Genomic DNA, 144,179 nt, shown 5'->3' on the forward strand with positions numbered 1-144,179 from the left:
TCTACATATCCTATACTATATATCCTGAGGCAAATTAATTCATTTATCCACTTAGTTGTTTGTAGACCTTGGATGATTTACATCACATGTCGTACACAGTTTTCCTCTCTGTGGAGCTGAAAAGTTATACACCCCAAAATGCTGGACTACACGCTCCTTTTTAGATGTCTGTAAGACACTGACATTGATCTGCAAGGGCAGGTGCATGTCACGACCTTGAACGTTACACGCAGGTTGACTTAACAGGTTGTTCTGCCACAGTAAGTGATAACTCAGTCAGACTGCCCAAAAAACAGGCATGGAGACGGGTCTCCATGGCCCTACAACCATCTATCACTCTGCATTAGCCACGTCACATTAGGTGCAACCAAATACCCCAGCTAAGCTCAGATGGTCTTTAAAGGGCCACATCAGGCAGAGAAAACATCAGTAAAACTCTGTCTTCTTGCACATGCACCCTGGAATGCCCATAAATGTGGGATTTCTCCTGTGGACCCCTCACAGTGTAAAACCAGACACCCAAGAAGGGCACGGTAGATCATAGTCACGTGTGTGTGTGTGTGTGTGTGTGCGCGTGCACTGAGAGAAAGAGGGCGCATGCTGTAATTCTCAAATTCTTTGAATGTTTGAGATCAACACAGGCGTCACGGTGCTGCCTCTGCTTCAGGGCTTTGCGTGAACACTTGCCGTCTGAATCGGCTGGTTTGTGTCCAACAAAAAGTCCCCTGAATAATGCGCACCATTTCCTGTATTCTAATTTGATTCCCATTGGTCAGCACCCCAAACAAGCCACATGTGACTATAAACACAAACAAAGTCAGCGCTGGCTCCCAGTCATTAACCTTGTTTGCATTTTGTCCACATAACAGGGCACTGGCAGAGGTTAGGGAGTTTAGTGTCTGCAGTGCCGTCTGGAGTGGTACATAATAATACTGTTACGGTAGACACAGATGCCACATACATTTAGAAAAGGATATAAACACCTCTCTCCTAATGATTTCTATGCCGTACTTTAGGATTATGAGTGATATTAGGCTTACTAGAATCTTTGTTGGTGTTTTGGTTTAATGAGAAGCTCTCGCTCCATGCACACTCTCACTTATAATGCAGTTACAGCACACACAATACTGAAATGCTGGACAATGTCTCAATCACCTCATAACATACAACCCTAAAAAGTGTTGGACCTGTTTTTTTTTCGAGACTGTAGCATTCATAGAAGTGTGTGTGTGTGAGTAAGTGAGTGTGTGTGTGTGCGTGAGTGCGTCAGAGTGTGTGTGTGTGTGTGTGTGTGTGTGAGTGAGTGAGTGTGTGTGTGTGTGTGTGAATGTACGAGTGTGAGTGAGAGAGAGTGTGTGTGTGTGTGTGTGTGTGTATGAGTGAGTGAGTGAGTGAGTGTGTGTGTGCGTGAGTGTGTGTGTACCTTTCTCAGTTCGTTGATGCGAGCCTCGTCTGGCATCTTGGGATGCTCGTTGGCCTCAATGCTGCTCTGGGAGCCAGGGTAGGTGAAGCCGTTGGGGGTGCGCCAGGCCCTGCGTGACCGGCCCTCCGCAGCCTTGCGCTCGGCCTCCACATCGCACGGCTGGAACGTGGCCGACTGGAACTCCTGACTGTACGTGAACCTCTGCCGTGGAGCCTGATTGAAAGGAAACGTGCTTCTCTGTGAATTGGTCACGTGGTCACATTCATGTGTTTGCAGTCGTCACTGCCATAAATGGAGTTCTCATAGGTTAAGTAATACTGATAATGTGTAAGTGCCTTATTGGATTTATCTTAATGAAGATAAACAAGTTTATTTACTTACCGGTTACTTAGTTAAATGCAATTGTCATTATCAATGCTGTACAGCACAGACTCACAAAAACGTGATTCAGGCTTCACTGATGAAGTGCTGTGTTTGCATGTTGGACTATCCTTTTTAAAGCTTGGAATTTGTAGTTTGAATGAAAGGTGTGGAGGTTCAATGAAAGGTTTCAACTCATTCCCACTCAGATCCATATTTGGTCAAACACTTGATATGTTTCATGGAAACCATCCCAGGCTTAACATTTCCTGTTTAGTGATTGTTGTTAATATCTCAGAGGGTTTGTTTACCTTCGCCATCTCCTTGCGGAGCAGCTCCTTGGCCTGTGCAGAGGAGTTCAGGGTCTGGATGCTGTAATTGTGAGCCATCTTTCCCTCCTCCACCTCTGCCACCACCACTGCAGGCTTTGGCTTCTGGGCCCTCTGGCTGGCTCTCTGCACCTCATCTATGTTGGCCTGATGACAAAGGACGGCAACGCAGAATAAAAGCTAGAGAACATCTCAGCAAAGAGGTTTTGACAACTGTGTTGCTCCAAAGGTAGCACTTTAAAGGTCAGCTGTGTAATTCTTTACACAAGTGTACAAATACAGTGAACAAAATGAACACTACTTATGATTAATTTAGCAGCAAACTATTTGCAAGGTTCATTATTCAATATAATGAATGACTGTGTGCAAATGCATGTATTCCCCCATGAGTACCTGAACAAAGTCCTTAGTTCCTCCACAGAGTTGCTGGGTAGCTACGAGTTCCTTCCATTCCACATACTCCTGGTTGTAGTTCTCAATGGGCGGGTTGGACCTCCCTCTCCCTCTCTGTCTCTCGGGCGCTCCTTGGGCACTCTGGCAGATGCGCTCCAGGATCTGCTGCCCTTTCTCGGGCAGAGAGCCAAACTCCTTGCTGAGGCTGAGCACCATTTCACCCGTAGGGAACAGGCTGTTGCGCACCGCATCTTTCATCGACGATACTTGGCACAGCTGGCTTAAGCTAGAACACAAAACAAAGGAACAGAACAGGTGCCAAAATTACACACCGCTATAACATTTCCAAGAGATTTTCTTTTAGGTTTGCACATAAACAGTAACAATTCTTTACCAGAGGACCATTAAAAAAAATACTGTACTGTGATTTTTGTTGTTGTTGTTGCTCTGAGTGAATCTGAAACTCTAAGGTAAACACAAAAGAAAAAATAGCTCCCAGAGTTTAATTAAAAGCAATGTTTCAACACAAAAGGGTCTTCTTTAGGCAAATGGGTGAACTGTTTGACAGAAAGGTATATAGGCGTTTTAAGACGTCAGCTGACAACATGTGATTAGCAGAGTCCATTGGGCAGGCCTCATTGTCCAATTAAAGTGCTCTACATATTTGGAGCTTCTCTCTGTTGTTTTTACCTGTTAGTATACTTTGTCCTTCACCTGGCCTAAACATAGGGATGTGCACACAACCTGCTGTGCGTCCACTCCAGTCCAGACCTTTTGAAACCTGACCATCTGCCATGATAGGCTGGCATGCTATTACCGTGAAAGGCCCTGGAAGCAGGCGTGCGGGACCATGTCTCTGACGTACACCAGCGGCCGCCTCATGATGGCCTCCAGGGGCTCGTGAAGGTGGATGGGACAGAAGCTCAAGTCCAGACAGTCGTAAAGGCGCTTGGAGAAGCTCAGTGCAGAGTTATAAAGGGTGGTGATCTGTCTCCAGTCAATCCCATCTGACCTTAAAAATAAATAAAAAAAAATCCATTAATTTCAGCACAGGAAAATCCATGTCAAACGCAACGCTACCAGGTGGCTGAAAACCAGGAGAAAGGGAATCTTACTTTGTTGAGGACATCTCCCAGAGTCTTCTGATGGCCCCATCCTTCAGTCCTTCAATAACAAAGAGATGCATGTTCTTGTCCAGTAAATGAAACCCAGTGAGGAAGTCCAGCTCTCTGCTCTCCATCTCCTGTGTGGTCACTTTGTAACAGCCCAGGGCTCTTTGCATGGCCTCCTCTGCTTTAGACTTCAGCTGGAAGGCAGCTGCGTTCACCCTCAAGATTTCAGCGCATAGTCTGGACAATGCTCCGACGTTGTCATGCTTCATGAGGTGGACAATGCGGCCGAAGGGACACTCCTCTTCGGTGGCGGTGATGTTGTCTATGTTTATAGGGCACGCTATCTCCACCTGCACATTCAGCTGCGAGTTGGACTCTAAGTAGTGCCCCATGGGCATGCAGTCGGTCTGAGGGTCGTTTCTGGCACCAGCCACCTCCAGCATTTTACTCTCCCACTGGGCTTGGTCCTTGCCCAGGATCTGTGGTGGGGCCGAGCTGCAGATGGCCAGGCTGTACCTCAAAGACCGGTGGCCGTTCAGCAGCTCGGCGAAGCTGAGTCTGGCCACACCGTGGGGGTGTCGGGGCTTAACGGGCTTAAAGGGATTGTGAGCAATGCCTTTGCTGTTGATCAGAGCCACATTGCTCAGCAGGTTGTCTTGAGGCGAGCGTCCAAAAATGGTGGGGCTCTTGGGCGGACTGTCGCCTTTTCTGTCACGGTCGTGGACTTCGATCTCCAGTGGCGAGCCGTGGAGGTACTCGATGAGCTCTCCTTGGCTGATCAGGCCGGTGAAGATGACATTGACGTCCTTGAAGCAAATGTGGCTGCTGTGCTCGTATCCTTTTGTTTTGTGACGCTTGGTGTTGTGGAACTTATACTGGCAGTACACAGGTAGACAGTATTCCTGTGAAATCAGACCAGAGAAAGGCCATCATGATCCAGATTTCTATCTTGCTGACATCATAAAAATTCAGACCTATTTTCATTATTAGTGTGCAACAATAGCATGACTAAATTGTAATGACTGTTACACTACAATGTAACAGTCTTTACACTGATCAAGATAGATGATTTAAAGTTCATTTAAGTTGACTGTTTTTTTTGCTTGTTTGCTTGTGTTTCATCCAACAATTTGTATAATGTCCTATTAGCTCAAATGTGTCTAGTATACACTGTGCTGTTCAGATGCTTTGGTATACCTCGAGTTTATAAAAAGGGACAGGGGTAGAGGGCAGCCTGGTGGCTGAGAGGATGGTTATGACCAGTGGATTGAGCATGGCCTTCATCTCTCCGGAGATGAGGGGCTTGTCCAGCGTGAGGTTGCACATGCCCTCCAGCACCCCTTTAGAGCGGGTGAGTAGAGAACCCGTCAAAGACTTCTCCCCTAAGCATGAGCAAGACAAACATAACAAACATCAACTGTCCCCCTATAGGGCAGTTTGTCTTAGACATGAAAACAAGCAATCAATTACCTACCTAAAGATTGTCTAGGCTGCGGTATTTGCATCCTTGCAACATGTTATCATGTTTAAGTACTTAAACAGAGCTAGCACTTGTTTTCTTTAGCTCTAGAAGTGAAGTGAAGATCCACACCTATGATTAGTAGGCCAACACACTCAAACTGCTAACTGAATCCATGACCTAAATGTTCCTTCTGCTTCTAAAGGGTCAAGGACCTCCATGAAGACGTTTACCTCAATATTCCTAGACCAGCTGTGGCTTGAAAAGCCAGCATTCCATCTGTGATGTTCCCTCCACATACACAATCCATGAAAATGTGGAGTAATAACAACCTGAGCCCTTAACCCTGTAATATGTGGCTTCATAGTGGGACATTCTAGCTTATGTGTGATTTGTTGTAACCAAGAATTTCTGAACGTACGAGTCAAAGATTTTTCCTAAGTCAAAGCCCCTCATCAAGGCTTCCCACCATCGCATTAAGCGGAACACATCAAAAGCCGAGAGAGCCAGTTGGCTGGTTTTGTACTGGTGTTGTTCATCAGCCAATTAGAGGCCTCACTAACGTAGAAGGAACCCTACAGCTGCCACAGCCACACCCTCCCACTGAACACCGGGGAGCACTTATGCCAAACAGGGCCCCAGCAGAACATGGCTGCACCACATTACATAAACACTTCCCCTTCACAACTTGAAATATGTACAGTATGGCCTGGTTTCCTGAGCAGGGATTAAGTCATGTCCAGCTCTGGGTTGTATAAAAGAATAGGGAGAGACTCAACCAAAGACCACATGTAATCACTGTTTGGGTACATCAGCTGTGTCCCTGCATGCACGGCTATATATTGCATTGTGTCCATTCTGTATGGAATATCCACACAGAAATAGCCTACTATGCAATCTCTTTCAGTGGGCATTCTGCAGTGTCTATTACACTTAGGGGTTACCAACATAACCAGCATAGGACAAATTGTCGCATAGACACAAGATCATTACATTTTATCTTTAAAAATCCTTTTGGGACAGTGTGTATTGCCAGAATGAGTAATGATATCACAGCAGAGAACTCGTTAATCTTGTTGGGCTCTTTACCTGCAAGTAGATAAATGAAGCTGAGCTCTGCGGTGGCAGCACCATGCTTCCTGATGTAATCAGAATTGGCTAGGGAAGCCTTGAAAATGGTGTTTCTTCTTAGATTAAACCTCTTGTTGGCTTTTAGGTATGTGAAAGAGGGAAATAATAGGAAGATAACATCAGTAATGTTTTTTTGCTGTTGTTTTGTTTTTTTTACAATACACATATGCCTCTTTTATTTTTGGAAACATTTTTTTTCCTGAAATATGAACGGAAATATGAAGGAAAACTTCTCACATTTACATAATTACTGAAGGTCTAGAGTTCTTATATTTTGACAACAAATGACGTGTACTGCACCATTATATCCAGAAATGCTGGGGTGAAACGGGCGAAATCCTCAATAATAATCCTCAATGTAAAATTGAGTACTCACCCTGCACAGGAAAGGCTCTTTGACTAAACTGCTTGGAGTCTCTAAGTTGGTCTTGAGTGCCTCTAGAATCTAATGGGGACTCCTGGTCTCTGCCTTGATCTGCAGATCTGGAGGAGAAAAAAAGGAAACTGGCTTTGCATACATTCATTCACCAGTTGCTTTTCTCCAAAGTAACATACATGTCAAGCACATCATTCAAGCTGCAGTAAGTTAGGACAGTGTTTTTTAAAGTGGGGGCCGCGAGGGGGTGCCAGGGGGGCCTCAGCAAGTTGGAAGGAAAAATAAAAGCAACAAATAAATACATTTGAAATTTTTAAAATATACCTGTTACTATAAGGGGTTGTAATACAATGCCATTATAATAATTTGTCGCATATCTGAACATTATATTTTCAATGATAATGACTGGGAATAATAATAGTAGAGCGATAGCTCTCATATAGCAGAAAGCCCCAAATGCCATTTTTATGCTCCATCGCAAAGTGCTTGTGGCTAAAATAATTATTAGGATTAGCTTAATGTATTTTTACATTTGCCGTAGTATTGTCGATGGGTTTAAAAACACATCAAGGGGGTCCTTGGCCAGAACCTAGTGGTATTTGGGGGGCCTTGTCGTGGAAAAGTTTGGGAACCCCTGAGTTATGAGATGCAATGAATAAGTACCGCCAAACCAGTTCTAGTCAACCTGAGAATTCTTTGGCTTAGTACTGAAGATGTCATACAGAGATGGTCAGATTTGAGAGGGAAATGTATCTCTCCTCGTCATGGTACCCAACCTTGTAGTGTACTGTGGCTCCTGGGTAACAGCAGTGGAGGAGGCGGTTCTCTCATTTGCAACGTCTGCATTAGACGACTTGGGTTCCGCTGTGAACAGAAAGAAGAGAATTGCAAGAATTGGTGGCCAGTCATGCTAGTGACACTAAAGCTACTGTGCAATTCTGGTTGTGCTGCTGCAACAGCAGTAAAAATAACCCAACCTGTTGCACAGTGCATATCATATGATGTCTTCCTCAGTTCATATTGCATGAATTCTCCAACTTGTTTCATTTTTAAGCTTTCTTTTCCAAAATTATCTCGCAGCCTAAGGATCATGTTCTTTGTGCCTGTGGACAACACACAAAAAGGCAATGTGAAAAAAACTGTAAGCTATTATACACATGACACAATACATACAAAGGTTGGGTTCTCAGTCAATTCTGACATTTCTTTGTATATGCACCCAAGCTAAATGCCACATCATACATGAAGATCCTTAAGCTACATACACTGGACATGCTTGTGTAAATGGGGGGGAAATTACAAGATCTAAATGCCTCTGAGTCTTGAGCAGCACCTGCCACAGTGCGCTCTACACAGAAAATCATGAATCAGTTCTCTCAAAACTGCCTACTTCATAGAAGCAGGCTGAAGAATTATTCAGCATGTAAACATAAACATTGCTTCTACTTCTGATAAGAAGGAAGATTGTATACCGAACAATTATATATATATATATATATTTTTTTTTTTTTTTTTTTTTTTTTAAATATATATACTGTATGTATGTATGTATGTACTGTACATACACACACACACACACACACATATAATATATATATAAAATCAGTTAATTGCTCCATGATTCACAGACAAAAGGTAATCATATGCAGTGCCATCTTTATGGACAATTAATGAAAAGTCCTCCACAGCCATCGCCAATCAACACCTTGCTTCAGAAACTCTTTTACTGAGTGTAATTTCAATTTAAATATCAACAACAAGGCTGTAACAGTGGGCACATACCAAAGTGGTCTGGACCACCTTCATCATTTTTATCTGCCGGCAGTCTGAATGCTTTAGGCCTGTCGTGCTTGGCTGTGGATGACATATGGTCTTTGGTGTCCCAAACCCGGAAGGTGACCTTATGGTGAACCAGTTTGATGAGCATTTCTTTGGTGACATTGAGTCTGACAGACTGAGTCCAGGTCAACCATGTTTTGTCATCCTCTATCCATGGCTTTAACACCTAAAGGTGTTCCACAGAAGTAAAGAAGGGAATGTGACAAATTGTGGGTAGGACCTCAATTTTCTAACAGATGTTCTATCTGTTTGACTGTCTGTCAAAATCTGTACTTCTTTTGGAAGCATGATGCAGATAAGATTGGAACGACACCTTTGAGTCAGTTTGTCAGGCTGTAACAGTGTAGCGTGCCTCTGGACACACTGGTTAATAGAACAGGAGGTAAACCTCTACTGAAGGTTACAACAAGACAAACACTGCCTTTGAAAAAAAAAATATAATATTCATTTCAGTGTGCAAACACATTAACCATTCCACTGTAGGCTGCAATAGTATTTTCATTTTAATGTTGATTCCCTACACTGACTATTTTAATGATAATGAATGTATAGAATGATGATTCAGCTTTTGTCTCCATCCCAAACATAAATCCTATAATGACATGTGTCAGGTGATTACACCAAAGTGCATAATTGTGCCTTAATCCAGTAAGTGTTTTAAATTGAAGGATGTACAGTAAGTGACAAGTAAAGCATTCAAAAGAGACAGACAATGGTGTGTTATTCTACACCTACAGACCTGACACAATATGTGTCTATAAATATTTGATGCCTAGTAACCCTTAACTTCAGCTTGTAGTAACTTGCATTGTGATGTGAGGAAGATAACTGTGTGGGCCTCCTTCTTACACACTGGTTTAATTAATCCAAAAGAAATTATGCAATTTGCATAAGAATGGTACTTACTTTTGATTTATTGCCCTTGTAGAGCTTGGCAGCCAACCCAAACATGACAAGGTCTACTTTAGTCGGCTCTGGGTCGTGAGGAAGTAGATTGTACTGAATATGATAATAGCTTTGTGCTTTGGGGGCTTCAATCACAGTGTTTGGTACAGATTTCTTACATTTCTTCTTTGTTTTCTCCACAGCAGTCACTGAGTCATCATCTTCTGCTATTGTCAGGATAAGCACATAGTACTTAGCCTACATTTACTTAATCAAAATGGTGTGGAAAGGGAGTGAAACACATTTCCACTGTTCTCATGATTGACAGCTAGGCCTAGACTACTTACCATTTGGAATGGCCAGTGCAATGTTGACATTGAGAGTTACCTCACAACATAATCCATCTTCTGTCGATAGGCCTACTGAAATTGACTCTGGCGGTTCTATGTCCGATTCTGGATCCTCAATTTCAGGTTCTTCAATGACAGGTTCGTGTTCTCTGCCTTCAGTGTCTTCGGTTTTATATTCACGTGACAATGGGTGTTCGCTGAAGTTGTTTTCTAAGCTCTGTGATGATTCTGCATCAGTAACCTCCATTTTCAATAGCGTGCTCTGGAACGACAACAGCTAGTGTTTTATAATAGGCCTACTTCATCCCTGGACATCAAAATGAATAACTTCAAATTGTGGGTTAACACACGTATCTGTAATTTAGCCTCGAAAATGTTAAGATCTCGAAAATGTTAAACTCACCTCATCTGCTTAAAAGCGAAATAAAATGTATTCGTTTCTGCACGAAGGGCTTGTCTCTTGGCACATTTGAATCTTCGATTCGCACGCGTCAGAAATAAGTTTACATCGGACACACATTCACAGGTGTATGCATATTTTATATTTTAAGCCTCCCCCGCAATACCTAGTTCCTCGAAGAAGGTACAGTAACGAAGTCAACGAAAGGCTTCTGTAGGCTAAGCTTACATGTTTTGTTTATGTTAGGCTAATTCTCAAGGTCAGCAATGCGACAAAAAAGTGCCAACATTCCAAACGAGTTCGGTGGAGGACCTTTGTAGCATAAGGCATCATGTTGCCCTGACAACAGTTGGTGTTTCATTGTAGCAGAAATAAAAGAAGAGCTGGTGCGTTCCAACCTTTGGTTCCACCAAAGAGATAGGATACTTGCACTAATTAAAGACATTTTTTGTGTTATTTGCGCACAACAAACCATGTTGATATGTTCCCTTATTTATTTTGACAGAGTTTACCTTCAGAATGCTTTTCTAACTGTAATACAGACAACGTTTTGGTTAATCCATTACATGTATCGGATCATCACTTTATCAGATTCTCTGTGCGTCTCCTGGATAACCCAGCAGCTCCTCCTCCGATAATTTCGTTCCGGCGTAATCTCAGAAGCCTCTCAAGCGACCATTTTGCAACATTAGTAACATCTGCTTTACCTACTCCTAGCTCATTCTTGGCACTTGAGGTTAATGACGCTACAGAGACTCTCTGCTCTACACTGGCATCTTGTCTGAATGCAGCATGTCCTCTTTCCTCAAGACCTACTCGTTCTAAACCTCGCCATCCATGGCTGACGAACAGTATAGTCTCAGTACGAAAGGAACTTAGAGCTGCTGAGAGGAAATGGCGTAAATCCAGAGATGGAAATGATCTTAGTAACTACCTGTCTTTGCTGTCATCCTTTTCATCCACTGTTACACTGGCAAAAAAGACATTCTATCAAAGCAAGATTGAGAGCGCCACTGACAGTAGACAACTTTTTTCTACTTTCAAATCTCTCCTCAATCCTCCACCACCACCATCAACTACTTCACTGTCAGCAAATGACTTTGCAACATTTTTCACTGAAAAAGTTGCTAAAATAAGTGCTCAGTTTGATGCTCCTATAAGGAGGGCTTTGCCTTGTGTTAGTATGACCCCATCATTTGACTCTTTCTCTCCTCTTGATGAGGAAGCAGTCTCTCAATTGCTTCAGCGATGTCGTCCAACAACATGCCCATTAGATCCTGTCCCGTCCACTCTTCTACAGTCTATCTCACCCGCTGTTCTACCAGCAGTCACACATGTATTTAATGCTTCACTCAGTTCTGGAATAGTTCCTTATTCTTTTAAACAGGCTAGGGTTACACCTCTGCTAAAGAAAAGTACACTTAATCCAACTGAGGTGAAGAACTACAGACCTGTCTCCCTTCTTCCTTTCTTGTCAAAGGTTTTGGAGAAAGTGGTCTTCAAGCAAGTTTGTGACTTTCTTCATCAGAATAATCTACTAGACCCTATGCAGTCTGGTTTCAAGAGTGGTCATTCTACTGAAACTGCTCTTCTGTCTGTGACTGAAGCATTGAGAGTAGCTAAGTCCTCTGCTCAGTCATCAGTATTAATTCTACTAGATTTATCTGCAGCCTTTGATACTGTTAACCATGACATTCTCCTATCTATACTATCTGAACTGGGAATTTCTGGAAAAGCTCTTGACTGGTTTGAATCTTACCTTAAAGGGCGTTCTTTCAACGTGTCTTGGCAGGGACAGGTATCTAAGTCTCATGCCCTCACCACAGGTGTGCCTCAGGGATCAGTATTAGGACCCTTGCTTTTCTCTATTTACACCACTTCCTTAGGTGATACCATTCGCTCCCATGGATTTGACTATCACTGTTATGCAGACGACACTCAACTTTACCTGTCTTTCCCACCTGATGACTCTAGTGTTTCCCACCGGATTTCTGCATGCCTTAAGGATATTTCAGCCTGGATGAAAGATCGGCACCTTCAGCTTAATCTCTCAAAAACAGAGTTTTTGGTGTTTCCAGCTAAAACAGCTATTCCCCAACAGATTAACATCCAGCTTGACTCAACTTCACTGACCCCAACTAGATCGGCACGAAACTTGGGCGTTGTAATTGATGACCGACTTAACTTCTCTGAGCATATAGCTTCTATTGCAAAATCATGCCGGTTTATGCTTTACAACATTAGGAAGATCAGACCTTATCTGACACAAGATTCCACACAACTTCTTGTTCAGACCATGGTCATCTCTAAGCTGGACTATTGTAATTCACTATTAGCTGGCTTACCCGCTTGTGTAACAAGATCATTACAGCTGATTCAAAATGCTGGAGCACGCCTGGTCTTCAATCAGCCAAAGAGGACACATGTAACTCCTCTCCTAGTTACTCTCCATTGGCTCCCTATAGTAGCCAGAATTAAATTTAAATCTCTCACTTTGGCCTATAGGACACTAACTAGATCTGCTCCTAGTTATTTTAATTCAATAATCAAGCCTTACATCCCCAACCGCCCACTGCGGTCTTCTGGTGAGCGTATGTTGTGTCGACCAGTCATGAAAACTGGGTCTAATTCCAGACTCTTTTCTTCAGTGGTTCCATGTTGGTGGAATGAACTGCCCAGTGCTCTCCGTTCCTGTGGTAGTTTTGGGTCGTTTAAGAGGGGTCTAAAGACATTCCTATTCAACATATACACTGAAAGAAATGACTTGTAGAATTTACTTAATAAAATCCTTGTAAGTATTTGCACTCAAACTTTCTAAGTAAATTTTAATGCTGTAATATCAAGTATAACTTACTTACCAGTATCAAGTACAACGTACTTACTACTAACCTTAACATTTGTGATGATATTATGTAAATGTTATTTAATTATTTTCATACAGGAATATCAGTTATCAAAATATTAAGTAAATCTTACATGTCTGTAATATTTACTGTTATGAAGTGAATAAGTAGATTTTACTATATTTTTTCTGATTGAAATGTTTAATTACCTAGTTTTATTAAGTTGTTTTACTCACTATGATTCTGCAATGTTACTTATTTTCTTTTGATAAATCTTAACCTTATGCAGTTAATATACTTTTACTACATACCACACAATTAAAATGTAATGCAATTAACTGTTTATTTTGTCAAAACAGCCATGCTCACAATGTTGACACATTATATGAACTTAACGTTGGGGCGGGGGGCAACAAATAATGCCGGGGCAGTCATCACTGAAACTCAACACTGCATGTACCCACTGATATGTTTTTACTGTATTGAAAAAGTAAAACACTGTTGAATGCTCATTCAAATGACTGCTATTCTTCACCATTTAAAAAAAAAAAAAAAAAAAACTAAAATATCACTAGTGACCATACATACTGCCTGTCAAAATGTTTAACCCATGTTTAAGGCATAAAATATAAATGAGAATATCACAAGGAAAAAACAAAAAAAAACAACAGGAGGTGAAGTTTTACAGCGACAGACTAACACAACCAGAATCCTAAAAGGACAGTATGTTTTACCATTAGTAAAATTAACAATCAATGCCACTCCTACCCAATGTTTTTGTCTCCAAGTATTACAACATATCAAAGATAAAACACTCAATTCGTCGGAAAATATTGCAAAGATGTGGTTGTGTCAATATTATCTTGCTCTCAAAGACAAACACACAACATACAACACAACACAACTTAACGGGAAGCCAAAAGCATTTGACAAAAACTTAAGCCAGCAATTTCAACTTTAAAGCTTGTATTTTTGGGGACAGCTTAATGCCATCCAAATCCAAAAGTGTATCGAAGTGCTGGCGGATATGCAAGGTTGAGGGCATAAATGAGTCCCATAAGCAAGATCACGCTTTTGCGGTGCATCCACATCCTTCGATCATCTCCTTTCCTTCAACAACGATGGCCACATCAGCTAGATCCTCTGCACCATGAACCACCAGGATTTTGAGGACATGTTGCCTGGCATCACTGCGGCAGTCCTCCTGCATACAATTTACAAGAAAAAAGACAATTCTATTGAGCGACAAATCAGAATTTCCTCATTCATAATGACATAATTTCCAGAAAGTAAATCATTAAGTTGATTGTGAGCTGTAATCATACTTTACCTGGCAATCTTCAAAAAGGTCCTCCACTTTCTCACCCAGGTACACAATGAGGCTGCGGATAACAGTGTCACGTTTCTCCTCAATGCTTTGGTTCTGTTAACAGTTTAATATAGTGTCAATATTGAAGCCATATTCATAAACAATGAACTGTCTCAGGAAAACACAAGAGCATACACTAAATTGCCAAAAGTATTGGGTCACCTGCCTTGATGCGCATATGAACTTAAGTGACATCCCATTCTTAATCCATAGGGTTTAATATGACGTCAGTCCACTCTTTGCAGCTATAATAGCTTCAACTCTTCTGGAAAGGCTCCACAAGGTTTAGGAGGGTGTTTATAGGACAGAGAGCCAGTCTCCTCATCCAACATCAGTGTGTGACCTGACAAATGCGCTGGAAGAATGGTCAAACATTCCCATAAACACACTCCTAAACCTTGTGGGAAGCCTTCCCATAAGAGTTGAAGCTGTTATAGATGCAAAGGGTGGACCGACGTCATATGAAACCCTATGGATTAAGAATGGGATGTCACTTAAGTTCATATGCACATCAAGGCAGGTGACCCAATACTTTTGGCAATTTAGTGTACATGTGGAGGAGTCATGTGAGCCACAGAGTGTTGAAGCTACTGAGTGTTGAAGCTACTGAGTGTGAGAATTTGTGCTGTATATGCTTACGAATATGTGTGTGTGTGTGTGTGAGAGAAAGAGAGTCAGAAAAACTGAAGGTCTATCTTCCTACAAAAAAGTGAGCAAGCACACCTGACTGTACAAGAACGGTCTCAGCTCAGTAGCTTCAACACTCTGTGGCTCACATGACTCCTCCACATGTACACTAAATTGTCAAAAGTATTGGGTCACCTTTACATGCAGATGTGGTGTTTCAGGCAGTTTTACAGGCAGATGTGGTGATTCAGAGAATGTATTTACTTATTCAACTTGTAATGAATAAGAAACCCTTTAATCTATCCTCAACTGTCCACTACCCTCATCCTAACTGCAAGGTCACCATGTAAATCACAATTTAAGATATTAAGAGTGAATAATGGCTAATACTAACCGCAGCAGTATTATATCATGCATAGATTTTTACTTGCCTGAATGAGACTCACACTCCCTCAACTCACACTCCACTCCTGCAGAAAATCCTGCCTCCAACAAGTGACACCTCAACTCACTTCTTTCTGTTGAGAGAAATATATTAATAGCACACAATACAGATTAACTTCATAAATACAACGTTTTAAGTCTAAACTAAAGTAATGATGCGTTCTGAGTTTGTCACAGCATAAACATTAACCACCAAGCCATATTGTTTGTTTAAATACATTAAATAGGCCTATGTAAAGAGCCTATGTAAAACGAGTAACGTATTCTCTGTTCTGGAATGCTGAAAACTCAGTGAAGCTCTGATCTTACGCTGCAACACTCATGCAGAACTCCCTTATAAAGGGAAGTTTGTAGGTGTAGGATGAGTAAAGTAAATGTCACATATGTTACGGTAATGCAACATTAGGAGCCAGTTTAATTCTAAGCGTTTTAGGAAAATGTGGACTTACTTCAGCCTAAGTTAGTGCTAACTTATAAAAGTTAAGCATGGCTAACATTGCCGCCAAAAGTTTTGGAAAGTATTTTTTTTCTACTAGATGTAGACCTTAAACCCCTAAAATATATATAAAAACAACTCGTCATTTTGAGTTGAGAAATGTTACGGTAAGCGTGGTAAACGTTATTGTACTTTTTATCCAAATAAATAGCAGCTCACCTCTTTACAGACGTACGTTAACGTTGTCATAGTCTTGTCCGGACCAAAATGGCTAACGTTAGCACTAACAGTTAACGTTATGGCATCACAACTATGCTAATATGAACGTTACAGTGAGCTAGCTACGAACCTTAACGTTAACACGTATTATTGCGTCTAGCAGGCAAGACTCAAACTATCAAAATGCATAGAAATCCATATATTATCACAAATCTAAAACAGAAAGGCAATACTTACAGCTTTACTCTCAATACAACTCCAGTCTCCAGTCTCTGGTTACAGCGGTTACAGCCAGGTTACAGCCCAAAACTCTTCTGAGTGATTTTGGCGGAATTAATTGTGTCCAACGACGCATGCGCGATTTCAAATGGAACCTTTCAGAATAAAAGTTACTTGATATTTTCAGGTGTTGGTGCTATGACAATAAAGCATGTAAATGGTATGAGCAAATCTCTAATAAGATGTACTCTTCCAACTCAATGAATTAATTACCTGAATATACTGCGTATATATTTCTGTTTTTAACTAGTTCTCGCTGAAAGTTGATATTACAATGTAAAAACTACTACTTTTGAATGAATATATATTACTACACCCAAAAATCATTTTTTTGAGTGTACTTAGTTGTTTAAGCGCTTATGTGTTATGGTTTATATAATGTTGTTTTATTTTAATTGGGCTGTTAATTAATTTGACATTATTGTTTATTATTGATATTCTCCTTAATGTAGTCTTAGCATGTTATTGTTTTTATATTATTGATTGAATTGACATTATTGTTTTATTATTGCCTTTCCCCTTTTTTACATTGCTTTTTTATTAGGCTATTGATTGAATTGATATTATTGTGTACTACAACTATTCTCCTTACTATATTTGACCTACATTTTAATCTGTTCCCTGTTCATTTTGAAATATTATTATGTTGTTTTGTATTTATATGTCGCTTTGGACAAAGGCGTAACCATAACCATAACCATAACCATAAACCAAAAAATATGGAAGTTCTTTGTCCATACATATACCTTTAATTATAATGCAAACGGTGTAGAATGTGCTCTATTCTGCTCCATTTTAATCTGTATTGGAATTGCAATTAGGCCTGTGCTACACAGACCAACGGGGTGTACTATTCGTCTTCCCTGTGGCCTATTGTAAACAATGATATAGGCAACGTTGTGGCCAACATTTTCAAATTTTGGATTCTTGTAACCTCGCACTTTTTTCTTCAAACTTCTCTTCACCCCTCCTCCGCTTACTGGTGTGGGCAGAACTCTTCTCTCAGAAACGCCCCCAAGCAGAAGGCTACTTTTCAAATGAGAGAATACATTCAGCATTTGAACAAGCGGTAGAGCACCTAAATGGGACCACAGAGGACATGAGCGCACAGCTTTTAGACTTTGCAGTCCTGGTCTGTCAATTACTCAATACAATTAGATGCCGTAAATGTGTCATAAATTGGGATAATGATGGAAAAAACAGATGCATATGATCCGTACAGGCGACCAGCACGGAGAACACAATGGATAGTAAGCACTTTGGCGTACCACTATGGTTTGGATCGTGGAGTGGAGAATGAAATTATTGTCCTGGCTACAGGGCTAGATCAATATTTACAAGAGATTTTTCATCATATGGATTGTCAGGGGGATGGCAAAATTCCTGTCGAGGATTTTAATGTGTTGTGTGAGATTTTGGGACTAAGTAAAGAGACAGACTTGGAAGAGTGCGTTGGATTATTGGATAATCTTCCTAAAGAGTTGACTTTTAGACAGTTTCATGCCAAACTCTGTGGATATTTCAGTACTAAAGCGGGCTGCCAGTACGAGAACGGACGTTTGTTGGTCGGTAAGGAGAGTGAACACATCGAGACGCAAATCCGTCTCCGGAGTCCCTTGCGGCGGAGAGAGAGGTCGCTCTCCACGAGCATCAGTGGGAGAGGGAGCAGAAGTTCGTCGCCCGCTTTGAACCGCCGCCCCTCAGTGTGCAAGCAGGGCTCTTGTACAAAGGAATGCTATGAAGAAATTGTGGCACTGGAAGAAGCAGAGGACAAGATAGCTAAACTTGAGGAAGAAAACGCAAGTTTGAGAGAGTTAGTTGAGGATATGCGCGCTGCCCTGCAGAGCAGTGATGCTCGATCACTGGCTCTACAGGTAAATTAATTCCAAAATGCAAGCAAATGCATCATTAGAATTCATGTCACATTTCCTATAGTTATGATTTGTAATTTACTAATATTTTACATTTGTGCCATGTGAATTACAGTGTTATTATTCATCATCTGATCATGTTATGGTACATCTGTTCTATGTACTGTAGTAGAGAGTGGGGGATGTGTGCAGACTTTTATGTTGCCTGTGCAAAGGGTCTTCACTACAGTTGAACCATTCCCTCTCATCCTCTTTCATATGTATCTGTTAATGAGCTGCTGATTTTCATTCTGACAGTGTATGCTTGCAGTGTGTGCAGTTGTGCAGTTTATTTATCCCTATGTTGGCAGGTTGGTCTGTGGAAGAGCCATGCCAAACACAGGCCTGAGTCAGGCTGTTTCATCGCCCACCAGAAGCTGGTCGCCCAGAAGAGCGCCAGCAGCACCAACCCCTCTCCAAAAAGCCTTCAGAGCTTCCTGCACGAGATGGACATGATCCGGAACTCGCGGGACGCGCAGGTTGAGGAGGCCATGCTCTTCAACCAGAAGCTTGAGCAGGAGCTGTCACGCTCCCGGGACGCCGTCGCCCTGCTGGAGGACTGCAACCGGACGCTGAAGAGGGAGCAGCTGGAGATGAGGAAGAAGGTGGAGGAGGCCCGGCAGGCGGTCATCAGCGGCCTGGGAAAGGTCAAGGACCTGGAGGCCAAGGCCAGGCACGTGCCTGTGCTGCAGCAACACATCCAGCAGCTGGAGATGGAGCTGCTTTACTACAGGTAGGAGGATCTCTCCTGGTGCCCTCACTAGCACCTTCTGCAGTTTATGTGTTTTGCTTGTTGATTGCCTCATTACAGGGAAAAGATATTCAAATGAAATGGCAGTTTCTTTGGGTATTTTTAATGCACTATAAGCACATCCATAATGGTTGATAAGGTGTTTATCATGTCTTTTAAATCAACAGTGATAAGTTTTAAGCATCTCTAACAGGATGCCCACTTACATTCTATCTTGAGGGGAATATGCTTTACATGGCAATCAATTTCGCCTCCGTCTCATCTGTATGGCAACAATAGCAATTCCTTTCTAGAATTTAAGAAAAGAACCCAGCACCCTGGAAACAGCAGCACTGGAAGCTCATTTGTATTTCTTGCAACAGTGGTGGTGTGCAGACCTAAACTATTGTTTGACTGTATTGATACATAGCTCAGCTGAGCTTGGGACAAAGCTCTATTTTGTGCTTAACTCAACATATTAAGCTAATGGAATCACTTGAAAATATTTAGGTAAAACCGCTATGGGCCTCCCTCAATTATTACATGAGTACTGTTAATGTGTTTTGTGTCTAAACAGCATGGCCTCCTCCTGAGAGGCAAACATGGCTAGCGTGCACAGGTCTGTTGCTGGCAAAGGGCCTGGAAAAGTATGCCAGCATACATGCAATTTAGGTATGCTTGATGTGGTCCACTCGAGATTTTCAGCCTTGTTTTGTTTGGGTTCGTTTAATAGTCCATGTGTGTGGCAGTCAAGGCTCTCTCCGCTACTGTTGGAAACCATTCATTTTTTCAGGGTGTTTTAGTTTTATAGTGTGTCATTGAACCCCGCTTGCACATAACTGTTTGTATAATGTCTGCAACCTGTTTGGCTCGTCTGACTCCCCTGGTGTAATCAGTGTCTGGGGGATAAGTTCACGATGGCTATTTTCAGGAAGTGTTTGTTAATGTTCCCCTCTTTTGGGGTCTGAGAGATGGAAGGCTCATTCAAAATTGCTGTTTTTGTGCAGTAGATGCTTTTCTTTACTTCCTCCTCCCTCCCCCTTCTCTCTCTCTCTTTCTTTCTCACTCACTCACTCACTCACTCTCTCTCTCCCTTTCTATACAACTCTCTCTCACTCACTTTTAAGACATGTTGATTCAGCTGAATATTACACTTCATCCATATCAAGAAGAAAAAGATTTCTGAAGCAGTCAGCTTACTTTCTTGCTAAACTAAACAGACCAAAACAGCATAAATCATTAGCTAGAATACAACTTTTGAATTGTTCACCAGTAGAAATAATCCAAAACCAAATGCAAGTAGAAATGCAATGCAGTCCATGAAAACCTTTCTTAAATGTTTTAAGACTATGTATGGCTCTTTGTGTAAAAAAAATACATTACATTTATGTTGTGATCAAACATTCCAAAATGCTGGCATTTGATGCAAAGATAGTGTTTTGTGGTTTACCCCTTAGTTATTGGGTTTGTGAAGCCTTTTTGATTTCTAACAGCGAAAGCCATCAGTAATCTTAAGTACAGGGTTGTGCATCACAGAGGAGTCTAGGTGCTAAGTATCATATTTCACTAAAGTGAACACTGGACTGTAGAAAATTATAATATGCTACTACTGAATTTCTAAACTTAACTCAAGCAGGGCAAGAACTCCCAGACACTATTAATTAAAAGCATGCATTATGGCAATAGTCATTGTTAACTAAATATGGTAAGTAAGGTGTTTCATACGTTTCATAAGCGACTCTTTACACACATCTTTTTAAGATAATCAGAAAACAAAAAAGCCAACTAAACGTGTTTTTATTGTAATTCATTCAGTCAAAGCTGAATGGTCTAAAATAGAAACAGAAACTGTTTCTCGGGTACTTTCCACTCTGAATCACCACAGCATGTAGCCTACACTATGTGTCAACTGCGTTTTGCATTGTGTAATGTCAACTCAAGAAAAGAAAATATTTACTTAATGTTGTTGTAATTGGGACCTCTTGGCTGACACGAAGCATCTCATGCCGTGAGTGATCCATTGATTGAAACATTTTGGAGGCACAAAGCATAAACATTCCTACATACCCCTATCACAGCTCCTTCCAAATGTATGCAAAGTTCTTTGGGCGCCAGAGGGGAGGGTCTTGCTTAGCGCAGGCCCCCACTGATGCTCTTAAGCCAAATAATTCATTCAGTGACACAATGGGCTGACACATCGGCAGAGACCCCCTTTTCACTCAGGAAAAGCCCTGACCTAAACACACCAAAAGTTCCCATCAGTCTTCAAACAGTCTCTCCTGCACTCTCTGCTCTTGCCGAATAATGGATGAACACTCCCAGGGGTGTATCCTAGCAACAAGTATCTGAGCATTCTCTCTCTCTCTCTCTCTCTGTTTCTCTCTCTCTCTCTCACACACACACACACACACACACACACACACACACACACATACACATACACACATGCACTTTTGGTACAGAGACACATTCATACACATGCAGACTTATTGGCGACTGTCCATCAAAGTTTGGGCTACATATCAACACAGCCGTTGAGAAATGAGTTCTACTTTCCTTGGTAGTGCTTGAGGTATGCAGTTCATGCACACAACATGAAACAAATCGTGGGTCACACAATTTATTCCAATCCACCTGCATCTCCGAGTGAAGTTATCACTTTTGGAATTTGTTGGAATGCCAGAACACGTATTTCAATCACAAATCTCTTCCTCCTTGGCAGGTCACGGAAAGTGCGGAATTTTCACAAACACCAAAAACATTCCAGATCACTTGAGAACTCCCGGGTAGGGTTTACAGTGAATTGATTCAAGGGGTCAGTTCTTGCACAAGTTAAAAGTTAACCATTTGGGGTTTTCAACAGTTTCTGTTTTGTTCCAACCCACTATGGAGCATGGGGACAGATGTAAAGCCGTTTATCAAAATCATTAGCTTATCTGCTGTTTTACAGCACAGCCTTTATCTTGGCGTTATCGCTGCTACAGTAATTACTTATAATTAGGGAGTTGTGAAAGCGTTTACTATTCATCTTTGACGAGGAGCTCAAACAAGAACTCACAGGCACTCAGAGCTTAGCTGCGAGTGCAAGGTTGGGTTTGCCCTTTTCACTCCCCTCAACTTGGTTTTTGCTTAGCAGCAGCAACCAAGCGTTCTCAACACACAGTGTAAGCCATTAGACCTTTGAAACACTTAAAGAACTTTATGGCCTGTTCACAGGATGACTCCTCTCTGTTGTCCACTGAGCTTTGGGTAAATTATACACTTGGGTCAAGTGCAGACCTGACTGCCACCGCTCCCTTGTAGTTGGTGATAGAGGCAGTGAAATATATACTCAGTCTGAATGCGGAACACCTGAGGATGTAGATCTAATACGGTAAAAGAGTGAGATGAGTTTTTTTTGGTTGTGAAAACTGTAGCTTTTTTCTTCTGGCATGTGCCCACAACACACACACACACACATACACACACACACACACACACACACACACACACACACACACACACACACACACACACACACACACACACACACACACACATACACACATACACACACACATACACACACAGTGTGAGAGAGAAACAAAGGGAGACCACTTGAGTCTTCTCATCAGTGTCAAGGGTTTCAAGATCAGAGCCAAAAGGGGTCTCTTCCCCACATCCCCCTTATCCCCAGCGAGAGCTGTTCACCGCGTGGGCAGACAGTGGACAGCAACAGAGCTGAGCTGGAGCGCGTCTGGCTGGGGGGAAAGCCACTGTCACCCTCCCTGCTCCAGACCGACCGCTCAAAAAAAAAAAAGAGGAAGCCTTTTGATGCGGCTGCCAGGGGCGACGGGGACTCTGCTCACGCGCGGCGGGTCAGTGTCTGATCAGCCCACGGTCACCGAGCCCCTTGCCTTTTATCTGAGCCGAGAGGTGTGTCCACTGGTCATTTTTCTTCCTCCCTCTTTTCCTCCTCTTTGTATCTCTCCCTCTCTGCGGTCCCTTTTTTTTTTCTTCACCCCTCCTACAAAACATTCTCCATTGCGCCTCCATCTGCCACTAAAGCTGTTCCGCTGAAACACTAGAATCCGAAGCCTTCAAATTCCTTTTCCTTCATGTTGGCAAAGCACTCCTCACGTCCCCAGTGGCGAAGCCCGTCTCCCTGTGGACTATCTCTATGCACTAAGCCTGTTTTTATTTCTACAAAATATCATCTTGAACCTGCTTTCCATCTGCCTCCATCTGCTTGTTTTGAAACTGAAACTTCAGTCTCATTCCTCCCCTTTTCACCCCGAAGCCACATCAAAGGGACACACAATAAACTAATTATCCTCATTTTCTGCCTTCAGTAGCTATCGGGAAACATTTTTGCATTTTTCGGAGGGGTAGAGGGTGGGGAGATTTGTTTGCAAGGGGATCCGATGTCCCAGCCTGTGGGCTGGGAGCTGAAAGGTGTGTTATGAAGCAGATCAAAGTTTCCACCTTCCTCACCGCGTCTCACTTGGGTTCTCCGCCTGGGTTCTCTCATGTGAGAGAGACAGTGGCAGTGCCTGTCTGCCAGGGCACTGATTTTGAAGATGCCAAGGACTGCTTGGAGCTCTGCAGTGAGTTGAGGAGCTTTCAGTGGTATGAAAGAGAGAAGAGGTGAGGAACCTTTGCCAGAGAGAGAGAGAGAGAGAGAGAGAGAAAGAGATAAGCTACATCAGAGAGAGAGAGAGAGACAGAGATGAGTAACTTTCCTGGGGAGACATGATGTTGATGAGATTCCTATTAAATCTGAATATCAGAGACCCAGCTGTCTTCACCTGCGGAAATTGCACCAAAAATGTTCCTCTGTTGCATAAGACATTACTCCATTGGCATTCCTCTAAGATGATATAAAATTTGTTTTCGTCTGTCTGTTGCTCAAGACTGAGTTTTGCCAACGCATAAATCTAAGCAGACAACCGCTACACATTTCTGCACCTCAGTGAGACATTTAGGCAACTGCTAAATAATGTGAAAAACAGACAAATGAAAAGAAGAAGTCAGTCTATTTGGTGAGACAGAAAGCATCTTCACCGGCAATAGGGTTGCATAATCTCTCTTGCATAATATTGTATCTCCTGGAGCTTCTTGCCTGTAAGAGTTTGAGATGTGGAGGGAGTTGTGTGTGTGTGTGTGTGTGTGTGTGTGTGTGTGTGTGTGTGTATATATCAAGGAAGGAGGGACTGTCCTGGGTGGTCAGCTGGTGGGAACAGACAGACAGGAACTAGCTGTAGTTCATTACCATAGGGGATAGCAGAGACACACAGCACCTTTTAGCCCTAAGGCTCTTACAAACCCAATGAGGGGGGAAACAGAGGGAGGGAGAGAGAGAGGAAACGTTTAAATCAGCTGTGGCCATTGGTCGAGCTGTGAGCCAGGCCAGCAGACAATGGAAAGTGCTGGAAGAGGAACAAAAAGTGATCGGAGGAGAGGGGGAGTAAGGGAGGAGAGAAAAGGCTCAAACAGATCGCCATCTGGAGGAAGAGGCAAACACTCAACTGTTTGTTCTCCAGGTCCTGTCACCTCACCCCCCTGAGATGGATGTCCGGGCCCTGCACAGGAAAAGTCAGGGCCTCAACCACGACTCTCAGCGTCTTTATTTGCACAGAGGTTTCAGCCATAAATAATGTCCTGCGTTCAACAAGTAGGGGGAAAACATGTCAAGGCTCTAAAGCATGGTTCATTGACATACATGGGTGGGGGTGAGGGTGGGCTGGGTGGTCAAGGGGGTGGGCGTGGGCTGGGTGGTCAAGGGGGTGGGCGTGTGGGGTTTGTTTTCAACCTTCTGGTCTTGGATATTTGGAATGGATTCGGTTGGTCTTGGGTCTTTGGGGTTTTCATCAGGATTGTGATCTTCATTAGTGAAATGTACTCTGCTATGTCTTAATGGACACTTCCTGACGACGTGGCAGGGGTGGGATAAGAACAGATTGTTGACCTTTTTACAGCTTCTTCAATTGCACCCCAGAGAGACACTAAAACAGAGGCGCAGAAAGAGGAGACAAAAAGAGAGAGAGAGAGAGAGAGACAGAGAGAGAGAATTACAGAAAGGGAGAGTCAGACAAACAAAATGGTCTTATGGTGTCACCTCACAATAATAAGAAAGCAGAGGGCTGAGGTTCTCAGCTGTGGCAACAGTTTTGTTATTATGTAAGCTTCAGGCTAATATCCCCAAGGTTTAAAAACCAACAGAGCAACACCTAAACTAACTGAGCGAGATGCAAAGTAACACTATAGTGAGAAAAAGAAACCCTGATTACCAGTAATTATAGTGCTGTATATATAAAGAGCTGTCCTGTCTCACTCCTAGTGGTGAAATAATATCAATCATTCTTAATGACAGCATGCTGCGGACACGCGCGCGTACACACACACGCATATGCGTACACACACACACACACACACACACACACATTGGAAGGATGTCTGGGAGCAGGAGGGTTCTTTTTTGTAATGGTTCTGTTGTTCTTGCACGGGCTTCAAAACCCTCCTTAGCCAAGTGGGCTCGTTTTCAGGTTTGGAAAGTTTCCCTTTTCTCTCCTCCTTTCCCTCCGACCTCCATACACTGCCTACATCAGCATGAATCCACAATCATCACTGGCGGACACACACACACACACACACACACACACAACCACACACATTTCATAATAGTCTCGGGAACCCACCACGAAAATACCCAGAACTCTCTGCCACTCCCTCCAACCTGGCTCTTTTGGGGGGTTTTCCTTGCTGTTTTTTTTCCCTTTCAGCTGCTTGGTCATCTGGACCTGCTTGCATCCCTCTTCCAAGTATATTCACAAGGCTACAGCAGCGTAACTAGAGCGTTACTGACCCATGGGCACTCGTTTGAAAGGCCCAGCCTCACCTCAGCAGCACCCAGGTCGTCTCTCAGTTGGAGAAGAATCTGGCTGTACATTTTCTTCTTTTCTGTCTCTTCTGCAGCCCATCCGTCTAATCTAAAGCCTCACGTCGACTCGCTCTAACTCTGCACTAAGGTGAAGTTTGATTGATAAACCCCCCTAAGAGGAGCAGGCAATGCTCAACGTTTTTGTTTTTCATTTTCAGCTCTCCTTAGTTGAATTAGAGTCATGTTGTAGAGTGATACCAGTGTTGGGTTCATTCATTCATTAAACAGCTCTGACCAGAGAGTGGACTCGAGGTGGAGGGAGGATGCGGCGGCTCGTGAGGTTGAGGTGGGTGGGGGTGATGGTGGTGGAAGTTCAGCCCTTTGCTCTAATAAACACAGGAAGTGCTCTGGTGTCCTCGGTCTCTAACCACAAGCAGCTGGACTCGAGCCGCCCGGCCCTCCACCACCAAACCATCGCTCACCGTCCTGCCTAAACACGACTGTGATACAAGACCTTGTTATGAATACCTCAGCCCAATCCTGCAAATATTGCTGAGCTAAAGCTCTCGTAGCGCCAGGGTGACAAATGAGGTGACTCGGAGGTCAGCGTCTCAGAGAGGCGATTGCGTTTTGACTTACGAGCTACACGGCCCAGACGCGAGGCAAGCAGACAGGTCTGTCCAGCACCTTGCATTGATCAAATATTAAAGTTGCCCGCGGAGACACACAGGCGATTCCGACTCCTTTCCTCCTGCATCTGTTTCTGCTTTGGCCCAGAGTGCCCTTTGTTTTCCTGCTGAAAGAGAGAACGTAAATCATGTGGAACAGACTCTACTCCCAGGGGCAGAGTAAAGAAGAGGCAGATTAACATCTAGAAATCATGTATTTGCATTCATTAGTGTGTTTCAGTCGAACATAGAGCTTGTTCTTTTGTTTTAATTTCCTTCCATTAGGTCCATATATGCGTGGATGTATAGTACTATGTGTTCATATCTGTTTGTGCCCCTAGGTAAAAGTGTTCATTACTTTCAGAATGTGCATTATTGCTTAAAATGTGTAGTTTTAGCCAGTATACAGGCTTTTTTTACAATGATGTGAACTTGGCTGTAGTCAGTTTGAACTTTCTCCTTCCTGTTTGGACACGCTGAATTTCGATTATAATTTTACACATCCTCAGACTGTGGTTTTTGTTTTCCATTCCGGGGTCAGGTTGTGCCTGGATAGATGCAAGCACAGCCTGTGCAGACAGTTCTGGAAATGTCCAAATGATTATTGAGCCCCACTGCTCTGGCTAAGGAGGCCCACGGTGATGAATAATATACTCCTTCAGGTCCCTCAGCCCAAATCTTTGAAGTGCGCCTTTAGTTTCCTGTAAAAAGCTATGTGCAAAGTGCAAAGAAGTGCAAAGAAGCTCTGCAACATTCGCTTGATTTTCGAGAATCTGAGTATCAGTCACAATAATTATGAGCCCACATGCGAATATCCCATAATATGGGAAAAAAATCTTAAACAACGTGTGCATACAGACTGTGCCAACTTCTGTGCTTGCCTCCCATCAGAGTGAAGTTCACATGATGCAAGGTATGCCTTTCGGCAACATAAAGCATGGAATCAAAGAAAGGGGAATTAACAGTGACTTGACAGCTAACGTATGCCAGATGACTGCCAAGCATGTCTTTTATGGTTGTCCTTCTCCAGACCGGGGTTGGGTTGTGCTCCATCGGTGTCAGCTGTGGACGATACAGAGAGCAGAGCAAGAGCATTATGGAAAACCATGTTTGACCCCAATGGAAAACACAGGGAGAGCCTTTAACATCTATTCCATAGAGTTATTAAACTCTTACACCAGATGTATTCTAGGTTACATAACATGTTGGAAAAAGTTGTTGAGTTATACATGTTTGATGTATATGTCTGTTGTTGTCTGTTTAGTTAACTGAAAATGAGATGATTTTTCTGCATTAGAAAATACTTATGAAATACTCTGTCATCAAAAACTCCTGATGCAACTTTTCCATTCGGTATTGGCTAGACAGTTCACCCGTCGATCTCTCCTAGGCCAAGGCACGCTGGCTTGGTTTCGCAGCGAAAACCAAAATGTCTGGAGTGGTTTCAGGTGTCTGAAATGCTCCATCTACTTCAACTTGTGTGTGTTGTTTTGATAGCTTCGAATGTCGCGCAGTGAATTTAAGTCCTTGGCTGCTACCCAGAGCTTTCATCCGGGCCTCTACACATATAGGTTTCATTCATGAAGCGTCTGATAAAGCAGACCCCTAGCTTATTGCATAGCTCACACATGCACATGTGCACACACACACACACACACACACACACACACACACACACACACACACACACACACACACACACACACACACACACACACGCACTTTTTATCCCCTTTGACTAGACGTGGCATTACGCAGAGCAAGCCCGCTCCTTTCTGTTTTGTCTAAATGGGAGTCTGGCACACACACTTGAGCTCGTTGTCTCCTGAGACTCCATAGAGTCTGCCACCATTCAGTGGCAGCCCACCCCAGAGGGCTCATCCAGCGGGCCCCTCTCCCACAAGGCAGCACCCGCGCGTCCACAGGCTCCGTCAATTAAAGTTCAATTAGTTACAGTGGGCTGTGCTCTATCAACACCCCCCCCCCCAGACACCACCACCACCCCCTCCATGGTTCCAGAGATACTGCCCATTTTGGTAGCTAAAGAGATCCCCATGGAAACCTATTGGAGCCTATAGTGGGGGGTCCCCTGCCATGAAGTGTAGCAGCTGCAGAGTTTCCAAAATGAGTTATATATATATATATATATATATATATAGGGGTACCCCAATTTCACTGCAGCCCCTCTTATACTTCTCACAACCCCCCACCCCCCTCTCACACACACACACACACACACACACACACACACACACACACATATACACACACATACTACTCAGTAACTTGACTGATTGTCTAACTGGGAGCTGCAATTATTGACCTTTATGCTGAGCGCCGCAGTCTCGCCAAGCTTTTTGTACGGTGAGGTGATATTTGTAGCACTTGTGCTGAACAGATTTATCGCCATTTTATGGCGAGGTTTCCCCGATGGAGGGAGGATATGTGCACGGGGCGCTCCCAGACTCATTTAGAGTGTGCTCTCGCGGGATACATGCTGCTGAAAATGAATTTCTTTGGTGGTATTTCCACCCCCTCCCATCTCTTTTTTTCCCCTACTAAGACACTCATCTGGAAGCACTTACTGTCTGCTTCACCATGGCCCCCTATCGTATTTCCCTCCTATATAAAAGGCCAAAGGAAACTGTACAATTCAAATGATAGCAAAGTGATCGGCCTATGAGTTTATGGATTGGAATTCTGTTTATTTTCTCGCATAATATAAAAACACTTGAATATGATAGCACTGTTTAAGCCTAATTTCATTTTGGTTGCATTTCAATTTCAAACATGTCGAAAGAAAAGAACGGGATCACAATCTCCAGCCTTTTAAAGCTTCCCATTGTTTGCATTTATCTTTGAAACATGAGAATAACATAGGAAAACATTTGTTTCGCTCCGAACACCCATCCAACTGACAGAGTCCTGAAGCTGCTGCCGAGTCTTGTTTTAATTATGGTCTGCCAAAGCGCCTTCAGACAGCCGAATCCCACGTGCCAATAAAATTATTATGGTGGCTATGGGCGTGTATTATTAGAGACATCTCATGTTACTTTCTCTTTCCTTTGAAGTTATGTAATTCCTCCATTTAGTCCATTTCTTACTTTATGGACCTATTTCCTATCAAAATTACCTCTCTGCTACTATCATAGAAATGGGGATAAAAGACTTAAAATTGCAGGTATTTGTATTATGTTGAGTCAATAAATATAGGCCTATGGGTACGGATTTGTCTATAATACATACATTTCTGTATTCAGAGCACTGGGTGAAACCCCCAATTTTAGTGTTTTTCTTGCCACAATGTATTAGTCCACAGTTTGACTCTGTGGCTTTTTGACAGCCCACATGATGACTAAGTCTTTTCTCCTTGGCAGGTCAGAGGTGTCCAAAGTGACTGTGCCTTTCAGCAGTGCTATGGACCAGCAGTACCGGGAGGACAGGAGGTGCTGTCTGGACTCCCGACAGACACGCCACTCCCCCACGGGCCACGCAGAAACATCTCCTGACAACAGTAAGGCCTCCTGCCTGTACCCTCCACCTCCACCTCCCGTCAATGTTCACAGGCAGTTAACTAATTAACCAATCAATCACTAAACAAAGCCTCCGGACACACTCAATTAAACAAAACACTCAATTAAAGTAACATACTTTTTCTAGCACAATGGCCACTCAAAGTGCTTCACTCAGACATAGACAACAATAACATAAACACTCAATATTAAGTCCAATGGCACTGGGCAGAGATGATTCTCCTGGCGTGAACAACGCATTGTACTCTTGAACAGGCTAGGCCATCAGGAGAGCTCCTGAGTGGTTTCTCCGGTAAGACACTGTCAGCCCACAGATCAGCAGCTTGATTCACAGACCTCCGACAGTGATAGAGCGCAACACAAAGTGCTGTCTGTCAGAAATAGATGAACAGAATGGATGGACGTCCTAAATAAAACAAAATCACAAGTAAAAGAGTAGACATATAAATCTGTCCACATAAATCCCAGGACCAGCTGGTGTAGAGATGTACGGGATAATGGCTGCCGTGGAGGTAAGCATGAAGAGCTGTGTGAAAACCGTGTGGCTGTTCTCCTTTGCAGTGGAGGAGCAGCTTTTCCGCTCTGTGGAGGGACAGGCCGCGTCGGACGAGGAGGAGGACAGGTGGACGGGGGAGCAGCAGAAGCAGGTGGACGAGGTGAAGAGGATCCTCACCAGGCTGTCCTGCTGCGGGGACAGGTATGAGAACCGGCTCTCATTTGTCCATCACACCGCTCAGTATTTGTGTGGTGCGTCTGTCTCTGTGTTTTTCTCTCTTTTCTGCATCCTTTTTTTTATTATTTTATTCATTTCTCTAAACAGATGTAGCAGAATCCATACAATGTAGTATATTAGCTGATTCATATCAATTCAACATACATAAAGAGAGAGAGAGAGATTGAAAAAAGGAAAAGACTGATAATGATTGTCCTCTCCTCCTAAGGTGTGATGAGAAAGCTGTGAAGCGGCTGCTGTCTCACTTTGGGGGCTCGCGCAGCGAGGAGAGCCAGAGCGCTGTTCTGGAGCTGCTGGAGAGGGTCACCCGCCTCAACAAGCAGCTGGAGCTCCGCGAGAGCCAAGCCAGGAGGAGTGACCTGGACATGGACCAGGTAGTCACCACATAGCCACGTCTCACCACGTGCGACATAAACACTCATTTTTGGCTGCTGATGTGCCACAGAGCTGGTGGAGCCTCTGCAGATTGAAGTAAAGTGAGAAGGTTGTAGCAGACGCTTTTATCCAAAGCGACACTGACCGTTTCCCAGGAGGATGGAGGATGTGCTGCACCCCATCCTGGGTCAGGCCCAGAAGTAACCCATTACTGGAGGAACAATTCCACTCATATTCCTGTATGGGCACTGGGGCACGCTGGTTCACAGGAAGCACGCAGTTGAGGGAAAAGACCATGCATGGCAACCATCTATAGCAGAGAGAACCAGGTCGAGAAAACAGGCAGCAGCAGGGACCAGCCATGTCCCCACATCTCACCCCCAGCCAGAGTTAGAGTGGGTCGGTCAGGCATCTTAGCAGCATCAGCCCCCCCCTCCTCCAGGCGCTCCAACCACAACCAATTCTCTGCGAGCATCCTTTACATTATGAGTCAGTCCCGGGCTATGGGGTGTAAAATTAGATTAGAGGGGGGACAGCACAGCTAAAGGGTTGTTATGGAAATGGAGGCCTTCAAAGGGAGAAACCGCAGCGAGCAGTGCAGCCTTCCTGCTTTCTGCACCCACCCAGCAGCCCGACCGCTAGCACTGGTATGAGGAGGGAGCCACCCTGTGTGTGTGTGTGTGTGTGTGTGGTGTGGTGTGTGTGTGTGTGTAGGAGTATCCATGTGGGTGTTTGGGTCTACATGTGTATCCCTGTGTGGGCGTATATATGTGCATGTGGGTTTGTGTGTGTGTGTGTGTGTGTGTGCGTGTGTGTTTGTGTGTGTGTGGGCGTGTGTGTCTGCATGTCTGTGTGTGCATGCACACAGCTGGTTCTCGCTGCACTGACCACAGAATCACACACACCCCCGGAACCTCACACAACACCACGCTCCAGCAGTCATAAATGCAGAGCCGGCTCCAGCTGAGTTAAGCTCCACCAAACACGAACACATGCAGAACACAACAGAGCAGGAAGGAGGAAGAAAAGGATGGTGTGCTATTAACTTGTGTGTTTGTTTTAACGTGTCACTTTGGCCTGATTCAAATCCAAACCACTTAGCTGGATTAGAAACAAACTCCCCCAGAAACACAACTTGGTCCATTCTGTGTGAAAAACTAGCAGGTGAAATGTTTTAAGCGGTGAGCTCATTTCTTCCTTGTTGATGACTGTGGCCACAGAATCACTATTCTAGTAATAAAAGCTATGAACCATCTGTATAATACTTAATGAGGTATACTTCAGATTTTAGACATTATCTTGGCAATATCCAATGGCTAATTGATTGAATTGTTTTTGGTAGCATAATATGTATGTTGTCGTATGTATGTTTGTTCCTTCCTGCACAGTGCAACTGAGATATCCTGCTCACATAAGTGTTCCTCCTCCCTCTCCACCTCCTCTTCCTCCTCAGGTGAAGGACGCGCTGGTGCAGGAGCTGCAGCAGAAGGCGGAGGAGACGGAGCTTCTGCACATGGAGCTGCAGATGCTGGAGACGGAGAGGGTGCGGCTGTCACTGGTGGAGGACAAGCTGGTGGATGTGCTGCGGCTACTGCAGCAGCTGCGTGACCTGGTCAGTCCGAGAGGCACGCTGTAGCCTACATGTGCCCATATAGGGCTGTGTTGCACTGCATATTGTACCGTGAATGTATCATAAAGGTCTGTGCAGACCTGCAGGGTGGATGTCAGGGTAACTTGAGGTCACAGTGATGTCACAGTGAGGTCACAGTGATTGTGTGTGTCATTGAGACACACCTGACTGTATCTCAACTTTAGGGTGTGGGTTCCTGGGTAGAAACTGTCTATATATGATTAACCAGCATTCACTGGTGCACATGATTTTTCGACCCATCCTACATAATGTTCTGGTTTGAATCAGACAATGTGTTTGTTCAAGGTTTTCATCCAAAGAGGCAGTCTATGGTTATAGTAATGCACAGCTGTCTGTCCATACATGAGTCTTCTGTATTGCTCTCTTTAGACCATCTTTGGTTAAGTGTTTGTTATATTCATAAGCCCACTCAGGAACAGGCGTTTCATGCCTTTCAGTCCAGTCTTGTTGGAACTTTTCCCCCAGTCCCCTTTCTCCCTCAGTACTCATTCGTCAAAGGTGCAGGCCCCAGATCTTAGTTTGAAAAACTTAAATGTAATGCAGCTTAAATGAATTGAAAAGGAATTGGAAACGACTGCGTCCTCTGTGCTGTGAACTCTGTGGAGTGAGTCGTATCAGAGCATGACATGAGCCATGAGCCATCCAGGATATGAGACTCAACAGGAGCAGTCTGATCGAGTGCCAGTGCATACACCTTTTGTACTTGCAAATACGGAGGAAGCGTAGCCAGCCGCCTGCCACTCCTCACATTCATGCACTGTGCTCAGAGTGTCACCCGCCTTTAAGCTCAACCTGCACCGCAAGGCTGTCTGTTTACATAAAAACAGCCCTGAACCCGTAGGTGCTGAGACACAGACAATAGATCAAACTGTGTTTAAAAACAATGGGGCTTGCTTGCTTATTGCATGCTTTTATGCTCTACAGAACGGGTGTATTTTTACTTGCACAAAAGGGTCTTTCTTGTTCCATAAAAGTGTGTGGGTTCCTTAGAGAGAGAGAGAGCGTGTGTGTGTGTGTGTGTGTGTATGTGTTGTTCACCTCATGGTAATCATTAAGTTCCGGCTGTCCTGCATACCACTCCACCTTATGCAAACAGAAAAAAACAACTTGACCTAAAACCTTAAAAAAGCTAGTCGAGTTAGACCTTGACCAGGGAGAAAGTGTGGCAAACAGTGCTTGTGTAAAATGTTAGACATATACGTGTCCCACCTTTTCCTCTTCTTTGTTTCCAAAGATCTCTTATGTTTACACTACCATTTGGTGATAATCCTTCCTGCAATCTGAGAAGTTCTCTCCCGTTTCAGAATGTCTCCAGGAGGTCTCTGGGAAAGATTCTTCTGAGCACGTTGGAGTCCTGCAGCGACCCTCAACACGGTACATAACCACAACAATAGTGCACATCCACTTAAATTAACATGACTCTCGTGAAACTGTTACCACCGTCTACAAAGACACTGAGCGCCATAAAGCTTTAGAAGTACCAATGGGGTTTGTTGGAGCACAGCTGACTCTGGGTTTAGTGTCCTGGCTTTTGGAGAACTCACATCTGTGGCTTCTGTCTGTTCACAGGGAAGGCTCACATCCTGGAGGTACTTAATGCCCTATATCATGAACTGGCGGCGTGTGAGATTCTATCCAGCAGCGTGGCTCTGGAGCGGACTCAGAGTCACCAGTCGCTCACAAACGCTCTCCTCATCTCCTGCTGATCAGCACTGCCACCTAGTGGAGGAGGGTATGGACTACAGGCTATGAAATACCTTGGTCTGCTTTGCCCCCAGACACAATTTGCCAGTCAGTTTAAACGTGGTGAAAACTAAGACATGTTTGTCTGTGAAACAGAAATAATGTTTTTTATTATCCACGAAACGATAATGCAATGGCATTCATTTAAGGGCATTTCAGATATTGAGGGGAAATTTCTCTCTGTGTGTAAATTGTGTTTGACAAGAGATGCTTTCATAGGTGACAATATACTATTTCACACCTCAAACCTGGACAACTGTCATATTTGTGATAGTTTCACTTTCAAACAAAAAAAATCACTAACAAATTTTCAATAAAAGATACCTGTGGACAATGATGCCTGGTCGCACCTTGTAAATAAGACTATCGGGCATCATTACTTATGTCATGGTACATATTTTTCTATTTGTTTCATATACCATTTGGTATTTGTTATTGGTAATGTGATTACTGGGGAAATTAAAAACAGATTGCATTGAAGGTACAGGGAAAGACAATAAGCATTAGCATTTTTGTGATGACGTTGCCGCTGTGAATTTTTTTTTTTCCATACATGCATGCACCTTTCACATTGAATATATGTCTTATTTGATATTAACATTTAATTTGATACCATTATTTTAGTAAGATTTTTTTTAAAAGAATATACTGGTGATGTTATTCGATGTATATATTATAAACAGTTTGAGTTGGTTTTGGAGGATGTCTTTGTTACTCAAAACATAAAGACAGAGCATTCAGTCAAGAGACGTGTGTGGTTTTGGTTCATTAGTATCCATAGAGCATGAGTTTTCAGACTGAATATGGGCTGGGTGTAGAAATCCTATTGTTGCCTACAAACAGACTCATTTATTTGGGCAAAAATGATGAAGACTGATATGTATAATGCCATTATGAGACATAACTTGAGGCGTTTTTGATGTTTTAATTGTATATATTTGTTTGTTTCTTTGTATTTGTTTGTCCTTTTGTTTGTTTGTTGTCATTGTGAAATATCTCCATTCCTCTTGTACTGCGACTGCGTCCACATTGACATGTTTACAACTGTGTAATCCATTGGTTAGATCTGACTATATTGCCAGGTGATTTCTAGGCACTTGAGGTAGCTATTTTATTAAGCAAGCTTAAGAATACAGTATTTCTTAAATGTAAGCTACAATTTACTGAGGCTCTTTAACAAGGTTCTTTGGCAGAAAATACATGCTAAGTATTGGTGTCAGGGAAACAGCCAACTAAAACCAATAACTATAATGATGTGTGTGAACTCTGTAGCGCTTTTTCACAAAAATATTTGTATTGGCGTTCTGACACAGACTCTCAAAAGCACTCATTTATTTGTTACAGGCCTGTAAGGTACACAATGCTAAATCGACCTGTGATTTCAGTTGTCTTTTTGTTTTATTGTTAGCCTAGGCTACTGTACAAGTAGGCTACATGTTGAAAAATATGTTCAATATTCATAACCAATGAAAAGATTGTGTGATATAATGTTGAGAAGATAACACAAAAAATATATTCCATGTGTCATAGCTTGAGAAGTGATTCCAGTTTTTTATGAAAATGACGTTTAATTTGACTTTGATTAAAGGGTCAAGTGTAGCAACTTTGTATTTTCGCATGTAGTCATTCTTTGGAATGTTTTCTCAAGGGATGAAAGTAAAGAATTACTGCTCTACTTTTTATCCAATTTGTTTGAATCCTTACATCTTAGGCATGCTAATGGTCAACCAAGAGTGGTGCTGCTATTTTGGTGAATCCACATATTATATTATCTACTAGGCCTGGCAACTGGAAGATCTCTGTGATGAAACAACTTAGCAATCATTGTTAGCAGGACATTCATCATAGTCAGCAGACATCATATTATGTAGCTAGTGGAGGCGGTTGCCAGGTGTTTTTTTTTTTTTTTTTAATTATCTCTTGAGTGGTCCAGCTGCAAGTGTGTGATAAATGGGTGTTGATATTAAAGCGGGCTAATTTGAAAATAGGCCTGACAGGTAGTGGAGAGGTTGTGTCCTTTGGTTGTCACTACATTAGGCTACATACATCCAGGGTGAATGTCATGATTGCTGGGGAATACTGGTTCATTCTCATATTTCCATAGAGCTCAAGACAATAATCTTTGCTGAGAGAGAAAGGACATAAGGCTGTGGCAAGTATGATTTCAAAGGTCCTTGACTGATAATGGGCCAGGCCCTCAGAACATATTGACCCAAAACTTCTAGCAGCCCTCCATGACCTAAAATTTAGCAACATTCCATGAGAAAGACCATTCTGCAACCTAAAATTAAAAATCTGATTCAGTGAAGACATACTTAGGGGCTACATGTCTATGATTGGTAGCAGCAATGCACCCCTCAAACCACTGAGACTTCGCTCACTGCCTTGCACAACAGACAGACTGAGGAAGTCATTCGTCCCCAGGGCCATTGAACTGTTCAATGCTTCACTTAAGGGAAGAGGAGAAATAGACTTCTCCGCATAGTCTGTCTGCCTCTTCACCACCTCCATATCTTGAACTGTCTGTCCACTAGCACTTTTTACCACTGTCTTCTGCCTCACTGTTTGCGTGCTATATTAGCACATATGCACAACCCCTCCCTCCATGCCACAGCCGAACTGTGACCACACTTATACCTTCCTTAATATAGTTATATATATATATATATATAGAGAGAGAGAGATATATAGACTTTATTCTTGCACTGTTGCACTGTTTGACTTACTCATTTGCACCATCACATGACACTCATTCACACAGAGCACCTTACCTTACCTTACCTTATGCACAGAGAATCACAGGCTCAGTCCCTGCCTCAGTCATTGCAAGCGCATCTTGTTTGATTAATCACCCACTATGTGGATACTGTTTTTTTAGAATTGTGTTATTTAGTATAATTTGTATATTTTTAGTATATTTAGTATTTAGTAGGCCTATATATTTATCTTCTACTGTCCTTATTGCTTAGTTGTGTTTTTTTTATATTATATACTTTTAATTACTTTCTGCTGTTAGTGAATGTGTGTGTGTGTTGTCTGTATGCTACTGTGACCTTGAATTTCCCCTGGGGATCAATAAAGTATCTATCTATCTATCTATCTAGGCCTATCTATCTATCTATCTATCTATCACGTCAAACCGACTCTTTGGTTGTATATTTAGAAATCGGAAATCTAATATAAGGAAATAAACTGAATGGTTTGTTTACTAATGTTTAAGCTCATGATATAGGCTATATAGGCTAGGCTTCATGATATCTGCAGAACTAGTGGTAGTGTGGGTAGGGTACCCACAGTTGTCTGGTGGATATGTCTATGGATATATAATACCTTTTAACTGTTGCAGTGTTAACAGTAGGCAATTGTCCCTCCCAGCCTGAAGTGGCGCTAAAATGTACATGCTGTGTTTGTCATCAGTTCACGCGCTGCGCCAATCAATTCTACTAGCCATTACATGAAGAGAAAATGGAAGACTGACCAAATATCCAGAACGAGAACGTGGTCAACAAGTGAGTAAAGAATATGTTGCTGTGTACATGCACAAACAGAACGTGTTTACTGTTGTACACCTTCAATATTTTGTATCAGTGTTGTTCACAGAATGCGCGCAGATTACTCTGGTGTAACCTTTCTGGCTACGTTAAGCTACCTAGGAACGCCATGATGTCGATTTGGAGCCATAGCAGGCTACGTAAATCGAGTTAGCTAAGGCGATGTAGCTAACTTTATGTCAGTTATTTTACGATTTGGAACGGTAATATCTATTCCACGTGAGATTAGCCTACCATTAACGTGCATGCCCTTGTTTCTGGACATTAGACTTGGTTGAAGACTGCTAGCAGCTATGTTAACGTTAACTCTATCTAGAAGTAACGTTGAAATGTTAACGTTAGAACTACTTCCCCTAACGTTACACTGAACTCGCTTAACGCTAGTGCTACTTTGCATGTTGTTCTATTAGCGGGTTATTTTCAAATATGTATTCTAGCTTCTAGGTAAAAATGGACTTAAAACATAATTAATCTCACAAAATTAAATCAACGTAACGTTACATGGTCTCGGAAGCAAGATAACGTTAGGATACGCCCGTTCGTTCCATGCTTGGCTAACGTGACATGCTAACTTTAACATTCTTGAATACTAACGTTAACCTTTGATTACATGTCCCTGTGATGGCGCATTAACGGCAGTGCACGTGAAAACAACATGTATTCTCTACTTTCTCTGAGGTCCGCTAAATAGCGTCAAAGTAGATTAATGTTAAATGTTAAATATTTAACATTTAACTCTAACCTGTTATGATTGATGATGGTCGTTTGTTGTTGTTTTCCGCTTGGCAACAACGTTTGTCAGGCTAATAGTTAGCAGGCTAACGTTAACGTGACGGTATGAAGTGGCATTGTGCAACTTTACCTGACCTTGAGGTCAAATTGTTATAGGAGGGAAACAACATTGTCAACACCTAGCTTCTACACACTAACCGTTATTCCGATGTTGTTACCATAGAGGTTGTTACACCGAGGCGTCGCTAGCTTGGCCTCGCGCTTACGTTGCTTGCCAGTTTCGTCCTGACCACATGCCGAGCCCAATAGCTAACGTTAACGCTGCTGTCCTTGACTGGTGTCAGGTGCAATTATGGGGGCATTTCTCTACAATTTAACGTAGTGAAGCGGGTGGCTTCAGTAGTACAGCTATGTAACGTTATGCATAATTATTTGTTGGACGCATTAGCATGTTATTGATTAATCTGAAAACGTTACTTGATTATGTACAATGACGTGTTTTCGTGGGGTTGCAAATACGGAAAAAAAAAACTTAGCATAGCAGCGAATGCTGTCCTATTACTACAGCTAAATGACAGTAGTAAATCGCTTGATTCTACTGCGGACTGACTGGTGATGTGAATGCCACCTACGAGGTTAATTATGTCCATTCGGGTGGGACTAAGATTATAATCAAGAAGACTGATACAAATGCCTGCGTATGGATAGCTACTGTAGCTAACCCGAATCTTGGCCTAGTTGAGTTGCAACTGCATGTCCTTTTCCCTCCTCGCGTGGCACTCTACCGTGACCGACAGTGCACATTCTTTATTCTGGCAAAGCAAAACGTTGTTCAGTACACCAACTCTTAAGTCTTTGCATATTCACATCCAACGTTTTTGTTTTGTTTCTCGAGTTGTACATGTAGATAATATAACATCAGTGTGTGTCGGCTTGTTCCAAAATGGAGGGAGCTCAAATAACGTCAAGGCTCCATCTAGTGGTGTCCGTTAACAGTGGTCATTGGGGTTGGATTTGACATGTTTGTGAATGTCTCTTGCTTTCTGGGAGGCGACCGGATTTTGATAGATGTCTATTCTTTAACAGCTCATAAGACTACCATATTTTAGCTCTTTATAAATTAATCTTATGATGCAAAAGCTACTTGGGTGATGGCAAGTGGTGGTAAATCGATTTTTGTACGGATCAAATCACACAAAGAAAAGATGCGTAGTGCAAATGAGCATTATATAATATTTCAGAATATTAACCTTTTTTGGGTGAGAATCGTATGTGAAAATAAAATGGAGTCTTAAGAAAGTTCATTCCCCATTGTTTGGTTCAAAGTTGATTCATGTTATTATTGATGCAGTTTTATTGTTATGTTTTGGAGTGTGTTCTAGTAATTTGTCAGTATTGATGAAAAATGACTTCTGTTGATAGAAAAGTGTCATGTTGACTCAGTACAGTAAGAAGATTAGTGTAGGTTTGGAGATTATATTTTACCAATGTAATTGTGTGATTCAGGAACTTTTTGAACTAGGCAGGCGGCAGCCATTAATCCCAACATGGTATCAGCGTGGTCATAGAAAAGCTTCATTCAAGCACCTTTTAGTCGCTAGTTGATTAGCATAGTAGCTGGATAATGCTTTGCCTATTTTTTTGGCATAGCTTCTTGAACCACTGCCCCACTACCATGAACAGGTGCAACAGTAGCATGACTTTCAGATAAATATAGACCATGTGCATCTACCAAACTTAAAACCACCAGTAGGCTATGGCTCACCCAATACAAATGTCTTCTACTTATGCCTATATGGACCTGCATCAGTACATAATATGTATATGTTATCTAAGTTTTCGCATTTATAGTCCTAAATAACCTTTAGCAGAAAGAATATTATGTAATTCTTTACAATACGTGTTGTGTTATATGACTGAAATGAAAATGATGGTGGCTTGTAAGATAAGTAGGCCTAGTGTTTGTGGTGCAGCGCCAACATTCAAACTGACAAAAGAGGTTTTCCCCATCACATTCTGCCCCTTAAGATTGCTTCTGGAGAAATGTTTTCAGTTAATGAAGTCAGACTTAATAGTAAACTAGATGTTTCTCTCTTAAGAATGTCATCTCTCTCTTTTCTCTCTTTCTCTCACTTAATAGTAAACTCTCACTAATGTTGTGCTAGACTTTGCCTTCAGTGACTGACACGTTCTTGAGCATGTTTAAGCAACCACTGAATTAGTTTATCTGATTTTGTGCCTGATATTTTGCCATTATGCCCAGTGTAAGCCTGTTGCCAATTTCATCTTCGTGTAAATGTTGGCATGTGAAAGTTAGCGTTTGTATGTTGCTGGTTCACTTGTTCCTTTATCTGATTTCATGTTCTGTTCTTTTCCTACAGCTTTGTGCAGTGATGTGTTGGTGCACTGCTGTTGTAAACAGAGAGTAATTCTCAAGACTACAGTGCCAGCGGCCTTACAGAAGCAGGTAATGTAGAGTGTCACTGATCTGTTCACTTAGTCAGTGGGCAGGCTGAAAATGTGTTAATATTAGGCCTAATGCAATTTGATACTACCACAGAAGGCTCAACTTTAGTATGAATTTCAGTTTGTTCAGGAATCAAATTACTCAACTGTTGATCTGTATACCAGTTAATGGTCTGTTAAAGTGCCCTTTTCAGAATGAAGCCTTGGGCTTTGTTGTAGAACGTGCATCATTTGTGGTTCATTCATTGCATGCAAATACAAGCTTTTTGTGTCAATTGACAAACAAAAAGGTCTGATTTTTGTATGTTCTTCTAGCCATTATAAAAATAACATTTAGGTAAAGAGAATTTGTATGTATGTTGTTAGTACCTTCTTATGTGTAATCGCCATTTATTGTTAATGCATTTGATCCTGAACGCAGCCCATGAGAGATTTCTGACAGAGGATGCATAGATAGATTTGACTTTTGATATTAGTAGCTGGAAATTGGGCCCAAAAAGTAGTAGATGTTTGGTCTTAAATGAAAAGCATTTGGCACCTGTCTTGCCCTTATGGTAAGGTATAGTTATGAGAGAAATGGTAAATAATAGTTTTAATCAGTCTTGAAAAAAATCTGTCTTTGGTGATTTAAACATTCCAACTGAGCTGAACACACCATTTAAAGCCACACTACAAACATAACCTGCACGTTTCTATTGATTGTTGCCAAGGAAACAAGTGTGAATTGAGACTAATGCCTGGATTTCCTGAATAGAACATTTCATAAGACATGAAGTGTTTTTTTTAATTTCCAAGCTAATCTTTAATTACAGCTAGATTCAGACATGCTTAAAACATTATATAACGAAGTTAAGTAATTCAACCGAATATCGTTGAAACGACTGAGCCTCAGACTTGATATGAAGCCGGCCAAGTGTGCTCTACTAGGGTAACTCCCGTCTGTGTGCTGTGCTTGTCTCTCTCGCCTGTAGACTTTGTGTCTGAGGGCAGTGAGAGACTCCAGCTATGGAGGACAGCACTGGCCCAGGGCTGCCTCTATCCTCTGGGCAAGGGGCCACCCAAGAGCCTGCCGAGAGCAGCTCGCAAGGTACTCGCAGTCCCAGGCAATCACCAAGTACCTATTAAGCTAACCAGGCTTCGTTTTCTTTAATGTGGCATGACATTGGCTTCAGTGGGGGCACTGCTGAGAAGATGTCCATCTAATTTTGCCTTACAAAAATCTTTAAATGATGATAATTATTGAATTTCCCCTTGCGGATCAATAAAGTATCTATCTATCTATCTATCTATCTATCTATCTATCTATCTATCTTATTTCATGAGTGGCATAAAGTGGGTTTTAGGGTTAATAAAAAATGAAGGTGGGAGCTTAATGGGTACTACAGTTCTTGACCCTCCCCATAAGCCAACTCAGTGCTGGTGAGGGCCTGATCGTATTTTTGGCTGCAATGCTGGACCCCCGGCTGGACTGGGCTAGAGTCTTTTATTTTAAGAAAGGAGCTGCTGCTGAATGTGGTACGTGTGCTTGAGAGGCATGGCGGATTAATCAAACAAATTAATGTGGCAGCTGCTGAATTGTGTTTCTGGCTCCCATCACAACCTGCTTGGCATACCACTCATGGAATGCCTGGTTCATCTACTCTTAAATCGCTCTCATCTACTCTTAAATCGCCCTGATTTAAAGCTGGCTGTGCAACCCTCTGTAATCATTCGTGTTTGTGTGTTTGTCTCCCTCCCTCGCTTTTCATGTGTCCTACCCCCTCAATCAATGTTGCCCAGGAAAGTGCAGCTTAGTAATTTCTCTGAATCCTTAACCTGTTTTTTTTTTTTTTTTTTACCCTTCTCCACTTCTCATAGTAACCGTTACCGACAACAATAAAGACGAGCAGGAAGGCAAGGAGGCACAGGCAGGAGATAATGGTGGTGACGAGGAGAAGCTAGACGAGTCACCCGGGAAACCAGCCGAGCCAGTAGCCACTCCTGCCAGCAACGAATTCAAGAAGACCTGGGGCTTCCGGCGGACCACCATCGCCAAGCGCGAGATGCCGGGCGAAGCAGCAACGTCGCCGGCCGAGGGGCCGGTGAGGCGAAGCGGTCGGCAGGCCAAACGTACCGACAAGTTGGAAGAGTTCCTGCTCACAGCCAAGAGGGGCCGTGGTGGAGCCGGACGGCGAAGCGCTCCGGCCAACCTGGACGGTGGCGCCGGTGGGGCCGGCGGCGATCCTCCTTCTCAGACCCCCACGGACGCAGAGACGGCCTCAGAGGCGAGCTTCGACGGAAGCGCCGAGGTCAAAACATCCGGGAGCAAGACGGCCTCCCCCGAGAGGAAGAGAAAGAGGGCGGTGAGGAGAGGGGGGCGCCGGCGGCAGACGCGAAGCACCAAAGCCAAGCAGGAGGAAGAGGCGGAGGAAGAAGGAGCCAGCGAAGATGAGGAAAGCTCTGAGGATGAGGCAGCAGACGGTGCACAGGACGCTCCGAAAGTAGAGGAGAAGGAGGAGAAGAAGCCGGAAGTCCCCATTGACGCAGTCGAAGCCGTCGCCCCATCACAAGACGAGCAGACAGACTTGGAACAGACAGAGGTAAAGAAAGAGGAAGAGAAGACGGACGACGAGGAAGAGGAGAGCAAGACTAAGCCGGAGGACACAAGCAGTAGCCGCAGGCCCAGTAGGAATCCAGCCAGAGCATGTAAGGACGCCACTCCCTCCAAAAGAGATGCCAAGGCCAAGGCTCGCAAAGGGGACGACGATGATGATGATGACGACGATGATGTGTCGTCGTCGTCGTCATCGTCATCGTCTTCATCATCTGAAGATGGCGGCTCAAACGATGAGGGATATGACCCAAATGCTCTTTACTGCATCTGTAGGCAGAAGCACAACAAGAGGTAAGCCATCTAGAGTTTCTTATAGCAAACCTTTTGCAAGTTGTTAAGTATGCATCGTTACTAAAATATAGTGGCAAATTGCCGTCATTACTCAAGTTCTGGCTCCTTTTAATGGCAATCTTCAGTATTGTTTCTTTCTCTAATGCTGAGCCAAATAGGCCATATGAATACACTCACCGACAGCCTCATTAGGTACACCTTGTAAGTACCTTGTAAGTAATTCTTCGTGGCATAGATTCAGCATGGTGCGAGAATTGTTCCTCAGAGGTTTTGGTCTATATTGACATCACCGCAACAGACACAGTTGCTGCAGATTTGTGAGCTGCACCTCCATGATGTGAATCTCCTGTTCCCCCTTCCCAAGGTGCTCTATTAGATTGACATCTGGTGATTGTGGAGGCCTTTTGAGTACAGTGAACTCATTGTCATGTTCAAGAAACCAGTTTGAGGTTATTTGAGCTTTGTGACATGGCGGGTTTTCCTGCTTCAAACAGCCTTCGGAAGAGGCACTCTGGTCACGTCCTGTCTGCATGCCTAAATGCATTGAGTTGCTGCCATTTTATTGGCTGATTAGATGTTTATGTAAATGAGCAGTTTAACAATTGTACCTAATAAAGTAGCCAGTGAGTGTATATGTAATTAAGGGTACAGTTTTTCATAATTGCGGGGGAAAAAAGCCTTCCACCCTTTTCTCCATTCTTAAACTACATTCAAAAAACCTCTGACAGTTATTGTAAAATCAAACAGTCGCCTCAAAACAGTTTTAACTGTTTTGCAGTTTTACCTGCAAAATCAAACAATGGCAGGGTACCTATCCAGTGTTTTGATTAAAGTGGTTCCTTACATTTTTGAATAGATATGTATACTATATCTGTATATCAGACCTTGCCTTGATTTTGCTGCCTTGGATGAGGTGCGTTTTGTCAAGGTTTGTTAAATGCCTTTTCTGAATGGATATAAGTGAGAGTGAGATTGCTGCTCCTCTGCTGGTGTCTACTTGATGAGTGTGCGCCCTCCGATTTCACATCTTAGTTTGTTTGTCGTCCTGTATAGATCTCTTCTCTCTGTGTGTGTGTGTGTGTGTCCTGTGTGTCCTGTCCTGTTTACCTTCATGTTTTTTTTTGTTTGTTTGTTTTGGTCGTGTCCACTCAGGTTCATGATCTGCTGCGACCGCTGCGAGGAGTGGTTCCACGGCGACTGCGTGGGCATCACAGAGGCCCGCGGCCGGCTGATGGAGCGCAACGGGGAGGACTACATCTGCCCCAACTGCAACGGCAGCAAAGCCCACACCCCACGCTCCTCGGTCGCCCCGTCGTCCGTCTCCACGGAGAATGGTCGCCGGAGCGGCCCGCAGTTCAAGCGCGCCGAGCAGAGCCCGTCCACCCCCAGCAGTCAGATGGCTGAAGAAAAGGCAGGCGACGACCTGGGAATCAAAGGCAGAATAGAGAAGGCCACTAACCCCAGTGGGAAGAAGAAAATCAAGATTTTCCAGCCGGTACGTATAGAAGTGATAAGTACAGTCGGAGGCAGTTATTTAACAGCTTATGTTTACTTCAGCATATTTAGATATCCTTGTCATGTGTCAGCTTTTTATTTTTTTATATAATCAGTGGTGTCAGATTTGAGGAACAAGTAATTTTAGTGTTCATGTTAGTTTGCATATTTACAGTGTAAGGGAGAGTGGTAAGGATGCTTTTTACATGAATCCTCATCCCACAATAGGTTTGTAATGGTAATGTTACAACCGGTCTTGTACCTGCCATATACCTGTACCTGTGTTTGTATCAGGGCTGCGACACTGTATGCAATGAAGCGGTCACCTGATTAATGGCAAGTCCCTTGAGTGAATTCAAAGCAAAGTCTCAAAAACATTAATCTGTGCGCACACTTCAGGTGTGCAGACTATATTTTGAATGTCATCTCTATTAACACTGCATTCATATTTGATGGGTGTGTGTAGAGGGAGACGCCACTCACTATCAGCCCCAGCCGTCAGCTCTTTAGTTCATTGAAACGCCCTTACTGGGTGCAGTATTGTTGCCAAGCAGTGGTGGTAAACGACACTCACATTGTCATCTCAAGGATTAACCAGAGAGCCTGGCAGAAAATTGAATCTAAATTCACACACATGCTTCTGGAGTGAAGACTAGACCTGATTAGAGGTTGGAGTTGCGAGAACCATGTGGTAATTTGGACTTTTGAACAATTGAAGTGCAAAAACCCTGGAGAAGGTTTTTGTTTTGTATACTTTGCAATATGTTATTTACTGCATGAAGGATATATTACTCTAAAACGTGTTCAGAACTCTATTTTATTTTTTTAGACACAGAATTAAAAAAGTATTACATGTATTAATCTGTTAAAATATAGTAGAGAATACATGTTCAGTCAATTGACTTGCACCTTTGAAAACACGATGGTTGTTTCAGTACATTGGATGATCACTATTGTAAAATCACTCATAATGCTGCATATTTTTCACATTGTGTCTCGATGCACTTTTTGCAAAAGCCTATGCAAATGGATATATTTATAAATGATATCTTAGCAGCTTGGGGGAAGCAGATCTGTATTGTCTAATGCAAATCAAATGTTAAAGTGTGGAATGCAGCGGACTCATCCAGTGGAGGAAGTGTCTGTTCTTCTGTGCACTTTTGTAAAAACACATCTCAAATTGCAGTGTTGTAATACAATCTGAATCTAGAGCTCTACCGTAGATATGAGTCAGACAAGCTTGTATGTGTATGCATACACTCTGAATGCTTCAGTGCATGTTTTAAATGATATAGAAGACTTAAGATATTAACTTTAAAATGTATGGTTAAGACTGTGATAATGAGTTATTGAGTGTTAAAAGTTGAAGTTAAAATATGAAACTGTCTGTAAATTTCAAAAGCCGACCCTTTAGAAGCTAGCAACAGGAGCCTGTTCTTATTGTTAGTCAGTCCTGTGTACATGGTTTGTATTGAGAATTCCTGGACTTCTGCATTTCCACATGTAGCAGGCCGTTGAGACGGCGTCCTCGAATCTCCCAAAATGCATCGGGCCGGGCTGTGAGCGGAACGCGCTGCCGGACTCGGTGTACTGCGGGAATGACTGCATCCTGAGACACGCGGCAGCCGCCATGAGGTCCATCACCGACCCCAAGGAGCCCAAGGGGCAGAAGGAGAAGGCCAAGGGGCAGAAGAAGACGGGCACAAAGCCCAGGCCCAAGGTAAAACAGGACTTTGCCTGCAGCCCTCGTCAGATCAGAACAACAGTAGAGCTCCCGCTTGCGCTGTTAAGAGTTGTGAAGTGCATGGATTTTAAAGATCATTGAAAGAGGTGGAAATGGTGGGAATAGGAACTCTGGAAATTACAATAATTCTTTTTTAAAGGCTTGACCAAATGGTCCATTGAGATTGTTTAAAATTTAATTATTCATCTTAGGCCTTTTGTCCAAGTCATGGAAGAGTGTAGTCATTGTAAGTTCAAAAATGTAAGGGACAATAATGACAGGTTGAAAATTGTATAGGGTTTGTGTAACTGTTATGGCTACTCCACAAAGCTCTTGCTGAAAGTGAAACCGTGCTGTGGAAATAACTTGATATGATAAACAGTAGAGGTCCCTCTTAAGATTTTAAGATTTGTGAAGTGCTTGATGGTACTATGCGATTTCAAGAAGATAATTGAAGGAGGTAGGAATGGTGGGAACTCTGGAAATTACAATAATTCCTTGTTAAAGTCTTGACCAAATGGTCCATTTAAGTTATATATTTGAAATTAATATATATATATTAATGATTCATGAAGGCTCTTTTGTCCACATCATGGAAGGGCACAATTTTAAGGTACAATTATTGCATATTGAAAATTTTATAGTGTTTGTGTAACTGTGTTACAGCTGCTTCACTTCCAGAGATATGTGAGGTATAGTGCGTCACATCCTGGACGGTTTCTGTTTAAGAACAAAGCTTTTTCACCCCACAACATGTCATTTTAGTGTAACATTTGCCATGAGTTCTCTTAATACTGTGTAATAGTTCTATTCATAACCATACCTTGATCTACACTTTAAAAATATGTAAAGTTATGGAAAACGAGTACATGGATAAATGCTGAAATGCTCAGTGCATGGCTGGCCATTGTAAATTGTTTGTGTCCATCCATTGTAGAAGTTAATCATTTTAAAAAACAAAAAAAACATGCAGGGATATGCAGGGTGTTGGCCAGTCTTATCGGATGCTACGCAGATTAGGAATCAATGTATATCTGCACCTAAGACACAAGTCCATACCTTCACACTGATTTCTTCCCTGTCTTCATGTTTGTACAGAAGACAGAGAAGAAGGCAGGCGGGAAGTCCGCAGACGCATCAGGCGACGAGCGCAAGGGCGAAGACGACGGCAGCGACAGTGACGCAGCCAGCGGCGGTGACGACGAAGAAGACGCAAACGCTGAGGAGCACCCACCACCAGCCGCCATGTCGTCCTGGTCCAGCGATCATAATTACAATGCCGTAACGCCAGAAAAGACTGCACCCGTTGCACCATCTGTGTTAAACAAATCGTGTATGTATCTCTTTGAAGGTCTTTCACACTTAATTTACCCTCCATCTCTCCTTTCTTATTAGTGACTAGTCTGAAAGGTGAACCGATGAAATCTATGAATTTTTTTTAATGAAAACTAAGAGGTTACTCTTGATCAGGTTCGTAATGTAAAAATAGACCAGGTAAAAAATATGCTTGTTGCATATAGCACAGCCAATGCTGTGTCTGAATATGACATGTTCTTATATACCTCTGTGAGGTATTTGCAGAGGTCTTATGATGTCTGAAGTTGGTAAGTACCCATACCAGGTATAAATATGTAAGTCATATTGATTTCATATGAATGAGGGCTGTATCACAACAGTCTGTTTTTTACAGTGACAGAAAAATTTAGTTTTTAGGTCCTTTAAATGAAACAGGATATTGAAGTGCCTTGCCTTGAAATGTGATTGTGCATGAATGAGAGTGTATGTGTTTGTGTGTCTGTCTGAGAATACTTGTTTGTATCTGTTTGTCTGGGGGTGGTTTGGAGTTGCAACCTATTTCTTTGGATCCAGCATGTTCTCTACATACTATTCTGGGCAGTACTGGAGTTGAACAGGGGACTCTATGTGCCATGTTGCTCACTGAAAGGTAGGTGTCAGTGGCTTATTCTCCATAAGGTTAGCAGTTTGCACTAGTTTCAGGCCCTGGCAGAAGGCTCCAGGAATGCACATTTCCAAAGTTAGCGTAGACTGCAGCTTGACAGTATTATGTAATTATATTTAACTGCATGCAGTGCACCATAAATCCTTTTTTATTCCCTCTGAAGGATAAATGGCTCTTTTTTTACAAAAAAAAGCAAAAACAAAAAAATAAAGTGATATTACAGATACCACATTTTGCTGGCTGTGCCTGAGTTTTGAGAGAAGTCTTATTGTCGACTGACACTTTGGGGAGAAAAAAAAAAAGTCTGGCCTGTTGCGTTGCTCTGCCCTCTACTGTGCACCTACCGCCTGACACGGGAGCCTCAGCACACACGCAGGGGAATTAAAGCCATACGGATCCAGCTGATGCATCAGACCAGAAGCCAGTGGAGGAGGAGGAAGAAGAAGAGTTCAGAGCCGGCAGCTGCCAGCCCCAGCCGTGAGAATCAGCAGAGGCGCCATGTCCCCGAAGCACGGAAGACAACAGTGCAAGATTCTGAAGATTCAGAGGCTTCTCCACCCCAGACCCACCCCTTCCATCCCACAAACCACACAGATGCATACAATTTTATGGGAGCAGATTGCATAATCCTGCGTCTGTGTCTGCATATAGTGAATGTTTTAAAGATAAGAAGAATATATGTTTTGTCTGGGATTTTACACAAACAGGCAGGTGATATTTCTTGCCATGTGCAGTATGTTTGTGCCTATTACCCAAATGACTATAAGGAGTCTTATAAGCTATGGCTCCCACTGCTACATAGGTCATTCTGATCAGGAATTGAACTATCATAGTCAATTCAGGTTGGTTTATGATAGAATAGTAGAGCTATATTGACGTAGTCCTACCTTGTAATGCTTTTAAAAATAGATCTTTACAATACTATGAATTATTCATTAGATTTACTGTGAATGGGAAGGGTTGTCATGCTATCTTGACTAAAGATTCAGGAAGGTGTGTTGATATACATGCCATAGTTAACCATGCTAAGGACACAAGGCAAATTAGCACCTTGAAAAGCACCTTTGACTTCCATTTCTAATCAATCAGATGGTTACTTGTGTGTACAAGGACCTAAAAAGTACAGGAGATGTTACTGAATCATTGAACTCAGTACAATATTTTAGAATTTTATCTCAAGGTGGGAACAGCAATGGGGCCTGAAATTTGATGTGCTTTGCCATTGTTCATTTCTATATAGAAAGAACTGATTGTTCCTTAACCTGTAGTAGGTGGCACAGAAGGAATTATCTTTGTTTAAAATGCATTTTTGTGATGCAGGAAATGAAGAATTGATAACAATATCACCCTAATTTGCATGGTGATTGAGATGCTAATCATGACCAAACCTGTTGACTTTCGCAAGTCTCGATAAACTGTGGAATTCTCTTGTTCACAATCAGTTTTTTTAATAATGGTTGGTTATCATAGCTGTTTGTCTAAACATTTTTGAAGCCACTGAGATGGTGATGTGTGCCGGGTACCTCCCCTTGCTCAAAGATAATTGAACTGTAGAGATAATATTGAATGACTATTATTGGTGTGTGGATATGACAATGGATTCAATGTAGTTGATTCAACAGCAGTTTATACAAGCGCTAGTGACGGAATGATCTCTGTCTAGGTATGACAGTGGTTTCAGTGTAGTTGATTCAGTAGTTTATACAAGCACTTGTTTTTAAAGCAAAATCTGTCATGAAACAACAGCATAAAAAACAAAAGGCAACAGCATTTGTATAGAATTATTTGTTACAGTTTCTGACATGGACAGTACATATAAAAATATGTTAACATTGAGCTGTTGTGTTGGGATATCCCCATCTTGACATTTGTCAGATTTATCTTAAAATTCTACAATAATTGAGATTTTACTTTTTTGGTTGCTGCTTTTGTAGCCTCTTTCTATGGTGTAGGAGATGGTTACTCTTGAGGGTCAAAGTCAGTTTTCATAACCACAAAGTCACAGTTCAAAACCACACGTTCCTATAAATTGATTTATTTATATATTTCTTTGTATTTGTAAACCTAGTAGAAACTGCTTCTAGTCACCAGTGATTTAGAAAATGTAGTCAGGCCATAATTAAATAAACACTACTGCAAACAAAATTTTGTCTTGTTTTTTTCTTTGACTTTCTTTTCTTTTCTATAAAGGCTTCTTATTCCTGTTGTGTGACAACAAATACTGAAGGCAAGGCACAGAAGGGAATCATAGTTTGTTTTAATGTGGAAAACCCCTGCTGAGCTTAAAATGTACCCCATTTATTTCACAGATTATTCCCATCATGAATTTATCTGTATAGGTTTTTGTGAATTTAGGAATTGCAAGTTGCGTTGCGCAATGACATGCTATGTGAGATCCACGTTCTCAAGACATGACTGGGCAGTGTTTGTGTACTGCTCAACATTTGAGAATGACCGGTCCCCTTTATTGAGTTGTTTGTGAATGCTCTTCAGTTAGGTGATGTGTCTGTTTTTGTCTTTTTAGCTGCAGGAAAGGAGGAGAAGGCGAGTGAAGAGGAGCAGAGTGACAAGGAGCCCGTCCCCGCTGAGAAGAAGCCTGCCCCACCCTCCGTGTCCCCCAAAGGACCGAAGAAATCCCCCGGCGCTAAAGGCACCAAGCCTGGCCCCAAAGGCAAAGCATCAGCCCCTCCACCCAGCGCGGTCAAAGATGGCAAAAAACAACCTCCGACCCCAATCAAGCCCTCTAAGTCCAAAAAGCCGGGTCCGCCACCCCCAGCTGTGCCCACCCTTGCCCCTTCTGGCCCGCCTGGCTCCCGCCATCACGTCACCGGGGCTCTGCGCGTGGCCAAGAGCACTTTTGTCATCCCCAAGAAGCAGCCTCAACAGCAGGGCCAGCAAAAGGAAGGTTCCAGTTCCGGTTCCGGGTCCACGTCGTCTTCCGCCTCCAAGAACCCCCCAACATCATCCGCCTCTGCGCCCCCTAGCCAGCCTCCTGCATCCAAGACGTCCCATCCACCCACCTCGGCAGCTCCACCCCCACCGCCCCCTAACAACCAGATGAGGCAGAACATCAGGCGCTCCCTCACAGATATCCTCTACAAAAGGCAAGTGTTTGCTCTCCCACTCACAAGTAAATCATACGAGTAACTCAGTGCAAGATGTGATTAGATGTCAATTTAACACTTCAAAGGTAAAAAATAATTAATAAGTGTCAATCACTTAAAATGTGCTTGAAGGTATTTTTTTTTTTTTTGGAAGAAATTTTGTTGGAATTTAGGCAGAAATAAACCAAGAACACTCATTAAACTTTGACTAAATTACCTTTGATTATTGTTTGCTTAATTAAAGGGTAAGTGACAGTGATGACTTGTCCATGTCGGAGAGTGAGGTGGGGAAACTAGCCGTCTCCATTGAGAAGGAGATGTTCAACCTCTACATGAATACTGACAGCAGATACAAGAACAAGTACAGATCACTCATGTTCAACCTGAAGGACCCAAAGAACAAGGTTTGTCCACTACACACGCACACACAAACACAGTGCTTAATGTGTAATGTTGTGTATTGTATGTGGTTGTGGGCTGTTTATTTAGACTTCTCTTCACCCTAGACTGCATCTATACAGTCTGTCTGGGCCATAGGCGTTCTTCCTCTTAGTCATTTGAATTGATTGTTTGTGTGTGTGCGTTGCAGGGACTGTTCTATCGGGTGATTGGTAATGAGGTTAGTCCCTTCAGGCTGGTGAGACTGACACCAGAGGAGCTGCTCTCCAAAGAGACCTCTGGCTGGAGAAAAGCAGAAAACACTGAGGTAACCGCTGTTTACTAACATACACGCACTGACACCTTATGCCGTTTTAAGATTTGAGCTGGCTGTCTGAATGATTCGTAATGTTGTGGGGGTTATTTCTGAAACTGCTTCAAATAACCTGTTAAAATGATGTGTCAGTGTATCTTGTCCTGGTGTCCTCAGTTTGGACCTATTTGATCAGAATCAATGACCTCAGTCAATCAGTCGATGAAGTGATCCATTTACTTTAAACTCATAAGCAGCAGAGTTGGGTTCATTGGTTTTGACTTCCTCAGGAGGGTGGGAGGAGTCACACGGGGTCGACCAAGCCAGGTCACAAACAGGACACAGCGCCACCTGATGTTGATATGGAGGAGGCGCCGCCCACGTCAGAAGGAGATGTATGTATTCCTGCCAGCTCTGCGACAGCTCGCATGGCTTCAGGGGCAGTAAGTGGTGGCTTCCTCCTTTCCTCTCTTTCCTTCACTCTATCACCTCTTATTCACCTTTTTGTGCTCACTTTTGTGGTTCACTGCTACCCATAGGGAAAAGCTCTGTAAGACCATAATGGGAATCACACTTGTCATGTGCATTACTCGCATACTGAAATGCCTTTTAACATACAAAGTAGGCCATAAAAATGAAATGAAAGGGGGCACAATTACATGTCAACACACTGTTATTGTATACGATGCAATACAACAACATATGTAAAAAAGAAAATTAATGACTTTATCAGCTTTTTCCTTATGGGTTGGCTCTGAACTCCTCTGCTTTAAAATACAATTCTTAGTTTTGACTGGGTAGTCTGTCCCCTTGAGCATCTCTTGCGATTTCTGTCTTTACTTTTCCTGTCCAAATCTCTGCTTTGTCGCACTAAGTTATGCATGGGTAGTTATTAAGAGTTAGTAGAGGAAGTGTTGTCTAATGGACAGAAATGTATACCCTGTGTGTGTGTGTTTGCTCCATTTTCAGGAACAGGAAGAGAGTCATCCTCCTCCTGCCTCGACCCCAGGTTCCTCTTCTTCAGGGAAGGCCAGCAGTGCGATGCCCGACATCTTCAGCAAAATGCTCAAGGACACCACAGCCGAACACAGGGCTCACCTATTCGACCTCAACTGCAAGATTTGCACTGGTAAAGATGGATGATGATGTGAAACGGAGTGACAAAGGAAATACTATTCAATTCAGCACAGTAATGTGATTCTTCTTCATGTGTGTATATGTGTTAGTTTTTTAATTGAGCTACCATTTGTTTTTGCCCCTTGCATTGGTGAAAACAAATGAGACATTTAATGAAACCTCCATGATTACACAATGAAGAATTTCACAGTTTTGGCATGAATTGCACGTATGTATTTAAGTATAGATACTCTTTTGATCCCATGAGGAAAATTCGATCTCTGCATTTTTCCCATCCGTGAATTAGTGAAACACACACAGTGAACAGAACACGGTGAACACACAGTGAGGTGAAGCACAAACTAACCCGGAGCAGTGAGCTGCCTGCTACAGCGGCGCTCAGCGAGCAGTGAGGGGTTGGGTGCCTTGCTCAAGGGCACTTCAGTCGTGTATGTGGGCATGGGAGAGCAGTGCTCAACCACTTTCCCCGCACACATTTTTCCTATTAGTCGAGGATCGAACCGGCAACCCTTCGGTTTTAAGCCCGAATCCCTGACCAGTAGGCCACAGCTGCCCCGTAATGATGTGTTAGAGTTACAGTGTCTGTTTTCCACACAAGAATGTCCGCTCTATTCTGAAATGGTGGTGGTTAGTGAAGTTCCCCCTTCACTGTAAAGCACTTTGGGTGCCTTGATAAAGCTATATAAATGCAAGTTGTTGTTGTTAAAACCTCACTAGTCTTGGTAATGTCCCCAAAACCACCCACCCCCTGCAGGTCAGAAATCGGCAGATGATGAACCCACTTCCAAGAAGCCCAAGATGTCTATCCCCAAGAAGCCAGAGCCAGTCAAGGCCAAACCAGACCCACGCACCTCCAGACTATCCTCCTCAGAGGGCACATTCACCCACCAGGCTGCCAGCGAGGTGCCTGTCACCGATTACCCGATGCCCATGGAGGATGTCAGCACCAGTATGCCACCTGTTGCCCCAATGCCAGTGGTCACCCCGGCCGTCTCGTCCGTAACGATCACCCGCAGGGACCCGCGCATGGCGAGCCATCGCTCGGGCATCACAGTGACGCAGCCCATGCTAGAGGTGGTTATGCCCGCTCCTGTGGCTGAGCCGGTAATACCAGCAACTCCAGAAGTCAAGGGGCCTCTTCCAATGCCACCGGCACCCCCACCATCAATCCCCAGATCGACGCCCAAAGCGGCAGCTCCAAGGTGCTCAGAAAACCCATTGAGTTACAGTAATAGCAATGTCTCTAGTAATTAAATTAATTATTGTAGTAATAAATATTAACAGAGTCGAAGATCAGTCTTATTTTGTGAGTCATGGTAATTGTCCACGGTAGCTGAGGGGTATCTGTAAATGCATGTTATTAATTAATATTTCTCTATAGTGCCGACACCCACCCCCCTCCGGAAGGTGAAACAGCCCTCTTCCTGTCTGGACAGGAAATGATGTGGAAAGGGTTCATCAACATGCACACAGTGGCTAAGTTTGTCACCAAGGCATACCTGGTCTCAGGCTCATTTGAGCATCTCAAGGAGGTTGGTGTATTTTTTTAAATAAATATAAATGAAGATGCAGATATGTGAAGATGTGCAAATATTTTTAACCATCATCACCAAGTTTTTAACCATGGTAAATACTCGGTGACCCTTTTATCCCTCAGGATTTGCCAGACACCATCCATATTGGAGGCAGAATCTCCCCACATACAGTTTGGGACTATGTGGGCAAACTGAAGACCTCCCTCTCAAAGGTATGAAAAGGCAACAATACTACAATCTCAAGCAATAGGGCTGTTGGTTAGTTGTTAACTATACAGGAATTACAACTATGTTTATATCCCCTTCTGTTTGATTTCAGGAGCTGTGTCTTATCCGCTTCCATCCCGCCACGGAAGAGGAAGAGGTGGCGTACGTGTCTCTCTTTTCTTATTTCAGCAGCCGCAAGCGCTTTGGCGTGGTCGCAAACAACAACCGGCGCATCAAAGACCTCTACCTCATCCCGCTGAGTTCAAAGGACCCCCTGCCTTCCAAACTGTTACCCTTCGATGGGCCAGGTAAGCATAAACAAGGAAAGAATCTGTCATCTGTATAATGACGACCACACAATGATCCAAATCTAAATTTCTATCCCTTTGTAGAAGAATGCAGACGGTAAGTATAGTGAATCAGAAGGTTTGTGTGAGATCAGAGCTTGTTCATTCACAACAAAGTGTCTTTATGTAATTGGGAACTTTTCTGTGTTTTCCTGTTTCTTGTTCACACTGTCTGTATCTTGCCTGTAATACCCTGTATCATAAGTAAACTTTAATAAAACATGTTGCATCTCACGTGGATGCTGTTCTAGATGTGATCAGTCTCAGCCTTTTGTTTATATGATCTTCCATCCATTGCAAGATCCTATTTGTAATGGTGAGCCTATATTAGGTAGAAATGAGCCTCATTGACTGATACGTTGGACAAAACATGTTTTTCCTATCAGGTACAGATATGTATAAAGGTGCTGGTCAATAAGGAAGTGTAATTAAATCTGATTATGCTGTGAGGTGAGAGTTTGTCAGTGTTAGTAGGACAGTGTAGTTGAAACATGCAGAAAAAATATATCCAAGTTGTGTGGTTGAATGCTTAGACTCTACTGCCCCCACTGGACTGAAGTCCAGCTGAAAGTTTTGAGTTGCAGCCACGGTAAGTCACATGAAGCTTCCATCTTAAAGTACCCTGGAGAAAATGGATGCAGTTTCCATGCTGGAAGTGATCCTGTTCACATTTTGCCATCTGAACATCAAAAGAAGAGGATTCCATCACACTGAAAATATGAATGAGCGCTGACACACACTTGCCAAATGTATTTTGCAAGAATGTTATGGACTTGTATAATCCCAATACATAAACCCAAACTTCACATGAAGCCAAGAAGGGTCTTCTCGTCAAGCATAAAGACTCTTTAAAACTGTTCTGTGTTTTTTTAAATTATGGATGCCTCAATTGAACTGAATTGAACTTCACTTGATGTATTATTCTCATTACTATAAAAAAAAGTGTGTTGCTCTTTGCTAAATATTCTTGGTGGGCAGCATTAACTCAGCATTAACTCATGCATTCATTCACAAGAAGTGGGGTGTTTCTTGTGAAGGTAATCCGTGTATATTCCATGTAAAGTCTTGGAAATGTATTTTTTTTCTTCTGTTTTTTGTTTGTTTGAACTAGCTCTCATCTCACTATCTATAAAACTGCATACAAGTTGGATATTATCAGGACTTAATATGTTGCACGAGTCGTTGGATTATAGTTTAGTTGATATATATTATTTTTGTGATGTACTTTGATTTGACTACTTATCTTTAATCAATCTCTAAAATCTAATCTTGACCTTTTGTCTTCATTTTAGGACTGGAGCCAGCTCGACCCAACCTTTTGCTAGGCCTTGTGATTTGCCAGAAGGACAAGAAGAGAGCTGGTGCGCCTCTGGAAGGGGAGGAGAAGCGCTCCAAAACAACCAGAGACCCTGATGACACTGGCCTGCCTAAGCTTTTGACCAAGGCTGATGTAAAACAGGACAAAGCCTCCCGGCACAGCCTGGACGCCATGATCAGTACCACTCCCCCTGGCACTCCACCCCCATTGAGCAGCTCTGAGATGGCTGCCACCAATGTCCTCTCTCTCCTCTCCTCAGTCAAAGCAGGAACCTCCAGCAGTGCTGCTGCTTCTACCACTACAGGCACAGACTCCCCATCTGCGCCTGGTTCCTCTGCCACACCTCTTCAGACCATCCTGAAAACATTGTTTGGCAAGAAGAAGCAGGATTCAGAGGCCTCCATGTCTCCATCAGACCCACATTCGACTGAAGTCACCATGTCCGCAGTGCCCCTGTTAGACCCAATAGTCCAGCAGTTTGGCCAGAAGAAAGAGAATGCTGACGAGTATGAAGATGACCGGCCTTATGACCCTGAAGAGGAGTATGACCCCAGTATGGGCTACACAGCTGAGAAAGTTCCTTCAACTGTTAAACACCAAGAGGTAGCAAAGCCTGCAGAAACTACTGGTAACTCAGAAGTGGATGATGTGGCCTACGACCCTGAGGACGACTCCATCTTTGATGAGGTGCGTGTTGAAGGCGGAGGCAATACCACAGGAATTCTGGACAGTCTCAATAAACAGATTGAAGATCAAAAGCGTCAGTTGGAGGAGCAGGAGGCATTGCTCACCTCTGTTCCAGGCTCACTGATTTCCCAACCTACAAAATCATTACTGTCCAGCAGCCAGTTGCTCCAGCTTGGTAAAAAAGTGGAGGAGCTAGTAGGAAAGCCGTCAACAGTTCCTGTTATCAACCAAAGACGTGACCCTAGGCAGAGCAGGGACCCCAGGCAAGCGGCAGCAGGTCGAAGGTCAACCACTGAATCTGTTGACAAAGAGGAGTCCCCCCCTCAGGCATCTGCTCCTGTCCCTGTTGCTGAGGCAACACCTCCACAGATTTCTCCACAAGAAACAGATACTGCACAGACACCACTAGAGGAAGTCAAGAGTGAATCACTACCTTTCCTTGAAACTGACAGTACAGAGATATCGATTCCCTTACTGGGTGAGAAGATAGAACCCGAAATGGTGGAAGATTACATGCCTGCAGAGTCAGCTGTGATATCCAGTGAGGTCATTACCTCCGCGACTGACCCAGAGAACAGCAACAGCTTTAGCCTTTGGCCAAACTCTGCAAGCATTTTGAAGGAGGTTAACGCAAGTCTAGAAAAAATAGCTGAAGTTACCTCTACTCAGTCACCACCCTTAGTGTCTTCTGAGAGCAACCCTGTGCAGTCAATTACCAGCCTGGCTAATTTCTCACAGGATATGAATCAAGGCAGCTCATCCAGTATGGACACTCATACACCACATATGTCCCACTTGCCAATACCCAGCACCCAAGCCGACTACAACAGAGGCCCGCAGGATGTTCCACCACCCATGTCCTTCCAACCTCCAGTTGGGCCCCCTCCAATTCGTGGCATGCCACCAATGCAGGGGCCGCCACCTATTCAAGTGCCCCTACCCATGCATGTTCCCCCAGCAATGCAGGGCCCTCCATCAATGCAAGGCCCACATCCCACAATGGGTGGTCCACCTCCAATGCAGGTGCCCCCACCCATGCAAGGTCCTCCCCCTGTGCAGGGTGATGGATATCCACCTTTCTCCAACCAGTGGGGAGGTTCCCAACAGCAATTTGATGGCCCAAGAGGTCCTCCACCACAAGCTATGATGGCTCCAAGAGGTCCCCCACCTCCATTCCCACCTCCTGTAGGCCCAAGAGGTCCCCCTCACCAGATGTTTGATAGCAATATACCTCCACATCACATGGGGCCTAGAGGGCCACCCCCTGGTCAGTTTATGGAAGGGCATGCCCCTCCTCCCTATGATGGACAGAACGGCATGATGCCACCCAGGTTCGGAGGTCCCCCTCCACCTCCGTTCAACTTCTCTGGACCCAGAGGGCCTCCGCTGCCATTCTCTGGCCCTCCACCAGGTCATTTTGAGAACCGAGCACCACCTCCAGCCCACTTCAGTGGACCACGAGGCCCACCACCCCCTCACCACATTGGTGGTGACCACAGCTCCTCTAACTCCATGAGGGATATGCCGAGAGCCCCAGGCGACCAGTATGACAATGACGGTGGGGGATCCTACCAGTCGGGTATGGACCAACACCAAGGCCAACCACCCCCATACCGAGAAAACCAAGCTCCTTCTCAAGGCCCTCCTTACAGAGGACCCCCACCTAATGCGTACGATGGACGCAGAGGTCCTCCTCCTGCTGGGGAGGGGCCAGGCCAACGATTCCCCCCTCCAGGTCAGTTCCGGGGCTCCCGAGCCCCCTCGCCACCCCGAAGGGGATCTTTTGAAGACCAAAGGGGCCCTCCTCAAGACTTCCCAGGCCACAGGGGTCCAGCGCCACAGTTTGGTGGGCCTAGAGGTGCAAGCCCAGCCATGCACTTTCCAGAGAGCGGTTCAGGAGGTCCGCCAAGGTATCACTTTGACAATAGCTCCAGCGACATAAGACCAGTCAGACACACAGGACCTCTGCTGCCTACTCCTCCCGAGGGTCCTATTCCATTACCGGGTCGCATGGGAGGGCATAGCCCAGAGCCCCACCGGGATGACCACTGGCGCAGGCACTCACCAGAACTCAGGAGAAGGAGCAGTTCCACCCGGGATGACTCCGAGCCACGAGAGAGGCCCAGCAGAGAGCCCAGGTTTGAAGGTGGCCACCGTGACCGGCTATCTGAAGAGAGGCAGCGGGATCTCTCTGAAGACCGCAGGAGGGAGCGGGAGAGGGAGGGTCCCCACGCAGGCAGGCAGTGGGACAGGGGCCAAGGCCCCAAGCGCTGGAGCCGAGAGCGTGAGTGGGATCGCGGGAGAGAGAGAGAGCGGGAGGGGGACCGGAGCAGGGAGAGAGGAAGGGAAGGAGAGAGGCACAAGGAACCGGAAAGAGACGCAGACAAGAGGAGAGAGCATGACAAGGAGAGAGAAAGAGAGCGGGAGCGTGAAAGGGGCCGAGAGAGAGGCAGAGAGAGAGAGCCTGAACGCAGGGATCACGACCGAGACCGGGCCAAAAACAGAGACCGGGAGCGTGAACGGGACCGAGATAGGGACCGTGAGCGTGACCGCGAACGGGACAGACGGCGAGAGAGGTCACGGAGCAGAGAGAGAGATCGGGGGAAGGACCGTGACCGAGGAAGAGAGCGTGAACGAGACCGTGATCGGGACAGAGAGAGAGACAGGGACAAAGACAGAGACAGACGAGAGAGAAGCAAAAGCAAAGATCGTAGAGACGACAAAAAAGAAGTCAGATCTGAAGCTTCAAAGGACACTGAAAAGTCTGCTGAGCCTGAGACTGTTTCTGATAAAGGCTCATCCTGATTGTCTTGTTTATCTTTATACTGGATCCTTGTTTGCTCTGTCTCATTGACACATTTCTAATTTCAGAACACAAAAGTGGACTGCATATTTCCTTTTTTGACATGAAAAGGTACTCTTGTTGCTCTTTTGTATTTACTTTTGCCTCCTCACTTATGTTTTATGCTTTTATCTCTTTCTAAGTCATCTTGTCATCCAAGTCCTGGTGCTCTGTAAGGACACTGATACCATGTTGTACTTTACTGCTGTTCGGTAACCCTTTTAAAATCAATATGAAATCACTCAACATGATAAATCTGGTGTAAATATGTATGTATATGTATATACAGCTGTTTTTAATTCTCATTTTTTTCTATATAGAGAAAGAAGCCATATAGCATTTATGGGTATACACAAGATGGATGTAGTTGCCCTCATCAAAGGTCATTTGTATGCTTGTCTTTCTGCATTTAAACTCTGAATGGATGCATCATTACAATACTGTCAATTAATTCTACACTTTGTTCACAGCTGGGCAATTAAAACATACTTTAAGACTTGCATTATGTCTAAAGTTTGTGACTTTGGGGAAGCAGTGCAAATCTTGGACTTGGCAATATTGATTTAGCTGTTTGTCTTTTAAAGCATCTCATTGCCTTGACACAAGAAAGTGGTGAACTGTGCAGGTGAATGAATAAAGACTGTATTGTTCATCCATAACATGACAACAAAATAACATTAAACAATGAAAAACATTTTCTGAACACTTAAGTGAGCCTGTACAGAAAAGGTGAGAGATGCCACACTTTTGTGTTAAAACTTTTAATGAAACAATCATGATGCCTAATGGTACCAAAACTGGTGTATCGTGGAATTTTTCAAAGGCAGGACTTTTTCAGATAATCTCAGTTTATGATATAGTAACTTTCTAATGGATCTCCAATACATTATAAGTACTTCTTTCTCTGAATTGCTTGTGGACCAATGCAAAGACAAACTACATGACAGCAGTATATACAATACTTTCTCCATAGAACTGGGTAGGGTACTTATATAACTATGAATGCATTTTTGTTTTACATTTACATGTCTTTTACATAGTTCATAGTAGCAGGGTTCCCACGGGTCATGGAATTTCTGGAAAATCATGGAATTTTGGAAGAAAAGTCAGGGATCATTTTTGGGGCAAAGTCATGGAATATCAGGATATGCAGAATTGGCGTATATCTGGTTTTTAGCTTTACAGCTTGCTTGAATAGCCCAACTTTGTTTATTCAATGCCCATTCATTCATCTCCTGCTCTAAAAAAGTAAAAGATTCTTGAACGCTTTGTGGCTGCTCTAAAAATCATTGGTCGGTATATTGTACCATTCATAGTAAGTCATAGAAATTTCATTTTTTTTGTCAGGGAAAAGTCATGGAATTTTACATTTGACTTAGAGTGGGAACCCTGTAGTGCTGTCCACTGAACAGACCAATATTAACAGTTAAACCAGCCATGTGTATCTGTGGATAGATCTTATTGATTCACTGTATCTAACCAAGTAACTTTTAATGTAATGCAGATCACACTGATTCCCTGTGAACAGCCAGATATACAGTTTAATGCTGAAAACGGCTGATGTTCTAAGAGCAAACCTCAGTATTTTGCAGTGTTAATGTTACATTTCTAGTCAATTATTGTTTTTTATTCAACTCTGAGCCATCAACACAAAAACAGAAAACAGTCAAAAGTAAAGTACAATACAACACCACTTATTGGTTAATGTGCATGCTTTCACTGCACTCAAGTCAAAATGTAGAGCCTACTCGAAACAAAAACAGTGCATAGAAAGGTAAAAGATTCTCTGAACACAAAATATTTCCAGTGTCTAGCCTATACTCAATCCTCATTGCAAAATATATCAATGGCCATAAATAACTTCTAACACTGGTGACTATGGCAGGAAGAACAGCCATCTCCTTTCCCTGATTCTCAGGTGGAGTTTGCTGAATTTCAATGACATTGTTTTCTCCAGCTCAGTGCCTGAATTCTCAGCTAAATGAACCACCTTCTTTTTGCTGCACTCACCCTTTGGCGCATTCCCTGAATGAAACCTATACCCACATGTCTATTTGGTGCTACTTGGCGTGGCTACTGATAGATCATCCCCTGACTTGGAATTCTCAACTGACAAATCAACAGACTTCTCATCAGTATCTTTGTTATTTTTCTCCCTTTGCACTTTGTTTTCATTAACCTGATCAGAACCATCAGCGCTGGATTGGTTCCTACCACTATTTATTTGACAATCTGAGGACAAGTTGTCATTATCTGACTCTAATGTTGTTTTAGTTGGTTCAGTAGGGCTCCCTGTTGGCCTAACTCCCTGGTTTCCCTGTTCTGGACTACCTTCAGGTCTGTCCTGAGAAGTTGTAAGAACTGCTGAGGTTTCATCTTCTATTATTGTTTTTGATGATAATGGTTGATTGGATCTACTGGCTGAGCTGTCATTCCTAGCCGTTGGCTTGTTTGCACTTTGTCCCACTTGTTTGTCACTAATGTTGCTCTGTACATCCACTGCATCATTTGCCACTTCAGTATTTTTATATTCTTCACCATCTCCCTTACTGGCTGAAGTTGCATCATCCTTATCTGAGCGCTTGCTCTCTAAAGATTCACTGCCCATATTGGAACCATCTGGTCTGCCTTTGTTCTCTTGTTTGTCACTAATGTTGTTCTTTGCCTTCATACCATCACCTGCCTCTTCAGTATTTTGATGTTGTTTTTCACCATCTCCTTTATTGGCTGAAGTTTCATCATCTTTATCTGAGTGCTTGCTCTCTAAAGATGCACTACCCAAACTGGTATCATCATTGTTATGGACCTGTGTTTTTGTAATTAAACCTTTCTCCTCTTCTAACTGTGAATCATTTTGCTCACAAGAGTTTCCCTCAGTGGCAGGCTGAATTTCTTTCACAGAGTCAAGACTATTTGTCCCTTTTTCCACCCTATTGAGCTCCTCCTGGAACTTTTTCTGGACCCACTTAGGGCACCATTTAAATTTTTTTTTGCTCTTTTCATTTCCCTGGCTACTTTGGAACATTATGAAAGCTTCCTTGACCAGTTCTTTGCGCTTTGCTTTGTCAAGGATAGAAAACAAAAAGTAGTCCAGGACGCTCTCCTTCACATTTGGAAGCTCCCTGTTCTCAATAGTCTCCTTCAGGAAAAAACGAACCAAAGGTGCTTGATAGTTTGCAAATCCCAAGGTGCCCAAACACTTCAGGATACGAGTGATGCGAAGGCTGTTGTGTGTATACCTGTCAAAAAAGATGGGCTTAATAGGTTTACTGTTTCTCGGTTGGTATATCTGGAACCTTTTACAAGTGTCTTAAATGCATATTTTGCATTAAGGGAAAAAATGTCTATAATGGACAACATAAAGATAGTCATTCAACTTACTTATTGAGGTTGTGATATCGCTCCTTCCAGTTTTCTGCCCGTTGTACATCCCCTGTCTGATGGTCCACCAGTTTTATGCCATAAAAATCCAGCATCAGCTCATACGATCTTCTCAATCTTTCTTTTGCTGTCTCATCTTCTGTGAATGCCTTGAACAAGAAATAGAGAAAAATCTTCAACTCATACAATGATAATATTCAAATTGTAAAAGGTATTTTCTCCATCACATTTGCATTGCATGGAGATGTCTGGTAGATTGTACATGTTTTCATATTTGACTAACCTTTATCTCATTTTTTGTGAGTTTATATGCTTGAAAGTTCATACCATCCTCTCGTATTGGGAAGAGCCTGGCAATACAAAAATGTTGAGGTCAATGTTTTATTTTAAATGTTTAGATGGTAAATGTTGTGCTAAATGTACACAAACTGACTGACCACTGGATGAATGTGTGCACTCTTTCCAGCCTTGAATAATCACCCTTCCATTTATTGTGGAAGTCTAATATTGAGAGATCTGAAAACAAAAAGGACAGAAGTTAATGTATTTTTTTGAGAAGGGCTTTAATAGAAATTAATTCTAATTATATTTGCCTTACCATCAGGTTGAGATTTTTCTTCATTTTTGTAGAACTTCAAATTGGGATGCTGTAAATATGTATTGTAACAAAACAATTGTCACTGAACTTCAATTTAAACTTGGGAGAAGTGCTGAATGAAATGTCCTCTCTTATACATTTTTTTATTTCCACAATGAAGTTGTAAAATAACATGTAAAGAAAACAGTGCATATAGGAACACATTTACATTTAGACCGATGGTACAGTCTACTCACAAAATCCTGACAAGATGGAGGATCCCCCTGATCCTGTGGTAAAAAAAAACAGCACTTAATGGGCAGGAGTTGGTCATGAATGAAAAATAACATTTTTAAAAACTACCAAATCTGATGCAAATGTTATAAAGTGTGATATATGACTCACTGGATAGTCATGTCTGTAAGTCTGCATGTCCTTGGCAGCACGTGTGTTTCTTCCATCCCTTAACCATGCCCAAGTCTGTGTCTGCTTCTCAGGCTTCTTCTTCCTGGTATGAGTCTGTAATAATGGTAATATAAGAACAAAATGGTGTTAATGTGTATGTTGAATTCCAGTGTGGCAACTACAGTATAAAGCAAATCGGTCATCGGTTCGCCGGACCTAGCTGTGACTAGATACTTTAGTTGCCACACTGGAATTCAACATAGTAACACACAAATATCAGATCTAGGTAATCCACAGTGTTAGTGGTCTCTTCATTTATTAAAAACAATACTAAAAAATATACTGCTGTCAACGGCAGGTCCTCGAATTTAATATGCAGAGGACCATACGTCTCACTTTAAATGCCTAATGTTACTCCAAATCAGCATTCAGCACCTTGATTGGCCAAATGTTTTGTCTGTCGAGTGCCCGCCCCCTAGCGCTATAGATACAGATTCTATGACTCTGGCTACAGGTACAAATCAGTTTTGCACCAAATATCTCAATCACGTGTGGTGCAAAAGTGAGAAAGTTAAACAGCATTTGAGACTCCTAGCGGCAGATTCAAGCAGTCAGGGCCGTTTCAAGGAATTTGGGGACCCCAAGCAAAATGGACATGGAGGCCCCTCCCCCCCCACCGCCTGCAAAGACTACAGGAACCACAGCCAGAGACTTTCTAATGTGGAGACACAGCACTCAAAAAATACTCCATAGAAATGCATGGGGCTAGTTTGTCATGCCAATATGGTCGTTGTCTACACATATCCCACCCCTTCCTCGGCAAAACGTCGACATGTGAATACATTGAGCCAATCATATGGTGTGTTGTGAAGACATTGTGCCAATCATGTGTTGTGATCTCGCCGCTGGAGCAAGATTGGTGTCGTGAAGCCTTGCGCACGCGCATTTCTGCCGAAATGGATGCCCGACGAGTGCCCAAAAAGCGTTGTCAAATGGCCGCCGAGTGGAGGGACTTGCCACAGCATAGCCATACAGTTTAAGTTCACCCACTTGTCGTTGCACTTTACTGCATTGACTATCAAAGGGGCGCTCACAGTTTGTCGTTGCATTTTATTCTTAACCAGTCGTTGTCTTGGGGCCCCTGGCCAGCTTGGGGCCCCAAGCAATTGCTTGGTTTGCTTGCCTTCTAGCGACGGGCCTGCCTCGAGAAACTGAGATCTTTATGAAAACTCGCCGGATTTCCCCTTTAACAGCAATAACTGCTGACTTGCATACATTGGGCAATTTGCCTAATCAAATATAATATAATTATTACAATATATGGACCTACATTTCAGAATTAAGATAGCTCATTGTTATTGGTGTAAATGTTGAAATATTTCTTTAAAAATGCAGTCTTATTCTATATTTCTTCAATGGCCACAGCTTACTGTCTTTTTGAACCAACACTAAGCAGTGGCATTGGCACACGTACAATGACAATGTTGTGCAGCAAAAAGGCAAGCAGAACTCAAGATATTTCAAGAACTATTAGCCTACGTCCCAACAGTCACTCTAATGGTGATGAGCACTATGGATTCTTTTACAAATCATAATTTGTGAAGTAAACATTTTATAAACAGCAATTTATAGTCTAAATGCTGAGGACCCATAATGTAGGCCTACCTTTCTGGCAATAAAACCAAAGATTCTAGAGCGGAGCTCTGTTCTAGAATATTTGAATAAAACGTAGAGCTCTGGCAAATCTGTTAATCTGTGGCCAGCATCCTGCGCGGCTTCCCTTATTAGTTGAAGATGGTGCCCTCTACCGGCACACTTGAAACTTGACTCGACACACTAGGCTACCAGTAGCGTAATCTACAAAAATCGGAGACACTTGAGGGCAAGGCCTAATGCCCAGAATGGTATAGCCTATCCTACTCATCATGCTGCCTATTTATGAAACAGCTACTGCAAGAAGATGGGCAACATAAATGTGAGTCTAGCTCACAAAAAAATGTAAGATATCCGAATCTGACATTAGCTTCACTTCCGTTAATGACACCGATAAGTTCGACAAAATAGTAGCCTATGGCCTATAGGCCTAAACTACCATCTCCCACCTTGATGAGTTTTGCAGTAGTCAAGCTGGACTAAATAATAAGAAGAACCCACAGCATGGCTTGCTTGATCAAGCCCATAAGTGGTTACCTTCGAGGTTGCATTTGTGTCGTCCTCAATATTGTCTTCATCGTCCCACGTAGAGTCATATTCACAAGTGAATGATTCTTCAGAGTCGCTGTCGACATTGTACAAACTTTTTGAATCGTTGCCTTTAGGACTACTGTAATTTGCCTGAAGAGGTCTAGGCCTAGGTGAGTTTTCAGAGTCGGAGCTTTCAGAGTCATTTCTGACCGCGGGCCTCAAGTCAGCCATAAATGACATTACCTGGTGTGGTAGTAGGCGTAGGCGGCCTACCAAAAAAAACACAGGACGAGCGAAGTAGGAAAGAACATATACAACGCAGTTGACCAAACGTTTGAGGGAGATCATTCCTCGTCTTGTAAATTGATCTCCATAGACCGCGTCATTGACTCAGAAAGGAAACCGAAAGTAGAGTCACTTCACGTAAATGAAAGTATCAGGAAGAAGACAGTTCGGCATTTTAGATATGCATGCATGCATGCATGGCTCCTGCTCAATCACTGCCTCTTCTGACTTGATGCTCTTGCAGGACAGTATTATATATCTTTTTTTATGGTAAGCCTATTATAAGGTATGGCACATATCAATTGGCCTAAAATATAGGTATATATAATGCTACTGTAGTCAAGTCAAGTCAAGTTTATTTTTATAGCGCATCAACCAGAGGTCATTCAATGTGCTTTACATAAACAAAAGCCAACAGTAATAGCAAATCAAATAAAAACATATAGAAGGGCAACAGTCAAAGAATAGTTTAAAAGGTAAAGACCATAATAAAAAGGAAAATATAAAACGCACAAGGTAAAATCCTTTAAAAATAAAGAATAATTAAAAAGACAAAATAAAAGACACAAGGTAGAATAATTTTCAAGGCAGATTCAGGATTTATAACTCAGTGCAGTTAGCAGAAAGCATTTGAGAACAGTTTGGTCTTAAGTCTAGACTTAAAACTGGTACAGTTGGGGCCTTATTGATGTCATCCAAAAGTTGGTTCCAGAGCTGAGCCGCATAGCAGCCAAAAGCCGCTTCACCATGTTTAGTTCTAACAGCAGGTTTTACTAACAGGTTTTTCTCCTGAGGCCTGAGAGGACGAGAAGGTGTGTACTGCTGAAGCATGTCTGATAGGTATTTAGGTCCTGCTCCATTTACTGATTTATAAACAAGCAGTCAATTCTGGAAGCTAGTGCAGGGACTTAAAAATTGGAGTATAATGTGGTGTTCTTTTTGTTTTTGTGAAAATCCTAGCTGCTGCATTTTGTATCATCTGAAGCTGTGATAGTCTTTAGGGAGACCTGTGAAAATTCCATTGCAGTAATCAACCCTGCTGGAGATAAATGCATGCATGAGTTTTTCTAAATAATTTTTTGACATCAGCCCTCTAAGTTTGCCAATATTTTGAGGTGGTAAAAAGCTGATTTAGCTTTCATGTGACTGTTGAAATTTAGATCACTGTCAATTAATACATGTTTATCACCCGGAGAGAAGAAATACTCTTTTCTGATTGGCTGGCGGGTGGCCTTTAAAGGAATTATCTGGAGTAAAATGCACTTTAGATCGATTTCCGGATGATTGGGGGTACATACGTTGAGTTGACATCAAAATTATGTCATTCGGATGTGTTTTGAGAAAGTTTTATTGTACCGTTTTCAGTCACAACTCATAGCCTGGAAGTGAGCGGGGCATTTCAATTGCGCCGCTACAAAACGCTATTTCTATACCTCTTCTACAGTTCCAAACAACATAACACTTATGTGGTAGTTAGTAGAGGGTCCCTAAAGCCAAACCGAAGTATCCCGAGGTCTTTATGTGGTCGAATAGAGAGTCCAGAAGGAATTTCATCAAGCCAGTACCTTTCCGGGAATGTTGCCATCTTTGCCGCCACCTTGAGGGGAAAGTCCGTAGGAGTCTTATTGCTGTGTAACACGCTCTGGAAATTCACAATTTCGTCGCCGTTTAAAAAAAAAAAAACATAGTCCAGTCCATACAACTTCATTTCAATTTCGAAAGAAATACTGGACTATGTTTTTTTTTTTTTTTTTAAAACGGCGAAGAAATTGTGAATTTCCAGAGCGTGTTACAACACACTCAGCAATAAGACTCCTACGGACTTTCCCCTCAAAGTGGCGGCAAAGATGGCAACATTTCTGTAAAGGTACTGGCTTGATGAAATTAATTCTGAATGGTAACTATAACAACCATACTAGGACGACGGTTGCAGCGCTCTAGAATCTTTTGGTTGCAGGCTTCCCAACAATGGAATCAACTGTAAACAAGCTAACTGTCCATGCTAAAGTTGTACAACAAGCTGAACTAGTGAGCTTCTTTTTAAACATAACCGCGTGTTTACAGTGGCAACCGGGTGATAAGCGGGATAACGGCCTTCGAGGTGTGTCCAGTTATACGGAATTAATGGACTTGGGCGGAGGCCCCTCCCCTCGTCCATTAATTCCGTATAACAGGACACCTCGGCGGCCGTTATCCCTTACTTAACCCTTACAGGTGGGAATGTAGGAAAATGTTCTAAAGAATATCTGGGTTTATTGAATTAAACATAGAATTTTAGAACCTTCAATTGTTGCAGAACGGAATCTTATGTTGCTTTCAACCCTTTTGTTCCAAGGAGAGTGGCAACTCTAAGTAACACCCCCAATTATCATCACTTTTGTTCGGAAATTCTAAAACAATGTTTTTTAACACTTCAAAATAACATTTGCTAAATGAACCTTACATTTTTCAGTAGCCATAGGTGTGTAGATTTGAACAAAATCTGGTTTTGGGAGCATTTACTGCCTGAAATATCCAATTTTGTTTACCACGCTTGGAGTTATATTGCTGGCCTTATGGGTCGCCTATTTATGCCGTTTCAACGGGACATGAACGGAAATTAAAATTCCACTAGACCTCCAAGCGGTTGTGTACGCGCAGCCTTGCAACACTGTTTACAGCTCTTCGAGTCACGGTAAAATGTCATTTTTGGTACATAGCTAATTTAGATACACCTATGATGTGGGTGGTTGCGTTTCTTTAGGAGTCCGCTGTCTTGGTTTGTATAGAAATGGATATTAAGTGACACATACACGCAAGACGGCGGACATACTGGACCGACGGTAATAGGGGGAGTTCCGATATAGAGATTGAATAATAGTGGCCCCAAGACAGGGATGGATTACTGCACAGGCCTACCGGGCCCAGGCCCAGGGGCCCAAGGGGTCAGGGGGCCCTGAAGCCCAAGCCTTTGCATGGAATCATTGCCTCAATATCAATAAATCAGGATGTAAGCTATGAATCTGATTGAATTTAGTATTGGCAAAATGGATATTAAGTGACATTATCCCCAAAATGCACCAGAATACAGGAAATAACATCAAACAAATTAAAAATGTTCTGGGGGAGGACCCCCAAACCCCCCCTCCGACATATACGACAATTAGTGGGGGGCCCTTAATACATCTGGGCCCAGGGGCCCAAAAGTTCATAATCTGCCCATGGCTTCTTTGCTGCTAAAGGTCTTGGGCTAGTAAAACACTGTAGGTTGACAGGCTACTAAAAAGCTGCAAGGCAACTGGAAGCAGTCTTTCCATTCTTGTAGGGAACATCATGTGCTTGGATGGGGATGGTGATGGGTATTCAGGGGATCCTGGGGAGTTTGATTGGGTGATGGGGTGGGGATGGTGATGAAAGATTAGGGGGGTTTGGGTAGCCTGGGGAGTTTGATTGGGTGGGGAGGTAATTGGTTGTGGATGGTGATGGGAAATCAAGGAGGTTGGGGTTGAATATTGGTCCAGAGTCTCCATCTGCCTGCTGAGGTCCTGGGGAACTTGTTGCAGACGCTTCGCTTTCAGCAAGTATTCCAGTAGTGGTCATGTTGTTGTGTCTTTGTGGTGGCAAGGAGTCGACGGACATGGGGAGGGATATTTGTACTAGTGTTCCAACATGACCTATCCTTTATGATAGCCTCTCAGCAGCTTTGATAGGTGCTATCTCCTATCTCCTCCTATCTCCTCATTACATCCATTTGTTTGCTGAGATTCCAGGGAGTTTGACGCCAGTGATTGACTTTGAGTCATTTCAGCAGCACCCTCCTTATCGTGTCCAGTGGACGTGGCTGGACATTGTTGAGCTGTTTTTTTATGTTTCTCCAAGGTCTGCATTTCAGTGGAGGCTACTGGGTGATTACCAGAGGGCCCCACAGCAGGGGGGGTTGGGCATACTGTATCTCTTTCAGCTTGTGCAGAGTGTTTTGGTTAAGCTGAGTTGTTGATGTCATCAGCTTGTTCAGTTTGTGTGGCTACTGAGCTTATAGTTTTCGTTTATAGTTTTCGGTTTATAGTTTGTATGGCTACTGAGCTTATAGTTTTCGTTTATAGTTTTCGGTTTATAGTTTGTATGGCTACTGAGCTTATAGTTTTTAGTTCTTGGGCCCAGTCCAGCTCAGCTCTGTGCTATTTGGTATGAAATATTCCCTGCAATTCCAGAAAAGGTTCAAATTTTCAATAAAATTCATCCCAACTGAAAAGCATGTTCTTGCAAGCCAGGTGTTTAAACTGAATAGTCTGATAAATACAAAGCTTGTAGTAGGCTAATTAGGCTAAGTAGGCGTAACCTAGGCTACGCTATGCCTGAAACTATTGGGTTCTACCTTAAGACCGCTTTTCGCTTCCATTTCCCCATGGCAGTGCAAATGATGTACGCAATTATAATGCCCTGCCCAACAACTGTTTATTGTTAGGCTATTTCTTTCAACTCCTGTTAGGCTACACCTTTCCAGTTGAACCCTGATATAGCTAGTCATGGAAGAAGGCCTATATGGTAAGAAAATGTACTAGGCTACTAGCCTAAGCTTACTAAAGACATTCCAACCTGCAAAAAGTCATTTCAGAGAGGTAAACCAAAGCCCTCCTCCCGCCCCCTTACACCAAATAAGGGAGGCCTGTAGATAGAAATTGTAACAATTAAATATGTACATTTTGGCATTTTGATCTTTTTATGTATAGCCTTGGCAACTAGCCATCTGGTATAGGCCTGAATAATATGCACATGAAATGACACTTGTTAAACTCAAATTACATGTATTTTATAATAATTTAACCTGCCATGGGCAATGCTAAAGTCACAGTTATAAACAGTGCAGTGTGCAAGACTATCATTATATTTTACTCTCAAGGGTACACTTTTGTGTAGTCTGATGTGAAATGGGTCTTAAACTTTCCTTTTTTAAGAAACTCTGCCATGACACTCATGTTCCTGGATCACCTGAAATGATTAATTTAGTTCAGGAGAAAAGAGATAAAAGCCTGCCTACACTGACAACTGATTGGTTGATTTAGCGAAACAGGTCAAACGTGTGCACACTACACTCAGATGCACAAGCGATTTGAACTCTCGGTCTCGCGTGCGCGCCCTTGCTCGCTCGCTCTAGGTTCCAGGAGATTTTATCTAATTTGCGGGCATCAGGGAGCTGCTATCAATATGCAGGAGACTTCCGCAACTTCAGGGAGACTTGGGATGTCTGCTACTATCTGGGTAACAATGACGAAACAGAAGAATGAAGAAACAGACTTTTAATTCCCTTTTGCAAAATACAAACCAAGTTAATTTTTCTTTTACTTCCTCACTATGCAGTTTTACCCTATCTGAGTATGCAGATTTACCAATCCCACCCCATGTCTCTCTTTCACTTGCTTCCTGTCACTCTTCACTGTCCTGACTGAATACAGGCAAGAAAAGGAAACGTGTGCATTTGCATTTTATGATACTGATTTGTTTGTGGTAATTTAGTCTTTTATTTCTCTCTCTTAGTTTTGCACCACACCACTAAGATGTCACTGTGAATACCCCTTGCATGTGAAAAGGTGAGATGATTAGGTCCTCATGCATTACATGAGATTCACAAAGCATGAGATGGTGGAGGTTGCCTTTAGCCTGGGAGAGCCCACACCAACCTGTTAGCAAATCTGAATTTGTTCTGCAGGTCTGGCAAGGAGATTGACACCCATTTCCAACGTTCCCATTTTCTTCGTAATTGAGTAAACTGTATTTAAAAGTTTTACAAGAAAGATTTGATTGTTGCATTTCTGAAACGATTTGTTAAGAGTTCAACGCACCAGTTTAAGCCCCTGGAAGTCGTAAGTCAATAAAACCTTTCCAGGCCCACTCCCAATCTCAGTTGCCTTATAAATGTCACACATATTTGTATGGAGAAGATATGTTTCTGTTTTTTACTATTGTTTCTTCATGTTCTAAAACTTAAAATAAAAAGTTAAACATACATAGTACAACAAGATAAACACAGTGATCATGTAATGCTCCTATCTCCAAAAACAGATTTTTGATGGTCATATACAAAACAGTAGCTGTACCCTGGCATTTAACATATTACGTACGTACAGTAATTGCTTTTAAAAAACGTAAATGGTGACTAAGGAACTTAGTAATGCTGTTCTCTATTTTTCTACATTTGCAATGACAAGCTGTTCTTTCAAAAAACCACTGCACCGAGAACAATCAACGTCAAAAGGACAGAATCACCAACCATCTCAATAAAGCCTGCAATACCAAGTTGCTTGACTTGCCACACCCTGTTAGTTCTGCTGTCAGGCAGCTTGAACAGATAAATATGGATTATGCTCACATGTCATGGTGCTTTGGCTTGAAACATATTTTAATCAGCCAGCTGCTTAGACTGCCTTCTTTATCAGATGCAACAATAAACTTAAAAGAAACTATGACAAATGTATTGACAGACAAACCAGAGATGTCTTGATCTATAATGACTAGTTTGTTATTGATATAATTCTACTTCATATCATATTTCATTTCCCTTTCACTGAATTACAACTTATAAAGCTGTTGTAGGAATACAAATACTTTTACTCCTGTTCTTTTTTTTGCTGTGCTGTTGATTTCCCCTTCCAGTTTGGTGGTTTAAGGGCCAAGGACACCAAGATTGATAACTATAACGATAAAAAAATATTGTTCTCGGATATGAATGACGTTGTTCACACATAAACTATAATGATGACATGAAGAACGATATCATTGGGGATCACTTTCAGAGTGATTTTGAGAAAGATAAAAAGCTAACAGCCAATCAGAACCTATCATATTTTAGCCATTACATTCATTAACGCAAGTAGAGACTTTGCTTATCGTTGGTCAGTGTGGACGCTTTTATCGTTATGGTTATAGTTATCATTCTTGGTGTGAACAGCCCTTTATCCTCCGAAAACTCGCCCTGTCACAGTTGGTCATGTTAGGCAATGTTGTCCCTGCTGATACACGGACCTTGCCTAATTAAGTCCATTCATGTATAACAGATTATGTACAATAGTGTCTTAGTAGTCAGTTGCACAATTTATTTACTGACTGTATGATGAACAGTAGGTTGATGTGGAGTTAGATATTCAAACACATGTCACAGTTGCCAGTGCACCATGGGAATCCATCCTCCCTGCAAAAGGTGAGGGTCCAGGGGAATTAAAGATCAGTGGCTTTGCCCTTTGGATAACAAGCTTGACTGTGTTGCTCACCTCTGTGGTAAAGTTCAAGTTCTGGGTTGTTTTGACATAGAGTGTGTGTTCCTGTGGGGTAAATGCAAATTAATAGTCCTCATCACAACAAGAAAACTATTTCACTGTATAATGTGTAATTCAATACAACTTTTGTAAAATTCAGCCAATTGCTTCGCACTTTTCTGTGTGTTATACGACAAGCCTTTTTAGCTGAATTCTTCTACACTCACTGATAGTGTTCAAAGAGTCAAATGTTTTAATTTGTCAAGAACAGTTCATGTGGATTAATGCCATTTTCCCTGCAAGATGATAACAATACATAAAAAAGATAGCAGAATCAAGGTAAAAGCAAGGAGTGCTTGCTTCATTTACCATAGAAAAAAGAACCAGTCTCACATCTAATCAGGAATATGATATGTACACACATGACTATATTGAAAGCACGCAATGTCAAACACAATTGCAAATGCAATTTCATTGAAAGTGAGTCTGGTTGGCTTTTTCTTTTTCCAAAGCTGAATGACCATCCATTGTGCTGAAACAACATTGATTAATCACAGGGCTTTGCTATAATGCAGTGTCGACAGTGGGTAAACAGAACAAAAAGACATGTTCTTTCCTGTGATACTGGTATCAGCAGAGTGACAGGCCATGGGGAATTTAGAAGGATAGAAGGAGGCACTCGGTGTACTAACGATAGTGCATAAGGAGGGGCATGAAAAGACATATGTCTCACAGGAGTGGGGCCATAAATGTAGATTTTAATAGAGATAATAACACTCATGATGGAAGGGTCATAAAATCCACATGGCTAGTGGGACTCTCAGGTGCAGAAGCAGCTGTGCTAGCTATTTCAGGTTGTCTGTTATTGGTGCATATGATAGCTGTAGGTCTACCTATAGCCTTCAAATGTAAAAGGATCCAGTGTTATTTCATATGAAAAATCCATAAATGAATTGGATGTTTAGTTTTGCTGTTTGTTTTGTTGCCTAAGGTAGAACCTAAACTAGAAATATACTTGTTGTTTACCAAACTCTTATTTTGTGGAAATGTTCCCTTTTGTACACGTGATGTATGCCGTGGTTGCTATCAATGACCAATAGGATTTGGGAGACGCAAAGACATTAAAGGTCAGTTGCACTTGTTCTATACTCTCGTTCTGTCTATGAGTGTCTCACTCATTGGTTAATAATGATTAACGGCGGATTTATCACCCTTGGACTAGGTGTGCTCTCTTAAAGGTTAAACATGGCAGTCCACCTCGCCATTGCTCACACACACAGTAATAAATTACCACCATGTGCTGTGAATACTTCGCCCATGTACGCATGAGAAAGCACTGCCATTAAGATAGCGGGGTATGTAAAGGCCAGCTGTCTATAGTAAGATGTTTCTCAGTTATTGCGAGATACAGCTACAGCATATGTTTTCCATTCTCTTTTTTCTAATTATGTTAAACAAACACATAAAAAACGGTGTTTGACAGCCTAATGCTGTAATTGTAATATTGATCGAACGGGACTTTGCTTAAGTACTTGTTCATCACTTTGTCAATGCAAGACACTTCAGCACCCTGGCCAGCGCCAACTCAGGACTGTGGAGCGATACTGGGCATAGATAGTCTACTTTAAAGCAACACCAAAGAACATTTCCCTCTGTCGCACGCACTATTTGTTTATCCAACACCTGCTTTGTAAATAACAATGTCCACAGACAAGGTAGAATATGTTGAATGCTTTTACGAAAGTACGATGTATTGCGACATCAGATGCAAGTCAAATTTGTAGTTTCTTATGTCTCATTCCACCGAACTACAGATCCGCTACCCGATCTGGCAAACTTACGTGCGGTTATAGCCGATAGAGGGCCGCGAAGCGAATGGAGAAGTGCCGTTCAGTGACAAGTGACGAGTTGATGAACCACTGAAACGATTTTGGAAACATTATTTTAAGGTACAAAAAACTCTTTGGTGTTGCTTTAAAAAGGTACTAGTGCTACTAATGATATAGGCTACTGCTCTATACTCACGCCAAAGTGTTTTCGTCGCAATTTTTTATTCTAGTAATAATACTAATGCAAACCATGATTAAAAAGCGAGTTGACTGAATTTACTTGATACTCATTTACTCGTATTACATTTCTTCGGTGACGCCCCTCACCAACTCTACCACGTGTATTTTTGGAGAGGCGCCCGAACGAGCATCTCCTCCCTTCCCCAACAGAACACCATCCTAAATCCCTACAGTTTTCAAATTATGTCCATCCGAGAGGTGAGCTGTGCCTACCTAGCTTTAGGAAACAAAGTCTCATGTCGCATAGGCTACTCATGTTTTCCCCGAAGAACATGCAAAACATTCGAACTCTTTGCTTGATTGTTTGCATGCTCTCTTACCTACTTGTTGGAGCCGCTGTGTTCGACGCCCTTGAGTCTGAGACGGAAAGTTCCCGAAAGAAAATGTTGGAGCTTAAACTGAACGAGTTGAAGAAAAAATATGGTTTCTCTGATGAGGACTACCGCGAAATTGAAAAGGTGGTTTTACAATGGGAGCCTCATCGAGGAGGAATACAATGGAAATTCGCGGGCTCTTTCTACTTTGCAATCACTGTTATCACCACGATAGGTAAGAATTCATATTTTATACCATTGCATATTACAAAGCACGATTCTGTAGTAGATCATTCAATTATTGTGTAGAACACTGTGAATGAAGTCCATTTACTGTCTAGCAGGCTCTGTTGGTTATTTCCAGAACTACAGTCTGTGTGATTTCCCTTTTATTGCCACAAGTGATTTCCATAAACAATTCTTTATATAAAACTCACTTAGTCACTTCATATGACTTTTGTGTGCATTGCCTGCAGGCTATGGGCACGCTGCCCCTGGCACTGATGCGGGTAAAGCTTTCTGCATGTTCTACGCCGTCCTGGGCATCCCGCTGACTCTGGTGATGTTCCAGAGCCTGGGGGAGCGCATGAACACCTGCACGCGCTACCTGCTCAGCCGGACCAAGCGCTGCCTGGGGCTTCGCCGCTCTGAGGTCTCCATGGGCAACATGGTGCTGATGGGCTTCCTGTCGTGCCTGAGTGTGCTGTGCGTGGGTGCCGGCGCCTTCTCCTACTTCGAGGGCTGGAGCTTCTTCCATGCCTACTACTATTGTTTCATCACGCTGACCACCATCGGCTTCGGCGACTTTGTGGCGCTGCTCAAGCGCGAGGACTTGCAGACCAACACGGTCTACGTGGCCTTCAGCTTCCTCTACATCCTGGTGGGGCTGACCGTGATCGGGGCCTTCCTCAACCTGGTGGTGCTGAGGTTCCTCACCGTCAGCTCAGAGCGGCCGCTGCAGGCAGCAGCGGTGGAGGAGGCAGGAGAGGGAGGAAGAGGAGGAGGAGGAAGAGGAGGAGGAGGAAGGCGGAGAGGGGAAGGGGGGGACATGGGAAGGGAGGGAGGTGACCTGGAGGAGGGTCGGGGTGCTCCGGCTGCGGGACACAGGAAGGAGGAGGAGACAGAACAGGCGCCTCTACCGCCAGGTGCGGTGGAGAACGGATCGTGCCGGAACAGCAGCCTGTCCTTGCCCACCGACAGGGGCAGCAGCCGCGCCAACCTCATCCCATCCCCCGAGAACCCTCGAGGGTCAACCTTGAGGAGGAAGAAGAGGAGGATGACCCCGGCGAGGCCATCACCGGCCCGTCTCCTCTCATTCTGCTCGGCCGTCTGCTGCCATCGCCATGGTCAGACCGGGGAGAGAAGCCCACTGTCCTCCCAGCATGAGCTGCATAGTGGAGGAGGAGGAGGAGGAAGAGGAGGCCATATCAATCCCGTCTTCTACAACTCCATCTCCTACAGGGTGGACGGAGCTCCCACCTCCCACGGCTCCTGGGCCTCCTCTTCCCCGAGTGGCTCCCTGTGCCCGCGGCAACACTGCACCCCCATCCACACATACGCACGCAGGAGGTCTGTCTAGCTGGACCAAACACGTGCGTTTCCTTTTCATTCCCATTCATTTTATTCATTTAGCGAACTCTTCTAGTCAAAGTGACTTACAGAACAGATGGGCATTTTCATGAGTATGTCTGCTCTCTGGGTACTGAATCCTTGTGTTTAGCCCTTTGCTCTGCGACTTGCTCCAATAACATGCTTGGCTACAGAAACTATGTTCTATATGTGGTTTATCATGTTTGAGTCATATGACATGACAGAAACACTTGCTATAGATGATGTAAGTTCTTTTTTTCTGTTTTACACACACAATTGTATAGATTTGTACAGATGTTTTGTACATTGTGAGTGTTTATTTATAGACTGCCATTGTGAAAAAAATGGCAATAAATGATTAAATTATGGGTTATGCATTGTTTAGGTCTGGACATGTCATCAAGTTCAAGATGCCTTATCTGTACTGTTTGGTCATTTGTTTTTCATCAGATCTCTATCACGAGTCAGCACCCAAATTTAGCCTGTTAATGAGGACCACAGCCATGAATAAAGCCTTCTCATCCAATTACAGGATATTTAAATTATATCTTGTTTTAAAATGAGAGGACGGGCAAGAGCAAAAGAGCTAAGAATTAAACATTTATCTGGATACTTTGATGTTCACAGACGACTTGGGAAAATGTTACAAAATGCAGCAGGGTGATGGTAGTCTGAAATATCTTCCATTCCTTGTTTTCCATATTGTTTTGTTCAATGTGCAGTTTGGGTGTTCCTGTTGGGTGTTTCAACATTGCCTTTCTGGATTTCTCACCGTTCCTCTTATACCCAGACTCACCGATGAAAGAGCGTCCCTAAAAAGTAGTGATTTCCCCAGCCACAGACTTCCATTTTGTGTCTTAAAATGAATCACTTAATATTTAATCATCTAATATATTGGCAGTTATATTATATTTATGCATGAAAGTTTCATCCTCATCAAAAGCAGTTTCCCTCCAAGCCAAAGTTAATATTTCATGGGATGCGGCAGACAAGAGTTACTCTGTGTCACTTTAAGCAAACTTCCTGTATCTTTCTGTTCGGTAGACATATACATACATTGCCCACAAATCCACAGGGAGCATAATGCATTAAGTCCCCCTGCAAACTTTGAGCAATGAGAATAGAAAGTAGTTTTGAGTCTACACCAAACTCTAACCAGTACTGCTGTGCCTCTTGCAGACCTCTAGGACTAATAGACTAGGTGCACGACAGGCTCTTCCTGTATGCTCATTTATTTCCGGTGGAGCGTTAACTGTGTTGTAACGGCATCTTTTGTTATATTCTGCTCCTTACATCTTCACACCGACACACTGCGGCCAGTAATAACAATTTTAACACATGCATAAATCCTTCTTTATCGTAACATGCTGATTCCCCATTGCAACATCCAACCAGGTCCGTGTAGACTCTAATTACATTAACAATAGCGGCAGGTTCAAACAGACCTGGTTCCACCGGAATCAAACAAGTGTACACACATAGCCTTTCGTGCATGTAGCCTATTATACTGTATTGAGTGTCTGTCTGCTCCGCTGTCACCTGAATCTGTCTCACAGGCAGAAAGAATGAGCTGAAGTCCTCTCGCCACTATGAGCTCATTGGCTTGGGTTTGTTCCCTTGGCAACATTGTCTATCTCAGCTTGTGTTTAAGTTAGGTATGTGTGCGCCTCAGCTAAAGTGGGGGCTGGAAATGTGATGACAGCTGTTCTTGTCTTGCAGCCAGCCAATGGATACACTGGGTTTGGTTAGTACGTTAGAAAATGAAGCCGCTGCTCGAAGTGGTGTTGGTGGGTGGCTATTATAGGTGGCAATCTTCCCTCTTGCCAAAGGTCAATCTCAATGCCCCAGGGCAGCGATGGGAACACTGTGCTGTAAGAGATAACTAAGGTTTTGACTCACAACAGTCATAAAATATCCAAAGGCACTTATTGCAAAGAGAAGGGGTTCCCCGGTGTCCTGGCTACATTCCCAACCTGGCTCATTCAATCTTTTCCTTATTCATTCCCCAGTGTAATTGGCTCATTTATTTATTCCCTCACTCGACACCTCAAGCTGGAGTGTGGTGAGCGTTCTGGTGCATAATGGCTGCCATGCATCACCCAGGTGGGTGCTACACATACTGTATGTGGTGGGTTCCCATTTCACTGGAAAGTGCTTTGGGTGCCTTAATAAAGCGCTATATAAATATAATGTGTTGTTGTCGTTGTTGTTGTTGTAAAAAGTGATGATTGGTTCACCTCTAGCAAAAACATTAAAATATCTGAGATGTAAGAGAAACTGACAAGTGCTAGTGGTGAAACACTAGTTGGTCATAATCAGAAGGTAATGTAAGTTAGTGATTTGATTGAGACGCTTGTCGTTAATTGTTAATTGTCAATTGTCATTTTTCTAAATACAGACTGATAATAGTATTATATGACAATGCTATATTATAGTGCATGCTAAGTGAAATGCTACAATGTAGATCATAATTTTTCCATGGGGCAGTATGTCATAGGGTGACAGTGGTACAATACACAGCAGTACAAATACCAGCTGCACAGCTGGCTCCAGATAAGATGGAGACAGATGCTGTCCTACAGATAAGAGACCGCGGGCAGTCCCCAGAAACCACTTGGACACAGGAAGTTCCATTTGGTTAATAGACCTGTCTGGATCTTTTTTGATCACTCTAACTACCTGTTATTAACATCCTCACGAAGGACTTGCTCGCAGTAAATCTTTAATTCAATTGTAATGATTGATGAAGTAATTACCTCAAGGCAATGCTGTACTCATATCTGTGGGCATGGATGGCATTTGAATCTGTGCACAAGCCACAATCACTAACACACTGACATCTCCCATTATTTAGGATGTCATCATACATTCTGCCATCTGGGGGCACCATTGGACCAGAAATGATTTATCGCAAGGCTGGCACTGATTACCCCATATTGCCCTGAGCAGCCCTCAAATGGATCTATTTGAATAATGATGCTTTCTAAAAGCAAGGAAGCCACACTCTAATTTTCTACTCCAGTGGCAGAACATTTTTGTCATGTAAAGTAATACGGACATTTAGGTTTTGCCTGCTCAACTTGCCTTGATATTTTTTTTATTTTATTTTTTTATTGGTGTTTACAACATAGAAGACAGACAAGTAAACAACAGTAATGAAGAAAACAAACAAACAAACAACAACAACCAAAATCATACACCCCAAATTATATTGATTGTTGTTATTGGTAAGTCAAGTCCTTGCTCAGACAGCCAAGCTGCCACCTTGCACCAAAAAAGCATGACATCTGGACAGTACCAAAACAAATGCATGGTGTCTTCCTCTTCTTCACCACAATATCTACACAACTTGTCTTCATTTATTCTCCAAATCTTTGTTCTTTGTTGGTAGAATCTTGGTTGGTAGAAAATTTCAACTTGAAAGGCCCATACATAGATAGATAGATAGATAGATAGATAGATAGATAGATAGATACTTTATTGATCCCCAGGGGAAATTCAAGGTCAAGGTCAAGGTCAACATATGTTGAACAGGATGATTTGTACAGATTCTTAAAGACATCCAACCAACTTGCCTTGATATTTCAGGTTCTACATTTCAGTTACATGTGAACACGCACGCACACACACACACACACACACACACACACACACACACACACACTCTCTCTCTCTCTCTCTCTTTCTCTCACAAACACAGACACCCACACACACACACATACACACACACACACTATCTATCTCTGTCTCTATCTCTCTCTCTCTCACCTACACACACACACACACAAATACACACACACAAGCACACACACACACACACAGAGAAAGAGACACACACACACACAGGGGATCCTCATTCATTTGTTTATACGATCGATCTGGGCTGCAGTTTTCCGTAAATAGTGAATAGAGGAACTCATTAAGGAATGGATTTAACTGATATTACCGCACAAACCTTTCCACTGTTTGCCCATTATTTCCCATTATTACCATAAATGCCTGCCCGCTTCCTGTGTTCTGTTTGTTTTAAATGGCCTACACACCTTTTAAAGTACATACCGTGAATGAGGCCACCTAAAATGTGAAGGATGTAGCGTGTGGCAGGAACCGCTTGTAAATGTTTATGACCTCATGGCAACAAAGCACACGGCAGGACAGCGCGCGACGCACGGCCACAGGAGGGACGAGAAGTGGAGCACACGTCTCCTAATAGCATGGCCACTACAGACTGTTGTTCCGCACATCAACGGGCTAATATGATGATGAAACACTTATACAAGCTCGCAGGATGCACTCTGCCAGAGGATAAACAGGCCCAATTAATCTTCACTTGCGCCATGTACTGTACACTGGGCCCTTTTGTAACTAATGGACCTTGTTAAATCATCTACATATCCAGGGCATTAGCATTGCAGCTGTGAGCGCTTGACTTTGCTTTGTGCCGGCAGACCACTGTGTCTTGGCCTGAGAGGTCTGCATGGAGGCGGTCTGCCCTTCATGGTTGGGCGCCCAGTGCAAACGTCGGGGCCGCGAAACCTCATCTCTTTTCCGTGAAGACTTCATTTATTTGCCAGTGCAGTAGTTAACGGGTAGTGTTATTCAAAGCGAATTGACCAGCGATGGGAAGCCCTCACGTCTGCTCTGGCAACCTGGGCTCTGAGACTTCTCACCTGAAGTGCTCTCATCACTTACTGGCAGAGGTACAGATTGTTTTCTTTTCCACACCTGTATCTGTCCTCGGCTTTAAGTTGTGGGAGGCTTCATCATCAGTGTAACAGTGCTCCTGATACAGGCTGTTTGATTTGGGAAAGTGTGTGGTCTTTTTCTACCACTTTTGTTCTTTAGCTTTTAGAGTGAACCTACCTGAACAGGGGAAGAGACAGGAAGAATAATGCATCTCTCTCTCTCTCTCCCTCTCTCTTCTCTCTCTCTCTCTTTCTGTCCACCTGTGTGTGTGTGTGTGTGTGTGTGTGTGTGTGTATGTTTGTGTCTGTGAAAGAGAGGGAAAGGGATGGAACAAAGCCCCCAGGATATCACACCTAAAGAAAGAAGAGAGAGACATGTTCTTTTCACATGATGTCAATGATTCCCAACAGGATAACCATGTCTCTTTCTCTGTGTGTATGTGTGAGTGTGAGTGTGGTGGGTGGGGGGGGGGGGGGTGTAGAGAGAATTGAGTGTTGACTCCTCCACCTGCTTGCTCAGCGTTATGGCTGTGGGGGGCAGTGGCACTCCTTAGAAAGAAAACACACTCACAAAGCGCGCATTCACACACAGAACACACACTCACAAAGCGCGCATTCACACACAGAACAAGCCATACAATTGTTTCTCCGCTCTCCCAGTTATGACCGGCAGTTTGATTTTTTTTATCTTCTCACAAATGGCTCCGGCAGTGACCCTTCCTCATACTCTAGTCCAGCTTCTCATTATTCCTGAAACTCCATTTCATGGAGCCATTTTCTGCTTGCGTCACACTGCCAAAGGACCCTTGTCCATAGCGTTTACAGTTTTATGTTACCCTGTGGGTTTATGTGCCATGCCAACAAAGAGAGGGTGGTGTTAATAATTGATGACATTGCCTGATTTCTCCATTTGTGCTGTACGGAACCTCAGCCCCCCCCCCCCCCCACACACACACACACATGTTAAGCTCTTCAAAGCTGTGCCTGTTTTAAAGGGGTATTTTCACAGTGCCCGTGGCCTATGCTGGAATTAATGACACTGAAAGGAGAGGAAATGTTGGTTCAAGTAAAGTGCATGGCGACAGTTTTCAGAGGGGGAAACTTTGCAGGACGTTAATATTGAATAAGGCCTGGCGCTGCATTACAGCAAGCATGTGAAGCAAACACAAAGAGATGCCTTTGTTCCTCTCTTCCACTCACTCTTTGTGTGTGATGTCCTGTTCAAAAAGGGCCCCGACTCTCTCTGTGTCTTTCCACTCTGAAGACATCATGCTGGAGTACTCAAATCCAACAATCCGGAAATGAGTTGCTCTCCCTGATAATGAATGTTTAAAAGGTTTTGTTACAAATGCCATAAGACAGCAAGAGGTTTTTCCCTTGAAGTTACTGGGTTTGTTCTTGCTCACGTTTTTGGAGAAAGTAAATTCTATAGGACTGCTGATTTGTGAGCACTACCATGCATGGTAGCAGTCATCTCGTCTCTGTTGGCAAAGCACACACACACACACAAACTCAACTTGATGGTACAGATTCAACAAAGCACATTCCCCTTTGATTGACTGAGCAATACCACATTTAGCTTACTCGCCAATAAATAGTCTTCACTGTGTAAAGGCAAAAAATGGCCTATTAGAAATCAGAAAATGCAAATGTGTACAGCAGTTTCTGCTGTTGGGTGATGAGCGAAGGTGAGACCAGCGAGGCTGACATGGAACTGCAGAGGTGGCAAGATATTTACACAAACAAAATACACGACTGTCTTAATAGCTCATTAGTGCCAGTGCTTATGAGATGTCTTGCTCTGTCTGTTGCTTGGTGCCATAACTTTCATATGTGTCATTGATTAGTGCCTCAATGGAAGTAACAAACAAACTTTATATTTTAATGAAGGGAGAATAATTGCCTGAAACAATCAGGGCCGTTTAATCTGGAGTTAAGATTAAGCATTATGTGGATGACTTCTATTGTCTCCTGAATTACTTCTGATTAAAACAAACAACAACAACAAAGACAAACCATAGTCTGCAACAAATTATGGTAAAATAGGTGCACAAACATTTATTATTTTTATTCATTATTATTAATAACTATTAGCTGAGTATCTTCAGTGTAAATGAGCCATGTAGTAAAACAGCCATGTAGTAAAATGTGGAGTGAAATGATTGAATGAGTAGGCTATACCAACCCACACCATGGATGCGCATATATGCAAATGTGTTCTCACTGCACACTTATTATTAATGCACACAGTAAACATGCATGTGTAATAAAAATAATAAAAAAGGAGATGAACTGCCCAGATTTATGAGGACGATCTATTCTCATTCATCACTCCTGCACTGCTGTTGCCGGGGCACACTGGGGAGTGTCCACCAAGCCCTCCTGTGATTGTTTGCCTTGCCTGGTATAGTAGCCACCATTCTCCTGTCCCTGCGGTACTACTGTCATCTCAAGTGTGTGTGATACTCTGAGGTCCTCCAAGATGGATGCTGCAGTTGGACTCATGCTCTTGAGATCAGCTGTCAGCCTTCAACCTTGATAAAGTACATGGAGATGGACGATAATGTGACCTACACAAGGCTTTGGGGGTATTTGATTGGACAGTACCATGTCACATGTGACGCTTTTGCATCATATCCACACCCTGAAACACCCTGATGGCCTGTTGATTAATCTTTATAACTACTATATGACACACCTCAGTGCTCCACTGATACTTCTAGTTGTTCAACGGAGGCATGCTCTTGTAAGTAGTTTTAGATGTACAGTATTGTTGGTTGAGCACTGTTTCCTGCAGTACAATAGCAGATATCTTGTCAGTGCCTCTGCACAGTTGAAATGTATTGTTTTTTTTCTTCAACATGAAATCAATGATTTCTTTGTTATGAAGCTGCTCAATAAGCAGGGTTACTGTATGTCAAATTAGACAGTCCTCATAAAAGACAGTCTTACTTGTTTCCCTGTGTCTCACAGGGAAAGAAATTAGCTTTGCTCAACATTTCATAAAAATGAGAGAGGAGTAATACGGCCTGTTAGCATGCCACATTACCACAACCAAAGGCATTTTGGCAACAATATGCTGCGGCTTTTTATTGCTTTCCTTCTATTAACATTATTGAAATGTCCTTAATTTTACATCCAACAAACAAAATGTTGGAATACACTCAACACTTGAATGCAAAACAACTACTGAGAAAAATGTGATATTCTTCTGGAAATCACAGACTCTCAACCAAGCAGGAACTGGGGTGGACAACTAAGATTGAATGGACATTGTCCCTTTTGTACGTCAAAAGGCCAGCTGCCGTATTACATGAATGAGTGTTTCCTTCCCAATTGTGTTCTCAGGAATTTGTTCAGGTCCACCATATCTTCTCTCATGTCAGTGTCAGAAAAGTCCAGAGGTGGGATTCATCATAGTGGGGAAATATGGTGATAGCCAATGACTATACACTGGTCACTATTTTGGATCAGTGCAGGAATAAGAGCAGGTAGGCAGGTGGTTTCCAGGATACTGCATTTACCGGACCAGATTTGATACAGGAAATGTACATGTTTTGTTCACCAGCGTCATTCTCAGCGTCATGCCTTCTCTCTTATGTGTGTTCCGTCTCTCTTTCATCACTTCTCCTCATATTCAGTCATCACATTATTGTACAAATTATTGCCTTATGATATATTACAGACCGCTCACTGTTTGTACCTTGTTCCTTTTCATCGATTAACATAAATTGTCGTTGGTCTTTATAAATTGTTCAGTTGGATCTTTGATTCATTTTTCTTCAATTTTATTGAATTACCCCGAGATGCTACCTCTCTTGGACCATATTCTAAATTGAAAGCAGATAGTAATGGAGTCAGATTTATTAACATTCAGGAACTGGCACAGTAATGCATCACATACACTCCCATGTTGCAAAAGACATCCTTCAAGCCTTCCAGTAGAATATTATTTGATGTGTTTGTTGCTGTTTGTAGCACTCTGTCAGTCTTATTTTCCACTGGATGTATGTGAGTGATTAGGAGTTTCAGCCTGGGTTTGTTCACACAGCATTCAATTTCCCTGCAGATTTGGCAGAACGACTGGGAATTCTAAAAACAGAAACACAAACACAAACAGACAGAAATGTTGTTTCTCTCACCCACTGACTGCCTTCACAGGAGCCGGAACACATTGCACCATGACCTTTGACCCATGTTGCGGATGACGAGGCAGAGTGCTACAGTATGTGCTTGAAGGCTTGGCTACCAGTGGCACTGAGGGCAAGTATGTCTAATTGTGTGTGTGTGTGTGTGTGTGTGTGTGTGTGTATGTCTGTGTGTGCGTGTGTGTGTGTGTGTGTGTGTGTGTGTGTGTGTGTGTGTGTGTGTGTGTGTGTGTGTGTGTGTGTGTGTGTGTGTGTGTGTGTGTGTGTGTAGACAGAAAGGGAGAAGTGTAGGGGGGAGTGAGTGAGAGGAGGCAGCCTAAAATGAGCCGAGTTGAACCAAACCATGCTTTCGGCCTTGTGTGTGTGTGTGTGTGTGTGTGTGTGTGTGTGTGTGTGTGTGTGTGTGTGTGCATGAGCAAGGTCATCTGTAATTAACAGTGATGGGAGAGTGTGGGGGCTTCTCTTGTGAAGAGGAGTCGTGACTGGCGCTGCAGAGGTCTGCAAGAGCCATGTGCTCAATTAGTGTTTAGAACATGGAGCGAAAAGTTTAGCATTCATGCATATTGCCCAAAATGGCCCTGATGAGGTGGGTGGTGAGAGTCATCAGAGGAATAGGTCACTCAGAGCCAGAGATACTGGTCAAAGGTGGGCAATGATTGTACTGTCATTAGATATAATTTCACATAGGGTTGCTTTGGTGCTGTGGAGGTCTCTGTTTAGTATAAACAGAAAATGTTGGTATTTTCATTGGATCTTTTAACTGTGAGCAATGTATTAGGTTTGCAGTGAACCAACATTATTTATTTATTTATTGATAGATTGATTGATTGATGTATTGTACTAACAAATGGATGCAACCCTTTAGCTCACTGCTGTGCTCTTCCAACATCAAAGGAAGCTAAATAAAATGTTTCTTCAGATTTGCATCACATGATCATACAGCTCTCATGTACACATGTTATATTAAAGTGAGCACGGTTGACATAGAATATCAGTTATCGACATTTGATGAGAACATTAATATCCCAGGCTCTGCAAATAACCTGGGATCTAAACCAGGAAAATATTATCAAGGTCAGTATGACATCACATCTGAACATTTCTTGTGAACCAAGAGAGCATGTTCCTAGTAAACATCCAATATACTGTGTATTGGTCTATCTAACCAGCGTCAAGGTGTCTACACTCTTGGGTGGCCAGACTAAAAACATGCCATCACTACTGATCAATAGCGTCCCGGTGCCAGGAAATCCTGAGGATCGTGCTGACTTAACCTATAACTCAATTTGTATGGTCTGGCTAATTTCATTAAACTGTTGAGCCTCTGGCTCAGGATGCTTTCTCACACAAGTGTCATTATAGTACATTCGTAGGAGTAAGACTGGAATCATTACGCATTCTGTCCTACTTGATATCACGCCTGTTATGAAAAGTAAATATGCCTACTTGTAACCCATGCAGAATATCTCTCATGAGAAGAAATAGTATTCCACAAATAATCATAATTCGGAAAATTCCCTAATCCTCTAAACCAGTGGTTCTCAAATGGGGGTACGTGAAGGCACTCCAGGGGGTACGTGAGATTTAAAAAAATACATATAATTTGCAAAATATACAATCATTTGCAATAAATTTAGTCATGGATTATTAACATTTAAAATGTTCAAAATAGTTTTTTCCAAATGTTTAAATTTTGTATGTGTTTATCAGTTCCAAAGTTTAATAAATTAGACACTGATGGCACCGTGCTCTGTTTTAAGTCTTTTTTCTCAACTTCTCAGCTGGTTAGGGGGTACTTGGCTGAAAAAATATTTCACAGGGAGTACATCACTGAATATAAATTTATTATGGGTGCTCAGTCATCACTTCTGTCATCGATACCTACAGTAGGTTCTCCTGACATGACCTCAACCCCTGACACAAGCGTCTGACCTGCACCTTTGCCCACAACACTGGGTGTGCTGCACCCTCTAGTGGTGTAATGTTGTACTCAAGTCCCTTGAGTATACATGGCTGTTCTTGGTGGAATTACAGTTGACCATGTTTGCGGGTTGTAGCCAATGTAGTTTGCTGCAAACTTCTCTTGTCTGTATAGAATACAAACAATGGGAAGTTTTTGGCAAACTCTATAGACCTATTCCATTTACAACTGTGTTTTCAACCACTGGGCTGCGCAGTGCCTCCCAGTGGGCCAGGAAATGTTTTCAAATTGAAGCAATTCTTTTGCAATTTTTTTTTTTTTTTTAATGAAAATTAGATGTTTTAGAGTATAGTTATGGTTATGGTCATGGAATTTAGAAGACGCTTTTGTCTGACTTGCAGAATATGTACATTACAATAGTTAAAATGAACAGTGAACAGTTTTAAGTTGTTAAGCCTGCATTAAGCAAATTAGTAATAATAACAACAAATTAGTATGATTATTATTGTATTATCTCTTCATATGTAGGCATTTTGTATTTTATTATTATTTTATTATTGTTATTTTATTATTTGGAATTTGGACGAATGTCTGAGAAACTCCATCGCTACCTTTTTCTAGCCGGTGCCTGGCATGTATGTGTATTTGAATGCAGTAAAGCAATTCGTTACACTCGTTATACTTCCTGACACTGAGGCCGTCGGCCCGCCGGCCCACAGTTGCAAGGATGGTTTTTCCGCTCACAGGCGCTAGGGGGAAGCGAGACGGCCACCATTCAACTCGAAAAAAGTCATATAACCATTCCAATGACTCTGAAGCTGTTAAATGAAGGTAAATTAAGCTAAAAAAAACGTGCATATTAAGCTAAAAAACCTGCATAGTGTGCCTTTAAAACATTACAACTAGCATTCTAGAACTCTGCCGACATCACCATTTGGAATCCTCTGAACATTCTAAGTAGCGCAAAGTAGAACACTTAGGTAGAACACCGAATCAGTTTGACCTGGCTGCACCAGAGAGCTTTCTGCTGGAAATTTCTTATTCATCAATCATCTGTTTTCATAATTGTTTGATATTGTTATTCTAGTGTTTCCTCATCTATTACTACAAAAAGACTTTATACCAAATAGAGGCCTATTTGAAGATGGAGGTGAGAGGAGAGTTGAGAGGAGAACGTGGCTGCTTCATGGAAGCCATGAGAGCCATCTTCAACACCATCCGAGACCGGCTCAGACCAAGAAGAGCGCGACAGAAGACCAAGAATTATAGGATCTGTCGCAACTCCGCCATGGCCAAGATTGAGTTGGAGAAACAGAGAAACCTGAAGAAACTGTCATCTGGGCTGAACACCACCAAGAGAAACCACTCAGCTAACATTACAACTGCTAACATGGACACTGCTGAGAGAAGGGTGCATGATGGAGCTCCAGTAGAACTCAAGGAAAGACATAAGTCTTCTTTACAGGCTTTTCAAGTAAGGCGCAAGCCCCACTGGGTGCTCCAGAAAGGCTGGGGACAAAACAACATGGATGACCTAAACATGGATTACAGGCCGGAGAGGATCTTCTGCCTACTGAACCAGCCAGTGAGAAAGTGAATATGGCAGATACTCTGGCTGAGGAGGATCTTCAGCCTTCTGGCTCCAGCTACAATATACCAGCTGAATGGGCCATTGACCACCTGGAGGAGCAGAGGTCATCAGTGAACAAGGAGGAACCAGTAAGCGAGAAGGCAAACATGGAGACTGAGGCCGTAGAGGATGTGCAGCCTGGTGAACCAGCAAGTAGGAATGGCATAGACTCCACACTGCTAACTTGCCCACAGTTGACCTTTTATGGGAAAAGTATAGATAGCCAATAAACTGCTTAGTCAAGTCATGTTCACACAGTTAGCTTTTTAAAAAAAAATTGTAACAGGCTGGGTTGTGGCCTAAGGCCAGATGTGGTGGGAAATGACCGAGCAACATGGTCCTGTGCTTTGCAACAACATGCCCATAATACTGTAAGTGAAACGTTATTTTCAGTGGAGTACAACTATATTTTCAATGGAGATCTTCAGTGAAGTTATCTTGTAGTGTAAAACTAGGCTCTACCCATGTACAGGAAACCAGACATTTGGTCATCTGCCATCGTTATTAAACATATTGAGAAAATATGTTGAATGTTGCTGCATGTTTGACTCAAGTGTTGTTGTTGTTGTTGTTACAGCTGGCTTTGGCTTCAGATACCATTTCCCCGCTGAATGGGGCCTTGACCACCTTGCTTAACCTAGCAAATGACCTCCAATTATAATAAGCCTAAGGTAATCTTTGTCAAATGTCATCATCATTGGGTGACCAACCATAGCATTCAATTGGCACTGTACCAAGAATACAATACAATATAAAAACATTTTAAATCAGTATCGTAATGCTCCAGGGTGGCTGAGTTTTGTGAACTTGGACAGGTGAGTAGAGCATTGAGAGCAGGACAGACCTTACATCCTTGTGACAGTCAAGAAACATCTACTGTCAAGCAACATCTACTCAACTGCTCAGATGCCCTTCAGCTGACCAATATTACAACATTATTACATTATTATCAGTACCATTGATATGATGTATTACATTGATATCTGATTAAGATTCTACATCAAATAAATATGTTTACATACAGATTAACCTGTCTTCAAGCGTGTGTGTGTGTGTGTGTGTGTGTGTGTGTGTGTGTTACTTTCTGCCGATTTAATTTGGTTCTAAGTGCTGCTTGCTAAATTCAGGCAATAATAAAGACGAAAAACCTACATAACTAGATGTACCGCATAGCGGTACGAAATATGACCGCCGCTCAGTCCTGTACATCCATTCCGCAAAAATAAATCACATTAATCTATTTGTCTCCATCTTCTACTCCATCCCCCACTCTTGAAACTTTTGTGTATGCTTGTTTGGCATGTGTGTTTGCGGGCTGCACAGAAAGTAGCCTACTGGCGCTGCAAAGGTGAATAGATTTGTAGCACTTGCCAAAAAATTTGTAGCATTGTTATAAAACCTTTAAAATCTCTAAACAATCACAAGTAGGGCAGTTCATCACAGTCCATCCATTGCAACTGGACTGATGAAAGGTACACCTGTAGGCTACATTGTATTTGGGAAAAGCAGAAGGTAGCATCATAATGTATTTATTTGTTTATTTATTTATTTATTATTAAACAAAACAATCCCTGTCAGATCCATGCAGTTTTCAACAGCTATCAAGAGGAGAGGTCATGTCATGGATTTTTGTGAATGAAGAGTTTACTCATCTAGTTAATATGATATTCAACTTTATTGTCAATACACAAATTAAATACCTGTAGTCTAAAACAAAATGCAGTTTTACCCAGTGGTGCAAATAACTGACATGTCCAAAAGGGCCTTCATGAAATGCGTCGCTAGACTGTTCATACACATTTTAACGGGCCAAGTTGAAGAGCTACTGTCCGTTATTGTTCGTGCAAATATATGCTGATTCATGTTCCCTTGCATTTTGCAACTGTGAGGTCCATGGTTTATCTGGGTTTCGCCAGACCAAGCTCAATCTTTTAAGAAATCGAAAAAGAAATCACCGGCAGATCAGGCTGGGTTCACCCAGCCTAGTCCATGGTAGGCGCCCGATAGCAATATTGTTTAATTTTGCTATTGAGATATCCACGCACTGGCGCCCCCTCTGCGACGTTCGCCCCTCAGTTTCAAAGCTATTCTAAATGCAAAAATGCACAGAGGGAGTTATGACAAAACCGTGACTGTTAACAAACTATAAGCTATATAAGGTAGGCACTATGCTAGGCCTATTACACAACATACATTGTCACTAGGCTATGCTGGCGACCCAAATAAAATCTCCTTTGGGAACCAAGCGGACTTAAGCTGCCACCTCTTGGCGAAAAGTTAATAGTTAATACATTTCACGCAGCTGCGTGAATCACGGAAAGCGCGAATGAAGTGGACACTTCTAAATGGGACCACTGTACAGTAGCTGAAGGTCTGTGGCTAAAGCAGCCATAATGAAAGTGTTATCATTGTTTGAATACTTCACACATACATGCTTTTTAATCGCATAGACTACAACTACCAAGCTGGAATCAAAGCACATCGACTCCCCTCTCACACCCTAAACACGCACTTCGAACAAACAAAAATATCAGTTCAAACATATCAGTTTTACTTGCTCTATGCTTTTCTGGGTTAATGAAGCATGGCATACTTCCTGGATCCATGTTATCTGTCTTGCTGGTACCTGTAGTTAAAAATAAGACTGGTAAATGAACTAGTATAGATAACTATAGACCTATTGCACTTGCAAGTATACTATCCAAGGTATTAGAGGGGATCCTTATGGATAGGCTTGCAGAATACATAGCGTCAACAGATAATCAGTTTGGCTTTAAGAACTGATCTGTGTATTTATGCACTTAAAGAAATTGTCCATAGGTACAGATCACGCAGTAGTACAGTCTTCATGTGCTTCCTGGATGCGTCAAAGGCTTTTGATCGTATAAATCATGGAAAACTGTTTGGTAAACTGCATGAGCGTGGTGTCCCTTCTTACCTAATCAGGATACTGCAGTTCTGGTACTCTCACCAAACTATGCAAGTCAGGTGGGGGAGGAGTTTGTCAACACCCTTCCATGTCTCCAATGGAGTGCAGCAGGGTGGAATTCTGTCTCCACTGCTATTCAATCTATACATGGATAATTTATCTATGGAACTGAAGGGATGTAGAACTGGCTGCTTGGTGGGGGATAGTCTCATTAATCATATGCTTTATGCTGATGATTTGGTGGTACTGTCTCCTTCCAGTGCTGGCCTGCAGCAACTTCTTAGAATATGCTCTCAATATGGAGTAATGTTTGATATAAAATTTAACTCAATGAAGAGTGTGATACTGATCGCCAGAACCAAGGAGGACATGAAGTGTGTCTATCCTTCTTTCTCATTGGCAGGTGAACCGCTAGAGGTTGTAAAGAAAGTTAAATATCTGGGACATGTGATAAGAGATGACCTCTGTGATGATGATGATGTGCAGCGTCAGTGTGGAAAACTGGGCAGGCAAACATGCTGGCACGCAAATTCCACATGTGCACTCCTGATGTTAAAATCTCACTCTTCAAAACCTATTGCACTCCACTGTATACTGCCCTCCTGTGGTGTAATTTTAGTGAGTCAAAAATGAAAAAACTTCAAGTGGCTTATAATGATGCACTGAGAATTGTGCTTAAAATCCCTAGGTGGAGTAGTGCCAGTGAAATGTTTGTGTCTAACAATTTGCACACTTTTAACGCTGTTTTAATAAATTTTATGTATAGATTCATGTGCAGACTGAAAGGGTCTAAGAATATGATTATTGTGTCAGGAAAATTCAAATTCAGGAAGTAGATGACAGGAAAAAAAATAAAAAAAAGAATAAAAAAAACTTTGACAATCCCTATATCCCTAAACTTTACCACAAACATCCAGCAACAAGGATATGTTTGCCGCAAAATTGTGAACTGAAAAGTTTGCAGCAAACATCCAGCACAATTCTAGCCTGGAAAATCCAGACCCTGGAAATCTAGAAAGATTAAGGGTCTATCCTAATGTAATGGCCCAACTCCAGCACCAAACATGCATTTTGGATAACACTATGACCAATGTTTAGTGACTGATTCGTTGCAGCGCTGTCGTCATCTGTTTGGCCCGCCTATATCAGATACACAGATGTGATTTGGTGCCCCACGATACAAGGGACATAAGTAATGAGCATCATTACTCATTGCCAGAGTGACTCGCTGAGCAAATTCAAATTGTGCTCCCACGAGAACTCTGGATTTCCAGGGTAGCTATATGCTTAGTTAGGTTGAAACTCTGAAGACCAGCCCCAGTCGCGGCGCAACTGACCCGGGTTCGATTCCCGTCCCGTGGTCCTTTCAGGATCCCACCCTGACTCTCTCTCCCACTCACTTCCTGTTAACTAGTGGACATTTCTGCCTCTCACTAGTTAACTAGTGAAGCCAAAAATGTGTTCACTAGTGAGCATTTTGGCTCCCACTAGTTAACTAGTGTGCATATTCAGTGTATGGCAAGCCGATTGAGCATCAGAATAAATGCTCAATCGGATTGCCATACAATACTGTGTGTATATAATTGAAGATGGTTTGGTTTGTTTTGAACATGAGATTGTACAGAAAAAAAAACAAGAATAATAGTTTCTGGCCCTAGCCTTTTTTTCCAGTGAAAAACATTTGAATGAAAACCAATACCCCTGTGCAATTATTCTTCATAAGAGGTTTGCCTCAAACTGACACCAATACACACAGAGACACAGAAATACACAGAATCACACGAACACACACACACACACACACACACACACACACACACACACACACACACACACACACGTGTTACACACTCTTACTCAGTCACTTACACACACATGCAACAATATCGTTAACCTCTGTAGGGTTGGGTCCCCTGCACAATGTTATTCATAACATTGTAAACACCTTCAAATCTGCACAGATATAAAGTATAGCGCTACCTGACAGTGTATAAGACTGGAGATTGAGGACAGATTTAGGCAAATACTCTCTGCTCAGAGAGCCATGGAACTAGGACTGGAAGAAAGTATGGTATCAGATTTGTTGGGAATGGAGATATAATGAATCTTTACATGCATCTTTATTTTTCTAATGATTTTAAATGCCTAAATAATGTCTCAGGTCAATTTCACCTGAACAGGTCTGAAAGGGGGCCAATTGTGAACATATACAGTGCGTACATGTGTTAAACGTAACCAGGAGGGCCCAGAATTATTGTCTGTCATAGGGCCCAAATTATCTAGCAGCGCCCCTACACGTAACCAACGAGTAAAATTACAATATCAAGAAATGTGAAAGTTGTTTTCCTGCCAACTCACTGACAATGAGTCACACACGTTCTCCTGAGGCGACCTCCGAATCACCCTCATGATTTCATAATTACGTGCATGTAGGAATTCCAAATTGAGAGTAATTTTAGTAAGTGATGTGCTATGTTATTTAAACTGGCCTTTCTGGCAGAACTTGAATGAAAAAAGATAAAGTCCCGTCGAAAATAGATAAAATTAATCATTCCACTGGCGTTCAGTCTGCGAGATAACAAAAGCAAGGCTTCTTCTTTATTTTTAGAAAATATGAAGAAAAAAAACTGAAAGGGCAAAGAAAAGCTGCAACACACAAAGAAGCTGTGTTCTCTTGTAGATATGAAAGGAGAATTATTCATAGTTTCAGTCCGAAGAAAACTTGTAAAAGAGTGACACTGCAACGATTTGTCGGCACAGTTAATCTTCTTAAACGAGGGAGCAGTCGGATCTTTGGCGAGGACTGCACTCTAAATAATTCACCACACTGAGATGTTTCATTCCATTTACTGTATCTAACTCTCACTTGAGTTGACAACTGCCAAACGCCCAATTTCTGCTGTTTGTAGCTGGCTGTGTTTTCAGAAGCTATGCATTGATTTCGCCCTCAAACAGCGAGTGATTAGCAGGAACACTTCAGCGTACACTTACACACCCACAAACACATATACACACGCGTGTGCGCTCCCACATGTACTAACACACACACACACACACACACTTGTGCACACATGCATACATCAAAGATAATTACTTAAAAATGAAGTGGCGAGACAATTTAAATACCTGTTCTTCCTCTCTCAGTTTAGCTAGTGCTCAGTTGTTACCCAGATACATGAGCTACAAGAACAAAACAAAACTTTTGTCATGTTGTCTGATCTATCCCTCTCTTTTCTCTCTCTCTCTCTCTCTCTCTCTCTCCAATACTCTCATCCACTCTAAACATATAAAACCACACAGGATATTTTCAGTTTTATTATGAATGTTATTAGTTTTTCATCATTTAATGGAACTCTGAAAAGGGAACATTGCCTTGAATTTTATATACTGCTCGCCAATTACCCTTTATGGTGTTCCCACAAAAGAGAGGGCTATTAAGTGGTTACCCAGCCATCAAAATATACCTCCGTTTGAACATTAAGTAGCCCAAAAGAACAAATCATTACTAGATGTATTCATGTTTATTTTCATTTCATTTCCAAGGGTGCCTCGATTGAAAGGATGGCACTCTTCCTCCAGAGAAGCAATAAGATACTGAAGATGAAGCCTCAGGTGTGCTTTAATGCTGTCAGTCTACATCTCCATTGGGGTTCACAGGGAAATACAACCAGCAGAGCAAGCCAGAATCCAGCTGTCACCAATAGAGATGATGAAAAACATGAAACACACACACACACCTACCTGCACGCCTACACACACACACACACACACACACACAAACACTTGGGTTTGATTTGTTTCCCACGTGGCTCACAGACAGTGTGTGACCTAATGGCACTTTTAGATAAAAGAGTCTGACAAGTACACAACATGTACAGTAAATGGTGAAGGCTGCTGGTGTATGGATGGACAGAAAGAACCTGGGAGAGAAGGACTCTCTCAGCCATTTATTTTCATTAGCATCGGCGTTTGTAATGCCAGTTCAGACAGGATAACTTCCAGGGATGCAGTAAGAGCATTTATGAATGTGCTGTTGTGACAGTCCGGTGAGGTTTGGTCTCGGCACGTCTGATCTGCTTTAAGAAGACGCTGATGCTCTGGCAGATGCAATAATGTGACAAAGAGACAAGCTGTTGCAGCACTAAGTAGACAGGGAATAGGCAGAGACCCCACCACCACCGGGTGCTTAAAGCTGATCTACACCTTCAGCGAGAGTGTCATTTCAGATTATAATATAATGCAATTACATAACGACTTTGCAGAAGTGGTAGAGGGGTGTGTGAGTGTGTGTGTGTGTGTGTGTGTGTGTGGGGGGGGTGATGGTGGGAGGAGGGCACTTGGTTACCATGGATATTTTTATTTTACACGTCAGTAAAACTTTAAGTGCTTGGCAAAAGTTATGTCAAAGTGCGACAGTTATGCAATCTCTAATTGCTGCAATTGTGTACCTATTATGCCTACATTATATATCAGGCATAGTGTGCACGTCTATGCAGAAATGCCAACATTTTTTAGACACTTTGACCTGCTGTATATATTTTTTATTTATCTCATTTTTATATATTTATCTCTATTTTTACTCATCTATCATCTTTCCTCTGACCTTTCATCTATCATCTTTGTATCAAGCAGTGTTAACTGGGCGTCAGGAGATCTTAACCTAAAGGTGACATTGTGGGAGTCCCACAGGGAAGCAGTGGCATGCTGAATCTGCTTAAGGGGAGCGTCACACAATCACTCACTTCAAACGGATGCTGTGCAATTCACGTGGCCGCGCCACGAAAGGCAATATCCATCAGCAGCCAGCCAAGCGTTATCAGCAAACACAATTTAGACATCGCAAGCCTTATTGTTTTGCTCTACCATTCTCTTCATCCTCCATCTCACTGCTTGAACGAGAAGGATGAGGGTGTTTTTTTTGATGAACAAGATACTTGTGACAATGCATTATGAACTCGCTCTATTGCTCTCTTTCTCACTCTCTCTCTGTCTCTCTTGCTCTGTCAGTTTTGCCATCAAACACTGCATAATCTTTGGGTGTTTCAGACAAAAATTAAATCATGTTCTTTGTTTTGATCAATCTTGCTATGTTTTATCATTAGCTGAATGTTTCTGTCGTCAGAGACATTTAGATTTAGGGTGAAGATTTATTGGTGTGTGTGTGTGTGTGGTGTGGTGTGTGTGTGTGTGTGTGTGTGTGTGTGTGTACGTGTGTGTGTATGTACGTGTGTGTGTGTGCGCGCGTATATGTGTGTGTGCGTGCGTGTGTGTGCGTGCGTGTGTGTGTGTGTTTGTATCAGGGGGTGAATTATATTTGTTTAAAGTGGTTCTGGGAGACCATGTGTGCCTTGGTTTGATTTGAAATCGGGAAAAGACATATTTTCCCCCCAAATATGTCATAGGAGTCCTTTTATCTTACCAAAGGGTCTAAAGTAAACAGAGAGCATGATAGTCAAGACATTTCAAGCCAGAAACCAAATCTCCAAAGCTGCAGTAGAGAGCTGAAGCTTCTCTAATCACACACTGTGTCTAGCTGTGCTAGCTGTGCTAACACCCCAGAAATCAGACTCTAAAGCATTCTCCGTCTCAAAATTATTAAGGGTATTGACTTCATTAAACCATCACTAAGAGAGAGGAAAAATCATGGCACTATAGCCATGACCATGATTTTGTTTCATGTGTGCAGTCTGCGCGGTCTTCTTTTCAACAATGCCTTCTAATGAACCAACGAGCTGTTAAATGTGCGACCCGCGCCTGTGGTTACCTCTGGTTTCATTGCGCCCTTAATACTCTGATTGATACGACGTTTGATGTCAAATTACCACAACAGAGTGAATGTATGGCCACTGTTCAGAGGGCCAACTGTAGGGAACCGTATGTAATCTTCAATAGCACTTTTGAACTGGCCCCTCAAGGGGACAGAGAGAGAGAGAGAGAGTGAGAGAGATAGAGAGATAGAGAGAGAGAGAGAGAAAGAGAAAGAGAGAGGAAGGAGATTGTATATTTCTTTTAGCTATTCCTCTGCCTCTCCTGGGGCATGTCCCGTACTGTAATTTGCTCTTTTTTTTTTTTTGCATGACGGGTGGGTGGGATGGGGGTTGGGAATGCTGTTTGAACAAATGAGCGGCTGTGGCAAGGAGGAGGGACCACCTCTCTGATGGACGGCTGTGATTAAAGTGGCCGTCTCCCACGTCTCAGATCTCACCAAGGCCATCGGGGGGAATAGATTTACTCTGCGCGAATGAAAGCCGGGGCCACCGGACAACAACAGCATCAACAACAATAACAGCATCAGCAGCAGCAGCTGCAGTGAAAAATACACTCTCACTTGGAAGTCTGTGTAGATACCGAAAGCCAGAGATGTCCCAAAGGTCTCCAGCTGTGTATGTGTGATCTACGTTCTCCAGAGTCAGAGACAAACAGTACATCAACAGTGAATATGGTGGACAGACTCAGTGGCTGCTGAGTGCGTTGAATGTATACTAATGTTACCATTAGCCAGAAAGGTGCTGTAGGCTACTCGTCAATTTAGTCGTCCAGACGTACAAGTCAAGTCTGTTCTGCACGAGAGTGTCACTCTCTGAAAAACAAATTACCGGTAAGCTCTTCAACCCATCAGCTTCAACAGGTTTGTCTGGGAATACCTTGCAAGCTAATCAAAACTAATCCTCAAACTGACAGCTCTTGCCTGCATGAGACTGGAGTCGTCAACATGGATGTTTCCGTTGTCTGTACCGCCTTGGGCATGTATTTCTCTCACTCGTGATCACCTGCTCCTTGCTGGGTTTTTATCTGTGGAATATTGAAAATGTTAATTGTCAGCCCTCTGTGTGTCTTCATGGGGGGGGCAGTTTTCTGGCCTGTTAAAATGTGATTTGTTTTCTCAGCATTGGGAATCAACTTCAAGATGTCGTGTGTGTGTGTGTGTGGAGGGGGGGAGGGTAGGGTGTGGGGATTGTTGTGTCCATACAGGCATTGACCATGGTAGCGCACACACACACACACACACACACACACACAAACACACACACACACACAGAGGAGCAAAATTGTCTCATATTCAAAGGAGTCAGTAGTCTCTGTCTGTGTGTGTGTGATCTCTGTATGGCCATTAGGTGTGGCCCCCCGCTGAACACTGAAAAGCCCTTTGCCCAGCTTCACACCAGATCCATAGGAAGCTCTCAAAATTAGCCCCCACTGGACCAATTACCCTGTGAACAGTCAAGCACCAGTGGCCAGGCGGGTCCACTGCCTGTGATACGGCTCTCACAACAGCACAGCACAGCAGCCAGCACAGAACCATGGGCCTGCTGGGCTGCGTGGGATCACACTAGCTGCTGTACTAAGTGTAAAATTACTTACACTAACACTGGCTGTACAAGTGGAAAAAGGCATGGTATAGCTGTGTGAGGTGACGGAAGAAAGCAAGGTAGCTCTAATGCTATCACAGTTGAATTGTGAAGTAGTAGGCTATCATATTAGTTATGCATGTTGTTACAGTGGAAATGAGCAAAAGTGCAGAGTAACAGCAAAAGTGTAAAGCATGGTCATGGTGTTGCCATTGTGACAGGTAGAAGTATATCCATTTACTGGTGGATTCCTCACTCTTTAAAGAAACAAGCTGGGACATTTATAACATTACAACTTATTATTATTTACAGATTCTAAACCAACAAGATATTCAGTCAATGTTTCAGCTTACAGTAATAACAGTAGGAGCAGCAGTAGTGATGGGGGCAGTGATGTGTGTGTGTTGTAAGCAGAGGTGGTTCTCATCATGTATGGACTTATCAAAGGTTCCCTTCATTAGTCTGATGCAAAGTATAGGCGGCACACGTACAAAATACCTCATGGCTCCATAGTGGTTTTGTCCAGCATTATCAATGGGACAATGATTAAAGATGATGGAGAAACCTGATGGAATAAGTTGTATGGAATAGGATGGAATAGTGTAGCTTCATGGTGATGTCAACCAACCGTTTTTGTAGGAAATCTGTTGCAGTAAATTCAAACAAATGTTAGATTATATCTGTCTATCTATCTATCTATCTATCTATCTATCTATCTATCTATTTTTCATTTCATTTTCATACATAAGGGTCAGTTCCAAGACCAAATGAACAAACAAACAAATAAATAAATAAACACCTACCAGAAACAAAAACTAAACATGAGATAATGATTCATTTCTTTATTTCCCCCATAAGCACAATCAGCTTCATTAACTGTACCGTTTGCACTTCCGCTGTGCATCATTAACACTCTTTGTGGTGCTTGCATCCTTTGAATCTGTGCGCAGCCTCGGCGGTGCCCGGCGAATAAATCACGAGGCCCCCGGCCCTGGGGCCGCTTGTTAGCGATGCACTCTTTTAATCAGATAAAGCAACGGCTTCTTCCCAATTTGGCGCCTGCTTAAGCACTGGATGAAGTGGATGGACGGATGAGAGAGAGAGAGGGGTGGGGGATGCCTCGGAGCGTCTGTAATCATCTGTTGCTTGTGCGGAGTGTCAAGACAGACCCCTGTGGACAGACTCAGCAGGGGATCTGGGTTGAGACTCACCAGTGAAGCAGGGCAGGACTCATCAGTGAAGCAGGTCAAGGCTCACCAGTGAAGCAGGACAGGGCTCACTAGTGAGGGGGATCGCAAGGCCATAGGATCGCAAGGAATCCTCTCTCTCATAGTGTGAGGGGATCCACAGAGAGAGAGAGAGAGAGAGAGAGAGAGCATGTGTATGTGTGTGTGTCTGTGTCAGGGGTTTTGCCTGTGTGTGTCTGTTTGCATTGATGTGAGCGTATGTGTGTGTGTGAGATAGAACCACACACTAGCACGAAGGCTTGTATGTCAAAATGTCTGTATTGCTTTTACACCCGCCAGCCATTTTTAAAAACTCTTGCCGGGTCTCTTGACTGTCTAAGCCTCTAGTTTTTGTCTTCAAAGTCTAAAGTCAGGCTGTGTGTGTGTCTGTGTACACATTAATGTCTGTGTGTTTGTGAGTGTGCGTATGTGTGTGTATGTGGGTTACACTTTACTTGATAGTATCGACCAAAGATTCTAGAGTGGAGCTCTGTTCTAGAATCTTTGGTATCGACATAAGAGTGACATGACACTGTCATGAATGTGTCATCAACAAGTCATAAACGTTTATGACATAACGCTTCTGTTATTAAGTGACATTTTGCTAGGATTAGGATTAGGTTTAGGGTTAGGGTTAAAGTTAGGATTAGGGTTAGGTTTAGAGTTCATGTGTCATGACAGTGTCATATGTTCATGACAGTGTCATGTCACTCTTATGTCGATACTGTCAAGTAAAGTGTTTGTTTTCTGCTCTAAGATTCCACAACAGCAATGATGTGATGTGAATGAAGGGGTCGCAGAACTTCCTGGCTCTCCACATCCGTCCCAGCTGGCTGGGTGGTGATGGTGGAGAGGCTAGCGGAGAACCACTCTGATTAGCAATAATGAGATCTCTCCCTATCTGCGCCTGGTAAACAGCACCAGGCCTGTGCCCTGGTATCTGACCACATGGCAGGGTGGGAGGGTGGAGGGTGCTGGCCTGTGTGGAAGTCGAGGCTGGAGAGGGGTGATAAGGGGCTCCCCAAGCTGGATCCAGTGCCCGCGGCAGATCAGTACGCAGTCTGTGCCTCCGTATGGATCTGGTAAACAGTCTGGTAGCTGACACTACATAGCTGACCCTGTTGTGTATTGCAGTACTGTGTGTGTGTGTGTGTGTGTGGGGGGGGGGGGGGGGGGGATGGGGTGGCAGGATGCTATGCTGTATAATATTGTACCAATAATGTGCTTCCTTTTCTCTTTCTCTCTCCTTTTCTCTCTTATTTCATACCTAATGGCTCTTGAGACTCATTGAAACCCTACAGCAGATGCAGTGTATTGACATGAGCGTCTAAAGCAAACTGTGTGTATGACCTGTGATAGTGCTAGAGACGGCCATTTTCACTCTCTTAATCAATCCACCATACATTTTCTGCAACACTTAATTGATTGATTTTGTTCTCTCTCTCTTGTCTGTGCAAGCAGTTCAGCCAGGCCCTGAAGAGAAACTGTATCAAATGGCTGTTCAGAAGTTGCACCGAATCTCGATGGATCGATCATACTGCTCGAGAGGGAAACGTAGTCTGGTGCCCAGAGGGTGCTATGTCAGCAGTCCTTCTCCTGGAGCTTCGGATATATATATATATATATATATATATATAAATAGAGAGAGAGAGAGAGAGAGAGAGAGAGAGAGAGAGAGAGAGAGAGAGAAAGAGACTGCTGAAAGAGCTTCACATGCAGTGCCTTAAACTGAAAAAGGGAGGAAACGTGTTGTCGACGTGGACATGTGTGTCAGCGTGGACATCTGTCTGACTTGCAGTCCTATGACAAAGACACCAAGCACACATAAGAAAAGTACGGCCGAAGGAAACTGCATATGGATATTCAATGCATATGCAAATCAAAGTGTCTATAATATAACTCTGATATCAATTTGATGTTAATTAAAGCCATAATTATCACATTAAAAGATGTCTTTGCAAAAGCATCTCATTTCAACAGGAGGTTAAAGGATAATTTATTGAGATAACAGCATAAAACCATGTAAGAGGATTTGCAACTTAAGATTTGATATCTCATTAACAGTTTTAATGTGTGAATGTCTAATGAAGGGATCCTCCAGAAACCCATCAAGTGCTGTGATTTACACTTCTGTATTAATTAGCTGAAATGGACTATTAAGATTTGGGGTGTTGAAGTAAGCAAGTTTACGTAAATGGACCTCCTGACATAATAATATTCCGTTTACCTGACTCTTGTGAATAACAGTTTAATCATCTCTGTTTTCAAGTGGACTACTAGTAGGCTCAAACAAAGAATTGAATCATTGAATTTCAAAGTATACTCTAGATACAGTACCTTTTCACTTAATTTTCATGGATATATTTCAGTATACTGTACATGATCATTTTCTATTATACTCAGTTCCTACCCTTGCCAAAATATACTTAAAGTTAATTTTGTCAAGTAAACTGAAGTGCAATTGAAGTATAATTCCCAAGTTTACAGTACTTTAGGTAGTAAGTTTATTAGTATAAATGTACTTGTGATACACTTGTACATGTACTATGTTTATACTTCTTCGGACTAAATTGGCCCACTTTCAGTTTATAATAGTAAACTCGTAAGTACTGAAAACTATACTGTAAATAAACTAGTGAAGATACCAGTTATATACTTCTAGCGCACCGTTTAGTTCATTATATTATATGTGCAAACTGCATTCATATTACTTATTACATATTATATTTATGTACTGAATTTATATTACACACACACACCAATGGCATAGGCTGGCATGCAGGGCACCAACCTGCATCGGAATCACTTTTGGGGTTAAGTGTTTTGTTAGGAGGAGCTGGGCTCGACCTGGATGACTCCTCTACCTCCTGAGCCACTGCCGCCCATTGCTGATAGTATATTTCTAGCCCAATTTTTCATTTTCATGATAGTATACTTAACGTATATATCATCAGTAAAATATAAGTTTAGCGGAAGGGTAATACTAGAATCTGCTAAGTGAATAAAATGAAATGAGAATCTGTCATGCGGCCTCTCTGGCTACAAGTACAAGTAAATATACACAGTACTTAGACTTTTTCGGTATAAGTCTATTAATTAAGTATAAGTACCAAGTATAGGCTAGATATACTTAAACCTTTATGTATACTTCAGTATGAGCCAAGTATAATTCAACTTAGCGTATCTCTGATCAGTACACAAAAAGTAAGCTATACGTATGCTTAGTTCAAAATAAATAGACCAACAGTACACTTCCATGAACTTCTTCTTGCTAAGGGTAACCATTCTAACCTTCTCTTTCATTTTATTTTACTAGTTGCTTTATGGAGGAGGCCAACAACCAGCTGAGTATGCTATCACCTATCATCTGTTAGAAGTAAAGGCTTTCGGCCAACTTTGAAACGCTCCCATGCTGGGAGGCTGGGTTTTAGTGCTGACTTCCAAATGGACCCATCTTAGTGCCAGATGCTTGCAGATATGGCAGTGAAATTACCTTCTTTGGCTGGCCCTGTCATCAACAAACATGCCAATTTTTGGGGCCAGGGGACCAATTAGGTGAGAATGTGTTGAATTTTTTCTGCTGTGCTTCATACATAACATGCCATTTAATAGACCCACGACCTCCGCTCGGAATGGGTTACATGTGGCCTCATTTCAGATTAAATTAGAGTTTGTCAAAAGTAATCAATGAGACGAAGCTAAATAATCCCATTCCCATTGATTCATGTGCCACTGAAAAGGGCTGAGCAGAGAGATTGTTCTAGAATAATGAGTGATTGATTATGCATCAAATGCAGCTGTATGTCATATTCACCTTTAAAACAGGCCTGTGTGGCAGGTCTGGGCTAATAATCACCTGAAGCGGAGGGGTGCGTGGGTGGGTGAAGGCAACAATGAACTAAACCAAAAGGCTGCATGCAAAGCTTAAATCAGTCGGTGTCATCGGTGGAGGTTCTGGTAGGACTTTCTTTTTTTTAAGACACTTAGAGAGGAAGAGAGAGAAGTGCATGTTGTGTGGGGTGTGGAGCTGCTTTAATTTACGGTACACGGCTCCTCCTCGCTGTCTGTGGAGTGCACTGGAGCTCATAGATTTCATAGAGTGACACTCGACAGCGTATGTGAGAAATTGTGCTGAACCACCTGGAAGACTTCCAGTGGCCTGGTGTAGGGCCATCAATATTGTTGCCTCTGATTTGGGGGAAAATTCCTTTCCCGACTCCAGCAAAAGGCCACTTGGGCTCAATGAAAGATAACAAGCCACAATGCAAGTGACTACAAGCCGCCACTAAAGGTGCCACGGACAATTCCTGAGTGGTGACAGGCAGTGAGTATCCTTTCTTTGTCCAACACCATATCTGAAATTCCTTTGACTATCATAAAAAAAACACAGATAAAAAAACAACCCCTGAAAAGGTAGCTAACATAGACATTGAATGTCCTCTTTTGTCAGTCCTCTCCCATATTGACATAGATTTGGGATTGCCTTTTGAATGTCTACCCTCTCAAACCAGTGCCAGCCCTTTCTGAGCAAATACCACAGATGCCAATCATTCTCCACCACATCCTCAAGTGTGGCCAGAGCTGAAGCGAGGGAGGGCTCGGGGGTGTGGACCGCGCTGAAAATGTAAAGCTGCAGAGGGCATGATAGGCCTGGGGAGCAGAGGCGAGGAGGAGCGCTCGACTCCCCGGAGGCGTCCACTCAACGAGCCGATTCACCCCAGGACGTCATTCTCACTCGATGTTGTCTCCTTCTCAAGCTGAGAGGCGATTCAGAAGCCCTGGGGAGAGACAATGATGAAGATCCCTTGTGGGCGTGCTGACCGTGGTTCAGTTGAGACCCGTGCCAGGCGCGGCTGTAGTCGAGCCAAATGTTTTCTTGAACAATTTTTGCTTACGAAACACACACACACAAACGCCATTCATCAATATCATGACTACTATTACTAATATTACTACTATAATTACTCTTATTAAATTACTGTGACTATTGCTATTACTATAACTAGTCTGTGCTTGTGAACCATGTCTGCTTACAACACACACACACACACACAATATGTAATAAGCCTCCTTTGTGAGACTTGTGAATCGATGAGTCCTGGATCTATGCTGCGGCAGCGATCTGTGGCAATGCCACTGGGAGTCGCAGGCGCATCCAAAAAGCCCGCCTGTTGCCACACAGCCCAGGATTAGTTAGGCACAGTGACCGGATGAGGGGAATTCGGCCGCCTTTGGCCAGAGCCAGCGCCATATGCGGCAGGATATTTCCTTAGCTCCTCAAACACAGCTCTTGCAGCACGGCGCCAGAAGGGGTCCCAGAGCTGTGTGCTGCTTTTTCGACTGGGTGTGTGAGGTTCTCGCACGCTGGTGCTTTGGCAGCGATATGCCAGTGTGCCTGGGAGTCATGTTTATACCCGGCATTTCCTGAATTTTAAGCACAGCACGCTCGCATACTCAAGAGAGCGTGTACAAAAGCCCAGAGCAGATCCCCACCAACGTCCTGCATTCACACTGACTCAACGCACAACTACAGCATTCCCAGTGTGCTGTTGCTGCTGCATCGCCTCCGTGTGTCCTGCATGTGCGTCATGATGAGTTAGGAAGGCCACTCTTGTCATGACATCATGCTGTTTTTGCCATGCAACTTTTGAGTAATGACAGCAGCCACAGGTGTATACACACATTTTTAACCTCCCCTTACACACCAACACCAACACCATTCCCAATCCTACCCTGCCCCTGTGCCCCCCACACCCTCAACCAAAGCCACACCGCCACCCTTCCTTTGGTCCCACCCCACACCATAGCACCTTACTATTCGATCATGCACGCACGCTCGCACGCACACACACACACACACACACAAAGCACACAGGCAAGCACATACGCACACACACACACGCACATATGCACATGTACACACTACACATGCACGTACGTATGCACACACAAACACACACACACATGCATACCCCCCCCCCCCCCCCCCACACTGCCCTGGCGAGTATTGCTTGCTGGAGCTCCCAGCCATATCCATTACTTGCAGCGGCTGGCATGATAAATCGGGGCCTGTCAGCACGGCATCATAATCAGATTGTTTCAGAGGTCGTTTAACATCGAAGCGGAGAGGAGCGTGGCGGCGGCCGGCCCCTCCGAGGATCCGGCTCAAACACAATTTATGTGTCAGAGATGAATCACGCAGCGAAACATTTATGGAGAAAATGAACTGCCCGGACCCGGTTATGACTGTCTTTGTGTCACTCTATCTGGGCAAAAGTTTCCGCTTTTTATACGTTATCATAAATAACCGTGACTTCATCCTCCCTCTGGCACCGGTAAGAGGTTCTGCATGCGAGGAAGGGGGGGAGAGAGGGGAATACAATTCTTACACACACTGCAGAGTTGTTTTATGACTGGAACAGGTGGAGCACGAAGTTTCATTTGTTTGGGATTGCAGGAATTCTACTCATCTAGCATTTACAGAAAGTAGGCTGTGTAACCGCAACTTTCACTTACTGCTCAACCAATTCTGCTTAGCAAATCTGTCACATATAGAGTCTTACTATAGAGATCCAGACTTGATTATTCGGTAACACTTGACAGGTGAGTTAATAACACATTCATAGCAGCTGTCATAAACTGCACATAAAGCATTCATGACTGTTTCATGCAGTGTTGCCAACTATTTAAAATGGAAAGTAGCTAAAGCCAGCTCCAAAAGTCGCTAAATGTCGTTAGATGACGTCACATACTAATTTGCATATCAATTACATCACCACGTCGTGTACCCCCCCCCCAAAAAAAATAAAAAACGGTGATGGCCCTTTAACTCCCTTTTACATCTGTTTGCTTTTGTCCTACTCAAATAGTCAACTTTAAATATATTTCATTTACTATACTTGTATATTAAAGGAATTATCCGGAGTAAAATGCACTCGATTTCCGGATGATTGGGGGTACATACGTTGAGTTGACATCAAAATTATGTAATTCGGATGTGTTTTGAGAAAGTTTGATTGTACCGTTTTCAGTCACAACTCGTAGCCTGGAAGTGAGCGGGGCATTTCAATTGCGCCGCTACAAAACGCTATTTCTATACCTCTTCTACAGTTCCAAACAACATAACACTTACGTGGTAGTGAGTAGAGGGTCCCTAAAGCCAAACCGAAGTATCCCGAGGTCTTTATGTGGTCGAATAGAGAGTCCAGAATGAATTTCATCAAGCCAGTACCTTTCCGGGAATGTTGCCATCTTTGCCGCCACCTTGAGGGGAAAGTCCGTAGGAGTCTTATTGCTGTGTAACAAGCTCTGGAAATTCACAATTTCGTTGCCGTTTAAAAAAAAAAAAAAACATAGTCCAGTCCATACAACTTCATTTCAATTTCGAAAGAAATACTGGACTATGTTTTTTTTTTTTTTTTAAAACGGCGACGAAATTGTGAATACACTCAGCAATAAGACTACTACGGACTTTCCCCTCAAAGTGGCGGCAAAGATGGCAACATTTCTGTAAAGGTACTGGCTTGATGAAATTCATTCTGGACTCTCTATTCGACCACATAAAGACCTCGGGATACTTTGGTTTGGCTTTAGGGACCCTCTACTCACTACCACGTAAGTGTTATGTTGTTTGGAACTGTAGAAGAGGTAGCCTATAGAAATAGCGTTTTGTAGCGGCGCAATTGAAATGCCCCGCTCACTTCCAGGCTACGAGTTGTGACTGAAAACGGTACAATCGAACTTTCTCAAAACACATCCGAATGACATAATTTTGATGTCAACTCAACGTATGTACCCCCAATCATCCGGAAATCGATCTAAAGTGCATTTTACTCCGGATAATTCCTTTAATTGAGACACTTTACACTTCTGTACACTATCTCGTCATAGCCTACACCAGAATGAGCATCAAGTGGCTGAAAAGCAGTCCAACCTATTCCCAACTGCTCCATCTGCTTTGCACTGCTTGAAGTCTGATTATAACTTCACCATAGGCTACACACAATTTAACCTTACTGGCTATATTTTGGATATATTTAGGCTTAATGTCACTAGGACAGACCAACAGATTTTTTCCCCCTCAGCCGACAGTCTGTCCTGCATTGACAACATTGAGGCTACATAGGCTAAACGAATGCTATATTTTCCTAACCTGTATGTTCGATTTTGAACTGCTTGTGAATGAAGTTGGCAGCGTGTCCTTGTCATCGTGTCATTGCTCTCGTCTCGTTGATTCTGGTTGTAATCTCACCCGAAGTTGCGGCCATAGAGTTGCGGCACCTTCCAATAACGTTGTCTGAGCTGTTAGATCTATAGAATATCTACTTCCGTGTAATAACATGGGCTGATACTACAGGCCAGTCATTACTTTTATAATCATGGGGCAACGCTTCGGGCGAACTCGATGTAATTCACAAATGAAACAGGCATGAGACTTTCACACAGCACGAACTCACTGCTCACACAGAGGAGTAAAAAGGGATGTTACATGCCATCACATCAAAGTCTCCAAAAGTCTCCAAGAACGCCAGAAAAAGTAGCTAGATTTGTCGCTAGTCGCTTTTTACAAAAAAAGTCGCTTGGGGGGTCTGAAATCTCGCTAAATATGGCGACAAAGTCGCTAAGTTGGCAACACTGGTTTCATGAGACATGACTCAACATTCATACCAAACCTTTCATGAATGTGGAAGACAGAACGACAACAACTTGTCAAAATAAAAGTCCAAGAAATGCAAAGCAGCATTGCCGTTTTTATTCCAAACCTACCTGATCATGTCACATCTGAGTCAATGGGCTACTCCAGCTCCAGTGCCAAAAAGACAGAACATGGTCAAGCAAATAACTTTTGTTTCATAAAAATTTATTTGTTTTATGATGTAACCTTTGCAGATGATTTCTCATCTTTTGCTACTGGGAATGTCCAACCGTTCCAGGCTACACAAATACGGTCAGCTGAATGTAGGCTAGTTTACCTCCCAGTGTTAAACTCAGTGATTTACGAATATTTCACTACTTGTATAGTAAAGTAACATTTGATGTAGACTTCATACGATATTCATGAAATATTTACAAAGGCTGGATAGAAAAATTGCAATGCTGCTTTGCGATTGTTGGACTTTTATTTTGACAAGTTGTCGTCGTTCTGTCTTCCACATTCATGAAAGGTTTGGTATGAATGTTGAGTCATGTCTCATGAAACAGTCATTAATGCTTTATGTGCAGTTTATGACAGCTGCTATGAATGTGTTATGAACTCACCCGTCAAGTAAAGTGTTACCGATTGTTCTAATAAATGCCAATAAATCTATTTCGATTTTTGTACTATTTCGATTTTGTCCGGTCTGTATTGCCCACACAGTATTTTTGTACCTTATTATGACTTTGGTTTTATGGTAAGGCATTAAGACATCTGGACAAGCTATATGTTGTCGCCTGGTTCAAATGTTACAACCAGAACTAGGGAGGGCAAATACAGAAAGGCCCATTATAAGATTTTATTTTCCAAAAATAAAACAAACGATAAAGTGTCTGTGTCAGTAATGTGAGGTCAGTAAGTCAGTATGTCAGCAAAAGTGTATGGGAGTAATGTGGACTAAGATCTGAGTGCATGGGTGCCAAAAAAGACAAAGAAAAACGCATCTCTCCAAAACCCCACAAGGTTAAAAACCAGCAATAAGGCCCCCCTCCAGAGGAGCACACAGCGCCTTGTATGCACTTGTTACTCAGCACAACCACATACATTCACCAGCTCACCCAACCAATTCTATTTGTTCAGTATAAATACAATCTTCTCTATGGAGTAAAACTTGTGCCACCTTAAACCGAATTTGAATATGTTGTATTTGCATTTGAATTGCTGAATTTGAACAATTGTATTGGAAAAACGAATTTGAATAGTATATGTTGAAACTGAATTCATTAGATTGTAACTGAATCTCAGTCAACTTGAAATTGAATATAATATTTTGAAATTGAACTCATTTGCTCTGATACATAAATTATCCTGACTGAAAATGTCGCTCTTGGAACTTTCACATTCAGTTCTCACAATTCAGTTTCAAAACGTGAAATTCAATTTCAGTCTACCGAGACAAAAACAGCTGGTAGCTCAGGAAAAGCAATCGAGTGCAGAGCTATTGTGATCGCGTGACTAGTGCCGAGCGCGAAGCAGAGCATAGTGTGGGCACTTGGTTTGCACGGTTATTAGATCTGCACGCACGATTCATAAAACACATTCCGATTGTAGGCCTACTGTCTCACCTACCGTTTATGTAATTTTAAACAAATAAAACATTTGTTGCAGTATTATTTCAAACTTCTAGCTTGTCAATCCTTGAAATACAGAACTAGCCTACCCAGCCATCAAACATCGATGTAGCCTAGGCCTACTTACCTACCGTTTTTGTAATTTTAAACAAATAAAACATTTTTTGCAGCATTACATCTAAAACTTCTAGCCTGTCAATCCTTGAAGTAGCCTACAGAACTACCCAGCTAGCCATCAAACATCGATGTATGGTCTTACCTACCGTTTTTGTAATTTTAAATAGGCTAAAACATTTTTTACAGTATTACATTTCAAACTTCCAGCCTGTCAGTCCATACAGAACTACTCAGCTAGCCATCAAACATCAATGTACTGTCTACCAATTGCAGTACTAAATTGCAAACTTCTAGCCTGTCATTCTTTAATGTCATGGGCATAACTTTCTCTCGTTTTCGTTTTTCCTACTCAACTACTGCTCTATTTCTTATCCTGGACTGCCACCTACTGGATAGAAAAGGCAACAACCTAGTAATTATGTGAATAAAAATCTACATGTTTGAATGACCAAAAAAGGACAAATCATTACCGTTTTCTTACGTTTAAAGCCACTCTTGTAATACTATGATGTGTAGGCTACCTTTATTTGCTTCCAATTACATATGGTTATGGTTACGCTTTTGTCCAAAGCAACATAAATACAAAACAATATAATACTTAAAATTTAACAGGGAACAAATGAAGATGTTGGTCAGACTATAATAAAGAGAATAGCAATAATAAACAACCATGTCAATTCAATCAATAGCCTGACATAAACAATGAGAAAAAAGGGAAAATAGTAATAATAAACAATAATGTACATTCAGTCAATAATATAATAAAAATAACAATAGCATGGTAAGACATTATGGAGAATATCAATAATAAACAACAATGTCAAATTAATCAACAGCCTAATGAAAATGAAACAATACTATACACACCATAAGTGTTAATGAACTAAGTGCATGTTCAACAGATGCGTCTGTTAAAAGACCCAAAACTATCACAGGAACAGAGAGCACTGGGCAACTCATTCCACCAACATGGAACCACTGAGGAAAAGTCTTGAATTTGACCTATGTCTGGTCGACACAACAGACACTCTTCAGAAGACCACAGTGGGCAGTTGGGGATGTACGTCTTGATCATTGAATTAAAATAACAAGGAGCAGATCCGGTCAGTGTCCTATAGGCCAAAGTGAGAGATTTAAATTTAATTCTGCCTAATAGGGAGCCAATGGAGAGTAACTAGGAGAGGAGTTACATATGTCTTTGGCTGATTAAAGACCAGGCGTGCGGCAGCATTCTGAATCAGCTGTAACAATCTTACTACACAAGCAGGTAAACCAGCTAATAGTAAATTACAATAGTCCAGCTTGGAGATGACCATGGCCTGAACAAGAAGTTGTGTGGAATCCTGTGTCAGATAAGGTCTGTTCTTCCTTATGTTGCAAAGGATAAACCTACATGATTTTGCAATTCATATCTAATATCAGCTGATTACACACATAAACTAAAATTTAGATTGCCCATACATTTGGAAATCCATCACCACCAATGGCAAACAAATCAATTCCAGAGAAAACAACAGTGGACATTTTTATTAGTGTGTAACGTGTTTTACAATATGTGTTGCATCTTGCAAAGATATTTATTAAGAGAAATCAAGCTTCGGTGTCCATGTCTGATCGGTGCCAGTCCAAAGGTCCATTGTCCTCAGTCTATCTCACTGTCCACTGTTCATTGAGGCCTCTCAACCTATGAAAATAAAACCAACAAACAATCAGTGTTTAGCTTAAAGGTCTACTGTGAGTCTTTCTCGTTAATTGTTTATTCATCTCTGCGCAAAGAGGTCTCATAAGCATCAGGCAATCAGGATACACAAGTCTGTGCACCTAAGAGACAATCAGTTGTTTCTCACACACACATTCATACCTTGCATCGTATACATCATAATAAATATCATTACACCTTCTCTGCACACACACGACTTGGTCAATACAATGAGTTAATTAAGAACCAAGGACATTTCTATCGTCATACAACACATTATTTGCAATCTACACACACATTACTGAAACAGAAGTATCAAGACAACACACAGTTAAAGTATAATAATTAGGTTATTGTAATATACTGTGTCTATTTCTCAATAACTTTTACAAAATCTGCATGGAGTCGATGAAGAAGCATAAATCAGCCTGTAGAAATACTGTTAAACTAGGGTCTCTTGAGTCTTGATCATATTATCGATATAGAACATATTCAGTTTGAAACTCTTAGAAGCTAGCTAGCTACCATTTGCTAACAAAGTTATCGCAATCCAGTTGTCTGGCAACATCACGGCACAAAAAAATTGCCCCACGTAGCATTAGCTAACAGACAACACAACGATGAGAAAAGCTTAACTAGGGGGACATATCCAGTTTTCCACGAATGATACTGTTTAACCTGAGATTGTAACGTGTTCTTACAGGCCTAAAAGGCACAATGATATGACAATGACCAATCATATTGTTCTATCAAAGAGTAACGTTATAGTAGTCTTACTGGTTCTGAACTATGGAAAAAACTTTAACTTAGTCGATGAAACTATGCTGGCTAGCCAGCCAGCGCTAGCATATAATGTACATTATATACAAAGTAACGTTAACAGACATGGCATATGATATCAACTTACTTGGACGTTTTCTGATGTGCCAGTCGCTTCCATCTCTTCTTTCTCTGGAGGTTCAGGAGACAGCTTGCTAAGAGGGTGCTATGCTCTTTGCTTCGTGCTCGGCACTTGTCACGCGATCACAATAGCTCTGCACTCGATTGCTCTTCCTTAGCTACCAGCTGTTTTTGTCTCGGTAGACTGAAATTGAATTTCACGTTTTGAAACTGAATTTTGAGAAGTGAATGTGAAAGTTCCAAGAGCGAAATTTTCAGTCAGGATAATTTATGTATCAGGGCAAATTAGTTCAATTTCAAAATATTATATTCAATTTCAAGTTGACTGAGATTCAGTTCCAATCTAATGAATTCAGTTTCAATATATACTATTCAAATTCGTTTTTCCAATACAATTGCTCAAATTCATATTCAAATTCATATTCAAATTCGGTTTAAGGTGACACAAGTTTTACTCCATACTTCTCTACAGCAATCTCGACATGCAGCATTAGTCATTTTTATTTAGCTGCAGTGAGGCTGACAGAAATGCTCAAAATGAGTCTGCATTACTCATTTTCTTCTAATAACCTTAATAAATTCATTTTTCTCTGATTTGTTTTACAATTATCATTCTCCCACCCATGCTGCACTGTCTAGATTAATACTCAGTTGGCATTACTTAATGGTTAATTGAAATGCATCATATTTTACCAATCTAAAAAAACAGGATTTAATGAACATGCTTAATGTTTTGTTCTCTCACAATAACAATCTGTTCAAAACAACGCCAAAGAACCAATCAAAAGGAAGACAATGAAACAAAGAACTAAAAACTGCTTCTAAGGCTGGTGTGTGTTTGGAATCCAGTGCCAGAATTGGAGAGCACTTGGAGACTTGCCTTGATCATGTTGCTGTTGATTATCTGGCACACTTTGTTTGTTTTACACATGATAAAATTATCTCTTCTGAAGAAAGCCATCATTCAAACACACCTTGCGCGAGATAAGGTGCCTCTTGTATTTTTTTTTTTTTCGTTCAGCGCTTTGAAGAGATGTTTGTCATTTGTTTTCAGAAACATTTTCTGTCTGAAAATACGCTGACTGCGGTTTGGACACAAGAGAAAGCTCTTACAATGCCACCACACAGCTTTTAAGTGATGTTTAGTCCAGTTACGATAAGTGGAAAATCACTGTGATTACTATAGAAGCCAGCTCTTGTCTTGTTTGGCTATTCAGACCAAGCAATATTTCCATAATAAAGAGTGAAAAATGGTAAATCTACAGAAATATTTCTTGGCTGGTTGAAGTGCAGTCGTAAGCCTCTTTGATTCAAAGATTGGCCAACCATGGCATATTATCTGAATTATTACAGTTCCCTGTAGCCCAATTTATTTCGGATGTCAGTGAAGCTGAATGTTTCTCATTTTCCCTACCATAGGTTTATATTGAGATAATAATTGTGAGGACATATTTTTCGCCATAAAACACACACACACACACACATGCACACACACATACGACCACATTCACATATTACAACTCTGAATATATATTTTTGTGTGGATTTTGTGTATGTGTCCGTTGAAAATACTTTGCTTCCTGTAAGTCCCAGTCAGGGCGGTCGACCTGTGCTGAGACTCTGCTCGCCATCTACTTCTCCCAGGGGGCTCAGCCAGCGGTCAAGCATAGCTGTATGAATTGGACTTGTGGTAACACTGAATTTTATTCATTTGTTTTAAGAGTAAAGGTATTCTTTAAATAAAGAATAATTTGATCTTATCTATTAAGTAAAATCTAATGAACTAATTGTTCAAGGACCACTGACTGTCTGTCTGTCTGTCTGTCACACACACACACACACACACACACACACACACACACACACACACACACAAATACACACACACACACACACACACACACACACACACACACACACACATATAAATCTGTTTTCAAAACCAAATTGTATGATAGTGTATTTCTAGCCCATGCTGGCCAAATCCTATACAACTGCAAAGTTGAAAAGTGTAGACAAGAGCCCATCTTGGTGTCTATTCCTGGGGCTTAGGAGTCAAAACACTCTCAATAAATGCAGACTATGCACCCCCGCCAGCACACACACACACACACACACACACACACACACACACACACACACCATACCCCCAGAGGTCCACTGCTTCCCCTGTGAGTGGCTGTTGTCCCTTTTATCTTAATGAAATCAGAACCAAGCAGAAAAAACAGCAGCACCTGTGCCTCTGTAACCTGTGAATTCACTCCAAACCTGCTCCACACACACCCCTCCGGCGGAATGTCTGGATGGTGTGTGTGTGTGTGTGTGTGTGTGGTGGTGGGGGACAATGATGAGTGATGAAAATGTAAATCCATTTCTGGAGATTAGACTCCCAAAGTGGCAGGCCCAAGGCGAAGGCTTAGCTAGGCGGCCATGACACATCTGTCTGGACGCTAATTGGCTCCAGTGGTTGGGGGAGAGTGAACTGAGCGCGCTCTCTTCCCCATCGATCTGTCCTGAGGCCCAGACACAGCAGGAAACAGGACACAGTAAGAACGCAATAAAGCACAACAAGCAATAGCTCTGCTGTGTGTGTGTGTGTGTGTGTGTGTGTGTGTGCAGTGTGTGTGTGTGTGTGTGTATGTATGTGTGTATGCGAGTGTGTGTGTGCCTGTATGTGTGTGTGTGAGTCCGAGGGTGTGTATGAGTGTGTAGATATATGTATATGTGTCTCTTTGTGCTTGTCTGTGTGTCTGTCTGAACTGTCTCCATGTGTTTGCTTGTGTCTGTCGGTCTGAGTTTGTGTGTGTGAGTGCGTTTAAGCTTTTAATGTGTTTAATGATTGTGAAGGGAAAGAAAAAGCTGAGATTGAGAGACATAAATTAAGGTAAGTAAGGGAAAAGATAATAATCAGATAATGAGAGAGAATATGAGAAGGTGTATTCAAACCTGGGATAAAGTATAGAGATGAGACACAAAGTAAAGGAAGTAAAATAAAGATACAGATATAATGATATATTTGGTAGACTATGATATCAGAGCGCTCTATCATATATCTGAGGGAGGGGAAGTCTGCTGTGGATATGGTATTGGCTATATCAGCACCATGGAGAGCTACCTTTACTTCAGAACCTTGGAGAGCAGCCTGCACAGGGAATTTAGTAGTCTGCTAGGCCTTAGGCTCAGCAGGAAATATGAGTGACTTTTAGACCTTTCTCATGCAAGCTGCATGATTTCAACACATACAGACATAGACACAGACACAGACACACACACACACACACACACACACACACACACACACACACACACACACACACACACACACAAAAGATTTTCAAGATTTTAGTTGCACTTCACTTCTAGTGTACTTGGTGTAGAGACCTGTAAATACAGAGGACCATTGAACAGTTATCATAACTAAAAGTACATGGTCAATTATTTGCAAGATACAATATATCAAGAGACCTCATTAACTAATAAAACTGTAGTGACTAATATATTCTTCATAGTCTTCATATTTAAAGATTAAATCGGACTATGCCATGTTTTTTGAAGTCTGTTTTTCTACAACCCTCAATATATGATTCTGGTATTGAGAACAAAACACATACCATAAACACAGAGAGAGAGAGAGAGAGAGAGAGAGACTGGTAGATCTGTGCCGCACACACAAACAGATTGCCCAGACTTCATGTCACTTTCCAGACAGCTAAAGAAGAGACACCTACCACATTGTGTCTATGCGCCTCTCTCCATCTCTCTCTCTCCACCATGTCGAGACAACTCTGACACGGGTCCAGCTGTGTTTTCATCTAAGTGGTGGTCATTACAGGAACAGACTGATGGACGGCCAGGTCTGTGTGTGCGACACCTTACACTGTGTCTCACCTCCAGTGGGGATAGATAGGGTAGGGTGGTGGTAGACATCTCTATGTGTTATCCCACACCTGTTCTTTCTCATTCACACTTCTTCCCCCAGCGTGATTTATCTCTTGATTCCTCTCCTCCCTGTGACTGCATCCTGTATTTATTTATGGGAAGGGGATGCCAGCTATGCTCGTAGGTCACAAATCCATGACGGATGGAGATGACTAGAGCAAGACTAGCTGGCATGAGGAGGACGTGAGGCACCACTGCTACGGGAGCAATGCCACTGCGTTTGGTGAAATCAACCAAATGTGATTTTCAGCCCAACATGCTAATGAAGCCAATAAACTCTGCCTGCAGTTTCATTTAAATTGATGCACATCCTTGCTTTATAGCTGTCCATATATCAGTGTCAATGTCAATAGATAGTTGTAATGTTAAATTGCATTGAGAGGTAAAGTATTTGTCAGTGTTCAATTACCACAAACATAAATCTCTGTAATATGTGCTGTAATAATTACACAGGTTTTGATACTTGAACTTTTCATTTGTGGATGCCCAAAATGTACACATATTTCAAGGTTCATTCTCTATTAAGGCCCTAATTATTTTTCATATTTATTGTGTTTGTCTGTATGTACTGTAAGCAACTCCAAGAGCTTCCTCCAGGGTTTGTGAAAGGACAAGGATAAATCATCTAATCAAAGTTTGAATTATTAAGCCTACATCAATGAACATCATTTGCCTTTGGTGCACACATCTCAGATCAAACAGTAAAAAAAAAACTATCCTCAGAGAAAAAAGCGAACGCTATTCCTCCACCCGGACCTTAATAGGTTATGACCTGACTCACCCAGGGACTGTAATGAGGGCTGGCTTAACACGTCGCCTGTCCCTAACATGCCTACCCATAATGAGGACCAGGCCAGGCAGACGTGGTGCGGCCGAGTTCAACCTCATCATTGAGTCTGTCAGCTTTGCAGTCGTGAAGCGATGTAGCGCTTATTTAGTTAATGATCTCGTCTACCACATCAGGATCTGGTGACTGTGTGTCACTGTTGCTCAAAAGGAAAATATAATTCATCGGAACAGATATGCTTTACCAAACACAGGGTTTAAATAATATAATCGTATATGCTAAAATAAACAGGTAGGCAATATACAGTAGAGTCCAATGCATATATGTATATATTAATGTTTAAATGTATTCACTCATGAATTATACAGGAGAAAATGGGCACACGCAAAAGAACAGGGAATGTGATTGTATTAGAATACCTTAACACCAACTGTGTTTTTTTTTCTTTTTTTGCTTAAAAGAGATTTCTATGGGATGAGTCCACAGGCCATGAACCGATTCCATGGTTTTGGACTGGGATGCTGAGGAAGAATGAGAGAAAACCCTCCCTATCACAGTTACAGCCTATTCCCCTCAGTGGAATCACATTTCTAGAGGAGGATTATCATCTCTCTCTCTTTTTTGGCTTGCATTCTCTTCATCCCAGGGTCAGATATATGAGAGTGGCATCCCTTAGAGCTGAGAAATAACCTGCGATCTGTTGCACTTACAGACTACATATCTGGTGTCCACAAAAAGGCTTCTGGCATCTCCCTTGATATAGTTTTCTCTCTTTCTCTCTCTGCCTCCCAGCTCTCTCTCTCTCTGTCCTTCTCTCTTTCTCTCTCTGCCTCCCTCGCTCTCAAGTGCTGTTTCTCTCTCCCTCTCCATCATCCCACCATCATCCTGCGTTTCTCTCGTATTTACTCACACCCTCCTCTGCACGTCTGTCCTCTTTAGAGCTCTTAACCTCGTCACTTGATCTGCGCACGTACGGCAGACAAACAGGGCCCCCGGTGTCGGGGGACTGCTGCGGTTGAGACGAGAGAGCCCCCTCGGGAGGGCTGCCCTTCACACACCCTGTGCTTCGTCTTCACAGAAAAAACACACAACACCTCTCCTCCTCATCCTCCTCCCTCTCCTCTTCCTTCTTGCACTAGTGGTCTTTGTCACGCAAGTCCTAAAGGAGCCAAAGGGAGATGGGAGGTGCGTGCAACACTAGAGCAGAAAAAGGAAAATATATATTTATTTATTTTACTCTTAGTGATTTAAAATACGAGCACTTCTGGTACTGTCTGTGTTTGTCTGTGGTCACGAAAGATACTGTATCTTATAATCAAGTGTGAAAACATACAAAACAAGCTTGTTCACCTGGCTTTGTTCACAGTTAGACAAAGGCAGCTGGCTATACATGACGGGGGGTTCGCAGGCATTGTAGCCTACAAATCACAGGACTTGAACAATTCAGAGGAAATGAACATGCCTTGCATTTTGTTCCTCTCCTGCAGTGATAGAAATTTCCTATTGTTGCTTCCCTCCATAACTTCAACAGTGCATGATGGCAAACAACAATCCATAACAAGGCAGCATTCTGAACTGATGGCTATAGAGAAGGCATTAAAGCAGCTGCTGTCACTTTTGCAGCTAGAATGGAACATTTATATGACTTGCTTGCAGTTGTTTTTCAGGCCATGTGACATAGGTTTAAAAGGTCGTTTGAAGACCATGAACAATGATAGGAGGTTTTTACTTTCTTGTCAAATATGCAGTTTTGAAAATATGATTGAAAAAAATGTAACTATGAAAAGTAGAAAATCACTGTGCCCACATTCATGACATTAAGGTATGACAAAGAATTTTTGCTGTGTCTTTAGTCATGATGTTAAGGAGCAACTAGCATTTTAATGTTAGCTAGCTAATGTTAACAGGCAAGGTCTGGGCCAGTTACATTGTTTGCCACTACTTGCTATGCACAAAACCCAAGACAACACAACGTTTTCCATCTCATTGGCATATGTGTTGAACTCAGTGAGGGAAATAAAATCTGTACAAGTCAGTACAATTTGTTTGAAAATGGTGCTCACCCACACATTTGGCTTGTATTAAGCCACTGGCTAGAAACCATCCAAGCACACTTGTGGCTAATCTACTGTACGGCTGCACATAGGGCTGGTAGCAACGGGCAAAGACAACCATACAGTTATAAGTTATATATTAAAATTTGTTGTGTATTTAGCAGACACTTTTATACAAAGTTACAATGAGGTGCACTGACTGTTTCAGGAATTGGTATGTTGTGGTGACTACCAATCATCCAAATGATCCAATCTTACCATTTCCCTAACCAGGGAATGATTCTGGCTGTAAAGTGGAATGGCTGTAGCCCAGATCCACTCCACAGGGGATGCGCTGCTGTGCTGTTTGCCAAATTCAAACTCTCTTCTGACAACCTAATGACAATGCCATTAGTTGCACAGGGCTGAAAAGAAGCATAATTGACAGCTTTTATAGAGAAAGAAAATAGGAAAGCTGTTAGTCATCAGGCATTCGTTTTTTTAAGACCGCATCATAAAAATGTTAAGCTATCTCATAAGAAATACCCAGTTTAACACCATGCCGCAACTGCAAAATATTTATGGGGTTCCAAATAATGTTTTTTTAACTGTTGTCCTGTATTGACGAGGTCTGTCAACAGTAGGGACTGTAATCTCACTTCCACCACACGCTCCAAGAGGAAGGGAACATTAGTCTGTTACAAAAGAGGAAGAGCTATTGAGAACCAGACGATATTTATATGGGGAAAAGTGTAGTAAATGGGCGGTGCATTTGTCCACCAAACCTTATATCCACAAGGAGAGTCTATGTGTGTGTGTGAGTGTGTGTGTGAGTGTGTGTGTGTGTGTGTGTGTGTGTGTGTGTGTGTGTATGTGCGTGTGTGTGTGCGTGCGTGCGTGTGTGGAGAGAGACAGAGAGACTCAGCAATGTCAACGGTGGAAGCTGTGGGTGGCCTGCCGGGGCTGTCATGCATTTAAATTACCACCACTCTCAAAGTGCACAATATGCAGCACAAGGTGTAATTGCATTTTGACTAGGGGATAATTGTGAGTCATTTTACAGGAGGGGGAAGCTGAGGCATATGGGCAACCAGCTGGCTATGACTGAGGGTGGAAGTATGTGTGTGTGTGTGTGTGTGTGTGTGTGTGTGTGTATGTGCCTGTGTTTGTGTGTGAAAGAGAGTGAGGGAGACAGAAAGAGAGAAAGAGAGAGATAAAGAACAGGAGTGAGGCATATGTAAAATATCACAGTAAAATGTGTGCGTATGTGTGTGTGAGTGTTCATGAAACTGTACACCACTGTTGTATGACAGTGTTTGTGTGTGTGTCTACATGTTTGTATAAAAAGTGCATGTTTTGTGTGTTTTTGAAGTCAGGTAAATTTCTGTCAGTCAGCTGTATAGTCAGCTTACTGAGATAGGAATAATTAATCTCTCAAAATGTATGTGGGCAGTTTTTATAGCTGAAGCCTGCAGGTCACAGCTCTGAGACCTGCTTTGATGGGCATTTATTTCATCACTCACTGAGACCAATAGCAATGTCAGAATTCAAAAGGCAGGTTTGCTTTCTAAATTACTTCAGCAGCCTTCTAGGCGGTAATCAGTCCACACAGTCTAATCTATTAGACTGGCATCCTGGCATTGAAACGAGACCATAGATACAGAATGTAGACTCTGTTTTTCCACAAACATACTTGGCCAGTCTCTTGGCCAGAGAGAGTAGTCTTATATACACCATGTGGTACAATGATGTTGCAAATGCTTACAGTGGTTATGAAAGTGAAATGAGTTGGCATTGCAAACTACAAGCCCCAGTGCGTCTGCACACACACCTCAGTGCATCTGTGTACAGGGGAGATGGGAGCGTGCAGTTTAAAATTCAGCATGATGTTGCAGATAGAGGCTTCTTTGCAGAGCTCTGCGTCTGAGTGTGGGAGTGATGAGTGACTGCTCTGTCATAACCTCATATTGGTTTTGCTGATAGGTCTATGTTCTGCTATAGAGTTTCTTTTTTTTTCTTTGAAAGTATACTTTTTTGGCTTTTTGCCTATATTTGGACAGGACAGTGAATAGTGACAGGAAGTAAGTGGGAGAGAGACATGTGGTGGGAATCGGAAAATGGCCGCAGGTCAGATTCGAACCTGGGTCCCTGTGGTACATGGTATGGGCGCTGTAGCCTGCTGCGCCACAGCACCCCGGAGTCTTTAATTTATTTTGACAGTCCTGCCTCTGTCCCCTCTGCTTGAGCTCCCTCCTTATTCCTCTGCTCTGCATAACTGATTGGGCTCATCAATTGCACTTTGATGGCAATTAGTTGCACACACCTGATCTAGCTAGTCAAGAGCATTGTAATTGCATAAACATTAATCAGGTGGGCTTGGAAAGAGTGTTTTCAATGCTGAGGAGCTGGATAGAGGAACATGTTCTGGCAGGGACATGTAGGGAGTGGAGGCTGAAGTGCCTTGCAACAACATTGCACTACACTTTACTGCAAAGCTTTATCCAACTATATATTTTTTCCCCTGCAGGACAATGCAGTACAATGCAGTTTAATGGCCAAAATACTGCATTTCTGCAGTTAAGTGTAGTGCAATGTTGTTGCAAGGCACTTGTTTAAGGGGTGTGCTAATGTTACGCTACTGTAACTAAACATATTGGTGCCTTATCATATTTATTGTACAACAGCCTATTTAGTCAACTGCTTATGGCCTTCATATATGGTGTGTAAATCTGGCTGCTACTGTCCAGTGCCTCACCAGCAACTGACCTAACCACACGTCACTAGGATATATTTTTAGCACATTCTCAGAGCTTAACATCAGCTGTCAAGCCACATATGTGAAAGCTAAGTCACAGATCCATACAGGTGAAGCCGGTCTCTGACACAACCTCACCTGCATTCAGTATGGGATAACTTGATAAGCTGACAAACGCTTACTGGTCAGGATGGTCATGTAGAGATCGCAAGTGTCCCCTTTTGAAAAACAATAGGATGTTATCTTTACAGATGGCATGGATCTTTAGCTCGTCAGTGTCAATATAAACCATTAGAAGAGGGCTGCACCTGCTGAAAGAACTGAACTACTGCACAGCAAGAACTCATATCTTCCAGTTGCGGCAAATGTGTTACGCACATATCACAAACAATGTCACATAAATTCTTTACCAGAAAACGGGAACGAAGAAAAGGTCCATTCAGAACACCCACATCTAAGAAAAACTGACACCACATGGTGTTACTCATTAATCAAGTGAGTGTGAACCAGGGTGAAGCCCACCTATTACACTTTATAATAACTCTAGCCTGAGTGCTAAACTAATTTAGCCATGACAGCTGTATTGGAGCTGACCCTGAAGAAACCTGATGTACTTTAACATTTCCCTTGGGATGAATAAAGTCTATCTATCTATCTATCTATCTATCTATCTATCTATCTATCTACTGTATCTACTGCTGGGTAACTCCAACATGGTCCAGCAGACCAAGGTTGCACTGCATAGACAAAATAACCGTGTCTCCTACTGAAGGACGGGCTACTCTTTCAGACCCTCACAATGGCTGCGCTGATGGATGAGTGTTGGCCCCTGCGCTGGGGTGAAGAAGCGTCGGGATATTCTTAGACCTGCACGAGCATCATTTGTCAGGGCTGAGACGGACGGTGGTGAGCACCGCTGAACTCAGAGACAGAGCAGAGTCAGGTGTTGGAGAACACTCACGGCACAGTGCAATTTAATGCTTCACTGCAACACACACTCACATGCACACACAGATACACTCACACAGATACACACACACACACACACACACACACATACACACACACACACACACATACACAGCGGTCAGTCACTCTTCAAGACAAGCAGACGGAAATGGGTTCTGACAAATGAAGTCACACTGAACCAAGACCTACTGACATTTACAACTTGACATTTCAGTGTATTTAAGACCAGGTGATGTATACAATAGACACACACAAACACATTTGTCTGGTCATTTATTGCAATGTGAGATAGACTGCAGGGCTATTGATGACCCCTCCATCAGTATGTTTCAGCAACACACTGAACAGCTTTAGTGGCTGTAAGAGGTCTGACATGTTTTGATATAAATACATTGTTGACAGGATTACAATTTGCATTGTGAATATTGCTTATCAAAATGTCCTATATGGGTAGTATTGGGAAAACCGCCCTACTATGTAATTTGATGTATCTAAGACATAGATATTGCTGATTTTTAAGTTTCCACACCACTGTTGACCCAAACAACCACAAGCATAACAATGGTCACACATGTCTTGTCTGATGGGTCAGTAGTATCGATCAAATCACAGTTCACTTGTGCCGAGATCTTCAGGCTGAAACTGAGTTTGTCAACACAATCAATACAAAGAAACAGAGTGGTTATAAATAACCCAGTGACACCTGTCAGGCTGAAATGGACTTTATCCAGCTGCCGCAATCACAGACATCTCAAACAGTTGAGCATTCTCCACGGTACCCCTTGTCCACAAGAAAGGCTGCCGTTAACTGTAATGTCTTTTTATAACCGCCGCTAGCGTAGCACATAACCATTTGTTATATGTGATATGCACCCTCCCAGTAAAAAATGAAAATGCGATATTGTTATCACCCCTATCTTCAGTGGAGATGTTCTGAACTGCACCAAATTCCATGTGTATGATTAACCTGACATGCCAAGTTTCATGGAATTTTATCCATGCGGGGCATAAAATAAATGAATTTACACTGCCTGGCCAAAAAAAAGGGCACACACACTATTATTTTGTTGAACCGCCTTTATCTTTGACTACAGCATGCATTCGCTGTAGCATCATTTCCACAAGCTTCTGCAATGTCACAACATTTCTATCCGTCCAGCGTTGCATTAATTTTTCGCCAAGATCTTGTATTAATGACGGGAGATTCGGACCACTGTGCGGTTTTCTCCAGCACATCCCAAAGATTCTCAATAGGGTTAAGGTCTGGACTCTGTGGTGGTATGATGTCCAGAGCCGGACAGTAACGGAGTACATTTACTTGAGTACAGTACTTGAGTACAATTTTGAGGGATCTGTACTTTACTCGAGTATCATTTTTGGGGAGTACTCATGACTTTACTCAAATAAATTTGAGAGACAAATATTGTACTCTTTACTCCACTACATTTCTATCCTTAACTGTGAGTACCCGTTAGGCTACTTCTTCTAAAAAAAAGAAAAAAAGAAAGATCTCAAAACCCTCAATTTGTTGTTTCCCTCTCAAACGTGATTGGATTGTGCAGGCAACACTGATTGGGACAGCCTATCAGCAATCACTTTCAGCTTTTCGCCAAAGTCAACTCCATGGTCAGATTTAGATAAGAGACGAAACCATGGACGAAACAATGGATGAAGACGCAGCAAGTTAATGACAGTTTTCGCTTCAAGTGTTTCAATTACAAAATAGTATTTTGTATTTGAAATACGTATTTTAAATACATGTATTAGAAATACTGTCCATCCCTGGCAACATGGTAAAAAGATGAAAATGACTTGATTTTACTTTCAATTCCTTTTACATTCTCCAAGGTATTAAAATGTTTCATAACTCCATGTAGGACGTTTCTGTACATAAATGTAAGCACAGTGGCAGTAGTAATGCAATATTTAGAAAATGTAGGCTAGCCTACTCTTGTACTCAAGTACTTTTAAAAACAAGTACTTCAGTACTTTTACTTAAGTAGACATCTGACTGTTGTACTTTTACTTGTGCTTGAGTAAAATTTAGCAAAGGGTATCTGTCCGCCTCTGATGATGTCTCATGCTTCCAGAATCACTCTTTCACGATTTGAGCCCGATGAATCCTGGCATTGTCATCTTGGAGTATGCCGGTGCCATCAGGGAAGAAAAAATTCATTGATGGAATAACCTGGTCATTCTGTTTGATCTCTCTAACCCCATGTCTCGAATCATCTGTATTCTTCTCCGATCCTTGTTAAACTGATGGTTTGGTTACCTTGTTTCATTACTAAGCACAACTCAAAATGAAGCTGTGTTGTTTTGATTCCTTAGCCGGTGAGTCTTGGAGTCAGTGTTTTCTCTTCTGTGGGAGAATGTAAATTAAAAAAAAATGAAGCCTCTATGTTTTACCTTTACCTTTAAGAGGAGTGGCATTACCACTTCTCCTACTTTCCAAGTTTGAAATCCACACAAAAATCAATGATCATTACCCCTCAACCAGTCAGAGGTATCGATTTGTTATACGCTGAATAATTTATTTGTTACGTGCTTCAGTGAAGTAAACATGCTTAACTGACTGATCAGCGGAAAGCCTTTCCTGCATTAGAGTGAAGATGGTCATCATAACGAATTGATTTGTAATTTGTTGTGGTTGTAAATGGTAATTGGAAGTGATCACATCTCCCTGCACCAAACCAGCCAACGGAAAAGTATATCACATGAAGGCATTTGGTTTTTACATGTGTGGTTATGTGTTGCAGTTTACCTCTGAACAGCTAATTGATGTTAAAACTATGCAGTATACACATGTTCTCAAAGGTCTAAGAATAGAATATGATAAATCATGCATGCCATATAGCTTTCTATTTAGAATTGTATTGAGTAATTTGGGAAATGTACTGCCATCTTCTATTAATACATGCATTATTCAGTATATCAAAACATAACCACTGTAATTATTTACACACCTGTGCAATTAGACCTAAAAAGCTTCATAGTAGTAGGGCCTATCTCTCCACCCTGAGGCAATCCTAAATGACTATCGATTGAACACGCTGGCACGCAACAGAGCATAATTCATATGTGGAGATAATAAGACAAGCAAATCTAGATCTAAATGAACCTCATCTTCATCACAAGTGAATTACAGTGTGAATATGACTGTAGGCCTGACCAATATTCAAGGGTGATGTTGTTATTATCCCCCTCACACCTGTGAGCATGGTGGGTTCTTCTCTGTTCCATGACCAAAACTGGGATGCAAAGATGGACTGGTGAAAAGGCTTGGATTGAAAAGAAGAGGAGGGAAAGCAGACGGCCGAGAAACAGGGGAGAAAGTGGACGCCAGACAGAGTTAATTGCCACCACTGAGTTGAGCGGTGACTTTTTGATTGGGTTCAGTAACTCCTACTACGGTTGTTTGTTCTGACTCAACGTTTAATGCAATTTCCCAAAGTTGTCGCCCTCCTTCACGGTCATGGTTCACCGACATTTGCACGAAGTGACTTTGTGCATAACATTTCACTCCACTCCCTTGGCCTCTTTTCATTGGACTTCGAGAGAGAGAGAAGTCTGGAAGAAGTTGTGGCTCTCAAACCTATGTACAAATTGGCTGCACAAAGCAAGAACTTTCTCATTCATCAGACACAGAATTAGGCAGGGCCACTGAGCCCACCTGCTGTGCCCACTCAATAGCAGCGCTAAGACAGGACACATTCAGGTTTATCCTTGTAGTGCTGCACTCTCCTTCAGTGCGCTAAAGCAGCCCTGCAATAGAAATCAATGAATGCAGAAGGCTGGGCTTCACAGTCATTCAGTGCCAATCAAAAGGAAAAACGTCAGAATAGACACCCGAAAAAGTGAACTTATAAAACTAGACTCATCTTTGAATTGAGGTAAAAGCAATTTGATATAAAAGCATTTGTTTAGTTGAAATGTAAGCACACAGCAAATTCACAGCAAGGTTGACTTGTTGATGTGACTACAACTGACTCAAACAAAGAACATTCCTCACCACACAGGGTTGCCAGGGGTAACTATTTAACACACAGTCAATTTCTCCAAAAAGAGAAAGTGGTTTGATTGTCACTTCTGGAATCTCTGTAAATGTATGTCCTTTCTCTGACCTCTGGGTCTCTTTCTGTCTTTCTATGTTATTTTCTTTATTTTATGAATTGTTGTATCTGGTGTATTTGACATTCTAACTTGTTAACTTGTTAAGTTTAAGTTTGTTAAGCTTACTTTGTTCTATTGCTACAGTATGCCTATCTGAGTTTTACCTTACATTCAATGTTAAGTGACATCTACCTTTATGGTTTACTGGTAAATAAATAGTTAATTCCCACCATTTTTATATATTTATTCTCGTATGCCATGACACTACTCTGCTATAGTTGATAAACTAATTGGTAATTATTCAAGGTCAAGTTCTTAAATTTATGGAGTCAGATTAATTGTAGTTTCTTGTAATATTTACCACAGCTTTACCAGTCTGTCCTATTGTTTAATACACGTCTAAACCTTTGATGGCCAATGCAATTCTCATCCTAAGGACACATTGTGCCCTCTCTTACTCTGATACATGGGCAAAAGAATACAGAGACGACAGAGGAAGACTTGAAATATGTATTATGGACAGACATATCTAAGGCGAATAAATTACAAAGAACATTTGTGAGACATTGACCAAATGCTGGAGTGGTTTGACTCAATCCGTCAAAGATGGCGGAGGGAGTGTGATAGTCTGGGGATGCTCTGCTTGTTAAAAGGAATCCTGAAGAAAGAAAGTGATCAATCCGGTTTGCAATGTCCTGCCACACCCTATGGATGGTGCTTGTGTAGCAGGCAGACCTTGTCTGCTTGCTTGCTTTTTCCTAATGAGTGGGTGGGAATCATTCAATTAGGCCAACCATGCGCTACTTAAGGAGCTCTACAGCAAGAAGCTCAGGAGGTTCCACTGGTTGTCCCTCGTCTGAGTACTGGGGTCTACCGACCGTCGGCCCTGTAGATGGATGGATATGCTGTCCTCATCTGTTGTCATTGGGAAAATTGGTATAGAGAAGAGTATGGGTAGCACGGCTTTTCCATCCGCGTTGCCCTCAGCGTAGGTCGTGCTGCTGTCTTGTCTTATTTTTGTTTTGTTACTGTTTAGCTTTGCTTGTACTTGGCAACTGCCTGCATTGTACTTGTACCCTTTTGTTTTACTTTACTTTTATCTTAGTTATCCAGTGTCTGTCTATTCCATAGAGTCTGGGGGCAACAACTTTTAACTGTTTGTTAATTTGGCAGGCAGGGTTCTCACTGGTGGGAGGCTAGTCAGTCACCTAGTGGTGGTGCAGTAAAGATGCACATTTTGGTGTGAATTATCAGAATGTTTGCTGTGGTCTGCGGTGTTACTATTTGAGCTTTCTTGCTGTACGTGTGCATGTGTGAGGGCTCTAGGGCACATTATCAGTAGTCTGCCTCCCCCAGGTAAGCCCCTGCCTTGCTTATTCCACTCCATCGTGCCTCCCCTATGAAACCTGTCTGTTAGTTGTAATCATTTTAAATAAACAAAAGTGCAACAAGAAAACATAATAAATATTTTTGTACTTTCCTAACCCAGACTAGTCTTCATGTCTTTTTGCAGCTATCCCCCCTCCACCTTTCTTTTCCCTGGCTTCAGTTAAATAAACTTGGTCATGTTTTCACTGGAATTCACGTCTCTGCCTCGTGTATACTGTATGAACCTGTGTGCAATGGTGCAATTATGTGTTCTCTTAACTCATTCCCTGGGTGCTAGGCCCAGGGTGGCGTAGTCTGGCTACAGTGATTGGCTCTTAGTGCCGTCCTCCAAAACCTCGCCCTGCTACACTTGATTGAAGCCAATTTCCTCCAAAAAGAGGACATTGACTCAAAATACAGATCCAAACTGGACTATGACAGAAAAAGCAGCCAGCTGGTATTCTGTCCTTAATACAATGGAATGGACATCAAACTTTTAAACAGCAGTGTATGTGTTATTTTCTCTGTACTTACACCAAGCATTTCATATCTCAACAGCATTGTGGTATATATTAGCCAGTTCCTTCATACAGGTGAGTCTGTGCCTCGTCATCAAAGAGGAAAATGTCCTGATTTGTCCCCAAACTCACAAGGGATTCTGCCTTTGTGGTCATCAAATGAGAAGCAAGAAACCTGGCCCTTTGATGCATGATTATGAGCTTTCTTTCATAATAGTAGAGCTGCTTGCCAAAAAGTTTTAATTTTTATTTTGAAAAGCTCATTTCAAATGCCATAACAAGGTTGTGGTATTTCATACTCCTAGGTCTGGTGGATATAACGCATGAATGCCAATGTGGAGGAATTTTATGACCTTGGTGAAATGAAGCAAAGCACACATCACACATGCAAGTGCACACACACACACACACACACACACACACACACACACACACACGCACAGAAAATCACATCAACAGTTCTGTCTGCAAATTCTGAAAAATATTTAATGCAGGGCACAAACATCGCTTGTGTTTCTGCTCTCCATCTTCTCTTAAGTGTGCTATGCCATTGAAACCCTTTAACAAATAGGTTATCATTTCTCCCATATTAATAATGGCACATGGCTCAGCACCTGTAATTTCTGACAAAAGTGCCGTCCAGATTGCACACGCTTTATTCATCTGAGTCACCATAATGACAAGCTTCATGCACTTCATGGACATTCATTTGAAAATGACACACAGTGCTAGGTAGATCACCATGGAGATATGGGATGCAAGCTGTATGACAGTCAGGTTTGCATTTCCACTTAGAATTCTTTATGGTGATGTAACTTGCTGTGGAAGAATGTGACGTCTGAAAATGTGATGTTACAGTATAAGCACTGTCATGTGATGTTAAAGTGCAGCTGCAAACTAGCTGTAATTGGTAAACTTTTGCTGTGATGTCCTCGGCACTGCAAGCCATTCACCACAGTTGCTTTGTCACTGTCATGACAGGTCTCCAAATTGTGCTATGACAGCTGACATATTATTAGCATGCTGCCAGGGCATCTAAGATTTTGTGAACTGACAAGACAATAGCTGATAAGCATGTGACAATATCGCAATCCTGGCCTCTGATCGTCTGTCAGTCTTATGACGTAGGGTTCATGTTCAGTGCATTTCTCCCCTAGGTTTTAGAATCCAGATGATCAGGATCTGGGTTAAAGTAGTTGGACAACTTTCTGGCTTTGAATGAGAGTAAAACAAAATAAATGATTATTGATTATTGATGTCACACAGGAGAGATACAACATACTATTGTTAACAATACAGAGAGAGTCAAAACATAAATACTAGGAATTGAAATTGATGATGAGCTGAAGTTTGATAAATGTGCCACCGCCAAAGTTAAAAAGCTGCAACAACGGATGTTTTTCCTGAATAAATTAAATAGTTTTAATGTTGACTGTTATTTCTTGCAGCTGTTTTATAAAGCCGTCCTTCAGAGCATCTTGTCCTTTGATTTGATTTGTGTTTTTGGTAACATGCGCAAGCAAGTTCAGGACAAGCTGCAGCGCATGGCCAAAATGGCTGGTAGAGTCATTGGGTGTGATCAGACGTCGGCTGTTGATTTGTGTAAAGATCTAATATTGAGCAAAGCTGAGCCCATCCTCAGAGACCATACTCATCCACTACACAATACATTTCAAGTCAGTCAGCGGGGCAAAGGAAGGATGCTCTAAAGAAAGATAAAAACCACTAGGTTCAGCAAATCATTTGTTCCCTTGACAATCAGGCTCTTAAATGAAAGACAGTTCAAAACAAAGGACTTGATCTACCCACTTAAAGCAACACCAAATAACTTTTCCACTGTCGTGCACACACTATTTGTTTATCCAGCACAGGCTTTGCAAATAACGATGTCCACAGACAAGGTAGACTATGTTGCATGATTTTATGAAAGTACGATGTATTGCGACATCAGATGCAAGTCAATTTGTAGTTTCTTATGTCTCATTCCATCGAACTACAGATCCGCTACCCGATCTGGCAAACTTACATAGTGCGGTTATAGCCGATAGAGGGTCGCAAAGCATAGTGCCGTTCACCCTGTTACGAGTTGATGAACCACTGAAACGATTTTGGAAACATTCTTATACAGTAAGGTACAAAAAACTCTTTGGTGTTGCTTTAAAGGTGCTCTAAGCGATGTTACACGGTTTCTAAGCTAAAATATTTTTTGTCAGAAACATCACCTCACCATCCGCTAGCTGTCTGTGCCCTGAATACACTGTAAAAAAAAAACTACTCTCTTTGGACAGCCCAGGCTCCAAAAACGGCAACAAAAACAACTTGGTCCAGTGGACTAGGGCTGCTTGATTTGGGGAAATGCGATTTTTCTGACATATACTGATTGCATTTATGATTTGCGATATGATTTTTGAATGTGAATGATCTGATTCAGTTCAATATTCCAAATGTCTCTTTAATTTGTGCCACCCCACACGACCAGTGCACAAGCACAGCACCCCGATGGACTGTGAAGCTCACCAATCAGAATTCCTGTGCCCTTCAAGCACTACGCACACCCACCAATGAGAAGTGGCACATCAAAGAGGATGACATTAATATAAAAGTCAGAAATGTGACTAAAATTAACTGTCCACGATTATTTGTAGCTTTTGCGATTAGGTAATTGTGTTGGTTTATATTGCGATTACGATTACGATCATTTTGCAGCCCTAGTCTGGATCATAAAAACATAAAAAACTGTTCAAGCCAATCACCGTCGAGATGTGCATTTAGGAGAGTTTCAATTGCACAGGAGGGAGAGGGAAGGAGTAGCAAGCTAGCTCTCTGTTTTGTTTGAACATCAACAGGAGTGACGTTACCCAACATCGCTTAGAGCACCTTTAACTTATTATATTGCACTGGATACATTTTAGGCTAATTTATTATCTGTGGAGAATGGGTGCAGAGTGGAGATTGTATTTTTTAAGTAGTTTATAAAATCGGTATTTTAAATTTTACTTGAATACATTTTGAGTTAAGTATTGTACTTCGCTACATCAAAAATCCCATCCGTTACTTGAGTAAAAAAAAAAGTTAAGACTAACGAAAACAGAAAGGGAGAGAAAAAAAATCGTGTCTAAACCACCAGTGTTGGGCAAGTTACTTCAAAATCGTAATGTACTATGCATTACTTATTACTGTCATTTCAAAGTAATTTGTTACATTATAATATTGCCGTCTCTGAATTGTAAGGCATTACACTACTATTGCATTACTTTTAAGTTACTTTCACCAAAATATCTACAAATATGGATTTGCCATTCTAAATGCAGTTTATTACGCTCAATGCAGCTCATTGCTCTTCCAATGGAGGGAGATGGGGTATAGCATAATGACTGAGCTAGGCTTAAGGCTAACTACATACAGTAAGAATGCAATATAGGCGCAGTGCTCATGATGCAAAACAAGGAACAATCATATAGTCAGAATTAAAAACCGACAAAAGGTCAAAGTCTGGTAAATTGTGATATAAATACTGTAACTTTAAGGCCTAGGCCTGCTCAATTGAGAGCCTATTGTAAATCAAAGCTTAATAAAGACATGTCAAGATGGTGGCCTACTGGCCATTTCGGTGCCCTAAGTGAGTGGCTTTGAGTGAGTGATTGATCGATCTTTACGTTCTCATAATGCCCTTTTGCCAGCTCTTGTTTACAAGCCTTGTTTGTTGAGTTACATTGATAGCACAATATTAACAATAATATGCACAATGTTAAGTTGTTTTAAGCAGCCTTCGGAAAGTTTTGGAAAGTATGCAATGACATGTTGCTTCACATTTCGTTTTGCAAATAAAAGTGAATTATGAGCCTGGTATCCACCTAGCTATCTGAATGGATTTTTTTTGTCGACTTGGCATATCATGTGCTTCATGTAGCCTAAATGCTTGGGAAACGAATTATTGAAGACCCACCAATTCCATTCTACTAGTAGGCTACTAAGTGGTGGAGATTGAGAGAACCCAAAAAGTATCAAACTTCCATGTACCATGGTGTTAGTGCATTCTGACATTGTAAACGTTATTGATGAAGAGTGAAACGCAGTTTGCAGTAAAGCTACTATTCATTGGTTACATTTGGGTGCCCCCTCTGTCCTTTGGTGCCCTATGCAAAGTGCGTGGTGGGAGCGGTGGCACTGCCAGGCTACACAATCTTTTTCTGCATTTCTATCCCTTTATTCTCTTTAATTCAAGTTCACAGCTCAAAGCTGACATGCACTAGAAGAACACAGTTTGTGTTTTATCAAGAATAAAAAAGATTAGCGTGGCACCACTTTAGATGTTTCATTAAATGACTTGTGCTATTTCGCGAGGCATAGTGAGATCTTTCGGTTTCGCACACAAAGTGCACTAACTATTATGTTCTTCATATCCTTGTCTCTGACAAGCTAAAAATAATGAGCGTAGTATGTCCATCCCGCAAATAGAGTCCGACTTTGAGTCTGCTGCAGCCACAGTCATCTTCAACCAGTATCAGGAGATACGTTCTACTATTTTGCGCGGATTTTTTCTCGTCTGTTGTTCTCGCGGTGGTGTTTGCGAATATGTATCAAAACAAAACAAGCGCTTAATTTTGGGTTAAAATGCATTGTAACGCCCGTCACTGAAGTTTGTACCGAGTAAATATTACTTTTTTTTTTTGTGTAATGCCTTACATTACCGTTACCGCAAACAGCAATATATTACAGTAATTACATTACTTTTGTAACGCATTACTCCCAACACTGTAAACCACTAGGGATAATGATCAGCATGTAGGATAGCCTACAACAGGACATGAATTAAGCTGCCGCCATGCAGTCTTTCTGAAAGTGATGAAGATGGAGCTGGATCACGAGATGCATCAGATTACATGTGTATGTATTTTCCGCTATTTCAATGGGTTGTCTCAGTTCGTTTTAGCACTAATGATTGCGGAGATATTCAAGCAAACACCATGGGATTTCGTGTTTTGACGTTTGTGCTCACCTTTCTTTGGAAAGAAGTTTATTAGCAGTTTCCCCTCATTTTAATGTCTCTCTTTTTCCTGTTTTGGCCTTTGTTTTTGGTAACCTGACTTGGCTTTCTTGGAGAAAGACATTGCACCCTACTAGCAATGCTCAACTAAATAAACAAAATATAGACTACCTTATGAATCGTGCAGGTGGACTAAACCATTTAGCTCTTTAGCAAGGGAGAGTGAGAGTGACCTGACCTTAGACCGTTTTCACTATGTTGTATACAAAATCCAGTCAGTCAAACTTTAAATTTCGTCTGACATTCATTTTGACATTTAACTTGGAAGAAACATTCAGGTAAAATAAATATATGGTGGAAATAAGTATTGAACGCTTAAATGTTTTTTCAGTAATTAGCCTAAACTTCCTAGCCTTTAAATCTAGACGTGCCCCTAGCGCGTTGCTAGTCTCGCAATTCTCCTTGGCTTGTGAACTCCTGAAATCGAAACTTAATCAGGCCAATGGAATCGTGTATAGAGTGGATTGCAGTGACGTACCAAACCAATGGTGGGCCCAGGTGCGAGAGCGCTACGCGGGCCCCATGTCGACGGACTTTGGCCCAGGATAAATTAGCTCTGATACATGCAATACACATTAAGGGTGACTTCAATTGTTTATGCAAAGGGACTGAGGCACCAAAGTAGTTTAGTAGTTACAGATTACAATTTCAAAACATTAAAAAATAATTTTATTCACAGCCTGCAGGCCAGGGTAATCTAATATTACTGCATTAACATCAACTCGCATGGAATTATGGGAACACTCAATGCGCCTCTTCAACCCTCTGCTGAAACTGCAAGCGTAGATTGCTTGCTTATAAACTTGCACTGCGCAGAAACAAAACTTTATGTAGCCTAACTTATTTAACCGTCCAGAAACCATACAATCCCCAATATGCGTGAATTAGGCCATTAGAAGAAGGCCATCTTATGAGCCTTTCGTTGTGAAAAATCGTCAACGATGTTCCCAATATTTAATGCTCTGGCTCTTGTATTTTCAATGGACAGGATAGCTAACCCACGGAGCCTCTCCTGCATGCCCCATGCTGCTCCTTAGGTATAGGTCTTAATAAGTTTGAGTTTGGAAAAAGATCGCTTAGCTGTTGCCACAGTCACAGGCAATGTCAGAAACAACATGAGTACACACTTCCCCGAATGTGGATGTTACACTGTCATAATCTACCACCAGCATTTTGGCAAGTTGAAAAATAGATGACTTCTGTGAAATCTCTGCTTTAAAGCAAGACCTGAATGAGAGGAGTTGTGTTGGGAATGTCGGTGCAATGTCCCTGCTATAATGGTCTGACAAACGTCTTGCCTTTTCAAGCAGCTCATCATCACCTGCGAGTTGAATGGTCATAGGACGTAAAGACTCAAACACATGACAAGTTTCCCGCATACTTGCAAATCTTTGGGAGAGCTGACTGATTATGATGTCCAGAGTTGCATTAAATACCTGCACTTTGAAGTATCTCTCTGCATCGGTTAAGCGCTCATCTTCCGATAGATCGTCAAAGTGACGCTTCACTCTCCGTGCTCTAACATTCTAAAGTTCTAAAAAAAAAAAAAAAAAAGGAGGCAGGGCGGGGGTAGCGACGGGCCCCGGGAGGTCACGGGCCCTGGTGGGACTGCACTTGCTGCACCTACTATAGTTACGCCACTGGTCGTTAGGTGGTCTTAACATAATGATTGATGGCAGAGTTGCAACGGTTTGGCTTGAATTCCCTAACCTGACCTTAGCCAGGTGAATTTCGCTCCGCCTAGCTCCAGTCATCCATCTGGAACCGGTCCATTGAAGTGTTGCTTCAGAAGGCTGGGCCTAATCAAAAAATGCTTGTATATGATTGAATAAGCCACTTGTCCGTCATCTATTGACGTGCTACTTCAACCACTCACATTGAAGCCAACCCGTGACGCTAATAACAGTCTCACAGTCGCTTCTACACTATGTCACATCTATGAAACTCCCGCCCTGCGTCCTGATTGGATGTACCATAAAATCGGTTGCAGAAATCACTCTCAATGGAAGAGGTCCCAGATGGATGTGAGTGAAGCTAGGCGGAGCTAAGCGGAACGAAATTAATCTGTCTAGGGTCAGGTTATGAGTTCCCTGCTACTTGAAAACAAATAAGATGGATGTTGCTGTTGGTGAACAGTGTGACACGAGTTAAGCTTTTATTAAGTTGGCAAACGTTTGAACTAGCCAACTAGCTCCGCTGGTGGGAAACGCATGGGACTCATAGTGCTGCAGCTGTCCTATTGCGTGCAGAGGGAATTTGAAAGACAACTGATTATCCCGCCCCTCGGACTGAGCACTGTGAACGGTGAGTGCCCAGACCCTACATTTTAATGTAGGTCTGGCTCGTCAGGCTATAAACTTCCAGTGAGTCTATTCGAAATTTTCACCACACATTATATTAACACACATATAAAAAATCTAGGGCTGTCAATCGATTAAAATAATTAATCTAATTAATTACATACTCTGAGATTAATTAATCTAAATGAATCACATATATATTTTTTGCTGTGAAAGTATTTTAAATATTTAAATTCAAATAAATCATTGAATAATCAGCATTTGTGACATTAACTTCAAAAACTCTTTTATTATTATTTTCACTATTCAAATAATTGCCATAATAATCTATGATATGACTTAATATGCTGAGGAAATAAATTCAAAAGTGCTTCGGGAAGAAGTTTTTTTTTTCACATACAAGGCATTTCAGGCCACACATATGACCTAGGGGACACAATGAAAATAAATTAACACTCCCCTCAATGTCAACACTTATTTCTTTGCATTGATGTATATAGAGCACATTCCTTGCTGCAGACATTACAGAGGACTATATTTTCAACACTTCATTTTTATCAACACCATCAGGCCGTTTTTTAAAGGTAAATGTTCCAATCAATGATCCAGGCAGCACGTTTTCTTCTCTCTCCTTCATTTTACAGTCTAATTTTTACTGACTAGAACTCGGGGTCAAAGGTCATACAGAATCGATTAATCTGCACTAATTTTTTTAATCAGTTATTTTTTCTCAAATTAATTAATCGAAATTAATCAGTTATTTTGACAGCCCTAAAAAATCCAAACATAAGAGTTATGTGTAATAAAGTGGAATGACACAGGAAAAAAGTATTGAACGTGCCTAATGAAATTTTTTCAATACTTTGTGGAAAATCCTTTGTTTGTAATGACAGCTTCAAGACATTTCCTGTATGACAAAACTTATTAGTCGCAGTATCAGGTGTGATTTTGGCCCATTGTTCTAAACAGATTCCAGGGGTCCCACTTGTGAATCCTGACCTTTAGTTACTTACAGAACTGTCTAATTGAATTTAATTGAATTGGCTGCCTTCAAGTCTTTCTGGAGCTTTCTCCGAGTGGTCCTTGGCTCTTGGAATTGACTATCCTTCTTCCCTGGTCAGAAATATTGCGAGGAGATCCTGTGCATGGCCGGTTGATGATGCAGTGATGTTCCTTCCACTTGCAGATAATGGCTCCTGAAAGTAATTGTGGGTGGGTAATTACTTAATATTAATCTTAGACTGGCAAACTTCAGGAAAAACTCAGGAATCAAGTTTATTCTGTTACAAGCAGAGAGGGTAAAAAAAATGGTCTATGGTCTATGTAGGCCTAGCCCAGGCCATGGCACAAGGCCATGGCCTCTGTTGGATCACCCTTTCTCTCAGTTCTCCATGTTCTAAATCTAAATCTGACAAACATTGCAGTTTAGTTACTTTTAAATGCTTTAAACAAAGAAGAAAATGGCGCCAAAACAAGCCCACTTGATTGGTTCTCCAGTTGGCATCAGACACACCTACTCACACTCACTTCACACCTATCTGAATAGCATGAGGAGAGATATCTTATATATCAGAAATATCACTTATAGAATGTTCCAAACATCCTCACAATCAAATCATTACAATCCTTGTACTGAGACTATCACAATGATACCGAACATTAATACATTTACATTTCATGACACATGGATACATTATATCAAGGTAACATCCTTTGTCTGGTGTACTTGATAGCCCTTGAACCACTACATTAGCATTTGATTGGGGGAGGGGAGGGTGTCTTTGTTTTAAACCAAGAAGGGCCACATGGCAATTAAATTATTAATCATTTTAACCGTAAAATTATTGCTATCACTCCCATGCTGCTTACTGGAAGATTCTGAAGTTGAAATGCATCTGTAACCAGTTTCATTGATATGTTTTGCAACAATAAGGTTGCAAAGGTCTTGGGAGAGCTTTTTGCTTTTATCCATCATGAAATGTTTCTTGTGTGACACCTTGGTAATGAAAAACCTTTTTATAGCCCATCAATATGTAGGCTACTAACCAAGCTTATATTAATTTGCACAGATAGAAAGGATAACTACTCTCTAACTACTTACAGATTCCAGCTCGTTCCTTCCCTTTCCTTGCCTTAGTGCTTTTTCTTAGCATGTTCAATACTTTTTCCCTGTGTTATTCCACTTCATTGCACATGACTCTACTTATGGAGTTGTTTGGATTTTTTATGTGTGGATTACCTGAGTTATTACTAATGCCTGGTGAAAATGTTGTGCCCCCTTTATTCCACTTTTCAAGGGCCCTCTCCTCCATTAGGGCCCTATACTCCCCCCCAGTTTGACGCCCTTTAATCTGCTGAACCTTCTGCTCGTTTCCAAATATTAAAAAAACTCTCTGCAACTCAACATTGGCCTGCCTGCCTCAGCTGCCTGTGAGGGGCTTTTTCAGTTTTGCTGGATTACTGTTCACTGCAAATTGACCAAGGATGAGTGCAACTAACTTTGAAAATCCACTACTGCTCAAACTTAAAGGAGAACTAATTTTTTTCACATTTTTGACATTTCTCAACGTCACTGAGTACTGTCGGTATGAACAAAACTGAAACAATCGGTTTTACCTAGCTCGAGTTGCTGCAGCTACAGCGCTACACACTGGGAGCATGAACATGGCTGCCTTAGCTGCTGGCTGCAGCAACTCAAGCTAGGACCAAAGTCCTTTTAGGCAAGTACCTCCACTCGGCGGCCATATTGCAACGCTTTTTGGGCACTTATCGGGCATCTATTTCGGCAGAAATGCGTACTTGTACTTGAGTTATATTTCATCAAAGTATTGGTACTTTTACTTGAGTACAATATTTTCGTACTTTTTCCACCTCTGCTTTTGTTTATAACTACCTCAAATGTAGAGTTTAGTATTGTCCCTGTTGCCTTATTAATTATTGCTATATGTGTTTATGCCATGTTTTAGGAAGATTTAACTAAAAGACAATAGATAACCACTGTGAACTAAACATGCCTTGCCTTGCCAAGTTACAGGAAACTACACCACCAGACACAAGCCAAATTGCTGTTTGCCTCCAGTTTTCTGCTTTGCTCTCCTTCATTATTTTAACAACAGCAGTGAGATGGAGGGAAGAAATAACAATGTGTGAACTGTAAAAATAGTCTTTTTCATTAAAAATGAATAAATATACTTTCCCTATCAAGCCCTTGCAGCATATTGTTGGGAAATAGCCATACTGTTTTAAAAAAATAATAAACAAATAAATGACAGAGTGGCCAGAAATACTTTTAATTCATTATTTCAAATGAGATTATGGATGCTCTACAATAGAGTACCCCCGTATTCACCCCGTAGTAAATCCTCTATTTGCTGGAAGCTTCCGCAGCTTCTTCTAGTGACATTTATAGATAGTTAAAATCCCAACACTGCTGCTGTAGGCTATGATATCCCTGCATGATGAAAAGCAGTGTGCTCTATATAATTGGAGGAGTATAGCAATGTTTTTCGTTTAATTATCCCATGGAATGTTTTTTATTAAATATCCAATTTGCAGAAGAACATAAGCTCTAAACACCATACTGTATGCCCTGATGTTAGTATTATTTTTAGATACGAACAGAACAGAAAATAGTGCCAGTGTTGAGTGTGTTTAGCAATAGTTTATAGAGTTTAGCAAACTCTCTGACTATGCCAGAACAGTCCAGTAAAGTTAGAAGGTGCTGTCTTTACAACCAGAACAACAGCCTAGTGATGGCATACGATATGTAGTCCAACCCCCACACTGGCCTGGTGTTTTATGAGCTGGTTACTTGTGGTCACTATTGTAAGTGCAAACTCACTGGATCAGCAAATTGCTTTTGCTGACTAGTCTATCTTTGAACTTTCTACTATAGTTGATATTGCTTTAACTTGTTACCATAAAATCAATAACAGTGCTTAGTATGAAATATGAAGTCTCTGTTGTAAATCAGATAACAAGACAGGACAATACTTCTAGTCATCCATCCAGGCTGATCTTGTAGAATTACATACAGTATGTATGCCACCGCAAACTAATACTGTGGCCGATGACTTCTTTAAAATTCCATCAAATATTGGCGTGTGTATGTGTTATCAGCCTCCACAGTCTATAGACAGGGCAAAACCCAGAACGATCTGATCAAGGTCACTACCAAACATTTCTCAATTGATTCTATAATACTTTTTCGTGTAGAATCCATTTCTGCTTGGGACGTTTTTATATCACGCATAGTTAATGAGGTAATTTGCATATTTGAATACATTAGCGAA

At 42.2% G+C, this 144,179-nt stretch overlaps 4 protein-coding genes and 1 long non-coding RNA gene across 8 annotated transcripts; 3 read left to right on the top strand and 2 right to left on the bottom strand.

The window, feature by feature from the left end:
• Window positions 1-13,229: 13,229 nt before the first annotated feature.
• Window positions 13,230-16,305, bottom strand: LOC143104339 (uncharacterized). The gene is made up of 4 exons (XR_012983057.1): window positions 16,233-16,305; window positions 15,328-15,414; window positions 14,231-14,323; window positions 13,230-14,104 (listed from the first exon to the last, which is right to left on the bottom strand). It is a non-coding gene; the product is annotated as an uncharacterized LOC143104339 (long non-coding RNA).
• Window positions 16,306-17,347: 1,042 nt separating this feature from the next.
• Window positions 17,348-36,079, top strand: efcc1 (EF-hand and coiled-coil domain containing 1). Its single transcript, XM_076268361.1, has 8 exons — window positions 17,348-18,148; window positions 18,496-18,917; window positions 29,819-29,955; window positions 30,536-30,671; window positions 30,916-31,081; window positions 32,536-32,694; window positions 34,038-34,107; window positions 34,303-36,079. The coding sequence occupies exons 1-8, from the start codon at window positions 17,462-17,464 to the stop codon at window positions 34,437-34,439; spliced, it is 1,914 nt and encodes a 637-aa protein (XP_076124476.1). The 5' UTR covers window positions 17,348-17,461; the 3' UTR covers window positions 34,440-36,079.
• Window positions 36,080-37,894: 1,815 nt separating this feature from the next.
• dido1 (death inducer-obliterator 1) lies at window positions 37,895-61,400 on the top strand. 4 transcript variants are annotated; one of them, XM_076268348.1, is made up of 17 exons: window positions 37,895-37,985; window positions 41,141-41,226; window positions 42,197-42,312; window positions 43,083-44,109; window positions 45,262-45,604; window positions 47,111-47,323; window positions 48,425-48,659; window positions 51,811-52,390; window positions 52,635-52,794; window positions 52,980-53,096; window positions 53,372-53,524; window positions 54,051-54,210; window positions 54,973-55,420; window positions 55,600-55,750; window positions 55,876-55,965; window positions 56,073-56,268; window positions 57,600-61,400. In XM_076268348.1, exons 3-17 carry the CDS (start codon window positions 42,231-42,233, stop codon window positions 61,115-61,117), a joined length of 7,473 nt encoding a protein of 2,490 aa, XP_076124463.1. In that variant the 5' UTR covers window positions 37,895-37,985; window positions 41,141-41,226; window positions 42,197-42,230; the 3' UTR covers window positions 61,118-61,400. The 4 variants fall into 4 exon arrangements, with proteins under 4 accessions (XP_076124463.1, XP_076124465.1, XP_076124464.1 ...); XM_076268350.1 differs by having other exon boundaries at window positions 53,372-53,476; XM_076268349.1 differs by having other exon boundaries at window positions 47,114-47,323.
• A 380-nt stretch (window positions 61,401-61,780) lies between these two features.
• On the bottom strand, window positions 61,781-68,113 carry LOC143104335 (uncharacterized). Its single transcript, XM_076268355.1, has 8 exons — window positions 67,708-68,113; window positions 65,518-65,631; window positions 65,370-65,402; window positions 65,134-65,182; window positions 64,973-65,051; window positions 64,819-64,885; window positions 64,536-64,684; window positions 61,781-64,393 (listed from the first exon to the last, which is right to left on the bottom strand). Exons 1-8 carry the CDS (start codon window positions 68,047-68,049, stop codon window positions 63,205-63,207), a joined length of 2,022 nt encoding a protein of 673 aa, XP_076124470.1. The 5' UTR covers window positions 68,050-68,113; the 3' UTR covers window positions 61,781-63,204.
• Window positions 68,114-77,556: 9,443 nt separating this feature from the next.
• Window positions 77,557-79,177, top strand: LOC143104857 (potassium channel subfamily K member 15-like). Its single transcript, XM_076269192.1, has 3 exons — window positions 77,557-77,833; window positions 78,075-78,577; window positions 78,677-79,177. The coding sequence occupies exons 1-3, from the start codon at window positions 77,557-77,559 to the stop codon at window positions 79,175-79,177; spliced, it is 1,281 nt and encodes a 426-aa protein (XP_076125307.1).
• The last annotated feature ends 65,002 nt before the right edge of the window (window positions 79,178-144,179 follow it).

Source organism: Alosa pseudoharengus, unplaced genomic scaffold, assembly GCF_046254945.1.
Source record: "Alosa pseudoharengus isolate Yale_2024_CS ecotype anadromous, Long Island Sound unplaced genomic scaffold, YU_APseudo_1.1 YU_APseudo_1.1_scf_5, whole genome shotgun sequence".
Classification (NCBI taxonomy): domain Eukaryota; kingdom Metazoa; phylum Chordata; class Actinopteri; order Clupeiformes; family Clupeidae; genus Alosa; species Alosa pseudoharengus.

Coding starts and splice junctions, on each gene's coding strand:
- efcc1 (XM_076268361.1), top strand. CDS start 17,462: ATGATGGAAAAAACAGATGCATATGATCCGTACAGGCGACCAGCACGG. Junction 31,082..32,535: donor GTGACCTGGACATGGACCAG/GTAGTCACCACA, acceptor CTTCCTCCTCAG/GTGAAGGACGCGCTGGTGCA. Junction 34,108..34,302: donor CTGCAGCGACCCTCAACACG/GTACATAACCAC, acceptor GTCTGTTCACAG/GGAAGGCTCACATCCTGGAG.
- LOC143104857 (XM_076269192.1), top strand. CDS start 77,557: ATGCAAAACATTCGAACTCTTTGCTTGATTGTTTGCATGCTCTCTTAC. Junction 77,834..78,074: donor CACTGTTATCACCACGATAG/GTAAGAATTCAT, acceptor CATTGCCTGCAG/GCTATGGGCACGCTGCCCCT. Junction 78,578..78,676: donor AGGCAGCAGCGGTGGAGGAG/GCAGGAGAGGGA, acceptor GACCTGGAGGAG/GGTCGGGGTGCTCCGGCTGC.
- LOC143104335 (XM_076268355.1), bottom strand. CDS start 68,049: ATGATCTCCCTCAAACGTTTGGTCAACTGCGTTGTATATGTTCTTTCC. Junction 65,052..65,133: donor AGAAAAATCTCAACCTGATG/GTAAGGCAAATA, acceptor TTTTGTTTTCAG/ATCTCTCAATATTAGACTTC. Junction 64,394..64,535: donor CGATATCACAACCTCAATAA/GTAAGTTGAATG, acceptor CTTTTTTGACAG/GTATACACACAACAGCCTTC.
- dido1 (XM_076268348.1), top strand. CDS start 42,231: ATGGAGGACAGCACTGGCCCAGGGCTGCCTCTATCCTCTGGGCAAGGG. Junction 42,313..43,082: donor TGCCGAGAGCAGCTCGCAAG/GTACTCGCAGTC, acceptor CACTTCTCATAG/TAACCGTTACCGACAACAAT. Junction 45,605..47,110: donor AAATCAAGATTTTCCAGCCG/GTACGTATAGAA, acceptor TTCCACATGTAG/CAGGCCGTTGAGACGGCGTC.